General features: G+C 46.4%; 1 protein-coding gene across 1 annotated transcript; it reads left to right on the top strand.

Annotated features, from left to right (window-relative positions):
* The first annotated feature begins 19,444 nt into the window (after positions 1–19,444).
* RPL22 (ribosomal protein L22) lies at positions 19,445–117,542 on the top strand. Its single transcript, XM_086921722.1, has 4 exons — positions 19,445–19,573; positions 25,298–25,402; positions 84,431–84,555; positions 117,341–117,542. The coding sequence occupies exons 1-4, from the start codon at positions 19,562–19,564 to the stop codon at positions 117,483–117,485; spliced, it is 387 nt and encodes a 128-aa protein (XP_086777848.1). The 5' UTR covers positions 19,445–19,561; the 3' UTR covers positions 117,486–117,542.
* The last annotated feature ends 26,637 nt before the right edge of the window (positions 117,543–144,179 follow it).

Below are 144,179 nucleotides of genomic sequence, written 5' to 3' on the forward strand. Positions count from 1 at the left end.
ATGTTGACCTTTATCAGTAACCACAGAATTAGGAGTAACTTCAATTTTAAAAATGTTCTGAAGAAAACTGATAACTGAATCAGAATTAGCATTTTGTACAAAAGAATAGTATATCCATTTAGAGTGATAATCAATGGCGACAATACAATACCTTCTTTCAGATGGGAGAAGTATGAAAGGACCTGAAAAATCAACAGCAATTTTGTCCCAAGGTTGATCGGGAAATGGAAGTGGAAACAAAGGTTATTTGTTAACCTTCCAATGTTTATCTGAAACAATGCATGTAGAACATTTGTCAATAAAAGAATTTACATGTTTGTCTATGTTAGGCCACCACTAAATAGATTTGATTTTTTTACATGTAGCAGAAATGCCTAAATGCCCCTCTTGTGCTAAGGCAATAATTTTGGTCCTTAGTGAAGTAGGAGGAACAAATAGGCCATTCTTGATACAAATTCCGTTTTCAAACGAAATCTCTTCACTGACTTGAGCAAAAGATCTTAATTCACTACTAAGACTTTTATTGTTTGGCCATTTAGTTCTGATAAAAACCTCCACTTTTTTTAAAACTTCATCATTTTCCATGGCAACCACCCAATCATTTTGAGAAATACCGCTAGAGCATGAAGCAATGGCATCAATTAAGTCCACAACACAATCTGAACTAGTATGATCTTCATCTTCAACATTGCTAGGAAGTGGCAACCGGGAAAGGCAATCAGCACAAATATTTACGCCCTTGAATGTATTTCACCATCAGATTGTACTCTTGTAATTTGGAAAGTAATCTCACCAATCTGGCGGATGCTTTGCCCAAACCATTACCAGATAACAAAGATACTAACAGTTTGTGATCAGTATACACTTCACATCGGATACCCCAAATATACGTTTTAAACTTTTGAATGGCCCACACAATTGCCAGTGCCTCTCGCTCAATCGTGCTATAGCTACATTCAGCTGTGGTTAGGGCACGAGAAGCAAAGGCAATAGTATTTTCCTTATGATCCACCCATTGTCCGAAAACTGCTCCCAAACCTTTTTGGCTAGCATCTACTGAAATGAAAGGTTTTGCTCTAGGCACAAAAGTTTGCAAGGCAGGACCATTAATAACTAACAGCTTGACCTTCTCAAAGATATCCTGAAGAACAGAAGACCATTCAAACTTACAGCCTTTCTTCAACTGACTTCTGAGTGGCTGAATTGTTTGAGCATATCCATGCACAAATCTAGCATAGTATTCGCAAAGGCCAAGAAAAGACCTCAAAGTATCTTTGTCTGATGGATGAGGCGCATTGCGAATAGCTTCGATGTTACAAAATTTAGGTTTGATTCCATCTTTAGATATTAGATGGCCTAAATATTCAACTTCACAAACAAGTAGTTTACATTTGTTAACCTTTCTCACGTAAGATAGAAAGTACCTGTCTTAGAATAATCAAATGTTCTTCCTCAGTTTCAGTATGTATCAATATATCATCTTGGAACGCCTGCACTTGACTTAAATTCCCAAAAAGACTGTCCATTAATTTCTGAAACACACTTGCGGCCGAAGCAAGGCCAAAAGGTAATCTTAGATACTTGAATGCCCCAAATGGCGTCACGAAAGCTGTGAGAGGTTGAGATTCAAGTGACAGTTGGATTTGATGATATGCTGAGTGCAGATCTATGGTTGAGAAAAATTTAGCTTTACCAATGTTGGCCAACATTTCATGTATGTGTGGTAACGGGTGGCAGTCAACCAGTAAGTTTTGATTAAGAGATCTTAAATCTACACATAATCTCTAATCCCCATTGGATTTCTTTCGCAAAACTACCAGAGAAACCCACTCCGAACCATTGATAGGTTCAATAATACCATCAGCTTGAAGATTGGAAAGTAGTGTTTTAAGGTCTTCCCTGACACTAATAGGGATAGGGCGAACTTTGTGTATAACTGGGTTTGCATTGTCTTTCAACATTATAGTATGTTCAAAACCCTTAACCTTACCAACCCCACTTTTGAAAACTTCATGTTTAGAATTAGTCTGATTCCTGAAAACCCTCCTATCTGGTCCTTTAGGAGTGATAGTACAGACAGAATTTTCCTCAGACACCAAGTTCATAGATTGAGTTAGGTCATGGTGAGAAGAAATTACAGATTGTTGACTGGTAGCTAAAACTTTGGACGTAACAATTGACCTTTCAATGTTTTTTGCTATATCAATTGTCTCTGTCAATGTAGGATTTATAGAAGTAAGTAACCGTTCTTGGATTTTTTTCGAATACCAATGAAATATGAATTGGTCTCTAATATATATATCAACACCATTACCAAAGTCACAATTCTCAGCAAGAACTCTTAAACTTGCAATATCGTCTTCAACAGATTCTTCTGATGATTGCTTGCACATAGCAAAATTGAATCTCTCTAAAATTACACTGGTAGCATCAGGATATTGGTTCCCTAAACGCAACTTTGCTTCAAGGTATACATTCCACTCTGCATCTTCTGAGACTGGTGGAGGGTAGTGAGGGAGATTTTGAAAGACTCTACGACCAGCAGTCCCAAGGTGATTTACCAAAAGTGCCAATTTTCTAGTATTAGTATAATCATCAGCATCAATAGAAGTCAAATAATTTTCAAAGTCCTTTATCCATTCAGACTACTTTAAGGGGCCTATTACGATGGAGGATTTTCCACCGCTGGCCCGGAGGATGCGGAAAATCCTCTGCGGACCCAACAAAGACCCACCGCCAAATTAGGATGGCTGGTGGGTCCTGGTTTCCGTCCGCCGCTTTTCCGCCGCAGTTCGCTTACAACTGTGGCGGAAAAGCTCTAATATGGTGACGGTGTCTCTCAGACACCGTCAGCCAAATTAGGATGGGCTGTGAAACATGCTTTTCCGCGGCGGCTTTTCCGCCGTGGAAAAGCATGTGTAACTTCACTGTGGGGGCCCGTTGCGGGCCCCCTGGGTGAAGGGGGGGTGGGGGGTGCACATGGGGGTACCTATGGTACCCCCCTGCATTTGTATGCAGAAATCGGCAGGCACCGCACGGTGCCTGCCGCTTTCTGCATACAAATGCAATGTATGCATTTTTACCATTGCGGCGGATGCAGCTTGAAGCCGCACCCGTCGCAATGGTAAAAATAGAGGGTGTGACCGCCAGGGTGGCGGTCACATCCAAATTGCACAGGAGGGAACTCCGAAGGCCATGCGGAGGTTCCCTCCTACTCTATGGTGGCGGACGGACTCAGGTCTGTCCACCATCATAATCGGCCCCTAAGTCTGGTTTGCCAGGTTTCTGTAGGAATGGTGATGGCTGTATGACACCTTGAAGTGTAGCCATGATGAAGCAAATTAAATAACACTAGATGAATAAATGAAAATAAAATGAAAGAAAACAAAACTTACAGATGTCAATTTGAATGTAATAAATCCATGAAGAGACGATAATCTCTTAAAGTCGTTGCTGCAAAGGGTGCTGAAAATCAAAGCGTTGAGATGAGTTTGTGATAAATACTCTATTGAGAATAAGATGACCGCGATGTAAACATCAGAGTTTGACCAATTTAAAATGGCGGCCAGACGTGTGACGTAATCACGTTCAATCCCACAATCCTTTGCGGTGCGTTGACGCAATAATCCCAGAAATCTTTGCAAGACGTCACAGGATGAATGAAGAGAGAGTGGATGGCTCGAGCATTGATCGCGTGAGTAGCGATTCAAATGTCGCCTGAAACGGCGGTCGCTAGTAATTAAATAAGCGAAGAACTCAAGAAAAGTTAAATAACCTTGTATGATGCACCTTCGAGAAATCGAGTTCTTGATAGAAAGATGCTCCTGTCCGTAGGCTCCAAGTATTTTGAAAGGCTTCCGAATAAAACGATAAAAAATATTTTCTTTAAAAATAAGGCCCCACTCCTGGTACCAAATTGTAGTATGGGGTAAGATGAAATAAACCCAATGAAATCCAAGAAGGAAGCGAGATATATGATATTTAATATCCAGTTAAATACACTTATAGGGAGCCCACGGCAGAGGTTGTCAATGTAGAACACACCAACAGCAATCTGACGAGGAGGAACAGAATGAATAGGGAAAAGAATGCAAAAGCACTCTAAACAGAATGTACAACAAAATAGAACAAGATCTTAAAGGTAAAGCACGAATAAATCACTTACAGCATACTACACTGACTCCGCTCTTCTCATTGTCTGTGAGCCCCTTCCAGCGCCTCTCAAGTGGACGGGAAGCTGGCATAAAGCGCTTTCTGCTCTCCGGCCTAGTCTACGGAGAGCACGTGAGTAAAACACTTCTGCTCCATCTGACTTGGTCTGGTTTTCATTAGAGGGGGAGAGAGAGCCAGTGAAGCTATATTTCCAATTTCAGTGAAATTAAAAACGCTTTCTTGGTTTTCTTCCTGATGCCGAGCTCCCCCCGAAGCCCTGGGACTCAGAGGCTGCTCTACAATGAGGAAGCAAATTTTATTTACTCCGCCCCCACTCTGCGAACATAACATGTGGCTGTTCCCGGCATTGCCCGGGGTACTGCGAGAACTACTGAGGCCGAAGCAGTCTGCCCGCTGTCTCCCTGGGTTCCGCTGGTGCTGGCTGGAGAGGCTCGGGGATACTGCCGCACTGCCTAGTACCTCTCAGCATGTAGCCAGGTTCTGAGCTGGGATGGTGCAGTGAGCTAAAAAACGGGGATGGATCAAGCCCTGATCTGTTGACTGGGTATGAGTGTTCTGTTTAATTCAGATACTCTGTCCATCACCACCCCCTTTTCTGAATAGTACCTCTCAGCAGCACGATGCAGAATGATGGCAGGAGCGGTGCTTAATTTGAGCCAGTGGTTCCCAGTGGTCAGACCCGCTAGTAAATAAAGACGAATATTGAAATTGGTCCTAATCGGACCTTAGATTGATGTCCTTAACTCTAATGGCTAACAACATCGATCAGTTTATATAAAATTTTAAAGTTTCTCCTGTCAGTGCTTTAGTTACTGATGTTGTTTTTGCAGTTTTATATAGCGCAGACTCGAGACAAAGGCATTTGAGCACATTACATGAGCACCAGTTACATTACCCAAGAACACATTCATTTCTGGTTTAGGACTTGTGCCCTGTATTTCCCCACTATTCACAGGAAGGGACGATTGCACATGCTGTTTAGTTAAGTTGTCCCCTTTCATCTGTGTGCGTCACTATCGGACATTTCAGGGGACCTTGGGGGGAGGGGGTAGGACAATGAGGAAGCGGAGCAGCGGCTGCTGCAGGCACTTGTGATCGCCTGGAAATACCGGGTATGGGAGGGGCTCGCTCAGTGTGAGGAGATATTCCACCAGATACGGGTGAAGCCCTGCAGCATTTCACACCCTATGATGAAGCATGCCACCAAGGAGTGACTTTGGTGGGTGAGGGTTATGTAAAAAAGCCCTGTGCTTTTTTCTACATGTGGTTTAGCACACACTGCACAATAGGGCTCTATTTTTCTTGAAACACTTGTTAACACTGTCTGGGCATTGGTTGCACCTCATAAGTACCTGTTTATCACCCAAATATAGCATTAAGCAACCGAAAATCAGTGCTAAAGTGCCCAGAGGCCTAAACCCACCAACACCATGTCAGAAAAAAGGCTAGGAGAAAGGCAAAAAGTGTAGGGATGACCCTGCAAGAAGGGTCAAAACCAACAATCCTAATTAATGAATCCTTATTGGGGAGTAAGATTTGCTTCACAAATTGGAAATGTATTTCTGATTTTTGCTCCCTTGCAGCGCTTTGAGTCAAGTAACAATGGTCCATAAGACCAATGATGACTTTACATACAGATTACGGTGTAAGTACCAGTGGGCCATCACTGGGCTAAGCATTTTGGCTATGTTTTTTTATTATTATACAGTGGCATGTATAAGATACTAAAGATGTGCTACCAATTACATTGTGAATAGTATCCTTACAGTTTTTTTTTTATAATCAAATGTATCAATTGTATTACAGACAATACAGCCACATGATAGCATGATGAAGTACATCTCGACCCCGTGTACGGATTGTGTTATATAAATCGCATCAGATACAACACTGAAAAGTGTACATGCATTTCCACCAGAGAACACCATTAGCCACTGGTGTAACGAAACTCGAGGAGGCCTCCCTGCAAGGCGCATGGAGGGGCCGCCTCCGGGCTCAATCGGGAGCTCTGCAGCAAGAGTGCTGTGCTGAGGGTGCCCCCCGCACGTCGGTAGCTGCGGGGGCCTTTGTTCAACTCCTGCCATTAGCACAATTGCATTCAATTAATTCCGCCTGACGTAGCCACTTGCCCCACACCCTTTCATGCTTCTCCGGGCAGCCCCATGCTACATAAATCTGTTTGTCCTGCATTGCACACCAGTCCACATAGGGATGCGGCTGTTACTTTGTGGTCTTCCACACACCTACAGGGGCATTGTGCATTTCACTTCCGTGCAGTATTTTACATTTTACATTTCACTACACAGGGAGGGCAATAGGTTCTTGCCTCAATTGCTATTTTTCACATGCCTACAAGAGCCATTTACGTTTTTCTCAATTACACAGGGGACTGTCTCAAGGGTTACCGTTCCATTTACATCTATATTGCTACCCTCACACAGGGTGCGTCTTATGGGGTTTTGACCTATTTCTACTCTGCACTGTTCCTCTACGCTGGGTTGTCCTTTCACAGGCTTACACAATATGGGTCCAGTCCTATTCAAAGGGCTCCTCACACTCCTGCATAGGAGTAGAGGACGGTCATGGGTCTTAGTCGTATTGGCCAATATTGTCTTTCTACATTCAGTTATTTTGCTGTTTTGTATAACGCTATGTTACACCTATATCGGATTGTTATTGTTTTATTGTAATCTGGGGAAGTATTAGTTATACTCTATGGGCCTCATTAGGATGACGGGCGGACTTTGCCCGCCCGCCATCCTCGTGGTAATAGGGACCACCCGCCTTAAGGGCGGGGTTCCGTCGCAAGCATTAGGATGTGTCCGCCACTGTGGCGGGCGCATCCTGCATTCCTACCTTTGTGGCGGGCGGTGCACTCAGCACAGCTCGCCACAATGGCAGGAAAGCATGCTGTGCACTTCCATGCACAGCATGGCAGGCACCGCGCGGTGCCTGCCATGCTGTGCATGGAACTGCTGTGGTACCCCCCCTGTGCACCCCCCACACCCCCAGAGTCCCTGGGGGCCCGCAAGGGGCCCCTGCAGGGATTCTCTGCATGCCTTTCCGTGGCGGCATTGCTGCCACGGAAAAGGCATCCACAATTGCCCATCCTAATATGGCTGGCACCATATTATTCCTTTTCCACCCCGGCCATGGACGGTCTTTCCGTCCGCCGAGGCCCTCCCCGCCCTACTAATATGGAGGGCGGAAAACGAGTGTGGATGTCAGGCGGATTGCCCCCGCCAGGCTGGCGGTGGCTACCGCCAGCCTGGCGGGGGCAATCCGCCCGACATCGTAATGGGCCCCTATGTATTCAAATTTGCTTCTTCTCTGTTTTCCATTATGTCCAGCATTCCTCATGATGTCATACCTATTTTTCATCCTTGGTCTCTGGGCTTACATTGCCTGTAGTCTTGCTTTGTCTCCAGTCTTTCCTCCTGTTATTGTTCTTTCTTCTTCTTCCCTGTTCAGGAGGAGATCCGCAGTCCCTCCTCTCTGTGTCTGTGTGTAGGCTGGTGTCCGGTTTGCGTCATGCCTTATTCTTCCTTCCTTTCTTGCCTGCTGGGCCAGTGGGTATGTTTGGGGGTTGTCTTTGGCATGTCTGTTCTCTCTCTATTTCGTATTTCCTCCTTTTCTTCTCTCTGTCTCCTTCTTTCTAATTAATTGTTGTTGAGGATGGGGTTTCCATTTTCTTACTTACACATTACCTTCTTCTCCTTGTCTTCTCCCATCTTTTTCCTCGCTCTGCTTTTCTTGCTCTTTTTCTTGATGTTGTCTCTGCTGTTCCTTCCTTGCCTTCTGTCCCTCGTTCACTCTCGTTATCTTTTATCATATTTTGCATTTGTTCTTCTGTTAGAAGGAAAAGGGATATATCCTGCATTTACATTGTAAGGTATTTTACCACCACTGCTCAGCCAGTGCCTGTGCTCTGACTCCTTAGAATGTTGGAGTCTGATGAATGCCTCTTTGACCCTCTTTGAGACTTTGACCCTGAGCACCTGGAGTCCTTTGGGAGTGACAGCACATCTCGAGCTGTAAGCGCACGCTCTCTGGTGGTTCTGCCTGTTTGTTCCCCTCGCCGCCGCCTGAGTTCCATCTGCGGCCGCCGAGTAGGGGGACTACAGCCCCCAGAATCCCTGGAGGCAAACACCGCCCACCCACGCCCACTTCCACGCCCGGAGGCGCAGAAAACACCGGCGCTCCTTCGGTGGAGCAGGAGACTTTGACCCTGAGCACCTGGAGTCCTTTGGGAGTGACAGCACATCTCGCGCTGTAAGCGCGCGCTCTCTGGTGGTTCTGCCTGTTGGTTCCCCTCGCCGCCGCCTGAGTTCCATCTGCGGCCGCCGAGTAGGGGGACTACAGCCCCCAGAATCCCTGGAGGCAAACACCGCCCACCCATGCCCACTTCCGCGCACGGAGGCGCAGAAAACACCGGCGCTCCTTCAGTGGAGCGGGAGACTTTGACCCTGAGCACCTGGAGTCCTTTGGGAGTGACAGCACATCTTGCACTGTAAGCGCAGGCTCTTTGGTGGTTCTGCCTGCTTGTTCCCCTCGCCGCCGCCTGAGTTCCATCTGCGGCCGCCGAGTGGGGGGACTACAGCCCCCAGAATCCCTGGAGGCAAACACCGCCCACCCACGTCCACTTCCGCGCACAGAGGCGCAGAAAACACCGGCACACCTCCCGCGTCGCGGGACACGCGCGGGCGAAGCCCGGGCCAAGGGCGGGCCCGTTTAAGCCCGTTAAAGACCGGGTAAGACTGGACTGGGCCACCTTATTAACATTCCACTACCGAGACTTTGCACCCTGTATCACTTGTATATGCTCAATTGCCAAACCTATTTGTCTAACTTATTGTTGGCAAGAGGGCTTCCATTAATCACTAGGTATACGTTATTACTACCTTCTCTTATCCCTGTTTATTGTATTACACACGCTGATTCCTACCACTAATCATGAGTACAAGGGGAAGTAGGAGCAAAACGGCTCAGGGTGTAGGCCAGATTACAGGCCCGATCGATCAATTCATCACGAGGGCAAATGAGTCGATAGATCAGGGCATCATCCTGTTGGAAAGAAGGGTTTCACAAGACCTAGCTATAGCACGAAGGTCCTCAATGGGCCCCTTGGCGTCAGCCAGAACTCCAACCCAGTCAGGAGCAATTGGACCACTCTTGTTGGAAATCCCCACAGACATTCATAGCATCCCTAATAATGTAGATCTATCTGCATCCCAACTTACAATGGATTCAGAGATAAGGGAAGACTTAGAGAAAACTCCTGTCTTGGTTATGAGCCCAACCCAAATAGTACCCCCAACCCAAGTAGAATCCCCAAAAAAGCAGGAAACGGGGAGGAGGGAGGGAGCCATCCCAAAACAAAGAAATAAGAAGAAGAAGAAAGAGCTTAAACAACAACCCACCAAAGTCTCTGCTAAGAACCAAAGACACCGGAACTCCCCCCCTAAACAAAAAGACTTAAATTCTACAAACATATCTATAGTCAACCTCTCACCCACACCGCCCAACGCAGATGTTACAGGTGGGGGGAAGGGGAGGGTGTAATCTATGTGAATCAAATAAACAGATACTAGCCAGCATCGGGGAGTTGATTAAGATTCATCTATTACCAATGGAGCGAACTCTAATGAACATTGAAAAACAAATAGCCAAGCTAACTATCCACTCAAACAACCCGACCAACTCAAAAGCTTTAGGAGTCACTAATGTGGGGGGTATTAAAGGCATCACCACACAGAAACATCTAGGGCCACCAACAAGAACTAAAACACCTTCAAACATGCCCAATGCACAAGAAAAACCAAAAGTAGTTCAGGACAACACACAGATAATACCTGATATCCCTAAAGGACCCACTCAAGCAGAAAAACAAAAGCCAACGCCACCTAAGACACCAGTACCTCAACCTGAGGGAGACAAAAAAAAGGGAGGGAGGTTTAGGCGTACCATCGATCTCCCACCAGAGGCAAGTCCTTTTACAGTGGTCCTCACAGGGGTCCCAGAACTCCCCGAAAATGTGAGAGAATCCACTTGGTCATTAATAAATAAAGTTCAGCAATGGCTCAGCATAAATAGACCGCTTCGCCCCTATCGTAGTAGTAGAATTTCTATGGTGCGCAGGGTTCCCTGGATTGGAGAAACAAAGAAAAGAACACAGGGGGACTGTATCATTATAAATTTTGATGACCCAGGTACAGTTGAATATATTTGCTCATGGCCAACACTGGCAAAAAAAGAGGGAATTGATGCAAATCGTCTATCCTTCTTTTATCCTCCAACATATGCTTATGACCAAGAACCCCCGTATAACTGGAACCAATGCTCTGAATGGAACTGGACCCAAATAGACCCCCGGAATAGGAGAAGGGACTGGGAGGCCTGGTCCTGGAATCAAAGAGGAGACCAATCCTATATGGAGGGCTGGAGGGGCATACCAACTAGCAACCGATTTACATGTCTAGAAATGGCAGACTGACCACCACCAAGCTTAATACCTACCGAGATAGAAGCTATAAATCCCAGGACGCCCATAGCCCAAAGGGGAATCCGTACCCAATCAAACAAGAGGACTTGTCATTCATCCAAACATAAACTAGGGAAAAATAATACTGATCTGTCTATCGACCAAGAAGCCCCCAGCCCGCACCCATTAGTAATAAGTAAATTATCTGGGGGGACTAACATTCTAACCAATAACAGGGGAGACGAAGAAGTCTTATTGGATGGCAATCGAAATAAGTTTCTAGCCCAAAGAGATAGTGCAGGAAAAAATGGGAGCTCAATCCAGTTAAGAGTGGGGTCAAGTCAAACGGTACTAACTCGGAAAGGATCCAGGGACAATCTGTCCATTGTAACATGGAATATTGCGGGACTTTCCAAAAAAGCCACAGACCCAACTTTTTTGAACTTTGTCAATAATTTTGACTTAATATGTCTTCAAGAATGTTGGGATCTGGAGCCTACCAACTTAGAAGGCTTCAGCACTAATTTTACTCCAGCTATACAGACTAGTAAAGGTAGGAGCTCAGGCGGTCTCTGCATGTATGCTTCAAATATGGCAAACATGGCAGTAGAGAGTCTGGATTCTGAGCAGGATAAGAATAAGACTAAAAACAAAAACAATAAAATTGGACACTCAATCCAGGCATTCATAGTGAACGGGAAAGGGGCCCATAGTTTCTTGTTGATTAACTTGTATAATAATATCGCGAGGGACGACCAAGTAGAATTTATGGATGAGCTATCAAATGCCCTGAAGTGGGGAATGGGAAGGGATGTAGTGGAAAGATGTGCCATAGTGATGGGCGATTTTAACTGTCATTTATTCCCCCACAGTGGATCGAATGTTTGTGATATAAGAAGCCTTAATGGCGAACCAAGCACCCACTTCGAACATACCCATCTTGGAAATTTAATGAACAAATTAATGCATGAGTGGGACTTAGGCTTTGTTAATGAGCTCACCGAGCCAATGGTTAATTTCCAACCCACTTTCCACGTGGAGGGGGACATACTCTTTAATAGATTTCATGCTGATGTCCAATAGCCATTATCAAAGTGCCATGGCTTTAAAAAATGAGGACATCGCCATGAGTGATCACTATCCGATTAGTGCAAAATTTGATGCAGGCCTTAGGGTCAGTCAGTCATCAGATTTGACGGAAACCTTACACTGTCACTCGATCTCCCTGGCACGTACAAATGGTTACTCTATAAAATGGTCCAAGGTAAACCCAAAAACTTTTTTGAAAGATCTGATCATGGAGGATCTTGATCAATTTGTGATATGCCTCGATGAACCTTTTAACCTGTGCGCAGTAAAAGCGGCCTTTGGTAAAATAGCAGCCACAATCAAGAAAAACTTGACAAGGAAGCAAAGAGAAGATGACAGGGATAAGTCTGTGGGTTGGTTCAACTCTGAATGTTCAAAAGCCCATAATACCCTTAAAAACATATTAAAAAGAGTACCCAAAAATTTACTAGAAATTTGAACTGCTCGGCTGGTATATAAACAGTCAATCAAGAAACGAAAAAGGGAACTGAAAGATGCCGCCTGGGAAGCGCTACTAAAAGCTAGCACCTTGAGGGATAATACGGCCTTCTGGAGGGAAGTGAACGCACCTTTTTTTAGGGAGAGGACGACAGACCTCCTAGAAATTGCTATAACAGAGGACGTCTGGATCAATCACTTCACAGATTTCTACAAAATAGATGAATTGGTTGAACCACATAACTCGATCCCTGGCTGATAAATGACAGTGACTTACAGAGATCCCCGGCAGATATATTCCCGCTACAGATACACTTTTCACTGCCAGAAATAGAAATGGCCATACTGGAAAGTGCAAACTCTAAAGCTCCCGGGCCGAATGGCATTCCAATCGACATATTTAAAGATAATATGTCTTTATGGGCCCCCCTCCTTACAAATGTTCTTAATTCCTATAGCCTAGAAGGTTTTCCAACAACATGGCAGGAAGCTATTGTAATTCCCATCTTCAAAAAAGGAGATAGAATGGACCCAAAATGCTACAGGCCAATCTCCCTACTTGATTTAATGATGAAGGTAGCAGGTAGAGTCCTGTTGAATAAATTACAAACCTGGGCCACAGAAAAGGGAGTTCTTTCAAAATTCCAATATGGATTTGTATCGGGGCTAGGCACTGTAGAGTAATGTCTCAACCTGGCCTTGATTACAACTAAATACGATGTGGTAAAAAAGAGCAATCTATACATCAATTTTGTTGACCTAAGTTCAGCATTTGATTGCCTTAACCACAGCGTACTTTGGAGCACCCTTGTAGAGCTAGGAATTGATTTAAACATACTTGAATTTATAAAGGAATTATACCGAGGGGCGGGGGCAATGGTACGATATGGAAAAAACGAAAAATGCACCAAGAAATTTCCTATAAAAAAAGGTGTCCGCCAGGGATGCATCCTTGCCCCGTTTCTTTTTAACTTGTACATAAACGGAGTGGCAGATTACCTGGCTAAGCTGGAAGTAGATTATCCCAAAATTAATGGCATGGCAGTACCAATATTACTTTATGCAGACGATGCTGTCATAATGTCAAGAACACAACAAGGTCTGCAGAAAGCACTGACTGGTTTTTCCTCATTTATGGGTTCAAGAGGACTTAGGATAAATGTGGGAAAAACCTTTACCATGTGTTGCATGTTAAAAAACAAAGTAGACTGCAATACTTTTTTTAATCAAACAAAGATAAGCTTGACAAAGACCTTCACCTATTTGGGTATTGTTTTTAATAGCAGGGGATCATGGAACACAGCCATCAACACACGCAACCTGGCCTTTTGTCGAGAAATAGGCGCTTTAAAGGAATTTGCTAAAAAATTGGGCGGTAAGCCGGTTCAGATCCTGCTCAATATTTACGTAGCGAAATGCGTTTCCACTGCGACCTATGGTGCAGGAATCTGGGGCATGGCGGACTGTCGAGAGATCTAAATTAGTGAGAATGCTTTTTTGAGATACTTATTAGCAGTGCCTAGATCTATCTCTACTACCATCTGCCACAATGAACTTGCTCGGGTTCATATCACTGACGTAATTAAGATAAGTCCAATATTGCTTTGGCACAAGATATGGACCTCTAGTGAAACAGATTTTAGCAAGGATGTTATTAGAGACTGTATGGGTCTAGCCGCCTCAAGAAATATACCGTGGCTTTCTTATGTTAGTAAATTCCTAAATTCTATAGGCCTTTCTGAACTGTTTGAAAATCCTATTTCATGTTCTTTGATTACGAAAAAGGCTCTTAAAGAATGCTGCCTAGGTTTGCTGGAAGATAGGCGCTCTTATTTAGAGGGAGATTCAGAAAAGGGGTAGTGATGAACAGAGTGTCTGAATTAAGCAGACCACTCTTACCCAGTCCAAAGATCAGGGCTTGATCCATCACCGTTTTTTAGCTCACTGCACCATCCCAGCTAAGAACCTGGCTACATGCAAATTAGTCTGTTCCTGTCCCAGTGCATGATGGGAACAGGGCAAACCAAACTACCAAGCCAATTCATATACTGGGAAGGAAACAAGCTACCGGGGACCGGTTTCTGGCATTTCAGCCGTCGTCGGCCCGGCTTGCTTGAATCCTGATGGTGCAATGAGCTAGGGACTCACATCTGAGTATACCCTTCCACGCTTAGGGTGGACAAAGTGATTCAGAAAAGGGGGTGGTGATGAACAGAGTGTCTGAATTAAGCAGACCACTCTTACCCAGTCCAAAGATCAGGGCTTGATCCATCGCCGTTTTTTAGCTCACTGCACCATCCCAGCTCAGAACCTGGCTACATGCAAATTAGTCTGTTCCTGTCCAAGTGCATGATGGGAACAGGGCTAACCAAACTACCAAGCCAATTCTTATACTCGGAAGGAAACAAGCTACCGGGGACCGGTTTCTGGCATTTCAGCCGTCGTCGGCCCGGCTTGCTTGAATCCTGATGGTGCAATGAGCTAGGGACTCACATCTGAGTATACCCTTCCACGCTTATGGTGGACAAAATGATTCAGAAAAGGGGGTGGTGATGAACAGAGTGTCTGAATTAAGCAGACCACTCTTACCCAGTCCAAAGATCAGGGCTTGATCCATCACCGTTTTTTAGCTCACTGCACCATCCCAGCTCAGAACCTGGCTACATGCAAATTAGTCTGTTCCTGTCCCAGTGCATGATGGGAACAGGGCAAACCAAACTACCAAGCCAATTCTTATACTGGGAAGGAAACAAGCTACCGGGGACCGGTTTCTGGCATTTCAGCCGTCGTCGGCCCGGCTTGCTTGAATCCTGATGGTGCAATGAGCTAGGGACTCATAACTGAGTATACCCTTCCACGCTTATGGTGGACAAAATGATTCAGAAAAGGGGGTGGTGATGAACAGAGTGTCTGAATTAAGCAGACCACTCTTACCCAGTCCAAAGATCAGGGCTTGATCCATCACCGTTTTTTAGCTCACTGCACCATCCCAGCTCAGAACCTGGCTACATGCAAATTAGTCTGTTCCTGTCCCAGTGCATGATGGGAACAGGGCAAACCAAACTACCAAGCCAATTCTTATACTGGGAAGGAAACAAGCTACCGGGGACCGGTTTCTGGCAATTCAGCCGCCGTCGGCCTGGCTTGCTTGAATCCTGATGGTGCAATGAGCTAGGGACTCATATCTGAGTATACCCTTCCACGCTTATGGTGGACAAAATGATTCAGAAAAGGGGGTGGTGATGAACAGAGTGTCTGAATTAAGCAGACCACTCTTACCCAGTTCAAAGATCAGGGCTTGCTCCATCACCGTTTTTTAGCTCACTGCACCATCCCAGCTCAGAACCTGGCTACATGCAAATTAGTCTGTTCCTGTCCCAGTGCATGATGGGAACAGGGCAAACCAAACTACCAAGCCAATTCTTATACTGGGAAGGAAACAAGCTACCGGTTACCGGTTTCTGGCATTTCAGCCGTCGTCGGCCCGGCTTGCTTGAATCCTGATGGTGCAATGAGCTAGGGACTGACATCTGAGTATACCCTTCCACGCTTAGGGTGGACAAAATGATTCAAAAAGGGGGTGGTGATGAACAGAGTGTCTGAATTAAGCAGACCACTCTTACCCAGTCCAAAGATCAGGGCTTGATCCATCACCGTTTTTTAGCTCACTGCACCATCCCAGCTCAGAACCTGGCTGCATGCAAATTAGTCTGTTCCTGTCCCAGTGCATGATGGGAACAGGGCAAACCAAACTACCAAGCCAATTCTTATACTGGGAAGGAAACAAGCTACCGGGACCGGTTTCTGGCATTTCAGCCGTCGTCGGCCCGGCTTGCTTGAATCCTGATGGTGCAATGAGCTAGGGACTCACATCTGAGTATACCCTTCCACGCTTATGGTGGACAAAATGATTCAGAAAAGGGGGTGGTGATGAACAGAGTGTCTGAATTAAGCAGACCACTCTTACCCAGTCCAAAGATCAGGGCTTGATCCAACACCGCTTTTTAGCTCACTGCACCATCCCAGCTCAGAACCTGGCTACATGCAAATTAGTCTGTTCCTGTCCCAGTGCATGATGGGAACAGGGTAAACTAAACTACCAAGCCAATTCTTATACTGGGAAGGAAACAAGCTACCGGGGACCGGTTTCTGGCATTTCAGCCGCCGTCGGCCCGGCTTGCTTGAGTCCTGATGGTGCAACGAGCTAGGGACTCACATCTGAGTATACCCTTCCACGCTTATGGTGGACAAAATGATTCAGAAAAAGGGGTGGTGATGAACAGAGTGTCTGAATTAAGCAGACCACTCTTACCCAGTCCAAAGATCAGGGCTTGATCCATCACAGTTTTTTAGTTCACTGCACCATACCAGCTCACAATCTGGCTACATGCAAATTAGTCTGTTCCTGTCCCAGTGCATGATGGGAACATGGCAAACCAACCTACCAAGCCAATTCTTATACTGAGAAGGAAACAAGCTACCGGGGACCGGTTTCTGGCATTTCAGCCGTCGTCGGCCCGGCTTGCTTGAATCCTGATGGTGCAATGAGCTAGGGACTCACATCTGAGTATACCCTTCCACGCTTATGGTGGACAAAATGATTCAGAAAAGGGGGTGGTGATGAACAGAGTGTCTGAATTAAGCAGACCACTCTTACCCAGTCCAAAGATCAGGGCTTGATCCATCACCGTTTTTTAGCTCACTGTACCATCCCAGCTCAGAACCTGGCTACATGCAAATTAGTCTGTTCCTGTCCCAGTGCATGATGGGAACAGGGCAAACCAAACTACCAAGCCAATTCTTATACTGGGAAGGAAACAAGCTACCGGGGACCAGTTTCTGGCATTTCAGCCGTCGTCGGCCCGGCTTGCTTTAATCCTGATGGTGCAATGAGCTAGGGACTCCCATCTGAGTATACCCTTCCACGCTTATGGTGGACAAAATGATTCAGAAAAGGGGGTGGTGATAAACAGAGTGTCTGAATTAAGCAGACCACTCTTACCCAGTCCAAAGATCAGGGCTTGATCCATCACCGTTTTTTAGCTCCCTGCACCATCCCAGCTCAGAACCTGGCTACATGCAAATTAGTCTGTTCCTGTCCCAGTGCATGATGGGAACAGGGCAAACCAAACTACCAAGCCAATTCTTATACTGGGAAGGAAACAAGCGACCGGGGACCGGTTTATGGCATTTCAGCCGTCGTCGGCCCGGCTTGCTTGAATCCTGATGGTGCAATGAGCTAGGGACTCACATCTGAATGGATGGTGCAGTGAGCTAAAAAACGGTGATGGATCAAGCCCTGATTTTTGGACTGGGTAAGAGTGGTCTGCTTAATTCAGACACTCTGTTCATCACCACCCCCTTTTCTGAATCCTTATTTAGAGGGAAACAAGCCAACTATTTCCCACCATCACCTCCTGTTGTGCGGAGCAGGTATTCAACCATTACCTATCACCATTATACTCCGCCTATACGAGATTATTATTAACAAGGATGAGGACTGACTGCTTCTTCAGACTGATAACATTTCCAACTGTAAATGATTGGTCTGCCAAATTGATTAACTGCCCTTGTGACGATATTTCAAACCAATCAAATATCCATTGCATTTTATTCTGTAAATATTATGAATGGGGAAGAAAGAGATATTTGGTTCCGCTGCTAAAATTATGGGGCCTTAGGCAATGCAGACCAGCCTTGATTAAATTATATATGTTACAAGATGAAGTCACTGTGGCAGCAGTAGCTAAGTTTCTGAAGTACGTAGTAAAATGTAGAGCGTCGATGGACTGAATACTTTTTATCAACTATTTTTATATATACTATTTTCTGGAAATACCTCATAATAGGTTCTTATCAATTATACAAATTTTAACCTCACGTATAATGTATTAAATGAATGGAAATGTTTTTAAAAATTGTATTTAAATGTGCTTTTATGGTTTTTACCTTCAAAAATCGAATAAACCTATCTTTGAATTGAATTGAATTCCTCGGAATGTTGGGACTCAGAAAGAGGTCAAGTGACAGTTGGTCATGGGCTGAGCAGCTGACAGGTAGCTACTGGTGGGGCTCTGATATACAACTTAACTACTTGATGTTCTGAACCTTACTACCTATTAACTACGTGAATAAAACATCCTGAATTACAAGCTCCTGTGTGGACCTTCATCACTTATAGACTCCTGATTTGTGAGGCCAAGAATGTCTTTATTGTGGCTGTGTTCCTCCTGAAATTGCCTCTGTTTCTATAGAAACCAATGGTGTAAATTCAGTCTCCCAATGATGTTCTTTAAAATCTCCCACTTTCCTCTTCTAAAATGTTGGCATGTACGTTACAAAATGAATTGACAGAAATTATGTAGTGAATAAGTGATTGATATGCAATAGCACTGCAAAAATGTACACTAATACACAAAAAAATAGGAAAGCAGGATCACCATGAGATGGTTTTACATCGTCAATGGAGTATGTTTACTTTGGTGTGACTGCTGTTTTATTGGCACAGGCATGGAAATATTTAAGAATAATAAGCAAGGTTAGTATGTATCTTCTTTTTCGGAATCCATTTAAAATGTCGTCACATTTTAGTCTTACGTAGAGGCTTAAAATGTAGATAACCTCAGATTATTCTAGTGTAAATATTGGTTTTGCACCACAGGTGACTATAAGCAAACGACAATCATAATTTTGAAAAATGTTGTTGTTAAACAGATGACCGTATAGAAGTACTCCCTGCCCAAGATGGCCGCCACACCAGGACAGCCACGCTGAAAACTACAGCACGCTTCCTATAAACGTTTTTTTCTGCCGTAATTCGCCTCATGACGATTTCTGCTCCATGCAAACTACGCCTTTCAGTTCATTGACAGAAAAGAAACACTACGTGGCAAACTCCCTTGTCGAAAAGAAGCAGCAAAAATGGGAAAAACAACACGATCACAGTAACAAGCAATATTTTCCGATTTCAATTCTACATACAATTCAACATCCTAAAAACGGGCAAATTGTCACATATTCTTAACATTTACTAGTTGTATTTATTTGGTTAATCAAACTTTAAAAGTTATCAAATGTTCTGACGCCTAAACAATAATGTCTGCGGGATTACTGATCACGAACTGTCAACATTAATCTTGTGGATTATAATAATCTTTTAAAATATACAGCGCTACAAAAATAGCACTGATGCACAATTGTGTGCTGAGCGCAAAGTGTTACAAAGGTCTCTGAGCCTACTATCGCTGTCCCGTTTCACGACTTGAATAATCGATCCCCGGACACCATGATCGGCTCCAAGTTGATGTATGCTGCCTGCACTCGGAAGTACTTTGCGCATGCGCACTCTTCTTTCTTCCTTTCGGTCGTAATTGAGTCGCAATGGCGCCTGTGGTCAGTATCTGGTTGCTCTCAGGTTTTGATGTTAAGTGGTTTTCATTGCTTGGGTTACACGCTCTTCCCACTCTGCTTCTTGGGTTCTAGACTGTAGTCGACTTTGAGAGTTTGGGGCCGCGGTCTGGGGCTCTGTTTTGCAGAGACTGATGGCACGTTGCGCTGCTGCCAGGCGGCCTGTAGTAGAATCGTTTACCACGAGCCCTCAATACCGTGCGAACTGAGTAGCTTCGGGGTTTGGCGAGAACAGACCCTGTATGGTGTGTGCACGATTGGCGTTGCGAGGGCCTTGCTTTTAATACTCTAAATGTATGTGACTATCTTCCCGCATGTCGGCGATGCAAAGACCGTGATCCTACTTGCTAGTTGTTTGCGGTGTAAAATGAGTTAAGCCATAGGGTGAGATTTCCTGCTAGAGGACGTTTACACCACCACTGTTCAACTTTATTTTATGCATCATGCCGCCCAGTTTATTCAGTTATCACTTGACCCTGTATGTACACGTACGCAGTTGAATGTACCCGTGCATATGATGGATTATTTTGGACCAGATAAACGAGATACCAGTCCCGGCACAAACCGGGCAAACACTGTGACGGGCGTTGCAAAAACTTAACTTAGGAATACTGTTGTCTTCAATTGATCTCTATAAGGGGCGTTCTACCGATGATGAAAATAAGTTCTCTTTGGTCAGTTAGGCATGCTAACATTCGTTAACAATAAGCATGAAATAAATAAGCATCCCAAAATGTATTTTTGTGTGATGGTTTTGGGGGGTGGGGGGACGAAACTCACTGTTGCAACATTCGCCATATTAAAGTCAATGTCCCCCCTATTAACCATACCAAATGTATTTCAAAGTTACTAATACGCCATAATGTATGCATAATGTGTAATGCAGTTGGTCTCAGTGTATGTAGTAAGGTTGCGTCATAACTACAGAGTGTTAGCCCTTGAGTTGAGCGACGCAGAAGTGTTTACACACACCACGAAAATTAGTAAGCCCTGAACGACCCGTCCAAAAACCATAGCATTTTTATACTAAAACCAATTATACTATACGAAGTAAGTCAGTTTCGTTTAAATTGGTGTGGGTTGTTGGAATGATAGGATTGTTAGGCTATATATAACAAACGTGCTTATTCCCTCGGTTTCTGCTTTAACTCTAGGCAGAGCTAGGTCACCTGAAGTCAAATTTTTAGACGTGCGTTGTGTTCTTTCTTTAAGCTTGTTCAGTTTCTTTGAAATGTAATATACCTTGCTGTTTTCAAATCCTGTTTAAATTGGCGAATTCTCTCAGCACGCAAGGTAAACTTTGAAAGTTCGAAAAGAATGACCTGGAATAGTCTTAATATATTTTTGTCATAAGTAGGGTGGATAATGGTAGCAACATTTTCATGAAAAAACGAAATGGCAAAGTTCTTGAAGTACAATTAATTGCCTTTTGCCTGTTTTCACCTTCTCTGGAAATTTGTAGGTTGTAAGACGTGTGCAGTTTGTTCCTTAATGTAAAGAAGTATAGTTGGAGCACCCGTTGCATATCAAGAGCCCATTACTCAACTGTTGTATTGGAAAGGGCTACTTTTTTGGTGTTGCAGACAGTTCTTCGTTCCAGCTATTAAAGCTCATACTATGTTTGTTTACATCAGCAGTCTTCAAACTTGTTAACGTTGTATCCCTGCCACCCTTGTTATTTTATAAAATATATTCAGTCGCTAACACCCCCCTGACATTTTCTCAATTATTCTATAAAATTGGGAGCTTTGGACATATTTCAAACATTGCAGTTACGTTCCAATCAAACATTGCAGTTACGTTCCATTATTCCTTTTATGAATGCAGTCAGGTTGTTGCCAACATGCTGGTGGCAACCTAGGCTCTCTTAAAGTGTAGATGTATCTATTGTGTATAACAGATTCTAAATCTAGTAACTCAATCCTATGACCTAGCAACAGTTGATACCAAAACTCGTTGCCCACTGCTGCTACAACACAAAGGCCTTCTAGGCCAGGCTGACAAGACTCCTTACGAGCCTGTCAACATAGCGCTGCTTATCTGCTTTAACTGAACAGACCCCCCAGGATATTGTGGCATGGATTAGCAAATTTAGCGCCACAAATATGGTTATTTAGCGGCAAATTTGCGTTACTTTATTTGACTCTCAATCATTCATTTTCAGGCTGAATTCAATGGAAACTGTTTTAGAAAAAAATTCCACTTTGCAATAGTCATATTTTAAATGTTTTTTTAGCTCTACGGAAGCACAGCTCCATGTCCTAACCTAGTGGGACGGTGCTGTATTTCTCCCTGGGATGTTCTCGTGGCCCATGAATGCATGCATCCCTGTTGGAGCACCTCCTCCTCCCGGATCCGTGAGGCAGGACACCTCTTCCTCAGGCACCCTAAGACGCAGCATCGTAGTGGCTGATCCAAATAAGTGAGACAGACTGCATAGGGAGGTCGCCTCTTGCCTAATCACTGTTAAGACATGAGTAATCAGATATGGTAGAAAAGGGTGAGGAGTGAAACCATTTCATTAACTGTGTCCAGAGTGTCAAGGACCTCCCATTGTACAAGATTAAATACATAACCTTGAATTATAGGGCTGATCAGATCCTCTTATGTTTTGAAAGCTGGTTTCTGTTCCCCCTTGAAGGTGGAGACGTAATCATTAGCTCATAAAGATTCCATTTGGATGTCGGCAGCAAGACTTTTGTGATGGGGAGTAAAAAATATCAGGATTCTGCCATGCATGGGTTGTTTCCCAGGAGTTAGACTCACCCATTAATCAATCAATCAGAGGACTTGTATAGCGCGCTACTTACCCGTGAGGGTCTCAAGGCGCTGGGGGGAGCGTTACTGCTCGAAAAGCCAGGTCTTGAGGCGTTTTCTGAAGGCGAGGTCTTCAGTCTGACGTAGGTAGGGTGTTCCAGGTTTTGGCAGCGAGGTGGGAGAAGGATCTGCCGCCGGAGGTAGTACGCTGGATGCGGGGGACGAGGGCGAGGCTGGCGGGAGGGTGTGTGGAAGCAGAGTCTGCTGTTCAGGTAGGCTGGTCCTGCGTTGTGGAGGGCTTTGTGTGCGTGGGTGAGGAGTTTGAAGGTGATCCTCTTTTCAACAGGGAGCCAGTGGAGGTCTCGCAGGTGGGGGGTGATGTGGCAGCAGCGGGGTACCTTGACGATCAGTCTGGCGGAGGCGTTTTGGATGCACTGGAGACGACGCAGGTGTTTGGCTGGGATTCCGGCGTAGAGTGCGTTGCCGTAGTCCAGCTGCTGCTTACGAAGGCCTGTGTTACCATTCTTCTTATCTCGGTCGGGATCCATTTGTAGATTCTGCGGGGGGTGTTGTAGCAGGAGGAGGATACGGCGTTGACCTGTTTGGACATGGAGAGGGTGGAGTCGAGGATAAATCCTAGGTTGTGTGCGTGGTCGGTTGGCGTTGGTGCTGTTACCAAGGTGGTCGGCCACCAGGAGGCATCCCAGGCTGAGGGGGTGGGTCCGAGGATGAGGACCTCTGTCTTGTCCGAGTTCAGTTTCAGACGGCTGCTCCTCCAGTCGGCGATAACCTTCATCCCGTCGTGGTTGTTGGATTTGGCGGAGTGCGGGTCCTTGGTGAGGGAGAGGATGAGCTGAGTGTCGTCTGTGTAGGAGATGATGGTGAGGTTGTGGCGTCGGGCCACTTGAGCGAGGGGGGGCAATGTTACCTCCTTTGATAACATTTCATCCAATCTCTCCTTCAGTAACAACTTACCCAATACCCCCTCAGTAATATCTTATCCAATACCAAACTCAGTAACATGTTACCAAATACCTATTTCAGTAACATCTACCCAATACCCCCTCAGTAACATCTTGCCCTAAACCTCCCTCAATAACATATCACCCAATACCTATTTCTGTAACGCCACCCCCCTAGGTTACACCTTACCTTCCTCCAGCATCTAGATGTCAAAGGGAAACGATCATAAAAATGCACACTGATCCTAAGGACGACACAACGCAATATAAATGATTATTAAAAAAATAGACCACCTGGAAGACAGAAAAGCTCCTTTTGTGATAGGAGCCTCTGCTTATATTACTGCTGTGAGCAACCAAAATAAAATATTATATGTGCTGGTTTGTGCACTTCAGATACACAACCAGCAGGTGTTGGCAAAGAGAAAAGGGACAGACCACAAAAAAACGACCAGCTCTATTCCAACTCCTTGGTGGTAAAGCAGTGCTTAGTGCTAGCAACTTTTACCACCGCATTAGCAAAGAAGATTTGTGGAGGTGGCAATGTGTGGAAAGAATATTTTCACATTTTGTAGTGCATTTTCATGTGGTGGTCATGTGTTTGGTGATTTTATGTGTTGTTGTGGTTTTATGCTGCAATAGCTTGGACCAACAGAGCAGATGGCCAGGGAAATGCAAAACCTGGCCCCCCCTGGCTGTAATATAACAGGGAGCAGCTATTATGGCTTTACTGCCGCACGTGATAACGTGTGTACGTACAGCCAATAGGAACTCCCCAAGTTTTACTACCTGCCGAGAGCATTTTTCGTGGCTATTATGGAAAATATTTCAGTCATTGCGCTCTTTAGCTGATTTCGCGAAATGCTGGAGGGTCTGACTAAAAGCAGAAGCATAGCAAAGGAGGGGCAAGGAAAGCAGGGAAGATGGCAGTTAAGTTAATATTTTTTCCAACAAATGGGCCATGGCGGAGAGGCCATGTTATGTATGGCTCCTCCATTACCCCTCTGCACTTGCCTAGCAGATGAGAGCAGGACCATATTATTTGGGGGCCATACATAACAAATTTATAGATGGGTATAAAGTGGATTATGCGGATATTTTCAACCTTAAAGTTCTGAGTGATATTGTAGACAACTCGAAATTCACTCATTGTCTATTTGATGTCACTCGGAAGCCCTTGGTGAAAAACATTCCCACAATTCATGGTTCGCCATCTACATATATTTGTATATGATGCCAGGTACCACAGTTGCAGACAGAGCAATGCATAACCTAATGAATATATTATACCAGGTATCATAATGAATACACGAAGGCAGTGTGCGGTATTATAGCAGCTTGTTAAATGAGTGAATAGTTTGGTAAGTTTGGTTTTGGTTTTGGTTTATCCTCTGAAGCTGGAAAGGCCAAAGAGATATCAACAAATCAGTTACAAGCTTTTGATTTTGAGTTCAAAACTTAGATCTGTAATATGCATAAAAATATATAAAAATATTCCTGTCTAGGATCAATGCATTGGACAGCTTAAGATTTAACATTTATCTGCATACCCCGTAGAAGAGGGTCAACCAATACCTTTTTACTTTTTATGGAATAGAGGAAGTAGTCTGGGATCCAGGTCAAAAACTGTTTTCCATGTAAGTGAGTTGTGAATAGCCAAGGTTTAACTTGATGTGATGCAGCTAAGCAAGTGTCTCCAAGGTGCGTTGGTGTTCATGTATTTACTGGATTTACATTTGATAATATCAGAAGTATCTAGCCCTTCTGAACTGACATTGCACCCTGTCCACTAAATCGATCGTATAGCCATTTGGCTGCCAGTAGCTTTCATATTGGAGCAAGAGATAGTTGATAATCCAACATCCAAAATACACCAGTCACTTGACCTAGGAGTACATATCCCTTTCTGAGTTTTCGTTGTTCATTCTGTAGACTTTAAATAAAACAGTTCATTAAATGTCTTGACTCTCTTTTGTGTATTCACTTGTAGAAGAAGCCTGCAACAAAGGGCAGCAAAAAAAAGAAGCAGGTTCTAAAGTTTACTTTGGACTGTACCCATCCCGTAGAAGATGGCATAATGGATGCTTCTAACTTTGTAAGTATTTTTTTGTCATTACTGATTTTTAATTTGAGTGTAATGAACATGGCTGCCAATAAATGGGGCTACAAGGATGTTCGCCAACTTTTGTCCTGTCTACATGTTCATTTTCCCTAACGCTCTAGGCCAAAATCCTTGACTTATGTTGGACTGCACACTGTCCATGCGTTCCTCAGTATACACGATCAGCAGCTTCTACTGGACGTGACCCCTCTCTGCTATAGTGTATCACTCCTCACAGCCGTTTATCTACTAGATTATCCTTAAAGAAGACTGCTGCAGTAGTCTTCAACTAATACAAAAAAGCTTTATTATCGCAACCTACACAAATGACAACAGCTCTAAAGACTAAAATACGTTCACCATGAGCTTGACCAACCTAGTCTCTCCTAGGGAATAGCGCCTCTCCCCGACTACGCCACTCAAGCACATCATAGGATATAAAGAAATTGATTAGTCTAAACCTATGTTAGATGCATCTTTGGAACCTTGTATATACTGATTGTAAAGGCATCTTGATTTTAACGTGATGATCCTAATCAGTCACACCACCTTTACCCGGTCCCTCACAACCTGCACACCTTCCCTTCCCTTTCTTCTGAGAGCACATTGAAATGTAATGATTATATAATTGCATTCTAACTTTTATGTGTTATTTACTATATTTGATACAAGCTATAAGCTCGCAAAAATAAGATTGCGTCAATATTGATTATGCATAAATAAATGCATAGAAAACATTTACTTCGTTTAAATTTATATATACTAATGTGATTTGACGTATGGTAATAGGACTTTGCGGTGAGTGTGATTTGGATGTAACAGACACTTGACACAGCATATGAGTCATATTTGAACCAGGACCACTGTTTTGTGTATTGACATTTGGACCCCGGTCCTGGAGTTCTAAGGGTCTACCCCTTTACCACTCCTTCTCCTCAACCTTCTTTACCTTAGTGATGTTGAGTTATTTCTGAGGGTGACTATGGAAAGTGTATCTGGCTTTTCAGTAAGTGTTTAGATGCATGCTTGTTTTTTTCTTTGTTGCAAAAACCCAAATGTCTGTGTATTTATGGTTTCTTTCTTACCTCAAGCAAAACGCGCTGTTCTCATATACACTTGTTTTAATAACTGAATCTTATCGGGTCACAATAATAAAATTAGCAATTGTAATCCTAGTGGTTGTTTTCATGGCCTAGTTTGTCAGGTTTGCCAAGCTTACTCCCACAGGCCTGGTTATATATGCATTACATGTTTTAAGTTTTCAGCTATTGTCAGTTTCAGGATACACAGTCCTGAACTATTTGAGACAAAATGAGTTATGAAAATGAATGGGCCCCCACTGGTGTCCTCCTCTGGTGAATATGGCAGCAATAGACGGTTGCTCCGCCGCATTTTCCTGAACTCTCGTCAGATTCCCTTGCTGGGCTGTTTACTTTTTTGAACCAGGACACATTCCTTACAACAGTATATTGATCCTCACCACCTACTAGGTTTCGGCCTCAAACTGGGTACAGAATTTCTACCCTTGGTGGCGGGTCCGCTTGAGGACGTTGTCTCCTACCCAGCGGCTAGGGGTCATCACTGTCCTTTCTAGACTAGCTCGGTTGTTGGTTACCCGTCTCTTCTCAGCCTTGGATGTTCTGAATTGCAGGCTGCAATTCTGGGCCTGTTGGGATGCTGTCCCTTTTGGGGCTTCGGAACAGGAGGTCCATTGTGGCACAGTTGGTGGTACTGTGTGGGGTATGTCTGTAGGTCTGCAGGAATCGGTGCAAAATAAACCCTGGGTATTAGCTCTATTCTCAGATCTCAGTCCTCATGAACCGGTTGACTTCCCCATTTACTTTGGGCCACTAGGAAGTCACCTTCCTGTGTTGAATGGCTGGGGACGTCAAGTAGTCCTGGAATTCCCGCGCCCCTAAAATGGGATACTGTTATCCGTTTTATGGGCAGGCTGACTAGTGCAAATGTCTTCTCCAAGACTGGCTTGACCTTTGCAAATGTGGTTGAATGTATTAGCTCGACTTTAGAGAACATGGTGGTAGTCTCTCAGGACCGCTGCAAGACTCCACCTGGGAAGCTCCCGAAGTCCATACTCGTATTTGACCACTGAATAAGACGCTATTCCTGTGTGAACACTGGGGCTGGGGGTGATTCCCCACTGATGATGGCTCAAGAATTCTGTACTTTCACGAGTGTCCTGCCCTGTTTACCGCACTTTGTCCCGGAGCCCTGCCTTTTTTGTCTTTACCACACCCTGGCGGCCCTGATGCACCAGGTCAACCACCCTGGCCCATAGATTCTGCGGCACCACGATTTGCTAATCTCTGAGCTGCAACCTCTTGCTTGTGCTCAGCTTCTTCCATGTGAGCCAGCGATCTTAAGTAGTCAATGAAGTGTTTCCATTGTCTCGCGGCGAGTACTTCTTTCACCTTGGAGAGGCTCTCCTCTCCCTTTTTCTGTTCCCAGAGTTCCTGAATTGTTAGCTCCTTTGGGCACACTTTGTGCACAGCCATTCGCACTAAGTCCTCTGCTCCTTGCTAGTTTTCTGATCTCTGTCTTCCAGAGGTGAAAAGTGCCTTGATGGGTAGTTTGCCAGGTTTTTCGCACCAAGGCGGTAAATCCCCTCAAAGGAGTACAGTTGCAGCTCCATGGCCCATCTCTCTTTTCTAGGGTGCCAATCTGGCAGATCCAGTAAACAGTGGGCCCAACAGTTTATGGTCCGTGACCACCCGAAACTGCCAACCACACAACTATAGGTGAAAGGTGCGGCATGCCCACCGGATGGCCAGTGCTACCCGCTCTGAGCATACCATGTCTCCGTGTCGGAGAGTGCTCTACTTGCATAGGCTATAGGGATCCACGATCCTTCTGTCTTCTCCTGTAGGAGCACTTCCCCCAAGCCTCACCAGGCTAGCATGGACTGCCAATTCATTTATTCGCTGTAGACTGAAGTTTGCCATTCTGTCGGCGGCGGCTCCGGACAGTGCCCGCAGTGGCTCCGATAAGGTGGCTAGGTTTGGGATGAACATCCTGCAGTACGGAGTCATAGCCAGGAAGATTCTAACTTCTGTTGCCTTCTGGGGGTACAGACCACTCCTGATTGCCTCCGCCCTCTTTGGGTCCACTCTCAATCCATCTTGTGAGAAGATGTAGCCAAAAATCTCTATTGAGTTTCTGTAGAAGGAGCACTCTTGACGGTGCAGTCAAACTGCATTCGGCCAGTCACTTCAGCATGGCCCTCAGACGCGCATGGTGTTCTTCAAGGCTCTCTGAGAAAATCAGGATATTGTAACTTATATTTAGAACCCCAGTCAGCCCAGAGAGGGTTTCCTGGATGGTATTCTGGAATACCTGAGCGGTTGATGAGATGGCGAAATTGAACCTCTGATATCTCTGTAGGCAGATTTTCGTGGACACTGTTGTAATCTACATGCTGGCAGGCTCAAGCTGCAGCTGATGGCAACGAGCATTTAGGTCTAGTTTTGAGAACCATTGGGTGCCATTCAGGTCTGCCACAATGTTTCCCATAGTCAGCGTAATGTGTAGCCCTTTAATGGCTTTGTTTGGAAGCCTCATGTTGACACAGTTTATCTCTGGGCTGTTCTGGGGCAATAACTAACTGGGCCACCACCAGTGTAGGGCTGGTAACCTTTTCTGTGACCCCCCATCTGTTCGAAGTCTGACAGTTCTTTTTCCACTTTTGGCCACAGGTAGACTGGGACCCTTCGGTGGTGTAATGTTGTGGGCTGCACCGCCTTGCCGATATGCAGGCGGGTATTTTTTTCTTTGTCAGCCAAAGTGAGTGAATAGCTAGGGAAAGTCTTTCATTATGACCACGACCTGCTACTCGCACACTTGTTTTGCAAAAAAGACCAGCTGCAAGTCCTGCTGTGTGGCAACCTAGCATGGTGCCTTTGTTTCATTCAGTGACATGGAATTTTGCTGTAGGTGACTCATGACATCGATTTCTATCATCCCCGTGTAGATTTGTGTCTCGGAGTCGAGCAGGGCACGGTGTGATTTTGACTTTCACAGAACCGCCTATATTGGTGATGGCTGTGCCACCTATCCCTAATGTGCATGTGTTGGGTGGCCTCTTACTGTTATTGTCCTTCCCTGCGAGCGATATTACAAAAACTTTCTTTGTCCTCACCTGAGCGAGTGTCTTGCCTGCTGCTGCTTTGTACATCTTAGGTTTCCACCTCTTCTAGAGACAGTTGTCTCAAGGTAGCGGTCCTCTTCCTCTGGTACCCTGGCTTAAACCCCTATCTTTCGCTTCGGCACATCTTTGTGAAGTGATTGATTTTGTCACACTTAGAGCAAGCACACCGTCTTGCCTGGCAGACGGTTGATGTTTTATGTTACAGGCACATTTGCCACATCCTTTACCCAGCAGACTCGATGTACCCTGCAAGCTGGAAGGCGCAGGCCATCTTTAGATTTATTCGACATGCCCTTCCTTCACCTTCGGTGGCCCACCTATTGGCACACTTTTGCCTAGGACTATCTCTGTAACTTCAATCCTACTATTTGACAGTTCATGAGAGCGGGCGGGGAACAAGATATTGCCCAGGGAAATGCCTGGCTGTTGCCGGATGAGGTGCCTGTATTCTAAATTATAACAAGGGAACCCAATTGATACCTATGGACCATGGGCAAACAATCTTTTCTAGAGAACAAAGGTCCTTAGGATATTTTGGTAACATTTACAGTGGAACATATAGACTCGAATCAGTGCTATATCAGATTATTCCCGGTCCTGGAAATTTTATTTTGTATATATCAAAAATTGTTTAAGAGACCGCAGAAGGGAGCAAATTTAGCGTTTGATATGGTACAAGCCTGTACCTATCCAAGAAGTAATACAGGGAAAGAATGGAGACAAAGGAAAACAAACAATAACAGGACGTGGGAGCCAACTGTCCCTTGCGCTTAAATACTCTATAAAGCAAGTTTGGACATACAATTCATGCAATAAAATTAGTCACAATAGACACACTGCAGAATTGTTAAGTGTCGACGACGTTTCGATCCCTGGCTCCTTATGAACCGGGATCATCATCAGGACTGGGTATTTAGTTGCCTGTTTAGTTATAGAAGCGCCTGTAGGGATAAGGGTAAAGGGGGAGAGAGAACAGAAATAATAAGGCACATATTTACAAATAAGAACAGCGTACTTAATATGTTAGTCCATTTTAGGCATGCTTCCACTCAGTGCTAAGTGCCACATTAGCTGAAAAATGCCAACACATATATAAAACTTTAGGCATAGTGAGAAGACTCGACAGTTGGCTGTGGTGCCCAGACAACACATGTGAAGTACAAGTCTCATTACAGAGTGCGTATTATTAGGCGCGAACATTCTAGCTTTTGAAAAACGTCAGGTCAGAGTTTCGTTACCGAGTGCCTAAAACACATGTATGCATGCTAGCCTACTTGAAACGGTATGTGGGCAGAGTGATTTCAGAATGGTGCCTAGTACAGTCGAATTAGGTAGTAAATAAGCTTCAGTGTCTAGTTGCCGAGTGCGTATTTCTAGTGCAAACATGCTGGTTTTATAAAGGACGGACGGTCAGATTCACAGTTCAAAGTGCCTAAGTATACATGTATGCATGCGGTCCTAGGGAGGCGGTGTGTAAATAAACCGATTCCGGGAGGGTGTCTAGTGCGGTTGAACCCGGGCAGTGGATCGCCACGGTGGAAAACGGGTGCGCTAACCTGTGGGGGTCCATAAGTTAGCTTGGATAAGGTCTGAGACTACTGGGATACTTCCTCTTGGGGGAGAACCTGGGGAAATTGTAAAACCATGAGGAAGCAAGAAATTGAATAGTGGAGTAAGGACTCAGCCGGGCAACGATAATTACCTCCAGCTCCGGTTTTGTTAACAATTTGGATACGGGGGACATCCAGATAGGGAGTCCTTGGAGGGTGGACGGAGAGATTGGTTCCAGGTCAGGGGAAGCCAAGGTCTGCGGTGATTCCGATGCACTCTATAACAATTAAAACTGGGTCAGTGAGTGGCAGCCCCAGTGCAACGGGCCGGTCGGTTGAATACAGAGGCACGTGGGCTTACCTATTCGGAGCGGTTAGGTTCAGAGTTGCTCCTCAGGCGAGCAGTCTATCTAGCGTCGGCGGGCTCGATGGCCAGTAGGTCCGACAGCTATGGATTCCAAATGGGGTAGTAACACCGGGAGAATTGTCGGGTTACGAAGCATATTAGAAAGTGAGGGAGGACTACCGGGTGCCTGTGGCGGACATATTGGAGTGGGGTCGAATAGCCAAACGTGCAGCCAAACGTGGTGGAGACCAGTGATGAGTGAGAGACAAGAATAACGAGTGGCACAGTGGTACATATAAACTATAGAGTTCTACATGTTAAGGCAAACATTTAACATTTTGGAAGAGCAAAAACATTTTCCATTACTGTATATGACTCAAAAGACGCAGTCATATTAGGGATTTAGGCAAAAAAGAAGAGAATTTGGACAGAGCAGATTCAAAGAAGTCCAGTCCAATCCTCTGTCCGGTTTGGCCCATTCCGAATTGTGTCCAACAAAATTATGCATTTAAGTTCCTCCTTATTGAGTAATTGGGACATATTTCCTCCTCCCAGGTGGCAACTTCAAGGCTTTCAAAATAGTCCAGCGGAGGTCATCTTCCTTGTGATTGGCATTGATGAAATGTTCCACCAATGGGGCATTAGGAGTGCGACACCGGATGCGGCTTCTATGCTGGCAAATGCGTGTCTTGATTTTCTGTGATGTTTGTCTAACATACAATTTGCTGCATGGGCACTGAATCCAATATGACATTGCTCGTGTTGCAGTTAGAGAGGGTAAAACATTTAAAAATGACATAGTAAAAACTCATGGATTTACCCTCAATGGTTAGGTCACAAACGCTGTAACTGCCACACTTCACATGCCCAACAATGGGGGACAGACCCATACATCCTCAAGTGTGGAAGAATGAGTAGGACTAGGAAGGGCTGCCCGAACTAGATGATCCTTCAAGTGTTTGCTTTTTTTAAAAGCAAATAGAGGTCGTTCAATTTTTACAATGCCTGCATTAATGATAGGCCAGTGATGGAGTATCATTTTTCTCAATTCGTTTGACAGGGGGGGAAAAGTAGTGACACAGGCTATCCTATCCTATTTTTCTTTGGGAGTGGGAGTGAGCAAGGTCTCTCGTGGTCTATACCAGGCTCGTTTGAGGGCGTTTTTAACAATTTTTCTAGGGTAGCCCCTATCTTTGAGCTTGATTGCCAGAATAGCACTCTCCCTGAAGTAGTCCTCCCTGCAGGAGCAGTTTCTCCGAATCCTCAAGAACTGGGAAAAAGGGAGTGAATCACGTAAAGCTCTAGGATGATTGCTTGAATATTCTAGCAATGTATTTTGTTCAGTGGGTTTTCTATAGAGCCGAGTCAAGAGTACCCCCTCATGATGGAAAATAGTCAGATCCAAAAAGTCTGGAGGATTTGTGGGATGATAGTGTGAAGTTGAGGCCAGAGCAATTGTTATTCATCCAGTGCAGAAAGTGGCGTAGATCATTGGTGTCACATCTCCAAAGCATGTTGATGTCATCAATGTATCTACGCCACACGATAATACCAGAGAAAAGGGGTTTAATGGTGATAAAACCACTTGTCTTTCGATCTCATCCATGAACAATATGGCCAAGTTCGGGGCGAAAAATGCGCCCATGGAGGTCCCCTTTATCTGCTGGTAAAAGAGGCCATTGAAGGTAAAGTTTCTGGTCAAGCAGAGTTCAAGGAGCTGTAAAATAAGAGGTTGGTATCGCGTGTGGCGTGGGCGTGTGTCCAAGGTTTTCTGGATCACTCATATGGCTGCCACTTGGGGGATATTTGTATACAGTGACTCCACGTCCATGGTACAGAGAGTGTCGGTGTCGGATCGAATGGATGATGTTCAATCAGAGAGATCATGGACATGGAGTTCAACCGCACTAGACACCCTCCCGGAATCGGTTTATTTGCACACCGCCTCCCTAGGACCGCATGCATACATGTATACTTAGGCACTTTGAACTGTGAATCTGACCGTCCGTCCTTTATAAAACCAGCATGTTTGCACTAGAAATACGCACTCTGCAACTAGACACTGAGGCTTATTTACTACCTAATTCGTATGTACTAGGCACCATTCTGAAATCACTCTGCCCACATACCGTTTCAATTAGGCTAGCATGCATACATGTGTTTTAGGCACTCGGTAACGAAACTCTGACCTGACGTTTTTCAAAAGCTAGAATGTTCGCGCCTAATAATACGCACTCTGTAATGAGACTTGTACTTCACATGTGTTGTCTGGGCACCACAGCCAACTGTCGAGTCTTCTCACTATGCCTAAAGTTTTATATATGTGTTGGCATTTTTCAGCTAATGTGGCACTTAGCACTGAGTGGAAGCATGCCTAAAATGGACTGACATATTAAGTACGCTGTTCTTATTTGTAAATATGTGCCTTATTATTTCTGTTCTCTCACCCCCTTTACCCTTATCCCTACAGGCGCTTCTATAACTAAACAGGCAACTAAATACCCAGTCCTGATGGTGATCATGGTTCATTAGGAGCCAGGGATCGAAACGTCGTCGACACTTTTAACAATTCTGCAGTGTGTCTGTTGTGACTAATTTTATTGCATGAATTGAATGTCCAAACTTGCTTTATAGAGTATTGAAGCGCAAGGGACAGTTGGCTCCCACGTCTCTTTTTGCCTGTTATTGTAGGTTTTCCTTTGTCTCTATTCTTTCCCTGTATTACTTCTTGGATAGGTACAGGCTTGTACCATATCAAACGCTAAATTTGACCCCTTCTGCGGTCTCTTAAACCATTTTTGATATATACAAAATAATATTTCCAGGCCCGGCTGGGTACTGGAATAATCTGATATAGCACTGATCCGAGTCTATATGTTTCACTGTAAATGTTACCAAAATATCCTAAGGACCTTTGTTCTCTAGAAAAGGATGAGGCGCCTGAGCACCGCTGATTTGCAGTCTTGAATTATTGGGCCGTGAATTTCTTCTGCTGATTGGAAACTGGCGTTCGCATGCGTGAAAATCAAAGGAGTGCTTGGAACTTATCAATGGACTCGTCTGTCGCCTGCTGGGCTTAGTGTAGTGTGAAACGCTCACAATCTGGGTGGAGCTGTGGATCGAAATGTCGTTTTTGGTTTTCCACAGCAATATCGAAAGTCAGTGTCCCCACGTGGGGTTTTGGGAAAGTTCTCGAACAGATTTTAAAGTTCAGCATCACCAAATGTACCAATAGTGATCTGTTGACCCCTCAGTAGGTTTCACGGGTGGCATGAAAATAGTGTTGCAAACAACCCACCCAGGAGCACCATCACAGTACTGCCGTGGGGGGGGGTCGGCTAGCTCGCTAAATGGGGGTAGCCTCACTACAGAGGCATCTGTGTATGGGGCTGCGGCGCCTGACCATGGCTTGTCATCGGTGTAGGCGCAGTTGGAAACTAGTGTTGTCCTTGGCACTTTCTCTCGCACTAGGGGCTCTTGCCCTTTATTCCCCTCGGCCCAGGCAAGTCAGTCCTGCAGTATCACCAGTGTACTATCCTCTTTGGTGGTACTCTTATTTCCGTTTCCTTTCCCTCTTCATTTTCTTTCTTTTTGTAGTTTGCCAGCTGAGCTGCATTTACAATAATTTGCCACCTGCATCTTGTCAAATGTTATTTCTAACGCACTTTGGCAGTGGTGGCCGTTTCTCTGATTTCATATGCTAATGCACGCTTTCTTTCTAGAAATTCTGGCAGAGATGCACCCATCAAAATGAGATTTGTATGGAGAGGTTGTCAGTAATTTTTAAGGTTCAGGGTGAGATATGTTGAGTGATTTTTGCCCTCGATGGAGCTTGGCCATCTTGTTTAGTATTCTAATTGGGATATTGTAGAACTAGTCACAGGGGATGATTTTCTGTTAGGTTTCCCATACTGCTGGCTTATTTGTTGGTGTGAAATACATTTAAAGCGACACATGAGAAGTATGCACTTTTAGGACCCCTGATTCTGTCTAATAATGCATGCAGGCCAAACGTTTTCTGATGCATCCATTCTGACATGCTTATGTCCATGATTTGCAAACTGCGGCCCTACCTGTTGAAAACAAGTGTGTGTCCGGGCGTCAGTGTACATACTGTGGTCCTTAATGAATTTTGGGAAGGGCACCTGTTAATCCTTAGTAAATAGTAGTGCTCATACATGAAAAACTAAATGGAACATGTTACTAAAAGGGGATCAGTAGACAGTAATTTTACTTGTTGAGGCTTTTAGTGAAAAAAGTAACTATAGAGGGAAGATCTTATGACATTGAACTATATTAGAGTCTACTTCCAATTCCTTTTATAGGACAGGGAGGTCCATATTTCTTAACGAACATTTAGTAAGGTGGTCTCTGAGGACCGTACTTGGCCATGAAGTGACTAGAGTAAATGTTGTTCCCCTATTATTAGGGCACAACTGGACTGGTGCTTACTATGTTATCAATAGAGCTCTCAAAAGTCCTACTGAGGTGGCAGAGTCTACAACCCCATGTTTGTTTTGAGCACAGCATTTGATTGTGCAGAAGTTGTGCACTTCCACTGAAAGAGTGCTTGCATTTCACTTGTTCCTTTGTGTGAAAGGCTGTACTCAAATCCGCTGGAATGTAATGGTTATGGGTGAAAGCCAGTTATCAAGACTGTAGGTCAGCTCTGTTTATTATGAAACGTTATAAATGTCAGGTAGTATCCCTGACATTTATTGTGAAACCCATATATTGGTCCGTAGGCTTTCAGGCTTTTATGGATATGTTATTACTCTGTATTAAAGATTATATTTCTTTTGTTACATGGATTGTCACGGATTATTGTAGTAGTCAAATGTTTTGGGCTTGGTTACCCCTCTGTCTGTAATGAGATCGATTTGCACAGTGGTAATCCTTGTTAGGCTCCCCCAGTGAAAGTATTTCGGTTTGCCAACTATAAGTGATAGAGCGCGCGGGTCACCCGGCTCACCACGCACTGGGCCCTGTCGTGCTTTTCTTTATTTATGTTTTGTTTTATGCGTGAACCAGGTGATTGCATACACGCTCCTATGAGTAATCGGTTGGGTGACTCTTACACCACTTACTATTCATGTACCTGACTTACCACAGGCACATTACTCCTGACGGATCAGGAGCTAGCAGTGGACAGGAGATAAGGGTTTTCCTAAAAGGGAGAAAATTCTACTTTACTCATTTATTACCTTTAATATCACTTTAATGTATAATGACCACAGACACCTTGATGGTTTTAAGGGTTTTATATAGTATAAGTTTAAAACGAAAATGCCATTACAAGTAGGCAAATGCAAAGCAATACATCAATGATTAGAATCAGAACCAGGATGTAACTATGGATGAGTGTGAGTATCATAGAGTAAAAGGGAACACTATAGGGCATGAATCACAATAAACATATTAACTAATATGGTTTAAACTAGGGCAAGGACGTGAGGAGGACCTAATGTGTGGCCTAATACCTTTATACTAATTCCTAAACCTTATGCTATCTTTACTAACTTCATGGCAACCATACTAAGGGAAAAGGGAATAAGTGGAACAATCTAGATAAACAGTTGGGTTTAACAATGTCCTATAGGAAGGGTAAAAGTGGAACATTTACTAATAATCAATTGCATAAAATTACATTCAAAGGAGATATGGAGAATATCACCGGCAAGATTGCTTTAATTGGAAAAGGAAAAGTTTAAGGATATAGTATAGACAGACACCTATGCCAATATTTACCTAAGTGAGAATGAGGACTAACCCTGGCCACGGGTCAGTTGGGAAAGAACGGGACAAGGAACCTCAAGGATTCAGAAAATACCAAAAGGTGAGCAGGTACAGCTCATGGACAGTCAGGACAGGATACCCCTCAGGTCTGGGTCAGGACTGGGTTCACCAAGGCACGACCAACCCCTCACAGCTTCGGATGCAACGCCAGCGTTACCCCCTCTTCTGCACGGAATCCGCCAATAACCCCGATTGGGTTTTCGAATCTCCCAGCAAAGTGCTTCGCTTAGCACTTAGGACTAATTTCCACCCCTTGGAGTTTGTGGAAAGTTTCAGGCAGAATGCTCCGCAGCACTCTGTATCAGGCACCTATAGAGTTCGTAGGGTCAGTGACAGGTCTGCTACTCGGACAAGTCGGACAATTTCTCTAAGCTAAGCTAGGCTATTTATACAGTTTTAAGTCCCCAAGACCACCCATAAATGTTGCAAAATGACAAAGCCCCATCTTCTGATTGGTCAAGGGAGGTGGTTTAAGACATTTGTCACCACCTATACTTCTATTACGTATTTCACGTGACATTACCCTCCCCCCAACATCTGGGTTCCCAGGCATACGTGTGGGAAAGTACAATAGTGAAGAAAAGGTTTGCAACATTGTTGCACATTCAGAGTAAAAATAGCATCTCTTCAAGGGCGAAGGTGCGTCTGGAAAGGATAGTCCCCTTTTCAATGGCCAACTGGCCAGGTTCCATTGCTGCACGTCCCAGATCTTAGGTCACGTGGTGCGTGATACGTCAGCTTCAAAATGGTTCCCGTCCCTACTTCAAGGCCCTCATTTACGCGGTACATGAAAAGTAAGCGAAAACAAATTAATAACACAGAATAAAATGAATACACTGTACACCATGACCAACTACTCTTAGTCCCTTATTTTATAATACTTTTTGCATTAAGAGTTAGTGCAGAAAAGATGCATATACAAAAGCGGCTTAAGATAGCATGAAGCATGATTAGAGACAAGCGGCCATTTTAGCAATAATGCGCATGAGCAAACTTTTCCCTCCAGATTGCGAGTGCGTCACATCACATGGGTATGACCGACGCATGCGCAGACTGGATTTCTGCAAAGCGGCCATTTTATTAATGTGCAAGCGTGATTACGATGAAAAACACATAGGCAAGCCTCCTAGGGACACCCGTGTGTTGGGGAAATACAAATAAAATGACAAACAATCGGAGTTAGTACGGTTACGATTTAGGCGAGGTTCATGAAAGAGAGCAAGTCGCGTTACGTGCGAATCCTTGCTCCATCATAAGTTTATATTGGGATTTTTATTCCCGTTGGTTGCCCTGTGGGACAGCTGACTCGGTACAATACGTGTGATTTGGTTAGTGACAAATCTCAGGTTACTGCAGTAGGAATGGATTTTGGTGGGTCACTCCCTGGCAAATCCTGGGGGTAGAAGATTTCACTGTTTTAATCCGTTTTTTGTTAACTCTTTTTGAGATGTAGGTTTTGCCAACTATAATTTTGTTTACACTAATAATTATTTTTGATGTTTGCTAGATAATTCACGCTCATGCTTTTGTTGGTTATGTTGTCAAACCAATTGTGTAAGTCTTGTAGTTCATTGCCAAAAGCTGTACGATTCCATAGGTTTGATCTGTTTTTATGAAAAATTCAAGAAAATCTAGGAGGCATGTCTTTTGTATTGTGAAAAGCTTGTGTTAAGGGCAATAGGTTAATACACAGTGCTAAAAGCTGTAGACTGTTACTTTGATACACAGAAGTGTATAGAACTCTATAGTAGGCAGTGGTTTTGCTCTTGATGACCTGCTTGAACAAACCATGGGGAAAGATTTGCACTATATTAATCCTTTATAAGGTCCTCATAGAATGGATTCTATATTGTTTTCACAACTGTACTCCAATGCTATTAACTTATGTCTGCTTTGCTGGAAAACGTATGTTTAGAACAGCAAGTCTGCAGTGGTTATGGTGACTGGCAGTGATAAAGACTATAAGCCTGATTGGTCCATTGGAAAAACGTTTGCCCGGTACCATAGGCTTTGTTTATTATGAACACTTATGATAAGGGCAAGACTTATCTGTTATAAGACTTATGTTAAAGCCAATAGATCTTTACAGGTGGATCGGTTTTATAGTATTTTGAAACAAGCCAACTTACTATGTTACATTTAATCGTTTGTAAGCAGGGATTTTAGTGTTGATTGATGCCTTCGAAACACTAGGGGTTAAAGATTTGCACTGTAATTCTAGCTAAAATCTTTTCTGAAGGCTTAGTTGCCTGCAGGAATCTTGTGATAGAAAAAACAGTAAATACGTATTTGTCTGTATGTATGTTTGACTGTGTGTTTGTGTATACACAAATGTGCACTAAATAAAGAGAAGGAAAGAAGTGAAGAGGACATCTGAAAGGAGAAAATGGAAAAGTGAAGATCTGGCACATCAGCCAGAGCAAATTTTCAGTGGTTTGTGTGAATGTATTTGATCACATGCTATTACACACTCAGATCAGTTGAGCCAGTGGCTGAAGCACCTTTTTCCATACGTAATGGTATTCAGCCAAGGGCAGTGGCTCAGACAACTTCAGCCATTGAATCTATTGCATTGTGAGTGACTGCATTTGTGTGGCATGTGCACATCCATCTGAGAGTGTACTTAAGTGCCACGGCTGGGCGGGTCTGTCCTTTAGTTTTCCATTTTCTCATTCATAGCCCCTCCACTCCCCTTTTCATTTCCTGCATCTTCTCCTTCTCTCCATTTTTTGTAACACATATTAGCGCCTTGAGACCCCCACGGGTGAGTAGTAACGCCATACAACCTCTTGATTGATTATTACACCTCCCCAGATTGTGCTGATTGGCCACTTTCTGGCTGCTTATTTCTTTTGCAGTGTACCACACCCTGCAAGGGCACTTTCTGTATACTATGCAATCATCATGGAATGGTATTGTCAAAAGGTTACCATTTCAAGATGGCAAACTTTGTTTTAAATGTGGCGGATATGCTGAAACTTGAAAAAAAAAACGTACCACACTATTGCAAGGCGGCCACTGCTGCTATATTTATGTTGCTGAATATCCATGTTTTGGAGGCAGTATGTTTTCTTTTTTAGGTTTCGACCTGGCCGGAGCACTGCGAAGCAATGCCCCGCCCAGGCGAATGCTTTTGTTTACAATATGGGGGACTTGAATCCGCCCCTTCTTCCATTGGCTAGCTCCATAAATGGAGGCTAGCCATTGGAAGACAGCGTTGTCAATCAGTCTTTCCCAGTCAAAACGCAATTCGGGGGCGTTTCCGTGTCTTTTTTTTTAAGTACCGCCCTCTCCTCTTCCCATTGGCTGGAATTTTACCTTCCAGCCAATGGGAAGGGGAGAGCACGGAAAACACGCCCCCGAATCCCTACACGCACTCCCATCCCACCCCCGTCCATTCATTCCCCTGTCCTCGCCCTCCCTCTCTCCCTTGGCCTTGTTTTTTTAGCCGTCTCTCTCCTGCCCGCCCACTGTCCGTGCCTCCTCCCTCCCGCCCGCTGTCCGTGTTCGATGCCTTCATAAATAAAAGAAATAAATAAAATCCCCCTCCCTCCCGTTGTCCTGCCTTCTCCCTCCCGTCCACTGTCCGTGCCTCCTCTCTCCCGCCCACTGTCCGTGTTCATGCCTTCATAAATAAAAGAAATAAATAAAATCCCCCTCCCTCCCGTTGTCCTGCCTTCTCCCTCCCGCCCGCCCACTGTCCGTGCCTCCTCCCTCCCGCCCACTGTCCGTGTTCGATGCCTTCATAAATAAAAGAAATAAAATCCCCCTCCCTCCCGTTGTCCTGCCTTCTCCCTCCCGCCCGCCCATTGTCCATGCCTCCTCCCTCCTGCCCGCCCACTGTCCGTTTCCGATGCCTTCATAAATAAATAAAATCCCCCTCCCTCCCGTTGTCCTACCTTCTCCCTCCCGCCCGCTGTCCGTGCCACCCCCCGCCCGCTGTCCGTGCCACCCGCTGTCCGTGCCACCTCCCGCCCACTGTCCGTGCCACCTCCTGCCCACTGTCTGTGATGCTGTGAGGAGAGGGGAAGGTGTGTGGGAGGGGCAGGCGCGAGACGGCTCGTGCCGTGCCTGGAGAGAGGAGCGTGGTGCACGAGACCGGGGGACATGAACTTCTCCATCCCAGAGACCGAGACCCGCAGCGGGGAGGGCGGGTCCTCCTATGTGGTGAGTGATTGGGTCCCTGAGGGCCCCCGCGCCTCTCACCCCTCTGCTTTACTCTGTGCCCTTCTCACCACACCTATCTCTGGCTGTCCCGCTGTCTGTCTGTGGGTGTTGTCACCCTCTCCTGTGTCCAGCTGGCGGTGCTCCTTTTGATTTTGATTACCCTGCATCTCTCGTGCCTGTCACCCCTCTTCTTACCACGCCCCCATCATGCCCGTACATGAGCATCCTCCTGTCTGTACCCCCACGCCCCCTCTGCAGGGCCAGTCTCCCCTTCAGCCTACAATAGACTAGAGTCGACTCTGCACTGGCGTGGCTTCCGTTCTGTTGTGCCCGAACACCATGCAGCAGCCGGTGCCCACGTGTGGGCCACAGTGCCCGGGAGGCTCTCAGCACATCCCTTGGCGCCTACCTACCGACTGCCCCCAGTGCCACGTTAAGGAGGCGGAGTCATCCCCCACCTGCCCCCCAAGTCTGCCCCGTTCGTCAGAGCATCAGATCCATTTTTAATATTATTTACATAGCGCTACCCGTACCCCCTTGTGGCCTGAAGCGCTTCCTCACTTCTTAAGTGGCTACTCGGTGTATGTCTAGCGCTTCCTGGCCCTGTCCTGGTCACGGAAGCGCTACCGTTTTCACTGACCCCCTGGGCGCTTTTCGTGGTGCAGGATTCGTAGCGTGTTGCTTGTACATTGGCCTCTGTGGGGTAATTGGGTGCAGCATGGAAGGTTTTGTATGTAGTGCTCGCAGCTACAAGGTTTAACTTTGAAATGCTGCAAAGAGCGAGTCATCTTATTATACAAACTCGGAGCGCGGCATTTTATTAGCCTCAGAAGGATGAAAGGCCCAAGTGGCTCCTCCAGCGTGTAAGCTGCAGGTTGCAGATACATCTCACTTTCAGGAGCGTTAACCCACTGAGCTATGCCGACGGGCTTTCCTGCTGTTTCTGTTTAGAGATCGGACGCCTGATGGTGAACTTTAACTGCAAGTCCTGCCTGGCTTCCTCCCGCCACACTGGCCCGGGGATCTCACGGGCCGTTTACAAAATATGAACCAAACCATGCAATCCACTAAATATACGAATATACACCATAATGCACCTTGACACCGCGATCTTCGCCCTGCTCACCTGGCTCCGGCCTCCATCCGGAAGGCCTGTCCTGCAGCGCTCCGTGGGCCCCCTGCCGGGGCAGCCCCCCTCCTTCTAAGCCCCTCCCCCCGTCACTCACCTCTTGGTGGGAGCTGATTTAGAGGCTGTTCCAGTTTATTTACTGCCTTTCACGGAGTGAAACGCAACCTTTGACCCAGCGCACTCGCCAGGATCAGCAGGGGACGACCCTCACCTGGGAGGGAAGGAAGGAACAGGGGGCTATAATTACAAGGAAATGGCGCCGCGGGGTGTTGCGGCCAATTTAGCTGTGCCATGCCGCATCATTTAAAACGAGCGCTGGCGTTGCCAATAGGTTTCGCATTTGGAAAGTTGGAGCTATTGGTTTTGTAAATGACATTTTATATTTATATATCGTTATTGGCATTGTCAATAACAATATATAAGTTCAAGAAAATTTTATTTGATAAGAGAAAACCAGGTGTCAAAACAAAGTACAACGTGATATCAAGTTAAAGAATCTGAGCAGAATAAGACAATCATACAAATGTAAGCATTATAATCAAAGAAATCTGGGTACAAAATGAGAAAAAAGGAAAAGGCGAAGAGAAAACACGTTCAGCATAAAATATGAAAAGCATGAGAACATTGGAATTTTTTTTTAAAAAAATGGGTACAATAGAGGATAAGTGGAATGTATCGAGCAATTAAGGAGGTTTAGGAACTTCCTGTTGTGGAGGCGGAGGGTGAAACAAGCGTTTACTACATGAGTCCAGATAAAGTGTGACAGGAGTCCATAAGTCCATGCGTTTTGTAGCCATACATGCCGGGAAAACATGAGCAGTATAGAGTCTATGGTTATGGCATACATTAAACCACCACGCCTTGAAGGAAATTTTGGAGAAGTCTTTCCAGTTGACCGTTATTTGTTGAAAGGCAGCGGCAAGTAATAGGTCAACGATCTGAGGCTTTAGATCAACGTCATCCCAACAAGGGGAGAGGCTACCCATAAAAATATGTGAGAGAAAAAGGGATAGAAGTGTGGAAAATTAAATTAATTTGAGCCCAAACCTGTAGCCAAAAATTACGGACATGGGTGCATAAAAATAACATATGGAATAAATTAGCTTGTGATGATGAACAAGACCAACATGTGTGGGGAGTATTAGGAAAGCGTTTGTGAAGGTCAGAGGGTGTGAAGAGGAGTCTATTGTAAATAAAAAACAAAGTCTGAGTGAGGGTTGCTGCTCTGGAAGATTTGCGGAGTTTGGTCCAGATTTTGTCCCAGAAGGAAACCGACCAAGAGACAGACAGATCATGCTCCCAGGACTCTTCCACTTTAGATTTAGACCTGGGAGTCTCACCAGTGTGAAGGTATTTGTAAATTGCAGCGGCTTTTGGTGTAGTACGTAAGAAGGAATGGAGAGTGGAAGTGGGTGAAGCAGGAGGAGGGCAGGGCTGAGAGAGGTCATTGTATTTTGTTAGGATTGTGTTTTTAAGCAATTGGTATTTACCGGCAAAGGAAGCGGGTAAGTCATAGAGGGAGCGAAGGGTGTCAAAAGATAAGACAGAGGAGTGAGAAAAAAGTTGGGAGATCCACTGCAGCCCTCGAGTATGCCAAGTTTTCCAAAAAAAGGGTCTGTCACGGATGAGTAAGGACGTGTTATGTCATATGGGGGAGGAGAGGAAATCAGCAATGGTAGTAGGGGGTGAGTGGAAGAGAGGAGTAATTTAGTGGTAAACTTATGGATCGGAGTAGAGATAGAGGTGGGTTTGCGAGAGAAGGAAAGGTATTCAGCAAAGGAAAAGGGAGAGAGAAGGAGGCGTTCAAATTTGGCCCATAGAGGACACGGGGTGGCAGGGTCTTGTAGCCAAAAAGAGGCTTGCCTCAATTGGAACGCCTTGTGGTAAGCTGGAAAGTCAGGAAAGTTAGCCCCACCTTCTGATTTAGGACGAATCAGACGTGCTAGAGACATTCGTGACTTCTTTTTATTCCAAAGAAAGGAGATTAGAATAGAGTTGATCTTTTTGAAAAATTTGGAGGGTATAGGGACCGGAATATTGGAGAGGGTGTAGAGAACAAGGGGAGACAACATCATTTTAATGGTATCCAGGCGACCCCACCTGGATAGGTAAAGGGGATGCCACTTGGATGTGAGATCCGTTAATTTTTGAATGCATTTGGACATACACAGGGAAACAGTGTCTGGGATGGTAGGGGTAATATGCATCCCAAGGTACTTGATATTGGAAGGTTTCCACGTGAAATTAGAGGCGGCAAAATCGGGTTGGAATGTGAATTTAGTCAAGGGGAGGATCTCACATTTATCATTATTGAGTTTATAGCCAGATATTCGGGAGTAAGCCTGGACTTCAGTGAGAAAGGCAGGAATGGAAACGGAAGGATCAGAGACAAATAGCAAAATGTCATCTGCATAAGCGGCTAGTTTGATGTGGGAATCTGACAATTGGAAACCGTGGATGGAGGGGTTTTGACGGAGCTTGGAGAGGAAGGGTTCTAAGGCCAAATTAAAGAGAAAGGGAGACAAGGGACAGCCTTGGCGAACACCTCTTTTTAAATCAAAAAAGGAAGATATTTGCCCGTTGGCACAAACCGCTGCGCGTGGGTTAGAATAAAGTAGTAAGATTAAGGATATAAAAACAGGACCGAAACCAAACCAACGGAGGGTGTGAAATAGATAAGTCCATTCGACCCTATCAAACGCCTTTTCGGCATCTAGGGCAATGGCCGCAAGGGGATGGGGTAAAAGGCGAGACTTAGAAAGAATGTTGAAGAGGAGTCTGGTGTTATCAGTGATAAAACGACCTTTGACAAAGTCCGACTGTTCCTCACCCAAAAGGTCTGGAAGAAGGTCAAGACGTGCCGCAAGCGACTTTGCAAAAATGTTATAGTCAATATTGACCAAAGAAATTGGCCTGTAGTTTTTGCAGTGTTGAGGGTCTTTCCCCTCCTTGGGTATGAGGCAAATATGGGCGTCAGATAAAGAGCCTGAGGAGGAACCCAAGGAAAGGAAGGTGCCAATAAGGGAATGGAGTCTAGGGAGAAGGAGCTGTGAAAAGTGGAGAAAAAATTCTACTGTGAAGCCGTCCGGCCCAGGGGCCTTGTCTTTTTGGAGGGTTTGAAGCGCTTTGAGGAGTTCTTGTTGGGATATATCAAGTTCTAAGTGAGAGAGGTCAAGTGGAAAGTGAGACGGTTTTTGAATAGAGGAGAAAAAAGTGTCCAGAGAGTGGGAAGAAGGCTGAGTTTCAGAAGAGTATAAGGTCTTGTAGAAGGTAGAGAATTCGGTGAGGATGTCTGCGTCTGTGTGTTAGAGATTTGAATTGGCGTCGTAGACTGATTCAATGTTTAATTTATGGTGTTTCACCTTGAGATAATTAGCTAAGATCTTGCCAGCCTTATTTTTGCCTCCATAGAACTTGGCACTAGATTTTAAGAAGTACAAGGATGCATCGTCCGTAGATTTTTTGTTAAATTTAATCTTAGCGCTAACCAGGGCGGTTAGAGTTTGCTGTGAGCGGGAGGTGAAATAAGAATGCTCCAATTTCTTAATATCCAAAAGGATAGCCTTAGTAAAATCGCGAGCAGCTCTACGTTTTTTAGCAACGAAGCCAATAATGAAATCTCTTGCCGCCGCTTTAAAGGCATCCCAAATGGTGTGTTTGGGGACAGGGGAGTTATCATTTAGGGAGAAAAACTCATGGGAGAAGGAAGTGAAGGAGGCAGTAAATTTAGGGTCTAGGAGGAGAGAATTGTTGAAACGCCAACGTTTAGGGCCTATTGATTTGGGTAAGATGTCCAATTGAACTAATGTGGGGGCATGGTCAGAAAGTAAAATTGGACCAATTTCCGCATGAGTGAGAGTTTGGGCAATGTTGTGGGTAACAAAGACTTAATCAATTCGGGATTGGGAATGGTGACATGGAGAGTAGAAAGTAAATTCCTGAAGTTCTGGGTTACAGAGACGCCAAGCATCAGTGAGTTTGTGTTGGGAAATAGCTTGAGAGAAGGATTTATGAGATTTGTTAGGGATGAAGTGTGCTTTGGAGTTCCTATCTAGAAAGGGATCCAGGGGCTGATTGCAATCTCCTGCTAGTATAAAATTATCATCAATGAATCTGGTGATGTGCTGGGAAAATGAGTGCCAAAAAGTGGGATCACCAGTGGTAGGGGCATAAAAATTTAGGAGAGAAATTGGAAAATTCTTGATAGAGAGTTTGGCATATATCCATCGACCTTCAGCATCTGATTCCTGAGCAAGCAGGGAATGGGAAAGAGCTTTGTGACATAAAATAGCAACGCCATTACGTTTACCATCCCCAGGAGAATAGTAAACATCACCCACCCAGCTTCTCTTCAGTTTGACAGATTCTTCAGCAGATAAATGGGTTTCTTGTAAAAAAGCAATGTCCACATTCAAACGTGAAAGATGAAATAAAATTCTTTGTCGCTTGATAGGGGAGTTGACGCCCTTAACATTCCATGTGAGTACTTTCAGAGACATACCATATCAGAGAAGAAGAAGAAATCAAAGGAAGAAAAGGAAGTGCAAAAAAGACCCAGAGGATTAAAAGGATCAAGGAGAGTAGGGAAGTCGATGAAAGTCATTGCAGTATAATAATGAATAAAAGGATAAGTAAAGAGAAAATAGGGTGGGGAAGAGGAAAAGAGAAGCGAGTGGTGTGAAGAAGATGATAAAGTAGTCCAAGAAATAGTTAGAATGATAAGAAGAAGACAGGAATAGAAGAGTGTTCGAAAACCAAAAGAGAGAGACACCTGTGAAACAGAGGAAATTGGGAAACTTAAAGGTGAAAAAGATATAAGAAGGAAAGTGAACAACCGGGAGGAAAGGGAAAACATACTTACGAAGGGTAGAGACGGGGAGGGTTGATCACCAGGGGGAGGATACGCGAGGAAATGGATGAGGGGGGAGTGCCAGGCAGAGGAAGCAAGCGCCAAACGTGAACGAACCAACAGGTCGGGGGAAAGACGCCATACGTATTGTAAAACCTGCAAGGAAAAGGGAGGAAAAACAATGATGAGTGAGACGAAAGAAAGAAGATGAGAGCAAAACAATAATGAACGACAATAAGGTGTGTGGTGAAAACAATAGTGAACAGTACTAACTAACGAACAGGGATATAAGAAAAACGACGGAGAGTGAGGGGGAGAACAGGGAAACAGGAGTTGCCGGAAAACGTGGCATAAACAAACAATAATACATTCAACAGTGCACGATAAGCATGCAGATTAATTGAAACTTCAATGCTTCGTCACGCAGGAATCATGGCGGGAAAGCTGAGGAGGAGCTGGAAAAGTCCATATCAGAGGCTTGGGTTGCATTCAAAAAGCTTCGAAGACGAACAGGATCCTCTTATGTCGTAGTTTTGTTGTTGTAGGTCACTCTGAATAGGCAAGGATGGAAAAGACCATATCTGGCTCCAATGGCACGAAGTTCTGGCCGCATGTCCAAGAAGGCCTTGCGGCGACTAGCTGTGGCTCTTGCGTAATCCTGCGCAAAGAAAAGATTGGAGCCCAACCATTGCAAACGAGGTGATGCACGAGCTGCTGAGAACTTTGAGGAGGTCAGTATATTCTAAGAAGTACATGATGACACCTCTTGGTCGTGAAGGAGAAGAAGTGGAGGGGAGGCGACCCAATCTATGTGCATGCTGGATGTTAAGGGTAGTATCCTCAGGTAGATGAAGAAGCTTGGGCAGAAATGATTTGAAGAAGGCAATGGGGTCAGTCCCCTCACAATTCTCCGCCAGGCCGTAGAGATGAAGATTGTTGCGCCTGTTTCGGTTCTCCAATTCTTCAACTTGCTTTTGAAGAGAGGAAATTTGAGACTGCATGTGTGATACTTTGGAGGAGGACTCTTGGAGAGAAGTTAGAGAATGTTCCACTGTAGTGACTCTGGCATCCATCTGAGACCAGTTGTCAGTAAGAACCTGCAACTTAGAATTTGTTTCTTCCATGAAGGGTCTGAGGGCACGGATCTCTTCCAATAACAGCTCCATTGAAACAGCCGATGTGGACCCCGTTGGCGATGGAGGATCTTTTTTAAGGCGTTTCGTCGTGGTCTTCCCTGGAGGCTGGACGGGCCGCTCTGTATTAGACTGCGACATTTGCGTGACGAGACCTTGAGAAGCCTCGAGGTGCGCCAATGCAGAGAAGACTTTGGAGTTTTTAATGAAGACACGACGTGGAGTTTTGGAGGTGCGGGGGAATGCCTTCTTTTCCATAAGAATGAAGCAGAAAAGAGTTATTGGTGAGGTTCAATAATAGTCACTGCTTGTCCAGAGGCATCGAAGAGTATGCGTTGGAGTCCTTAACTGGAAAACTGCGCAGGATGCAAGTATACCAGGGTGTAAGGAAAATGGGTGGAACAGCGACCAATTCGCTAAATGAAGGAGTTAACGCAGTGATGAGAGCGGAGAACCACCATGGTGATGAATGTAGATAAGTGGCACGTTGTGGAGCAGAGGAGGTCCGTCAAGGAGAGGGCATCATGAATGCAGGGGGAACATAAAGAGGAGAGCGCGTAGAAACAGTACTCAAAACTGCCCCAAGTTGTAGATAGCGCCAAACATATGAGCATGAGAGAAAGCAGCACTTTTAGCATAAAATTGACTGTATAGGCAGAGTACCTGAGAAAGAAAAGTCCACTTGCTCAAAATGGCCGCCAATCGGATGAAAACGCGAGTTAAACTTCGCTAAAATCTGTTGAGAGGCGGCATATGGCATACGCATGCAGCGGTGAAGCAGAGATGTAAACGGTACCTCACCGGGAAGAGTTGGTGATGCGTAGGGCTCTGTGGCAGACTTGCATGCTTGTGAAGCGGGAGCGCCGTAATCCTCGCTGTCAGGATACAAAATGGCGGGCGCGACTTTCAGTCAGTCGCGTCCGCTGCAAAAGTCGGCAAAACGGCTACTCCGCCGCTCAGAAGGGACCGCATCTGGAAGCCCCTTGTCAGCTGCAGTCTCCGGTCGAGGAAAACCTGCCTTGCAGGCACAGGTAAGGTGGTAGAAGCGGCGAAAACCCCTAGCGACCCGGAGCGCTCACATCCGCGCTGCCGTCCTCGCCGGGCGCCAAGCCACGCCCCCCAATAACAATATATAAATGTAAAATGTCATTTACAAAACCAATAGCTCCAACTTTCCAAAGGCGAAACCTATTGGCAACGCCAGTGCTTGTTTTTCTACTTATAATCTTTTACTTTAAATTGCTATGTTGAGTTTTTGTTTTAATGTCAAACGCGGGTAAATGCAATAATTGTTTGAAAGAAGTGGATATGAATAGATGTATGAATGCAAGGGTGAGTGACTACACATACAATGATTTTTTTGAATGAATACCCTTGTGTGATTGAAGAGACCCTTTCATTTAAAAGCCACATTTATTGTCAATCCTTGTTGTAGAGAAGGATGTTTGAAATGGGACCGTATGTTTCCTTGTAAGTGTGCTCAATATAGTTTCAGAGATCTGGATTATCAAGTTGGATGTGATTGTTAACAAGCCTAGGCTAACCACTCTCTGCAATTAGAAACTTATTTCCAGAGGTGGCAATTGTGACGTTTTTCTTAATGTTGTGTCTCTGGTACATTTTCCAAAAATTACAGAACACGTGGACGGGAGAAGCCCACAATATCAGTTGAGGGTTCACAGAGATGGGTTTATGTATATAAGAGTGATGGAGCATTAGTGTTTAAAATAAGGAGGCTAAAGTGAGAGAAGATACAGTATTATAGACAAAGTGCTCAACAGGAGCACAACATTATTACACAAAGCACCTTACAAGATGAATAAGTATATAAAAGTGATAAAAGTGTCCAGTATTGTTTCAGCAGTGGATAGTAGCAGATACGAAGAAATATATTTTACACAATTACACCAAAGGATACATGTGCATATTCATCCATGTCTAAATTGTACTTTGTAAATAGTTATATATAAATATCTATACTTTTTTTGGCCTGGTAATAAAAGTTTAAGTCTCTTGTGTATATAGTATGTATATGTTAATTACAATTATTTGAAAAACAGAAATGCGTACTTCAAAATACCCGTGCACCTAAAACCATGTAAAAGTTTCTGCTTCGAAGTACAAATGCATAATTATATATAGGTGTTTACACCGGCCACTAAAACTCTTCCAATTGTCATGTGTATGTATGTGTGCGTGTACAGGTTGTTTTCAGTTGTGGTATTAAAAAAAGAAAATACTCCCTTTAACTTTTGCCCTATCCCTCCTTTCTCTAACTCCTCCCAAATCTTTCTGACTACTATGAATTCACAAAACTCCGTCTCAAACTTCCCCCTCTTTTTTTAGCCATTTCACCCACAGGCGCTCACATGACCACAACTTACCAAAAAAACATACTACTAAATACAATTTTCAATTACAGAAATCTTTCGGATTAGCTATGCCACCAGCAAATCTATAGATTTTCTTTTTTATTCAAGCTGTGTTTACCAGGCCTTGAAGGAAGGCCATAGTTGTCTAATACAATGCAAAGTCCTATTGTGACCTTAACATAAGAGACAAGTACCCGCAAAATTGTTAAAGATTTCTAAATGTTTAAAATATTGGTCCCAATATAGCCTTCTTGACTACGCAGCAGCACCACACAGGATGTGCAAAAAAAAAAAGATATAAAAATCCACTATCATGATTCGGATTCTGGAGTGTGATCGTTTTGGTTTAAAGGCAGTTTATTTCAGACAATTGACAATAGTCCGTATATTACCCCCTCCCGACCTCCCAGCCAATAAAGGATGATCTCTAGCCAAAGCCAAAAGGCGTGTGATGGTTGTGGCTGTTCCACTCCAGGCTGACCTGATCTGTATGTTCCACGTGAAATCTGATGCCATTTGTTGTCTGGAGATGCATGTTGCAGCATCCGTTAGTTACTATATCTGTGCCTGAGGAAGGTAGAATATCTTTTAGTGCTGTACCATTTGAAATAACAAGCAGATAAAAAAATTGGACAGCAAAAATCTTCTCTATAGATGGATTTAGATTTCTGACGGCTGGAGAAGAAAAATCCTGATAAACTAGAGCGGTGATACTCAAAGTACTTCTGGCAGCCCAGGAGATTTCTTGTGGCCCTCTTTCTCTGGGAAAGAGCAGCAGAGAAAAGCTGCCTGTGTTTCGTTTTTTTCTGTCGTTATTACTAGCCAGGTAACTTGATCTCCGTTTCTGGGTGGTATTTTTTTTTTTTTTTTAAAGCCCCAATTCAGAGGAGACTCCAGGTTTCTGAAGCCGAAAGGTTTATATTGGGTGTCTCGCACTTAAAATTGCCTCATTTTCAATACTTAAGTGGGGAAAATACATTCCCCTGTTTTTTAGGTCTTTTTAGCGTTGCAGCGCTGTTCGCTTAGCGAGGCATGCTGTATAAGGGTATTTTTTTAGATGTGTGGAAGCCCCGCTCATATTCATTGGCTGGCGTCATCGTCCATGGTAAACGGTGGCATCCGATTGATAATTAGGCTTCTTAGTCCCTCCTTGTTACCGCCCTGTCTCCTTTTGGGACCTCCCATCAGGACTGGATCTTTTACTTATGGCATGCAGTCTCCTTCATAACTCGCTTAGCACTCTTTTATTTTTATTTTCAGCACGGTCTGCTTCGGCCGCACTTGTTTGTTTAATTATTTTGCCACCCGGGCAGAAAGGGAGCGTTGCTCCTCACTAATGCAGACTGCTTTTATTTTTCTTCAGCGCGGTCCGCTTCGGCAGCGCTTGTTTGTTTATTTTTCTCGCACAAGCAGACCACAGGGTGGGCATTCCTAGGCGCTACATCATCCCTTCTTAAGCTGAAGGGGAGAGACTGCTGAGTCAGTCGCTGAGTGGGCGTTAAGACGTGACTGTAGCACCGCCATACGATGTTGCTGGAAGGGCACTAATGGGGGTCCAGCTCACCCAAGCTAATTTTTAAGTAAAGAGGAAAGTATTAAAGTAGTGGGCAACGTGGGTGGACACCGGGGAAAGATGCAGCACGCTCAAATTTCTTGCTTGTTTTTTAAATGTGGTGTATATTTGCCTTTATCTCCGAATTATGAGCTGCCATGACACATTCTGCCTATGAAAAATGGAGACAGTGGACCAGCAACACCATATTGTGTACACGCAGTGAGCACTTTATCAGTCCAGAGGCATCCATACCCCAAGGCTCATTATAAAGTAGAAATGTTGAGCATTTTTAAGGTCAGAACTTAGCATATTCCAAAATTCATTTGAAATGCATTGAGCAAAAACATTTTTTAAAGAGACACTGAATGTACAATCCGCGATTCCCCGTCTTCATTGAACTGCTCCTGCTGATGTTTCACTCTTGAGAGTTGAAAAGTAACCTCTATTACATCCAGGGGCAGACAACTTGATGACATGTATACTGCATGACCACGTATGGCTGGTAGATTTAGAAAAGTGAGATTCAATAATAAAACATCGTTTGGTTTTATGCCGGGGGACACAAATGGCAGCGCCTGCTGAAAAAATGTGCAAGAGGCACATCACCGGTGTTAAAGGAAGGTCCTACTTCCATACAGGTCTGACTTTCATGTTTACATTCTCTGTTTTCAAAGTATAGAGTCCGATCCTATACGCACAACAGTCAAGTCTCATACAAATAGTGCTTCCATTCCTGGGGTGGGATCTCTCTGGGGGACTAGCGCCTATGCACACTGTGATCACTTGTGCGCCTGGCGCGTTGAACATGAATTTAGAGGTGACCCATTCCCCGAATGCACACATCTTGGGAATTAAAACAACGTATGTAGGGGGGAGGAGCCAAGATGGCGACCGGGACGGACGTGTGAGCTCTCGGCTCCGCCGGTCGTCCGATCCTGCAAAGATATCCTGCCTGTAATCCTGCCTGCACCGCATCCAAACGGAAACAAACGTGCACTAAGGTCGCTGGCGCCTCATTGAGACCTTCGTCGGCTGCCTCGACGGTGAAATCGCACCGTTCGCAGACCCGGGATCCAGAGCCGTTCGCCGCCGCTGGACGCGGCTGAGCATTGTTTGCTGGAACTAGCGGGGAGGGTGCCGACCGGAGCGGAGGTGTAGCCGATCGTGGTGGTGGACAACGTTGGTCCCCCCCCCCACATTGTGGCGAGACTCCCTCCTGGATCGACCTGACTTCTGACAAGGCGGGCGCCCCTCACACGGCGCTCCCATTGACATGCTGCTTGCTACCAGGACGGAGTCCATCTTGGGGCACCTTCCCTGCTGTGGTTGCCCGCACTACTGGTGGCCGAGGGGGATCCCGTTCTGCTTTGTTCTGCGTCGGTGAGCCGCGTCTCCGGCGACTCCCTCCTGCCCTGACCTCATCAGCGACGAGGCCCCCCCTTTCTCCGTTATTTGTTCACTGCCGGAGCAGCCATGTCGCCCCCCCCTGCTGAAAGAACTGGAGGGTGCTCACGGGCTGGTGACTGATCTGCCTGAGCTGCCGTGTACTCTGGACCAGCTAATGCCGCACAGGGACCCGACTTGTGGCGATATCCTCTCTGCCCTCGCCGATCTGCGGGCGTCATGGTGGCGACAGTCCAGAGACCTGGAGCGGAAGATTGATAGTGCTGTGCCGCGTCTGGTGAGCCCGCGACCGCCATGCTCTCTATCACCGCTGATTACTCCTTGCCCAGATACAATGATGCAGCGTGAGAGTGAAACGGTGCGGCATATTACTGGATACAATGTTGGGTGCTTCTCTCCCGCTGAAGATACAGTTGCACAGTCTCCCCGCGTCTTGCCGCCTGATACTTTGCCTGCGGAGTCGTCACTGTGGCCCCACTCGTCGTTCTCCTGTATGCTGTCCCCCCTTGCTGTTTCTGCCTCCGTGTTTATTTCTCTGCAATTGTGGACGGTGTGCCATCCTGCTGTGGAGGGGGCGTCCGTCATTCTGGGCACTGAACTTACTGGTGATTGCATACGCCCGCCTCCTCCTTCTCTTCGTCTTCTTTGTTTGAAGCGGCCATCTTGCTTCTTTGTCCTGCCTGGGGAGAGCTCACGGCGGCGGCCATACCTGGAGAGATTTCAGCGTTCAGGCCAGGGCTGATGGAGTTCCTTGACTTGGTTCTGGCAGATTGACTGGTGACTCTGACTACATTTGCTATTGCTTGGCATGCTCATTTCTCTCCGGGTTGTACTCGTTGTTTACAAAAAAATTTTGGCTCTTCCTAATGGGGTGAATGTATTGGGGGGCTGGGAGTCTGAGGGCGACTGTTATTGTTGGTGGTCCTCACTTGTTTCTGATCGGGTGGGAGGAACTCGGGCTGGGACGCTATCTGATTCTCTGCAGGGGCCCTATCTGGGTATCCCTCCTCATTAGTGGCTATTACTTTTGTATTCGCTCTGATATAGTGGATGTGGTGTAGGTCCTGTGCGGGTGGTGGAGTCCGGGACTCAGTAATAGTGGCCCTCCTCCGGGGTTAGTTATTTCGTGGGAGTTGTAGATTAGATTTTTCTTTTCTTGCTCCCTATTTCTCATGTGATATTACACCTTTTTCTTTTTCTTACTTTACTCTCTATTCTATATTTCGGGTTTATGGGGCGACAGACGCGCTGCTGGGGGGGGGTAGGCTGTAGCCTTCGCATGCGTGTAGGGTGGGGGTTGAGGGCGGGGTTTTCGTTTCTTTTTTGTTCCTATGGTGCCTTGTTTTTCTTCTTTTTAATTTGACTTTTTCTATCTGGGATTCGTGTCGATGTTACTGACGGGCGGGTGGCGGTGGATCATTGTTGGGGCCTTAGGTCTAATATCCTTGTTGCATACAGTCTGGCCGCCATGCCACCTGGAGGGGTTTCTCATTTGAGTAATTGGGCTGAATATGCCTCTGTCGCTATTGCTATTTTATGTCTGCATGAACCCTGTTTTTCTTCGTCTATAATTTATCTTTATTGAAACGGAATAGTTGGTCATTACTAGTTGCTACGAACTTTAAAATTAACCTTCATTACTCCTGCGGCGCAATAGCACGTGACCTATAGTGTAACCGCTTAATGCTTGCTACTTGATCCTGCTGTGCTATTGCGTCACCGTATTGTATGCGCCTGTGCTCAATAGTGTCTGTGGCCGGCCTGAGGGTTGTAGGCCACTATTTGTACTTCTTTGGATGCACCAATAAAGGTGTTGGACAGGCCACATGAAGGGCTGCTCTCCCCCGGCCCAAACCGGCCCGAGCCCGGTCACACAGGTACCACACACCACCCTTGCACGTCCTCCGTCCCCTCAGGGACCCCTGCCTTCGAACATATCGACCTCGTGGGCCCGCTCCACTGCTGGCCCGCGCGCCCATCCTGGGCGCCATCTTGGACACTCCACCACGAGGCCGCCTGGCCCCCGATCGACCTCAACCCTGGGCCTGGCCAGGCCTCAGACATCCCGGCACCACCATCCACCCAGGAGGTGAGCGGGCTACTTGGCAAGTCAATGGGAGAAAGAGGTGTCGATGGCTCTCCCCGCCAAGTGCCGCTCGCCCATCGCCTCCCCGGGCGCTGGCCCCACCCCCCTGCTGGGTGTCTGGACTCCCCCATCCCAGACCTCCCGACCTCCAAGTGCGAGGGTCCGGACATCAAAGAACACCAGCCCTATAACTGGGGCAGCTCCAGAGCAGGAAGGCAGTTGTATCTTGGAGTCGAGAGACGTAAAGAAGAACTCATCCTTGACGGACTACTGGCGCTGCCGTAGCTCTGCCTTGTGCACCATCGCCCTGCCTGCTGGGGCTGCCGCAACCTTCGTAACCTTCGTAATCCTTCATCGTCGTCGGGACCTGCTGGCGTGGCCGCGGACCGTTTGCAACCATCATCTTCATCGGGACCTGCTGGCTCCGCCGCGGACCGTCGCTTCCTTCGTCCATCTCGGGACCTGCTGGCTCCGCCGCGTCCCGATCATCTAGAACGCCGAGCTCGAGGATTGAGAGCTATTTCCATCTTTTGGTAACCAAGACTGTCCCGCTACCCTTTCCCCAAACCAGAGGCCAGAATCGAGGGGACCCCTGAGTCCAGACCTCCTTGTACCATTTTATCGTACTTTAAGAATCGCCTATAAAATCTCGTTGAACCTTACCCTTGTGTGGTGTCCGTCTGTGGGGGGGAAGTTACTTGTCTGTACGGTCACTGGAGTCGGCTCTCCCTGGAGACCGCTCCCCTTATCCTCGGCCGACCCTCCCGGTCCGTCTAACATTGGTGGCCAGCGGCGCGATCCGAATCACCGCATAATCGTACAGACAGTAGCTCACCCCACGACGAAATCAAGATGACAACTAAAGAAAGCGGATCCACCGAGAAATTCCAGATGGAGAAATTGGACGAGTACAACCATCGTGAACTAAAACAATTCTGCATCGAACTAGGTATCGCTACCACCGGACTAAGTACCAAAGACGATTTCAAGCATGCCCTAGAGTCTTGGGCAGAGACCGGGGTCGCCGGAACCCCCGATCGAAGCATCGCAGCAAAAACCACCATGGCTCCTGAAGAGCAAAGAACGGGTCTCTCGCAAGACGAGATCCAGGAACGAGAAAAAACCCGACTACACGAGCTAGAAATGGCTCGGCTCAAAATGGACGTTGAACTTAAGTTGGCCGAACAGAAAATAAATTTAGAGCACCCGCGTCTCCGAGAAGAAAGAGAGGAGAAACAGAGACAAAGGGAGCTCGAGGAAAAGAAACTGACATATGAACACGAGCGACGACTAGCTGAGATTGATTTACGCAAGCAGAATAAAGAAACAGGGGTGTTCGAGCAACCCCACACCCCAGGGACAACGGAGAAAAAGGTACACATCCCCAAGGATGTCGTTCGAGAATACTTCCGAGAGGACGACATCCAGCAATGGTTTAAAGCCTACGAAATCGCTATGACTGCACACCGGATCGATAGAAACGACTGGGGAGCCGGCCTATGGGGGAGATTCCTCAATGAGGGCCGCGACACCCTGCTACAGCTCCCGGACCACCAGATGACCTCCTATGACCATATGAAAGCTGCCCTCCTCACCCGCTATGGCCTCACACCCGAAATGTACCGTCAGAGGTTCCGAGACTGCACCCGCATCCCGGGTACAACTTGGGTGGACTATGTAACCTACTTTAGCCGAGCCTTCGAGGGCTGGATCAAAGGAAGTAAGGTTACAACCTACGAACAACTGTTCAATCTCATGGTATGGGAGCACCTATCGAACAATTGTTTTATTGAACTCCGCCAGCACCTCCTCGACAGCAAGTTAACCGATCCCCGGCAGCTCGCAGCCGAAGCTGACCGATGGGAAATCACCAGAGTGGGCCGGAATGGGTCCTACGAACAGAACCGGAACAACAATGGTCAGCACCGTCCCCGAGGAGGAGGAGGAGGCCAAGGACGCGGAAGAGACAACGCTCCGGTCGCCCCCGCGGTCAGCACCACCCCCCCGGCCAACCGGGGCAGCGCCCCGGCGCGACCGGGATACCGAGCCAATGTTACGTGCCATCGATGCCAACGAGTCGGCCACTATGCCAACGATCCAAATTGCCCACAGTACCAGAGCCCAAGACCCCGCCAGGTGGCTGCTGCTGCCCTGGGGGAAGAACAGATCTCCGAGGAGCAAGAAGAATATGAGCAAGAGCATCAGGAATGGGAGCCAGCCGCCATGGCTCTAGCCTGCTTAGGGGGGAAAGACATGGTCCCGCGGGTCCCCCTACCCGCTAACACCCAGAAGTACAGCCAATGGGTGAGCATCAATGGACGCCGGGCTGAAGCCCTTCGTGACACTGGGGCCAGTGTAACAGCCGTCCGCTGTCACCTGGTGACCCCGGAACAGTATCTACCGAACATTCTCTGCCCTGTACGTTCAGCCGATAACTCGGAAAGTCTGTGTCGGATGGCCTGCGTCCCTTTCGAATGGGGGGGGGGGTCTCCGGCATGTTGAAAGTCACGGTCCGAGACGATGCCCCCGTAGACTGCCTCCTGGGGAATGACCTTGAAAGCTCCCCGTGGGCCGCCGTAGAACGAAGAGAACACCTGGGGATGTTAGGCGTCCCGGACTGGGCGTGCGTCACCACCCGGTCCATGGCCGCCCGTGCCAGCCCCCGCCCAGAGGAACCCGAATGGCCGGCGCCACCGCCTCCGGTCGCCCCAGCCGAAACCACCGACCGTGACGTCCCCCCAGAACAAGCTCAACCTCCAGACCTCACTGACCTCGACCAGTGGCCTCAAGAGGGGGGGCCCACGCAAGAACAATTTCGCCAAGAACAGAAGACCTGTCCCTCCCTCGAGGGACTCCGCCAGCAAGCGCTCGCCCAAGGCGCAGGGGATACCTCCGGCACTCACTGGGTCTACTGGGACAATGACCTGCTGTACAGTGAGCAAAGAATCGCGGAGCTGGGGGCCAGCCGAGTACTGGTGGTGCCGCTCCGTTTTAGAGACTTTCTGCTAAACCTGGCCCACGATGTCCCCCTGGCGGGACACCTGGGTCAAGATAAAACCTACAGTCGTCTGGTGACCCACTTCTTCTGGCCCAAAATGAGGAACGATGTACACCAGCATTGCCGATCTTTCCCCACGTGCCAAGCCAGTGGAAAGAGCGGCCGCAAACTAAAAGCCCCCCTGCAACCTTTTCCCGTGGTCACCACCCCGTTCGAGAGGGTCGGGATAGACATCGTGGGGCCCCTGGACCCGCGCACAAAACAAGGTCATCGGTTCATCCTGGTGCTAGTGGACCACGCCACCCGCTACCCCGAGGCTGTTCCCCTGCGAACTGTGACAGCCCCGGTAGTCGGCCGGGCTCTAATGGGGATCTTCTCCCGTGTGGGCTTCCCCCGAGAAGTCGTCAGCGACAGAGGCACGAACTTTATTTCTAAATATATGAAGTCCCTCTGGCAACAGTGCGGGGTTACCTATCGATTCACGACCCCCTATCACCCTCAAGGAAACGGACTCGTTGAGCGGTTCAACCGCACGCTCAAAGGGATGATCGGGGGGTTGGAAGAACCCCTCCGTCGCCAGTGGGATGTACTGCTGCCGTGCCTCCTCTTCGCATATCGAGAGGTTCCCCAGAAGTCCCTGGGCTTCAGCCCGTTTGAACTGCTATATGGACATCCAGTGCGGGGGCCGCTCAGCCTAGTCAAAGAGGGCTGGGAGATGCCCCCTCTAAAGAACCCACCAGATGTTTTCCGGTACCTCCTAACACTCCGCAACCAGACCCGGCGGTTCAGAGAACTGGCAAAAGCCAACCTAGAGGCCAGTCAAGAGGACATGAAAAAGTGGTATGACCGGAATGCCTCCTCCATCGAATTTGAACCTGGGCAACAGGTATGGGTGATGTCCCCCACCGAACCCTGCGCCCTGCAAGACAAGTGGACGGGGCCCTTCAAAGTAGTCGAGCGCAAGGGTCCTGCCACCTATCTCATCGACATGGAATCTTCCCGGAACCCCCTCCGGGTCCTCCACGCTAACAGACTGAAACCCCACTTTGTGCGCTCCGAACTCGGCCTCCTGATGGCCACCGACAATGGGGTTGAAGAAGACTCCGAGCCCCTCCCTGACCTCCTACGGACTCAGGAGAAAGACGGCTCCGTGGATGGGGTCCGACTCTCGGAGGCCCTCACCCGAGAGCAACACCAGGAGTGTCGAGTCCTCCTGTCACAGTTCGCCAACCTGTTCTCCCTCACCCCAGGGGTCACTTCCTGGTGTGTGCACGATGTGGACACGGGGGACAGCCCCCCTATCCGCCACCGGGCCTACCGCGTGCCAGATCGGGTACGGGCCTGCATCCAGGAAGAGGTAGCCAAAATGCTCACACTCGGGGTCATCGAGCCCTCAGACAGCCCCTGGGCCAGTCCTGTAGTACTGGTCCCCAAAGCGGCCGCCCCTGGCACCCCACCGGAACTCCGGTTCTGCGTCGACTACCGGGGCTTGAATGCGGTCACCAGAACAGACGCACATCCCATCCCCCGGGCGGATGAACTAATCGACCGCATGGGAGCTGCCCGCTACCTCAGCATTTTCGACCTGACGGCGGGCTACTGGCAAATCGGCCTCACACCCCGGGCCCAAGAACGTTCTGCCTTTTCCACCCCCGATGGGCATTACCATTTCAAGGTCATGCCCTTCGGCATGAAAAATGCCCCAGCAACATTTCAGCGGCTCGTCAATCAGGTCCTGGCGGGGCTCGAAGGGTTCAGTGCCGCCTACCTAGACGACATCGCTGTATACAGCCACCATTGGTCCGAGCACCTTCACCACCTCCGAGCAGTGCTACAAGCCCTTCAGCGAGCTGGCCTCACGATCAAGGCCAGCAAATGTCAAATTGGGCAAGGATCTGTGACCTACCTCGGACACCAGGTGGGAAGCGGCCGGGTGGCCCCTCTGCAGCTCAAAATTGCCGCCATCCAGTCCTGGCAGCCACCCATCACCCAGACCGAGGTACGAGCCTTCCTGGGCCTCACGGGCTATTACCGAAGGTTCGTGAAAGACTATGGTACTATCGTGGGGCCCCTCACAGAACTCACGTCAAAAAATCAACCCAAAAAAGTCAACTGGACCCCGGAGTGCCAAACAGCATTCGAACAATTGAAAGCCGCCATGTGTTCCGCCCCAGTGCTCCAGGCCCCCGACTACAACCGGGAGTTCGTCGTCCAGACGGATGCCTCCGACCATGGCATTGGGGCAGTCCTGTCTCAAGTGAACACCGAAGGCCTTGATCAGCCAGTGGCCTTCATCAGCAGGCGCCTCCTACCACGGGAACAATGATGGAGCACCATAGAGAGGGAGGCCTTCGCTGTGGTATGGGCCCTCAAGAAGCTCCGGCCCTACCTCTTTGGCACACACTTTCGGGTGCAGACCGATCACCGACCCCTGCAGTGGCTGATGCAGATGCGGGGGGAAAACCCGAAGTTACTACGTTGGTCCATCTCCCTACAAGGGATGGACTTCACAGTTGAACACCGGCCTGGGCCGGATCACGCCAACGCAGATGGCCTGTCCCGGTTCTTCCGCCTCGACGAGGAGAGTCCCCAAGAGGATGGGTAACTCTCCCCGCCTTCAGCTGGGGGGGACGCATGTTGGACAGGCCACATGAAGGGCTGCTCTCCCCCGGCCCAAACCGGCCCGAGCCCGGTCACACAGGTACCACACACCACCCTTGCACGTCCTCCGTCCCCTCAGGGACCCCTGCCTTCGAACATATCGACCTCGTGGGCCCGCTCCACTGCTGGCCCGCGCGCCCATCCTGGGCGCCATCTTGGACACTCCACCACGAGGCCGCCTGGCCCCCGATCGACCTCAACCCTGGGCCTGGCCAGGCCTCAGACATCCCGGCACCACCATCCACCCAGGAGGTGAGCGGGCTACTTGGCAAGTCAATGGGAGAAAGAGGTGTCGATGGCTCTCCCCGCCAAGTGCCGCTCGCCCATCGCCTCCCCGGGCGCTGGCCCCACCCCCCTGCTGGGTGTCTGGACTCCCCCATCCCGGACCTCCCGACCTCCAAGTGCGAGGGTCCGGACATCAAAGAACACCAGCCCTATAACTGGGGCAGCTCCAGAGCAGGAAGGCAGTTGTATCTTGGAGTCGAGAGACGTAAAGAAGAACTCATCCTTGACGGACTACTGGCGCTGCCGTAGCTCTGCCTTGTGCACCATCGCCCTGCCTGCTGGGGCTGCCGCAACCTTCGTAACCTTCGTAATCCTTCATCGTCGTCGGGACCTGCTGGCGTGGCCGCGGACCGTTTGCAACCATCATCTTCATCGGGACCTGCTGGCTCCGCCGCGGACCGTCGCTTCCTTCGTCCATCTCGGGACCTGCTGGCTCCGCCGCGGCCCGATCATCTAGAACGCCGAGCTCGAGGATTGAGAGCTATTTCCATCTTTTGGTAACCAAGACTGTCCCGCTACCCTTTCCCCAAACCAGAAGCCAGAATCGAGGGGACCCCTGAGTCCAGACCTCCTTGTACCATTTTATCGTACTTTAAGAATCGCCTATAAAATCTCGTTGAACCTTACCCTTGTGTGGTGTCCGTCTGTGGGGGGGAAGTTACTTGTCTGTACGGTCACTGGAGTCGGCTCTCCCTGGAGACCGCTCCCCTTATCCTCGGCCGACCCTCCCGGTCCGTCTAACAAAAGGTTTTCAAAAATTAAAAAAAAAACAAACAAACAACGTATGTAGCCGAATACCCGTTGCTGGCAAGGTTTCTCTGAGATCAGTCACAGACTTAGGGTGTCTCGGAAAGAGAACCTCAAGAGCGGATGCAATGGGAATTCTTGAGCCGCTGTGCTCAACCTGATGAACTATCCACCTGGCGTGGTGCAAGGAAGTATGGAGAGGAGCTATCCTCCACAGTAATGGAGGGGTGGCTTGAAGCTAGATCTTTGGGAGTGGAGAGGGACTTAATGCTGGGTAAAGTACAGACTGCTCCTGGCACCCATGCACGGTTGACAGGACTCCCCCATGCCTCTGCACACAACTAGCGTCATGAATTCACGCCTTAAAAGCGCACATTAGATTAAACTCTCATAAATGCGAGACCTATTGCATTGCAAATGCTTGTCTTCTAAACCTCTCCTTTTCCAATTTGAAGAAGGCGTTGTTTTCCAACTGTCCTGATTAATCTCCTATCACTCCCTGTCTCCCTGGGAATGGCGCAGCATCGATGTGATGTGGCCCTCAAGCACATTCTAATCTAGACTGTACTTTAAGGCACTTGAGAAAATATTTGAGTACCCATGAACTAGTGTTTGTGTTTATGGTGTGGCGCCAGGGCGACTGACGCTGGAATCTGGGGGTCACGGTTCGATCCCCTGGTCCAGCGACAGGTTAGCCCAGCACCATGTGACTCTAGGCAATAGCTTGCTTAATCTTCCCAACGGCGCCCAGAGACCCTTACGGGTGATTGTTCGCGCTTTACAAATGTGGATTATTATCATTATTATTTTTCCTTTGTGCATAAATCAGCAGCGTAGCCAGAATTTTTTTTCTTCCCTTCAGAATCCCTAGACAACAAGGACCAATTTCCTCGCCATACCTCCAATAGCTTCTCAAATCAGACTATAAAGTAAATAGCACATTACCACTGAAACATGAGCAAATTAAGGTAAAAATATTTAAAACATAACTTTATAATATAAAATTTGAGCACAACATTTCCATATATGATTTAATTACTACTTTTCCATAAGTCTGCAGACCTTGCATTAGTTTGGGATGCTTTTATAGCCACAATGCCCGGTCTGATTATTTCCCATGAAGCAGCCAGTGGGAAGTAGGGAATTGAAAAAAAGAGAACCTCGAAATCAGCAGAATTCAATATTAAATATAATAAAGAATTCACAAAATAATCTAAAGAGTGGTGTGTGGCATGCACACACAATTTAAAACTAATAACCCAGTGGAACTGCAAGATGTACCAGATTATAAGTTTATTCTAGACGACTGGAGATTAATCTGAATCAACCAGATTTTTTATGCTCTCTTCCGATAATGGAAACTGGCCTTCAGAAACCTCTTAAATAATCTTTTTTGTAGAGAAAGAGGGTTTCAGAGATTATAAAACACTAGTAAAATAATTACTCAGAATAGTCATTTCCTGATCAACTCTGAACAAACTCAATTTAAAGCAGACCGACAATTTAAAAGCAAATAAAGATCTAATTGAGGCCATAACATTAATGCGAAAACAGACTCCTGCAGTTGCAGTGATGGTTGACGTAGAAAAAGCATTTGACCTCCTATACTGGACAAGGTGTTATTTCCTATTCTGAGTAATTTTGGATTTCTATTCCAGCCTAGAGGTCAATAAATGTCCAACGGTGCCAGGGCAAATGGAATTAATTCTGTATTGCCCGGACCTATAACGGTTAAACGAGGAACCAGAGAGGTATCTTTATACCTTCGCCGGATAGTATGCCTAAACTAAAACGATATGACACAATCAATTTATTTCTCCAGAAACACATAAAAACTGATGGGAGGCTGCTTGCATTAAGTTTGACCACTGGCAATAGCTCGGGGTAGCACTCTAACCCATCGTTCTTTAGCTCACCATCCCACTTCAGTTTAGCCCCAGCCATTTGCAGATCAGTCTTGACCCTTCTCCTCATGGGAAAAGTCCAGCTTGAACTGCTGAGCCTTGTCCTTGATTAACACAGGCTAACCGGTCAGTTTTGCCTTGCTTTGGGCTCATCGGCTAGGTACAGCTTAGTTCCAGTGACACAGTAAACATGGGGCCCACGTCTGGGTATACCCATGCCACTTAGGGCAGTACTTGAATCATAAGAAAGGTGTTGGGAGGCTGCTTGCGTTAAATCTGACCACTGGCAGTAGCTGAGATTAATTTGAGCATCGCATCTATCCCCTTGTTTTTTTTTTATTCTCTAGGCAAATCAGCCCAGCGTAAACAATGTCCTGAATAGTTTTGAAATTTATCAAGAATTGGGTGGTACAAAATACATCTGGCAAAGCCTGAAACTTTGCATTTTAATATCTCCCAGGATTCCTTGCCAGAGAGAATCAAGAAAGTCTATAATGACCAGCCCAAAAGATACTTGGGGATTTATTTCTCATCAGAAGTAGCAGATTTTCATTGTCTAAATTATCTATTGGTATTGAAAATGCTGAGCAATCTTTTCTCCAAAGCTGACATGGACGCAGTACACTTTTATTGTGATCTGTAACTTACTGGTGCTCCTACGAACATGACCGTTTCGCTCTCCTGTATGTCACTCGGCTCTGTGAAAGAGATTAATTGCTGGTTTCGAACGCGCTCGAATCGACTCCCGAAGGAGTATCTCTGCGCTATAGACCGCTGGGGAACCCGTCCTGGCTTTCCCTGTGAGATGGTCCCTACTGGGTATCTCCAAGGTGAAACCAGGCGTCCCCGGCGTATGTGGGGGGGGCAGTTGTGGAGATGAGGCAAGCTAATGCCCAGAGTGTCCGAGTGTGATCCCTGGTTAGAGTAGGCACCGAGGTGAGAATTATCGAGTCCGCTGACCCTGGTCCACGACCCTGCCGTGTCGGGAATTGAACCCTGGTCCCGGGCCGTCCTCTGCTCCCGGGTCTGCCGCCTCTAACCAGTGAGCCACACCATTCCACATTAACTTGTTTCATTATTAAAGAAGTTTCCAAGTTTTGGAAAACTGTTGCCTCTAATGCTTGTAAAGAGGCGCTGGAGTCGGTAAATTGTAGTAAAATAGCTATAATTAATAAACCAGTAATTGACCCACTTGTGCATCTGAATAACGCGTCCAGCTGCATCCAACTCCAACCGCTTCTCCCTCCCATTCCAACCCATGACATTAACACATTCCATGTTCCATAATACAATCTATAGAACGAGGAGGAACTATGTAACAATACACGACAATAACACTTTATTGGAATGTAAGTGTGAACACACCACATGTCCCCTTTTTTTTTAACAAGCAAACATTTGCAATGCAATAGGTCTCATTTGCGAGAGTTTAAGCTATTGGCATTGTAATTGACAATGCCTTTTATTTATCTGTTTTGCTAATTAACACATAAATAAAAGGCATTGCCATCTACAATGCCAATAGCTCAAACTCTTGTAAATGCGAGACCTATTTACCAAAGCGGCCGCCATTGTCCTGGGCTGCTCAGAAAGTTAAAGAGTGCATGGTTCGCTGAATGTTGCAGGAAAGCATGTTGTGCCTGCATTAGGAGAAACTCATTAAAGAAAATAGTGCTTACAGACTAAACAAGAAGTAAATAAAAATGTAGCTTCACTGAACAATGGGAAGAGGGTGTGGCCTAATTGGTAGAGCGGTGGAACAGGTCGGCAGGGACACTCAACATCCTGTGATTCTGGGCAAATCATGTAATCTCCCTGTGCCTAACAAAAAATAACAAGCATTTGCAATGCAATGGTCTCGGCATCATTAAAGGTAGAGCTATTGGCATTGCTCATGACATTTTTTTTCTTTAAATCAAAAATAAATGGGCATTGTCATTAACATTGCCAATACACAGCACTCTGCACTCAACAGCACACAATGCTCTGCACTCACCACTCTGCACTCACCACTCTGCACTCACCACTCTGCACTCACCACTCTGCACTCCCCACTCTGCACTCCCCACTCTGCACTCCCCACTCTGCACTCCCCACTCTGCACTCCCCACTCTGCACTCCCCACTCTGCACTCCCCACTCTGCACTCCCCACTCTGCACTCCCCACTCTGCACTCCCCACTCTGCACTCCCCACTCTGCACTCCCCACTCTGCACTCCCCACTCTGCACTCCCCACTCTGCACTCCCCACTCTGCACTCCCCACTCTGCACTCCCCACTCTGCACTCCCCGCTCTGCACTCCCCGCTCTGCACTCCCCGCTCTGCACTCCCCGCTCTGCACTCCCCGCTCTGCACTCCCCGCTCTGCACTCCCCGCTCTGCACTCCCCGCTCTGCACTCCCCGCTCTGCACTCCCCGCTCTGCACTCCCCGCTCTGCACTCCCCGCTCTGCACTCCCCGCTCTGCACTCCCCGCTCTGCACTCACCGCTCTGCACTCACCGCTCTGCACTCACCGCTCTGCACTCACCGCTCTGCACTCACCGCTCTGCACTCACCGCTCTGCACTCACCGCTCTGCACTCACCGCTCTGCACTCACCGCTCTGCACTCACCGCTCTGCACTCACCGCTCTGCACTCACCGCTCTGCACTCACCGCTCTGCACTCACCGCTCTGCACTCACCGCTCTGCACTCACCGCTCTGCACTCACCGCTCTGCACTCACCACTCTGCACTCACCACTCTGCACTCACCACTCTGCACTCACCACTCTGCACTCACCACTCTGCACTCACCACTCTGCACTCACCGCTCTGCACTCACCGCTCTGCACTCACCGCTCTGCACTCACCGCTCTGCGCTCACCGCTCTGCGCTCACCGCTCTGCGCTCACCGCTCTGCGCTCACCGCTCTGCGCTCACCGCTCTGCGCTCACCGCTCTGCGCTCACCGCTCTGCGCTCACCGCTCTGCGCTCACCGCTCTGCGCTCACCGCTCTGCGCTCACCGCTCTGCGCTCACCGCTCTGCGCTCACCGCTCTGCGCTCACCGCTCTGCGCTCACCGCTCTGCGCTCTGCGCTCTGCACTCACCGCTCTGCACTCACCGCTCACCGCTCTGCGCTCACCGCTCTGCGCTCACCGCTCTGCGCTCACCGCTCTGCGCTCACCGCTCTGCGCTCACCGCTCTGCGCTCACCGCTCTGCGCTCACCGCTCTGCGCTCACCGCTCTGCGCTCACCGCTCTGCGCTCACCGCTCTGCGCTCACCGCTCTGCGCTCACCGCTCTGCGCTCACCGCTCTGCACTCACCGCTCACCGCTCTGCGCTCACCGCTCTGCGCTCACCGCTCTGCGCTCACCGCTCTGCGCTCTGCGCTCACCGCTCTGCGCTCACCGCTCTGCGCTCACCGCTCTGCGCTCACCGCTCTGCGCTCACCGCTCTGCGCTCACCGCTCTGCGCTCACCGCTCTGCGCTCACCGCTCACCGCTCACCGCTCTGCGCTCACCGCTCACCACTCACCGCTCTGCACTCACCGCTCTGCACTCACCGCTCACCACTCACCGCTCTGCACTCACCGCTCTGCACTCACCGCTCTGCACTCACCGCTCTGCACTCACCGCTCTGCACTCTGCACTCACCGCTCTGCACTCACCGCTCTGCACTCACCGCTCTGCACTCACCGCTCTGCACTCACCGCTCTGCACTCACCGCTCTGCACTCACCGCTCTGCACTCACCGCTCTGCACTCACCGCTCTGCACTCACCGCTCTGCACTCACCGCTCTGCACTCACCGCTCTGCACTCACCGCTCTGCACTCTGCACTCTGCACTCTGCACTCACCGCTCTGCACTCACCGCTCTGCACTCACCGCTCTGCACTCACCGCTCTGCACTCTGCACTCTGCACTCACCGCTCTGCACTCACCGCTCTGCACTCACCGCTCTGCACTCACCGCTCTGCACTCTGCACTCTGCACTCACCGCTCTGCACTCACCGCTCTGCACTCACCGCTCTGCACTCACCGCTCTGCACTCACCGCTCTGCACTCACCGCTCTGCACTCACCGCTCTGCACTCACCGCTCTGCACTCACCGCTCTGCACTCACCGCTCTGCACTCACCGCTCTGCACTCACCGCTCTGCACTCACCGCTCTGCACTCACCGCTCTGCACTCACCGCTCTGCACTCACCGCTCTGCACTCACCGCTCTGCACTCACCGCTCTGCACTCACCGCTCTGCACTCACCGCTCTGCACTCTGCACTCTGCACTCTGCACTCTGCACTCACCGCTCTGCACTCACCGCTCTGCACTCACCGCTCTGCACTCACCGCTCTGCACTCACCGCTCTGCACTCACCGCTCTGCACTCACCGCTCTGCACTCACCGCTCTGCACTCACCGCTCTGCACTCACCGCTCTGCACTCACCGCTCTGCACTCACCGCTCTGCACTCACCGCTCTGCACTCACCGCTCTGCACTCACCGCTCTGCACTCACCACTCTGCACTCACCACTCTGCACTCACCACTCTGCACTCACCACTCTGCACTCACCACTCTGCACTCACCACTCTGCACTCACCACTCTGCACTCACCACTCTGCACTCACCACTCTGCACTCACCACTCTGCACTCACCACTCTGCACTCACCACTCACCACTCACCACTCTGCACTCTGGGCAGCAACAGTTTATTGGCCGAGGTTGTGCGAGCCTAGAATCCTGCTGTCTTCATACGGTCCGGCCGGGGGTATCAGAGTTGGCCCAACGCCGAATGCTGCAGTCCCGCGTGCTCGGCCATGGAATGGTGAGTGTACTAAATGCTCTTAGAAGCATTATCTTGCAGATATCGAAGCGGTGCCTTCATGGTTCCCTGGCAGGTTAACACGCCGAGCTTTCAAAATGTCTGCCAGAGAGACCACGGCTAGTTGAAGGATGAGGTTTGCAAATAAAATAGCCCTGGCCATTTGGGAAGCAGAAACAAATATACTGTAGGCCCGGCTTTTGTCATAGACAGATAGTTCTCCGGGTAACAGGCCCAGGAGTATTTAGAACGTCCCAGCAAAGTCCAATGGAGTGTCAGCCCCGGCGTGGCGCATCATCACTTATCGCCGGCTGGAATCGTCATCACTTACAGCCATCACTGCGAAAAATTGCCGATGATTGATACTGACGGCAAAGATGATCACTCTTGCAACGAGCTTAATTAAAATAATTAAGTACGTTTGCGCATTGCTTGCTTCTTGCGCCGGCAGGATAATGTATAAGACGCGCAAAGAAGTCACCAGTCCACCGAGCGCTCATATTTCATCAGTGACACGGCTGGGGAGCTAGGCAAGCATTGTGTTGTGTGCCCGCGTGTTTTCTTGCCACATAATTGCCTGAATAAGAATGGCAACTTGTCGTCTGTCCGCTCATTATGAAGAGCCATCCGCTGAAGTGAGAAGGCCTGTCACTCAGGAGCACCTACTTCCGGTTTGGCCGGCAATGCTTCCGGGTCGCCGCAGGCAGCGCGGCGGCCCGACCTGCACGGGGAAGGGAGACAGCTTTCGAGGAGGACAGCACTTGGCCGCGAAGCGTTCTCGTGCGCGTGGCCTTGACAAATCGCCGCGCGCGGCCAGTGCTGTCCTCCTGGGAAGCTGAGCCGCTAACAATAAGGTCTCTGGCGAGAGCGAGCTTCGCTCGCTTCTAGCCGAGACCTAAAAATGAATGTGTCTAACGCAACTGGTGCTCATGAGCAGCTCTGATAACTTCGGGTCGAGTTCGCCTATATAAAACTAAAAAAAAAAAATCGGGTATTAAGACTACAACCATCCAACATGTTTAAAGTATGTTGAAAAACAGTTACATCAAAACACAGTTAAAGTTAGACTAAAGCATAATGCTATAACTAAGGACATACTAAATACATTCTACCTGTAAATACAACTTCACTAAATTGTTGTCTGACCAAAGTGCATAGAATTTAACCCCACGCACATATGCTGCCTGACTGGAGCTGCAGCAGGCACACATTTTGATTTTTTCAAAAATAAAATCTGCCTTCATTTTCAAGCTTCTCGGACAATCTAGGGTCCAAACTTAATTAATGAGTTAACTTAGTGCGCTGGGCCTGCAAACTGTACACTGACTTTATAGTGGGCAGCAACCCTCCCCTTTTACACATTTCTCCCAGGACAGACTAGCAGTACTGGACTGCACCCTGCTATCTGAGGACAGTTTCAGTATAATAGAGGGATTCAAAGTGCTGCCGGTCCAAAGCTGCGATCATTTGCCTCAGCACCTGGGTTTTACAAGGATAGGAGTTTGATATTATATGGTTGCCATCTTTGTTAGCATTAGGGATTTTGCAGATTAAAGATTCTATAATAGACTGATTTCGGTCAAACAACACTATGCTCTCATGAAGTTGAAGAAGGTCTTTCTCTCGGGTAATATATTTTCAACTAAATTAAGAGTGAATAAATTGTTTTAGGAGAGTACCGTACATGGGGTGACTCATGTAGGTTGAGCACGGGAAGCACAGTGCTGATGAGATAAAGATGCCAGAACTCCTATAAAACATTTACTCCTAGCAAGAAGAGAGGGGTCATGGGTAGCCCGTTGTGAGTATGCTTATCCTTTGACGATAGACACATTTTAGATATGACATGGGTTACTTAGATACTCAAGATTGAGATTTGGCATCATTTGGGGTAGTTTGCAAAGATTTTTCAAATATCTCCTCTCCTCCCATTAAAATGATTTATCCTTCAGAATAATCAATTTCTTTCCTCATCAGAAACCAATTCTGATCCCCATCAAAATGTAGTACTGATGTCACCCACTTGTTTTTTCTTGCTTGGCACTTGGCCAATACTGGCTCCCCATTTCCTCCATTGCCTGCCTGGATTGCGTCCTTGGTCAGCCTTGTTTCCTAAAAACAAGGTGTAGGGGTAATGTACACCTGAGCGATACACTGGTTGGTGATGGGACACCCTGAGGCAAATCGGCCAGTGTTGAGCTGAAGGTCTCTGCATCGAGCCGCAGATCCAGACATCTGTTTGTGGTTCCCTTTATGTACTGAAGGATTGCTTTGTGTCAACTTTAGGCTTGACTTAACCTTTTCTGTCGCAAGAGAGGCTTATTCATCACATCCCCTACCCCGGTGGATTCTCCTGATGAAGACCTGACATACTATTTAGAATATTGCTTATGACCAGAATCCATACGCTAGAATGACATTGGGTTATGAGTTGCAGCCAGCTCTGCGGTGAGTTGCGAAAGACCTGTAGGATTCAAATGCTGTCCAATAATCCTCTGCCACCCAAGTGAGATTAAGCCCCTCTGACAGCCCTGCATAGCTTCGATTTCAGCCCACAGTATGGGGAAGCATGGTTAACAGATGTTGCGCTATAACCCAACCTGCCTTCTACTCCCCAAGATAGCTTACAGCTGGAGTTCGTGGTCTATTTAATTTGCCTCACAGACCTTATTTCCTCTTGAAAAGTGAAATGAGATATTGGAGCCACAGTGCACGAAATAACTTACAATTCAGAGGTTGCTTAGTTAGATCTGTTTCACGTCATCACAGGGGAAGGACATGCAGCCAATCAACAGCCCTCAACTATCCCAGACTCCACTAGTTGCCCTCTTTCAAAAGGGAGCTGGTGCTCAAATCAGCCTTCATTTCCGCTCTCCATCTTTTAAAGTTGTATCGAAATGACTAATCTACGCCATGTATTACCTTGTGCTAGTTTAGCCAAGACCCCGGCAGCCGCAGAGACTGCACGAGGCACTGTTTCAAATTAAATATTGCTATGTTGTGATATTGGATTTTGTTTGGCAGTCCTGAAGGCTGAGCAATCAGTCTTCATCAACATTCCTCTTACTGAGCGGCAGACCGCCACCACATGTGTGCGGTGGTCCGACAGGGGGGAGCGCCATGCGAGCTTTGCACGCCGTGAGCGTGCACATCAGCGTGTCCTGCGGCTCGCGCCCGTGGTGCAAAGGGAGTGTGGGAGCTGAAGTCCCGGGTCCCATGAGGGGCCCGAGTCAAGATCGGCTGATAGCAGTGCGGGGCTCCCATGACTGAGGAGAGAGCCCGCATCGTGCTGGCAGAGGAGCTGGAGTGCTTCGGAAGCGCGCCGCAGACCGATACTGTTGAGGAGTCGTCCGCCACAACCCCCCTCCGTTTGTTTGCGTTTCTGCAGGGCACTGAGCGGGCAGCAGGTGGATTTTAAATTGTATTTCCTGAGCAGACCCGCCTATGCGGGCCACCCCAACGATGGGGCTAGTTTATTTAAAAAGCCCCTTATGGGGGCTGGAAGTTAGTGAGCACGCATGCGCATAAAACAAAACGGAAAGTTAATTAGCAGAGGCTTGCGACGACGGAAGGGAGACAGGAGATATGTGTAGGAAGGTGGATATCTGACTATGGTTACCCCCAAACTTTTTGCCTGGTGTTTAGCTGGTTTTTGACAAAGTTGGCCTGGTATCCTGCTATTCAGGGCCCCAGGCTAATTGCTCTCTCCTTAAAATGGACTCCATGTACCTTAGGTGCATACACAATTGGAACTGGTTCACCTTATAGGCCCCTGTAACAGTGTACCATAGGTACCCAGGGCATAGGTGTAACCAAGGCCTACCAGGGGCTGCAGCATTTATTGTGCCACCCCTGGCCTGGCCTCCATATTTTGACACAACTGGCTGATCACTCAGCTAGGGTAAGTTGGAGTAATCACCTTTTGCTTAGATATAGTATCCCTATATCTAACCTAAACTGGACACATGTTAACCTATAAGCCATTCCTATGGAATGCCACTGCAATCCTGGGGGCAGAGTGAGTGGTTTCATGTGAGATGGTGCTCTAGCATGAGCTGAGCCTGTCTTCAGCTGTCGGGAACAACTCCCTTAGCTGTTCTGGGATATTGCCATACCATATACTCTTAAGTGCATTATAATCCTCACGGTTATATGCTAACTTTGGTTTGGCTTTATCAAAACATGTCGAGTAAGTTGTCATACGATTTGGGAATACTATCCCCTCGACAGTTCTGTCGACAGGGATAGCATTCCACCCTTCTAGAGGGACACAACATGTACGTAGCCTTAACCCCGGTTAAATTTAACCAGAGCCTCAGCATCACAAAATGGATGCTGCCACCACAGACACAAGTCTGACCTCCTGCTGCTGGGAGTCCTTCTAGCGAGGGAGGCTTGGACAAAGGGTTTCGTGCCTTGGGAGGTGCGAGCACCACCCCAGACAGGATTTTGTGTATTGGGTAGGACAGGGCTGAATAGAATCAGACATGTCCGGGGCACACAAGGTGTCCTCGTGAATAAGCCAGTCCAAACCGGTCCTGGGACTTTCCAGACCAAGGCCTGGCGAGGAGCTGGACAAAGGAAAGGGGGTGTAACCGCCCCCCTTCCTGGTCCCACCCAGAGGAGGGACCTAGCAGGTGATCTACCCCTCATATTGGGAATAAGAGTGGGAGGAGTGCCATAGCACCTCAGATCATCCTGAAATCATCTTAAAACTAAGAAGACGCCGGACTTCGACATTCTGCTGCACAGAAGACTGACCAGCATCTCCCTTGTGGCCTAGGAGTGGCCACCCTATGAACACAGGCACCATCCAGCAACTCGACGTCTGCTTTGCCGCCGCCTCCTGCCCGAGCCCAGAGCCTGTCAAGACCCAGACTCCCAGACTTCTCACCGCCCGATCCACAGTCCTTGCAAAGAAGGGCCCGTGAAGGCACCGAGAGACGTGGGACCGGACATCTCGGAAGACCCCCGAAAAGCTGACTGCGCAGCACCCGAGGCACCCTCGACGCTGTGCTTTGGGGATTGAGAAGCCCCACAACCGAGCAGCCCTTGCACCGAAGATCAGCCCCCCAGCATCTCCACCATCTGCGTGGGGCCCTTTTGCATCGTGCCACTCGACGCGCCATCACGGCCACTTGCCACGTGGTCTGCGGCCATCTTGGCGGCGACAATCTACACTGCGGGTCTGGTTGCTCCAGACTTGCCCTTGCTCCTGTAAAAAGGAGCACCCGCTCTGACCTTGCCGGTCCGAGTGATAAGCCTTTTTCACTTCCTGCGTGGCTTGCATTAGCCAAGGCCTGTTTGCTCCGATCAAGTTGCCGACACCGCCATCAGCTAGAGCCTTCGTGGGAAAGCTCGCGATCGACTCCTGGACGTCCTCGACCTCTTCGATCCACCGGAACTCTTCACATTGCGCCGCCTGCCGCATCTTCAGCTCCAAGCACCATCGACCTCTGTGACGAAACCCGACACTACTTCGCACCTGTGCACCCGCTTCCTGTGGATGAGGTAACTCAGCAACGCCGGTGTTCCCACACTGGTACACACCTCTAGTGTCTGTCTAAAGTTTCATTCCTCTAGGTCACTCGGAAGGTTCCTTAATAACTAACTTTGTAACTTTTACGCACCATTGACTTACATTGGTATATGCGTGCACTTTCCGCACTGCACCCGAGTCCCGTGGGCCTTTCCTGACTTCATCACTGTTAGTCCCGAACAGCTCCAGCAATGCCCTAGGCCTACTTCCTTTCAGCTAGGTGGTTCTAATACCACTATTTTAGTATATGGTTTGGGTGGCCCCTAGGTCTCATCCATATTGTGCAACTTTTGTATATTTAAACTGTGTTTTGTTTTAACGCATTTGCTTCTGTGCTCATAAAGGGTATAGGGGATTTTGTAGTAAATATATATATATTTTCAATATATATCTGTGTGATGTCCTTTCATTTGGTATTCAAGGGGATTGTGTATGGTAAAACCTCTTGCTTCACATGCCTTTACAGAGTTTAGCCTAAGACTGCTTTGTCCACGCTACTAGGATAGCTGGTCTATAAGGTTGACTTACAACCAATCATCATAAGGGTTGCTTGGCATGGTACAAGGTGATCACTAGAACTAGTGAGCATCATATACCAGGCCAACTTATCACAATATGCACACTGCTGCGCGTACGCCTGCTTAAATTGCCAAAAGCTCTGCGCGTGCCCATCTCCTGTCTCCCTTCCGAGGCAAGTCCACAACAATAGAGCTTGCTGGCGACAGAGCTTCGCGCTGCGTTAGCCAGGCTCGACCTAAAAATGCATCTACTCCATACAATAATCCACAAATCTCTTAGGCACTTAGCAATCCTTTTTTGCAAAGGCAAATCCCTTCCGAGATAATTTCCCTCTTTGGAACACACAACCAAATGATCCTGCACCTGCTCACCAGACACACAATCCATAGGAGTTCCAGCAGAACCTTCAGAATCCGGTCTCATGGAAGAACTCTTGAAATCACTCTTACCACCAATCTCATAAAACTAAGTACCATTGTTCTCCAGTTTCTCTTTTTCAAAAGAAATTCTCCTGTCCATGCTTAAGTACAATGATAGCACTATTGTTCCAACACCCTTTGTTTTTCAATAAAACAGCAGAATCACTAACCCTTTCCACTAAAAAGGGTAAAGAAAATTTTGAAGAACCTTTAACTTGTTGAAGATTTGATAACTCGCACCCAATTTCCAACTTTTAACAGATTTGCATTTACCCTTATCATAAGCATAATGGTAAGTTTTATTAGAGGTTCAAGACGCTTTATTAAAACAACCCTCAAAGGATTGATTAAACCAGTTTTGAAAAAATCAGGTGTGAAGTTCTGCTCTGTCTACCCCTCATCAAAACCTAAGGAGAGACCCCTGTACTTGTGTGAGCAGAGATATGATCACTCCAAATTTTTCCTTTAGAAATTCAAAAACATCCAAAATGTTTTCCAAAGCTGATTAAATTCCTTCTTTGAAAAATCTATTAGGCCGTTCTACTTGACCATTGGCTTTAGGCCAATACAAAGGTGCTTTCTCTGAATGAACTTCAAATGTTTTTCTTAGCTGAAACAAACTGCACACCATTATCAGACATGATAATCTTGGGTGCTCATTCTTGCTGAAAAATGTTATCTAATAAAAATACCACCTCATCAGTATTGGGATGCTCAACAAATGTGTAATACAACCATTTGAAAAAAATTATCAATAACCACAACTAAAAATCTCTTCACTACCCAAGCAATCATAAGGGCCAGCAAAATATGTAAAATGTTTCTCCCAAGGTTGCTGAGGTACCTCTTGAATGCTCAGAGGTTCTGAAGACACTTTCCAATGTTTATTAGAACGAATATAAACTTTACAATTGTCCACAAAAACATTCCACAATGGCATCCATCCCTGGCCACCAATAGTGCATTTTAAGTAATCTTTTAGTGCCTGATACACCAGGATGTTCAGAATTAGCCAAACTGACAAGTTTGTTTCTAATGCCAACCAGTGGAATGAACAAATCCTGCCTCAATAACATGTTTTCAATAGTAAGTTCATTTGCCACTTGAGCAAAACTCTGTAAAGTAGAATCCAAATGGTTATTTGGTGGCCAACCATTGACCACATTGTTTGACTTTGGATAAAACTTGATCCTGATCAAGCAATTCACACCATTCTTTCTCAGAAATGTCCATATCACAACCACCAATAGCATCTACAACAGCTACAACACATTCATGAAGGTCCAATACCTTTTCCTCAGACACATCTACAGGAGGAAGTCTAGACACAGTCAGCTGTTACATTCTTACTCCCGCAATATGCCTTATTTCAAAATTAAATTCCTGTAACCGTGCTATGAGTCTTACTAATCTCGGAGGCATTACCAGATCTTACTCCATCAGCATATATAACCAAGGTTTGTGATCCATAACTAGGACAAAGGGACGTTCCCACATTTAAAAAAATATATTTTTCCACAGCCCACGCACATACAAGGGACATCTTTCTTGATGGTGCTTTAGTGTTCCTCAGCCCCTTTGAGTCTTCTAGAAATGCAAGATATCACTCTCTCCTTGCCATTTACCAACTGAGTAAACACTGCTCTTAAGCCTATATCACTGGCATCAACCGTCACAAATGGCTTGCCATTGGGATCAAAAGTATTAAGACCTGGAGCCTGCGCAATGAGTTTCTTGACCGGACTGAAAGCCTCATCATGTACTTGTGTCCAGACAAAATGTGTCCCTTTTTTAAGAAGTTGCCTCCATGGTTCCACCACCAAAGTATACCCCTTAACAAATCTCATAGTGCTCCCCTAACCCTAAAAAAAGGGAGTAGGGAATCTTTATTATAGGGTGTACTTGCCTTATCCAAAGCACTCACCAAATCATCTTTGGGGGAAAAATACCACAACTTGAAATCTTGTGACCCAGATAATCCATTTCTTCAACCAGAAATTAAAATTTCTCTTTACTGTCATGCCTATAGTCTCCAAAATATTGCCATCAGGGCTCGCAAATTCCACTCGACCGCTCGCATAGTCGAGCTAAATTTAACAAGGTCTAGCTGTTTTTAGGTCCTACTCGCCCTTTCTGGCGAGTAGGAAAACAAACCAACTTTTGTCCTCTGTCTGTGAAAACGGAGCAAATGTGACAAGATAACAAGGTTTAAAGGAATTTTTATTGCTCACAAAGTTAATGAGCAATAAAGATGCCTTTAAATCTTATCTTCTCATATTTGCTCCGCTTTCAGAGACTGAGGTCCAGTAGGTTGCAGTTAGGTCGAGCTCATTTTTTAAGGTACTAGTCCTGCAGGACTAGTACAATTTTTTGGAATTTTTCGAGCCCTGGTCATGTTCTTCACAAGTTTTAGCAAAAATTCAAATGTTTTCTTGAAACGACTGCACACCTTAAAAACCTTGAAAAGGGGCCTCAATAAGTTTTTGAAAAACACTGGCCGCTGATGCTAAGCCAAACGGCATTTTTAAAAATCTATAAACCCCAAACGGCGTAACAAAAGCTGTGAAGTCTTTAGATGAATCATTAACCCCTTCGATGCTCATGACGGAACGGTTCCGTCATGAGCATTGGTTGAGCTGTGTTCATGACTGATCCGTTCCATCATGACCACGCCCGTTTTCATTAGGGCTCAGCACCCAGCGGTTAATCGGGACCGCACGGATGTGGTTAAGAAGCACATGATAATAGGCTGATTTTTAATCAATCGAAAAATACTTGGCATCATTGACAGCAGCTAATAATTATTTTATTCTAGGCAGGGGTTAAGTCTCAACAACTTTGTTCTTGTTCAAGGACCTAAGATCCACACACACTCTCAGATCATTATTTTTCTTAAGTGTGATCACAATAGCTGAAACCATTCTGAACTATCCGTTGGTTCAATTATACCTTCTGCAACCAATTATCCAAATGAGATTTGAAATTTTTACGTACACTTAACGGAACCATGCATACTTTTTTTAATGGGAATGGCTCCTTCCTTAAGCTTAATCTTGTGGGTAAAGCCTTTTACTTGACCCACCTTATTTTGAATAAATCACTATATTTAGCAAGAATACAACTCCACATTGGAATCCTCAACATTGATTGAATTAACAGAAATATCCCTCAATCTAATGGGGTAATCTGTACAAAGACACAACATAACTGCCAACTTGCCCAGATCATACCATCCTACAATATTTTCCATCAATGGCTATATAAATATTGGTAAGAACTTAACGTTCTTTAAATTCTAAAATATCTTCAAAATACCCCAACATTTTGATATCAAAAGTTGCCAAAAGCTTTGGGATTGATATCTGTGTGTTTAAGTTTATCAGTCCAATTCTCTTTCAAATAAATATCAGATAAAACTGTTATGGGCGACCCTGAATCCGCCATTACATCTAAACGTACTTTTTCAATGTGAACAACACCTAAAGTTGCTTTAAAGGGTATATTTAGATTGTATGATCCTAATTTAGAATGGTCTATTAACAATGTTAAAGTAAATTGTCCAAATCCTCTTGAACGTTAGAAACTGAATTTACAGAAACCTTAGGAGAAATTCTCGTGGACTTGCATAAACTTTGAAAATGTCCAAACCTATTACACTTTAAACGTGATTTTTTTTTTTAAAGCAGGACAGTCAGGAAAATTGGCAAGATGAGTCTTTGCCCCACATCTAAAACAACTTAGTTTACTATCCTAACTCCTGATTGGATTGGTCTTTGAACAGATGAATAGCACACATGAGAAGTTTTTATTTCCTCATAAGAAACTTTAAGCTGGACTGCATGAATTTTCAAAGGAAATAAATTCAAACCCAGTCTTCAGATAACTCCAACAAAACTCTTCCTGGAAGTTCAATATGGCAGCTATGTGACGTGGCTTGCGTGCGCAGAACGTGGCTGGGGTGCAGATGACGATGAGCGTTAGGAACTTTGTGCAACAGACCTCACAGTAAAGCCTCAGCCAGAGATTCTTGCAGCGCACGAGAGATCCGCTCGAGCGCACTTGTAATTCAAAAGTACACACGCAGAGAACCTCTCAACTGCCAAGTATAAGAATAACTAAACACAGTACCATGACTCAGTAAAGTTCAGACAATGATGAATTATCACAGTCTGACCCAGATAGTGGTCTTTAAACAAAAAAAAAATGCTGGCAAAGTCGTAGAAAGCCGCACAATTGAAAGTGAAGTCGGCACTCTCAAAGTCGAAGATTATATAAAAAAAAATACACAGTGGGTCAGTAGAAACCACTCGTAGTCATTGTAAAGAGACCCTGGAGTCTGTAAATTGTAGTAAAATAGGTTTATTAAACCAGTAATTGACCCACTGGTGCATCTGAATAACGCGTCCAGGTGCATCCAACTCCAAACACTTCTCCCTCCCATGACATTAATACATTCTATAGAACGAGGAGGAACTATGTTAACAGTACACGTCAATAAAACTTTATTGGAATGTAAGTGTGAACACACCACAATGCTATTATCATGGCAACATTGGTTAAATTCATAAGAAATAGCACACTGTTTCTTTATGAACTAATTCAGTTCAGGTTTTATTCTTTCTTCTTTAACGATCTCAAAACTTGGGTTATCAACTGCCACTATGATGCATGCTCGGTATAGTGTGCCTTGTTCTAATGGTTATGTAGTTTCCTGCTATTCGTGTGGAAACTGTTTTCATATCCCATTGCGTTTTTAAAGGGGAGAAAATAAAGGTGTGGTCAGCAAAGCAGCTGTGTATTTTAATACCCATTTTGAATTTCACTTGGTTATTTTTAAATCTTTTAATGTCAAGATAAATGCTTGATACATAGTCCCCACCCTCCAAGGAGATATTCTATTGTGTATGAAGTAATTGAAGACTGGTGTTACATGTAACTAATTTTACTTAAAGATGCTAGAATATTTTGATTTTCATTGGTCTACTGTCAAACATTTTGGTTGCGATGTAATTTTCAACATGAATATTAAACCTGCAAAGACCCTTTGAACCCAATGCACTTCCCAGTGTCAAAGCAATTTGTCTTTAGGGTCTAGATAGTATACAGTTGTTGAATATCATTTGTTTTCGTTTTTTTCAATACACCCTGTGTTAATTGCTCTGCTTTAAAGCTTTTTGTTGATGCATGAGCATCTTATTTCCAGTACTGACTGGAAACTTGCTTTAATTTTTGCTTTTTTATTTATTAATTTATAAAGCAGGTACCTCTTGCAGTGCTTAATTTGAGTCTGTGAAGGCCACCGGGGCGCATGTTTGGGGACAGGCACGCATTTTTCTGTATTCGTTATTTACAGAGAGAAACCTTAACATTAGTGGAGCATTACAGATTTCAGTGTTGAGCTATATTCATCAGGCTTTTAAAAATTTGATTAAATATGGAAATAGACTAACGTCATTCTGGATAGAAATAGTGTGAAATTGCAAGTAAAACACAAAGCACACCTGGCAACCACTACTCTAAGCTAATGTTTCGGTAATTTACTTGGATAACTTTTTCTTTTATCATAATTATGCCATTTTACTGGTTTGTTGCGCATGCGGTCTTTACATGCCTAAATGTTTTTAAAAGCTACTCTTCTTAGACTACCCTTAATGCTCTGGAAAGCACTTCATTTCAGCTGGTAAAAGTAGAATTCGATGTTATGTGAAATGGCAAGGAATGAATCTTATATCATGCGTGAATGAGTTTCTACGGTGGCCATAACTATCTTCCTTTGGGTCACCTGCAAAAAAAGTGCCCAGTAGTACCAGCATGAAGAACGTTTTAATGCATGGACTTTCACTGATGCGGAAGGGAAAATCATTGACTACCGTTTTTTCTTGTTTGGTCCCATCCCAAACATTCAATTAAGTATTGTCATTTTGAATAGTGCACATTGATTGCTTTTTTTTCTTTCCTTTTTAGGTCTCGCCTAAGCTATCGCGTTAGCGATGCTTTGGCGAGATATTAAGTAAGGGGGCTTTCAAAAGTGCTCCTAAAGTCTGAAGGCGGATCGGGTACAGTACGTGTGCGCCGGACGCTCACCATTTGTCCATCTGCTGATCACTTTCGCGGCCGCTTTGATGTTCTCGGTGAGCCGCGCGGCCACTGAGAACATCAAAGCGGCCGCGAAGTGCTCACCATTTGCCACCCCCTCCCTAAATGCTCCCTTTCTTAAATCCCACTTCTACCGTGCTCCCAACTTTCTTTTTCTTTACCCTCTTTACGTCCTTCCCTCATCTTACATCCTCCCTCGCCCAGCCAACTCATCTTTCCGCCTCTACATCCATTTCCCGCTTTAGGCTTCCTACATCCTTATCTTCCACTTTCATTATCGTATTTCCTGCTTCGTTGCATCACTCATTCTTCCTTCCTCTTGCCTGTTCTTTATTTCTTACATCCTTCCCAGCCACGAGAAACTCAGCATCCATCTCTCGCTTTTTTCTTTCTGCCTTCCATCAAGTCCCCCCCCCCTCTCCGTCCTCAGCTCTCAATTAACAGTTTAATGCAACCCTTGTAGGTGTGCCACTGAGCTTTTACGCGCCCCTCCCCGGTGCCGACCCTGGCACTCTCCGTTGCAAGCACCCCTTCCCTCCGCTGCCAGCCCCAGGCCACTTCTCCCCTCTCCTCCCAAGCTGTTCCCCTGCCCTCGTCAGCGCCTGGCTCTCACAGCGAGGAGCTCTCCCCTCTTCCAAGCCCTCCAGCACCATTAGAATTCAGGCGGAGCGGCTAAAAATGCACGTCTTAACAGCTGCTAATGCTTTATTTCAAAGCGCTCTAGAATATGCAAATAGGAGGCTGGCACAGCTGATAAGTCACCGTGCCCCCCTCTCCTCTCGAGGACAGAGAGGAAGTCGTCCTTTTGAGCTGTCCCCGATTTATAATCCTGGCTGCTGCTCCCTATTTTAATTATTCTACTTATGGGCTCAAATAATAAACATTGACTTTTTCTTAATATAGCGGTTTATTCTACACTTCCGTCATGTCGCAGCGCTGTATGTAACTGGTGTCTGCATCATCGAATGCAATGACCCTGGAAAGATGAGCCATCCAGGGCCGGTATTAACCCAGTGACCTGCCGATGACCACCTGTTTATGGCTCACTGAGCTATACTTTAGTCAAATAGTAAGCAACGGTGTCTGTCATCCATTAAAGCACACATTAAGTATGCAAAGATTGTTTAAAAATCTATTCAATAAATGCGAGACCTATTGCATTGCAAATGCTTGTTATATAAGTTTGAGGATTGCGGTAGCCTTGCATCAGAACTAGTATCAATGCTCTGTTGAAAGCAGTACTGATGGTTCACGTTGAAATAGTGTTTATAAATCCTAAACACAGGAAGGAACAGAGTTCCAAGTTGTAGGTAGTGAGAAGGCATGTATTTGTTTGACTGCTTAACTTCTGAGGTTGTTTTAAACTTTTTTTTATTGTTGTTATACGTGGCATGGAAGGTAACAGAGGTTTAGATGCTTTATTTGCTTAGTAATCTATTTTTCGTGTTCGAGTGGCAGTTGGAAAGACCGAAAATGCAGAAAAAAATTGTTTGCTTATTATGCTAAAAGACCACTCTTGCTAGCGAAGTAACAATGTTTTTTTTGCCCGGGATATAGATGAACATTAATCCGGGACTAATAAAAAAAAATTGCGTTTGAGGCGACAAGTTAAGCAATAAAAAAAGACTACTGAGTGGGCTACACTCCAGAAGTCGGTTTAAAAAATCAAACTAGTCGATATATTTTTCTGGAGAAAAGGTTCGGTATTGGGGAACAAAACCCATCATGTCCAAGATTGGCTTTTTCTGGGAGAAAGATTGGAGTGGAAGAACAAATTATGACCATGCTGTTTTTAAGAGACTTGTGGACTCTAATTGCCTCTCTGGAAACGATCCATTAAGCAGTGTGCCCACCATATTGGTGGATGGACTCCTGTTTCCCCCTTTAATAGGTCCATAGTAAAGAGGCAGCAGGACAGTTCTGGAGGACTCCTGCTGGCAAATGGTGTTTTGGATGAAAAGGAAGAGAACCACTCTTGTACCTACTGCTCTGTATCGCAGCAGGCTCATTAGAAGGCATTGTACAACGTTGCAAAAGCCACTGATGGACCCAAAAAACCTAGCAAGCTGGTGCTGCTCATTAAGAATGTTGAAATGCTCCTCCACTACTTTGTCACCTTCAATACTTTTTACTTTAACTGAAGCTGGATAAGGTGATTAGTCGTGCTTGGTGACTTGGGGTGTGGCTGCTTTCATTGAATTTTTTTTTCTCAGCAAAGTTAGTTGCAGCAAATTTTTTCAGGCCATTAGTGCGACTGGAGATTGGTTTGAAAAGCTTCATCCAGGTAAGAAAGGGCTTGAGAGGACTGCAGGATACCCGTGATATGTACTGCATCGAAGATTTGACTGCATCCTTTAGGGTGGTATCGTGAGGTAATGCCCAAATGGTTATTACTGTATAAGATTTTTGTTTTTTTGTGTGATTGTTTTTACTTATAAATTCAGTTTACATTTTTTTTAAATGCAATGTCGAAATTGACTGGGCAGTAATGTGCTTTTTACAGGAGCAGTTTTTGCAAGAACGAATCAAAGTTAATGGGAAAGCTGGTAATCTCGGAGGTGGCGTGGTGACCATAGAGAGAAGCAAGAGTAAAATAACTGTAACTTCAGAAGTCCCCTTTTCTAAGAGGTAAGTTATAAACATTAATCTTCAAATGCATATGGGGGCTGCATCTCCTCTACTGTCCTTGTGGGCCCTGTGATAGAATAATTGCTTTGGAATCAAGGCAATTACGTTTTTGCTGCCCATGTACTAGAAAAATACAGGGCAGTGTTCACATCAGGGCCTAAACTAATCTCATATTTTCGCTACAATATTTTTCACTTTTAAACTGTGAAAGCTGCAACTTCATTTCAAGCTAAATCAATTTTGCCGACTCCTTTTAGCACGAAACAAAGTGCAGAATGGATTTGCTCTACTTTTTTGTGTTCATACAGGGATTTTTGACACAAGTAAAATTTATATTTTAACACAAAACAGTGACTTAGTGTGGAATTTACAGTTTTATTCTTTTACTTTTCCAAAACATTTATTTTCTTGGTACAATTTTAATAAAATTTAGGTCGAGCCTGGGCAGCACATGCGCTGCTCTGCGAGGCATGCTGTATTCAGAAATGGACTTGAAGCTCCGCCCATACTTTTCAGTGGCTTGCGTTATTGTCCACTGTATACTGTGGCTTTTCATTGGTCAATAGGCTTAGTATTCCTTCCATAGTACCGCAGTGTCTTCTTTTGTTGCATTCCCGTGAGGTCATACCCTGTTACCTGTTACTCGGTACACTTTAATTACATCTTCTGGGCACTTTCTCAAATAGCTTTGTGGTCAATCTCTCTTCTAACACTTTTTAAAGCTTTAAAAAAACGATATAGCACGGGCGCTGAATGCATTTGCAATGCAATACGTCCTGCATTTGCGAGAGTTTAAGCTATTGGCATTGTAAATGACTATGCTTTTTATTTATTGTTTTTGTAAACCAACACATAAATTAGACAGTCATATACAATGACAATAGCTCAAACTCTGGTAAATTCTAGACCTATTGCATTTCAAATGCTTGTTTGGATATGCGCTGGTGTCCCTTGCTGATCTAACATTGATTAAGGCTGCTCTCTATTTAGTTGTAAACTTGTTTGTTTTCCTAATACTCAATTAGTGTAGTTTAGAATGTTTTAGACGCTCATTTATGGAACAAATCATGTAATATGTATTCTATTCATGATTTAGTGCAACATTTTCTTATAAGATTCCAGATCAATTTCACAAGGCAGATTATTTTAAATCACTTCCTTGAAACATTTCCTTTAGCATTAGTTTCCTCGGAGGTTTATTTGATATCACAAAGATGGGGTGCTTGATTGGCACGACGGACAGTATGGCGATTACATGAACCATTACATGCTTTATGAACTTATGAAATGTTATAAAGCTGCATTCTTTCATTCAGAAGTACGATTGTGTATTCACAATTATTCTGCTAATACAAACATCTAATTTTAAATTAAATTCTTCCCACCTGAGGAAAGTGTTCTTCAATCACACCTACAGGTAGTATTTAGCTTTCTGTTAGACCTAATAATATACAATATTTTTTATTTTGCCATGGAAACATTAATGTCTTATGGAAGCATTAACAGTTCAGCCTGTGGATTCATCTGGGGTCCCCAAGGTTATCTGCTTTACATTTGAGACTTGGAGACTCCTGCTGGTAGATTGCAAAGGATTACGCTTACCAAACGTCAAGCTTCACTTTTTGCCATCTTGTATGCTCAACCTACTTCCTCTTGGTGAAATTTGGAGTTAGTGTTACACATTTAAAAGTCGTCCTCTTGCTGATTTAAAACCTATTGACTGTGCATATGGGTGAACATTAGGGAGAAGTCCACTCACCTCACACACAGAAAGAAGCTCAAGCATGTATAGCGGATATACTTGGGGTGAAGATTACACTGAGAAACTCCTGTTTTGTCATCCTTACAGTTTACCGTCCCCCAAAATCTACCGCTCTGTTTAACGACCTACTGACCCCAATCATCTCAGATTTATGCACACGTTATCAAAAGGTCCTAATAACAGGAGATTTTAATGTCCATTGGGACAAACTATGTAAGGATGGGGCAACGCGACTGCTCATGAACTCCATGACTTCACTTGGACTTAAACAATTAGTAGAGGAACCCACACATATCAAAGGTCATACTCTTGATCTCATTTGGACCTCCGATCCAGCTGTGTTCTACCTTGCATATGGGCAGATCATTACATGATAAATTGTGTTATCCCTATTGACGGCCATTTGCCTCAACCACTACCTCTTAAATCTAAAAAAGTTTGTCAATGGAGGAAAATTGATTCTGAAACCTTGACGGACACTCTTCGTAGAGAGTTACAGTTTTATGATAGGCATAGGGACCTTGATCAGGAATATGCATATCTAATGCAGAATCTTGGTCAGGCCATTGAGCTAATTGCACCTGAAAGAAATCAGAAAATAAATAGAACGGTAAAAGGAGCCCCATGGTTCAACTTTCTTGAGGGAACATAAAATAAACTCCACCTTTTTAGAGAGACGCTGAAAGAAATCAAATGATCCCATTGATAGGGATCATTATAAATCTTTTCCTAAACTATATAAAACCGGCATTCGGTCAGCAAAAGCAGATTATGAATCCCGTAGTAACGCGGATAATGTACAAAAGGAAACTTTTAAGATCTTATCAGAGTTAAGCAAGAAAGTAGAGAAATTAGAATCTCCAATTGACTGTAACATCTTTCAACAAACTATTCTTAGTGACATACAGAATACCTTCAGCAGTCACTTCTCTCCTCCTCACCCCCAACTCTCTCCGCCAAAATACACTATCTCAGAGTTTCCTTTGATTGATCCGACGGCTTTAGAACAGCTTATGAATCGAATAAAGTCTGGCTCCTGCAGATCCATGTCCCCCTAGCATCTTTCGCCTGGCGTTTCCTGCCCTAGAAAATGACCTTGTTTCCTTATTAAACAAATCATTAGTCACGGGCCAACTTCCATCTAGTCTCAAGGCAGCACGAGTTAGGCCCCTAATAAAGAAACCGGGGGCTGATTCTACCAACTAAAAAAATTATAGGCCTATATCCCAGTTACCTTTTGTGGCTAAGATTTTGGAACCGCATGTCCTGATGTCTCATCATTCCTGGAGTTACATCATCTACTCCAGGAACGTCAGGCAGGTTTTCGAGCACATCATAGCACCGAATTGGTGATGCTCTCGGTCTTTGATCTCAGAGGTATGGCTGACAGTAAAAAACGGAGTGCCCTGATATTATTAGATCTGTCAGTGGCATTCGACACTGTCCGCCATACCGTGCTTCTGGACAGACTAGCCGCATTTGGGATTCAAGACGTAGCCTACGAATGGCTCAAATCCTTTCTCTCTGGAAGATTCCAAAGGATTCAACTGGAGGACTGTTTATCAAATTTGGGTTTTTTGGAGTGTGGAGTCCCTCGGGGATCCGCGTTGTCCCCTCTCCTTTTTAATCTTTATTTGCAGCCCTTAATTGACTCCTTGGTAAGCATGGGCTGTAAAACTTTTAATTATGCTGACGATACCCAGTTGCTACTCAGTATTGATAATACAGCATTTGCACAGACCCACGTTCAAGAAATACTTAGGCATACAACGAGCTGGATGACAGCAAATTCATTGAAGATAAACCCAGAAAAGACCGAGGTCTTGGTGGTTTCAACCGAGGCGTCCCCTTGGGGGGGCTCTGTTTTGGCCTCAAGACCTTGGCCCGACCCCTAAGCCTTGTTCCAACGTAAAAAGCCTAGGCATAAAGATCGATCATGAGTTGTCAATGGTCAGCCAGATCTCGTCAGTGGTTGGGACCTGCACTAACTTAATTAGACAGCTACGTAAGTTAGTCCCTTTGCTTTCTTCTACCACGCTCCGTACTATTGTCACTGCTACCATAGTCTCAAGATTAGACTATGGGAATGCCCTGTACTTGGGCCTCCCCAAAACACTGACAAATAGGCTGCAAGTAGTCTTGAACGTTGCAGCTAGGCTAATCTTTAGGCTACCCAGACGCACTCATGCATCTCCACTACTTTGTAAGCTACATTGGCTCCCCATAAAACAACGGGTGGAGTTCAAAAGCTTGTGCATTGCCCACAAGGCAATTTATGGTCAAGCACCTGCTTACATTAAAGAACGCCTTGGAGTCTATAAACCTACACGATCACTAAGGTCTTCAAACACCCAATTGCTGTCCTGCCCACGCTATAAATTAGCAACGAAGGGCGGCAGATCCTTTTCAGTGGTAGTTCCACAGGTTTGGAACAGGCTCCCAGAGTCTCTTCGTAAGGAATCTAACCTCTTGCAGTTTAGGAAATCACTAAAAGCACTCCTGTTTGGGGAGGCCCTAAGCTCTTCTTAGTGCCTGTGCTTTATGTTTTTGCTCTCTGTTGGCATAACTTCTTCTGTCCATAGCGCCTTGAGACCCGACGGTGATTTGGCGCTATACAAGCTGTAGTTAACAATAACAATGCACAGTGCACATTCTTCTGCCTCAGCCTTGTGGTCCTCATTCCCCCGGGACAATTTGCTGCTGAGCTTGCTTACTGCACCTGGAACTTGCAGGAAGTGTTGATTTGGGGATTGGTCTTTAATGTCAGCTGAGCACTTTGACTGTCAGGATATTTTAGACTGCCTCTATCTACTGGCGTGGCAACATACTTTTTTTTTATTACACCTTTGAAATGTGTTCTTTCTGCTTATCTGACAGCCTAATGTTCCTCATTTCCCTGGAGTCAGCAGGAGTGGCCATCATTGCACGTGATGTGGCCTAACACCAGTAAGAACCATTTATCTGGACCCTGTGTACTAATTGTCTTGTTTCTTTTAATGTTTTTACGATGGGTATAGGTGTTACTAGAGTTTGCCTTTCTACCTACAATTCTCTTTTGTGGCCAACTGATCACAATTAGGTGTCCAGATATGACTAGTGGGACAGCTAAAAATAGGAGTAAGCTGTGCGTGCTGTTCCAATCAGGGGTGTGGGGGGGACGATGAAAGGAGACACTTGTAGCGTCCTCACCAATGAATGAGCTATCCTTTGGGAAGGCCAAGACCCTGGGAGAAGATTACTTTGAGGTAGTCGGCAGTAATGGTAACCCTTCCTCCATCCCTCAAAAATAATTAATCATTTTGTCTCCTGGTGGAAGGGTAGTGCCCAGGAACACTGGCGTGTAGCTGAGGTCTGATTGGTGAGGACTAGTCAGTTTGACATGACGTATGGCACTTCTGCAGGAGCACAAGAGGTGAAACAGCTGATACTCTTGCAATGTTTAGAGAACACAAAGGTGGCAGACTCTCTTGCAGGCTCTGGAGAGTGTGCTGGGTGCAAAGAGGAAGACAAGGTGCTCCAACATGGTCTCCTAGGGAACACTGCCACACATGCCCATTTGGGGCCTGACACTGGAATGTGAGGGGGTTAAAGCTAAAAAGGCTTTGCCCCAGTATTGGAACTTTCATAGATTCCCATGCTTTGTATCATTCCCCCGTCGTCGGAATGGGAGCCTCGGTAAATAGAAAATACCATAGCAGTAGGTACAAAAGAGAAGCCTAGACCTAATCTCATTTTGTAGCCTATCTTCCTCTTTTTGTAAAAGAGACCAAAAAAGTTAAAACAACCAATCAGAATAGCCTCACCCCATAGAACCCTCCTCAGAGAGCCTCAGATTTTCTACCGCACGGTGTGCTAAGGGAGTCTCCTCTGAGCTCTGCTCAGTTTTTCTTTATACAGCATCAAAAGCAACCTTATTTTGCTACAAAGATGTCGGATAAAGAGAAGAAAGCCTTTTTCAAAGCTTGTGCTACCTGCTCAAAGAAGCGTCTGTATGTGGATGACAAGCATACAGATTGCATTTAATGCTTGTGCCTGGACCACAAAGCTACGGAATGTAAGATCTGCAGGTCCTTCTCTACTAAAACATTGAGGGACACAGAAGGAAGACTTCTAATATGGCTGAAAAAGATGAAGTCTAGAAAGGAGGTCATTTCCAGCGACAGTAAGGATTCTTCTTCCGCTTCCTCGTCAAGAAGATCTAAAAAGAGGGGTAGGTCTTCTCCTTCTAAGACCTCTCAAAAGACCTCTGATAGGTCTGGTAGGTCTAGTCCCCGAAAATCTCATCACCGAGGTGCAAAGGAGAAAGTGGGATTGATTTCTGAGGTGGTTTCTTCTCAGAAGGGGTCACAAGGTCCTTCTGTTATTTCTCCGCCCCTACTTCAGGATTCGAAGTCTGACAAGAAAACCCGCTCAACGACGGTGACATCTTCAGGTACGTCGACGGTGAAAATCCAGCAATCACCCATTCTGCCTCGCCGACGGGACCGTCGGTGGCGTCGACGACTGGACCATCACTCTCTTCATCGTCGACGAGAGTAATATCCTCGACGTCGACGACACAGACTGTGGTGTCGACGAAGACTACGTCGGCAACGACAATGGCAATGACGTCTGCTTTGATTCTGACGACTAGCTCGTCGACTATGCCGTTGACTATTTCACCTCCGTCGACTATGGTTTTGGCTCCTTCGACTGCGCTCTTGTCGGACTACCTCATCGCCGACGTAGACGGTGCAAAAAGTAAGAATTTCAATAAGATGCCAGATAACACCGGATATGACGTCCCCACGAAAGGTGACACCCTTGCCTCTCCTGCCTTACTTTTAGAGGAGGATTATTCAGAGGAAGATGAGGACGATGGTCCATATGGAGATGCTTACAGTCCATCGCAGCTCCAGGTAGAATACCAGGATTCTGATTCAGATGGCTACTACGAAGAAGTTCGTAAACCTCCTTCCAGAGAAAGAATTCAAGAGCAATCTGAACAGGGTATTGTTTCGAGGCCCTCTTCTCTGATAACTGACCTGCAAATGATGTTAATGGACTACAGGAGAAGGTTTCCTTCCCAAACTCCTGAAACCATTCGGACTTCCCCTCCACCACTTCCTCCTTCCACTGAGGTTCAGCCAAGAGATCAAGAACCTGCGGAGGTTCGTCAAGGAATAACATCAGGGCAAGTGTTTAGTGACAATGATGACGATTCCTCGGATGATGGAGGAAATGTGACAAAGGTCTCGAATCCGGATAGAGAATGGAATGAGTAAATTTTCCCAGATCCACCTTCTCCTTCACCGGATCCGGTAGATTCACCACCAGCTGACATTGGTGGTTTCTATAACCTCATGGAAAGGGCTTCAAACCGGTTTGGCCTGCCAGTTCCAACGGTTCAATCGGACTGCTTTCTTTACGATTTCAAAGAGCCATACAGAAAATCCATCCGCTCTATTACCATCATAGAGCATGTTTGGTCCGAGTGAAGGTCATGTAGTCTCAAGCAACCGTCATTCCGGTCCTACCGCGGCTGGAGAAAAAGTACAGGGTCCCTGATAGTCCCGCATGCCTGGTTGGTCAACAAAGCCGGACTCCGTGATCTCCCAGGCTTCTCCACCGGATAAAGAGGGTATACACCTAGACAATGTCGGCAAAAGATTCTCGTCAATGGCGAGCCTCCTGATTAGTGCCTCCAATGCACGTGCAATTTTAGGACGATACGATCGCCAAATGTGGTGCGATGTGTCTTCGTTTGTAGATCAGTTACGGGAGAGTGCTGAGGCGGATGCAAATAAGATCTTAGAAGAAGGAGAGCGATCTTCTGCGGAAATAATAGACTGCGCCATGCACATCGCCACAACTGCTTTTAGAGCTTTAGCAGGTTCGGCTGTCCTCAGAAGACAGGGCTGGCTTTGGGCTACCTGGTTTCGCCCTGAAGTGCAAAACCAAAAATTGGATTTGCCTTTTGATGGTGATAAGCTTTTCAGAAAGCACATAGATGATGCCTTACAGGATATCAAAAAGGACACTGAAACGGCCAGGTCCTTAGGCACTCTTCAATACCGTAAGGTGCCGTTCCGAGGAGTGAAAGGCGAGGGTCATTCAAATAGAGGAGGATACCAACGACGTTATTCCTCGTATTCCCAATAACAAACATACATGCCTCAGTACTCACAAAGGCAGGGCCAATCTGCTTCTTTCTCTCGGCAGCCAACAAGAGGCCGTCCAGGTCGCCAGGGCAGAGATTCATCTAAGAGACAATAGTGGCCTTCTGGCTCTTTCTACTGTTCCTTCCCCTCCGGTAACATCAGTGGGGGGGCAGGATTTGTCATTGTCTGCGAAGCTAGGGTATCATTACATCAGACCACTGGGTCCTGAATATCATTCGGTTTGGCCACACGTTGGAATTTCAACAGCTCCTCGCTCCACCGAGGCAAAACATCTGCTACTTCTACGTCTCGAAGCCCACCAGCTATTCATCAAGGGGGCGATAGAACCTGTACCTCACTCTCAAAGAGGAAAAGGTTTTTACTCCAGGTTCTTCCTGGTTCACAAGTCTGAGGAGAAGTGGCGTCCAATATTAGATCTAAGGGAGCTTAACACCTACCTCAAAGCTGCCATTCAGAATGGTCCCCCTTCAGGACATTTACGTCTTCTAAATCCAAGAGATTACATGGCAACTCTGGACCTAGAGGATGCGTACTTCCATGTACCAATCCATCCAGCTCAATGGCGATAACTACGCTTCACAGTAGCCAAGAGCTACTTTTAATTCAAGGTGCTTCCTTTTGGTCTCAGGTCTGCAGCATGGATATTTACAAAAGTCCTTGCCCCAGTAGCGGCGACTCTCAGAAGGCAATCTCTAGAGGTCTTTCCCTACCTAGACGATTGGATGATAAAAGCTCAATCCTTTCAGGCAGCTTCCAAGGCAGTCAACAGCTGCATTCAACTTTTCAACCAACTGGGTCTTCAACTCAACAAGTCCAAATCGGTCCTTCTCCCTTCCAGGTCGGCCAGGTTTCTGAGTTCCATCCTGGATACGAATCGCTACAAAGGTTTCCCTTCGGAGGAACGACAAAAGACTTATTCTATCAGCTCATCTCTTACAAAAGAGGAAATCTGTCAGTCCGTCTCTACAAGTCCCTGCTAGGATCGATCGCATCTTGTATATCATTAATTCCGCACTGCAGGCTTACAATGCGTCCACTACAAGAGCAACTGGACAAACAATGGTGCCAGGCAAAAGGCTCATTCGACGACAGGATAACCGTGACACCAGTAATGAGAAAAGCAAGCAACTGGTGGACGATAAAACAATATCTCAAAGGGTTTAACTTTCAAGCTCTCCATCTCCCATGGTTCTGACCAGACGCCTCACTGGAAGGCTGGGGAGCAGTGTTGCAGGAGTTACACGTGAGTGGTCATTGGACGCCCGAACAGCGCAAGTTCCACATCAATCTGCTAGAACTCAGGGCAATTCAGTTGGCTTCACAAGCATTCCTTCCGAGTATTCAAAATCGCACAGTGCTGGTTCGCACGGACAATACGACGGCCATGCATTCTATAAACAAGCAAGGCGGGACAAGATCCCAGATTCTTTCAAAAGAAGCTCAAGAAATTTGGAATTGGGCAATTCTCCACAAGATTTTTCTTACAGCGGAACACCTTGCAGGTTCACTCAATACAACAGCGGATGCACTGAGTCATCAAAAGTCAATCAGTCACAAGTGGGAATTGCATCAGGACATTCACGAGGAGATATTCTTAGTTTGGGGTACTCCGACCATAGACCGGTTTGCATCACCAGAAAACAAGAAATGCCAGTTCTATGCAAGCAGAGATCACCATCTAGGATCATTGGGGAATGCTCTTTCGATAGCCTGGTCCTGCGCATTTGTTTACGCCTTTTCTCGGATACCCCTAATTCCGAGACTGATCAGGAAACTCAAGGCGGAACCTTGCAAAATGATTTTGATCGCACCAGCGTGGCCACGGCAGTTTTGGTTCCCGGAGCTTCTCCTACTCTCTCAAGATCAGCCAATTAACCTGCAGCCCATACCGTCCCTTTTGACAATGTCTCAAGGTCAAGTGCTACATCCAGATCCGAGTCCACTCCTATTGACAGCGTGGCTCCTGAGCACAGAGAATTCCAGAATTTGAACCTCACTAAGGAGTGTAAAGAAATCCTGTCTCAGGCACGTGCTCCAAGTACGAATTAAGACTTACCGGGCGAAATGGAAAAGATTCTGTCTCTGGTGCCAAGGGCAGAATCTCCATCCATATACTTCAGCTCTGCATCAGATCTTACCTTACATTCTTTATCTGGCTAAATCAGGTCTGGCTCATTCCTCTGTCAAAGTACATCTGGCGGCTATCTCTAGATTCAGGCGGACATACTCAGGTCCTTCTCTTTGGTCAGCAAGAATTATCAAGCATTTCCTAAAGGGCCTCTTCAGGGTTTTTCCTCCGGCAGCTTAACTTAGCTTTCCGGCAGCTTAACTTAGTTCTGGCTCATCTCATGAGAACCCCATTTGAGCAGATTCAAAGAGCGCGTCTTAAATTTCTTTCATGGAAGTTGGCTCTTCTTTTAGCCTTAACATCGGTTAGGATGATAGGTGAGCTCCAAGCACTCAATATTGTGGAACCTTTTATGCAGTTCAAGAAAGACATTCTAATCCTTACAACAAATCCAAAGTTCATTCCAAAGGTCCCAACGGATTTCCAGTTGAATGAGCCAGTGGTTATAAGATCTTCCTTTCCTCAACCAACTTCTCCAGCAGAAAGGTTGTTAGATTCCTTGGATGTCCAGAGATGTTTGAAATTTTATCGAACGCACAAAAAGCTTCAGGAAATCATCCCAATCTTTATTTCCTACAGTGCTCCGCGGAAGGGGTTTCTGCCTTTCAAAACAAGGCATCTCTCGTTGGATTTCAAATGCAATTAACTTTTGTCACCAAGAAATGGGCAAACCGCTGGAAAGAAGTGTTCGGGCTCATTCGACGAGATCACTCTCCTTCTGTGACCCTTTTCGCAGGAGTCCCGGTCAGAGACATTTGAGAGCAGCTACGTGGAGCACTTCTCACACGTTCACAAAGCATTACTGTTTGGACTCTTCAATGGGAATCCCTCCTTCCTATATTGCACATTTTGTATCACATACTGTATTCCTTTCTATGGTGGCAGGGTATGTTTGTTTCCTATGATAACAATTGTAAAAAGATGGATTGATACTCATGTAACAAAATGTGCTTTTATTGCTTACTGCTAGCTACTCTGATACAAAGCATGATAATCTATGAAAGTTCCAATACTGGGGCAAGAAAACAAGTTACTTACCTGTAACTTTGGTTCCCCAGTATTTGTAACTTTCATAGATTCCCATGCACCCACCCTCCTCCCCTGGGAAAAGTTCAGCCTCTTACAGATGTAGTTACTGTTGCACAACGGCTACGAAAATCTGAGGCTCTCTCAGGGGGGTTCTATGGGGTGAGGCTATTCTGATTGGTTGTTGCAACTTTTTTGGTCTCTTTTACAAAAAGAGACAGGCTACAAAATGAGATGAGGCATAGGCTTCTCTTTTGTACCTACTGTTGTGGTATTTTCTATTTACAGAGGCTCCAATTCCGACGACGGGGGAATGATGCAAAGCATGGGAATCTATGAAAGTTAGCAATACTGGAGAACAAAAGTTACAGGTAAGTAACTTGTTTTCTTTTCCTGTGGTGCAAGACTGCTTGGGAAGTAAACAGCTTGATAATTGAGCGTGCTGTGCCCTGATGGGTAGCAATACCCCAGTACCAGTCGGTAAGTGTTTGGGGTGGGCATACAAAAGCACTGATGCCACCACCATCCCAAATGTCACCTTTAGAGTATCATGCCACCCTAAATGTCCCAGGTGGCCCGGGGAGAACTTGTCCCAGTTTCCAAACACCCTTGGAGCTGGGGTATTTAGCCTTTTGCCCCTAGGGTGAAATGGCTTCTTTTGTAGGGTACTTAAGATCTTTGCATCAAATGTAAAAGGTGAGAAGCCTCATGCACTTGGTAAATTGAATCTTGTAATGCGTAATTAACAGTAAAATCTTACTTACAGATGTCATTGTAAAATTGTTCCATTATTAGAGGTTTTGATGTCTCTTGTATTATGGTTTTCATGACTTCTTTATATTTTTATTGTTGGGGTGGAACCTTGACAAACTTGGCAGGTGTGACTTTAAATAACTGCACCCAGTGATGGTGCATTCCACATATGAGGGGGTATTGGGGTTATATGGTTCAGGGCTTGCTGGGCTGTCAGCTGTTAAAGAATGTCCCCAGAGGTATTTCCTCTTGCCATCATGTACATATTCATCCATTATTGTGTAGTATTGAGTGCGTGGAGTAAAAATACTTTTCATAAGTAAAGACACTGACTGGACAATGATTTGAGTGTTGTTCATTGTGTGCCTAAGGACTGAGAATCTAACCCACACATCGTACTCTGAATAGGCTTGGAACTGAACTTTCTTAGTTATAATTTGCCTCTGGAAAGGTAGAGAGGCTTCCCACCGAGGCGTTCTTGATAGCTAATCCCACAGTGTTTACTCTGTTTTGTCCTGTACTCTTGCATGATTGGCAACCTCTTAAATTTTAGCAAAGCAGTGACCGCATATGCTATTCGTTAACATCAATGGCTGTTTTATCTATTCGTTATCAATGGCCTTTTATCTCTAAATCTATCCACTAGTGAACTCGGAACAAAGGGAAAGGGGTCATGTCTAGTTGTCAGTATCTGGTGGACCTGTTCAAAAATAGAACCGATGGTGGCCGACTGCATTATTGCTCACATACAAAGAAAGAGCACGTCTTTGGATAGACATCATGCAGCTCGGAGCATTAGAACACACTGTTAAAGAAACAGGAGGAAATTAAACCTAGAAAAACTGATTTTTAATGGGCTGGAAGGCTAGTGTCACAAAATACCTTCTTTGACAGATCTCCCATATAATACTAGTTATGTACGCCCTCGAATGGGATAGACTGACGCATTAGATTTAATAATTCTCTGGAATAGCAAATCTGTTTTCTATTATTCCCTACTGTCTGCAGTTACATGTCCATTACTAGTGAAGGTGCACTGTACCTCATTTCCATGGAAACTGAATATAAAATAGCGTATGTTTTAAATAAAAAGATTTTTGTTGACCCTTTGTTGCTCCAAGAATGACATTCATAAGGAATCAAACTGGTTATTCAGAAGTCACTGAAAATGACGGTAATTTTATGCTTGAAAATTCACAGTAAGGCTTTCGGGAAGGATTTACTCGCCCAATTTAACTGCAAATGTTTTTTAAATGCATAATGCTGTAACTCACGCACAAACACACATCACACACGAATGGTATATTCCACTACTTTAAAGCCAGTGACTTGGATTTGGAAATTTAAATGCGGATTATTTTTAACATTGCCAGCTAACTAAAAATATACATTTGAACAGTACAACTATGTGAGTTATTCTCCATTTTTAATATCTAATTTTGGAATTTCACCTGGTTTGTACGACGTTCTTGGAACTGTAATTTCACCATTATGAAAAAGGGGTTAAAGACCTGGGAATTGCACATTTAGTATTGTAAATGAGTATTGTGGGCATTGAAGCAAGAGACCCATCACAATGTTCACTGTGTTACTGTGATGAATATTAACACAGTGAGAATAGTAAATCATCCATAAACGTGCTCCCCCGCTGAGGGATTCTATTTCTACACTGTTTGTCTTAATAGCTACACTTCCATTGAGCTAGATTAAAAAGGTGAAGTAGCTGTGCCCGGATTCATACAAGTGAATTTGAAGGTTCCTTTATAATTGATGGTCCGCGCTTAATTTGCTGAGTTAACACTTGCATATGTACCATGTGTCAACGCATATATTGTATCAAGTTTAATCCTTTGAAGGGATGGAACAAATTTTTTTTGGTACAAGGACACCAGTGAAACCATATTATGTAGGTATTTGCAGCCCAATTTGAAGTTGATGTTTACTGTCAGCCCCCTTGTCTGGTAAAGAAAAATATGTGGACATGTTTCTTTGATTTGTCAGCAGGTATTCTCTGATTAAACCAGTTTTATTTTCTAAAGACACTACCTGTTACTGGTAGTTGAGAATTACCAAGCATGTCTTAATAAATGGCATTATCTTCTCCCTCAAAACACCAATCCGTTCATGCAAGTATCTTGTAAGACCTGTTTTATATTGGTTATAGATGGAGACTGATGAAAAGACCACAATGTTCGTATTTTCTATTTGTCCGTTAATAACATTGCCTAGCTGTAAACCATTGTAAGGAACGTTTAATGCAAAAATATTCAGTGCTGCATGGTACTCTTTAATCACTAGCTCTTGTCTGTGTTCTTCTCAGTGGAAGTAGCTTTTAGGTTTCGCTTGCACTATCCTTGTGACATCTATTGTACTTAATATACATCTTAAAAGGGGCTTACATCCCACCCCATTTCTTTCATTAATTTTCATCTGTTGTGCGTGTGCCACTTTTCTACCATTTCTATTGCCGAAGTAATGTTTTCATCTGCTTTTCAGAAATTATATTTTGAAGGTTTTTGCCTGCACACTGCTTGCGCTGTACTTGTTCTACTGACTTGTTGTAATTTAATGGGAACCACAATATAACCTCACACTTTAAATGCACAGCTATCTGTCCTTAATAAAAGTGTTATTTCACACTCTACCGGACACCGTTTTTCGGTGTCACGCACTACAAATCCCCATGTCCATTTGTGCCCCCCCCCCGCCCCACCTGATTGGCTGAGCATGCCTCAGGCTTAATTGACCTCCGTTCAAAGAGATGCGTTGGGGAGTGGGAGCGGGGTACGTGCTCAGGTGGATTTCCTTTCCTCTCGCAAGTCACGCCATTGACTAGGACGCAGAGAGGTAGGGAAGGGCACTCTGTGCTTTGAGTGCAGGTGGCACTCGTAGCCGCATGATATTAGTACACGTCAATGTTTTAAGGGGCCACCCGGCGTTTCCTTCCTTCATTTATGGGCTAGTGACCTGCACTCAGCGTTTGGCCATTTAATGTTCAGATTGGACTTCTCCGTGCATTACTTCCGTTTTGTTGGACTTTGAGCCTAGGGTCCCTACTTATAGTGTTTACTACTACATAAGGTAGGGACAATAGCCACGTGTCCGTACACCTAATCATGTGTAGAAACTTGAGGGCCTCCTTACGTTCCCTTCAGTAACCGAATGCGGAAAAATTTGCACTCAGCCGCCTGCAGAGTTGGGCCATTTATTTTCACGTATTTTCTGTGGGTAATAAAATACTCCTGATTTGTTGGGCTTTGAGCCCATGGTTCCCACTTTTGCTGTCAATTGATACTATTTATTGCCAAACTTGTTTGTACACACAGTAGATATTGTGATGCGGCAAAAGGTACCTTTTATTTAGTCTTTTCTGACATTACAAGTTACTCCAGTATTAGAACTTTCATAGATTCCCATAGCTTGTATCATTCCCTGTCGTCGGAATGGGAGCCTCGGTACTAAATATATATATATACGTCACGAGGAGCCGTTTGCACTGTCAAGTCGACTCACAGCCCGGCTGAATCGCTGACGCAGGTTGGGAGCAAGGGGACCCAGGGAGGCTGAAATTCATCACTGCTGTCTGGCTTGTCTTTCTCCACACAACGCGCCTTTCCCCACTAACTTTGCTCACTGCACCCACAGCCCGAAAAATACTGCATTTCGGGAATTGTAGTTCTACTTGGGTAGCAGTGGCAGTGCGACCATGTGACTGGGGGCTGAACTTTGACCCTCCAATTGGGGAGAGCACAGGAGATCTTAAAGGCGTGGGCGGAGATACAACCGGACTCACAGCGGCATCTGACGAAGGCTACAATGCCGAAATGCATCATGCCCATGCTGTCATCAATAAAGGCTTTCTCTGCTGTCCCCTGATGTGGCCTCTCACCTTCTGTATCCGGAGTGGTGTTAATTGGATGGATATATATATATATATATAATGTCCAAAACAAAGCTCAGGGCTTTGAAGCCGCACACCGCTGAAAGCTTGGTCACAAACCTTTATTTGCAAGCACATTGTATGCCCTCCAGTTGCTGTATCCTTCGGCCTGACGCGTTTCGATGCCTTTGTGCATCTCTTCAGAGGCCAGCACAGGGAAAGTTCTTTCGCCGCTCTACTCCCACAGCAATGCTGAATTAATTAGCCTCCGGTGTGCTGTGATGGTCACGTTTTTACCACAACTGCATGCTGGGAAGTGGAGTCTTTGTAGGCAGTGTTAACCCTCCAATGGGTCCCGTCCCTGTGCCTCAATTTAGGATTGTTTGATTAGCCCTCCAATGGGCCCCAGACGGTGTACAGTGTGCTTTAGTCCTGCTACTTCCAGCGCCAATACAGACGGGACGTTACCCCCCTGCTGGTCCTTTCTTCGGTTCTCAGAGGTGCGTCGCTTCCACGGTCCGAGCAACCGTGTAAATATGTCCAAAACAAGCATGCATCCTAAACACACAATCTCAGGAATCCCCTACGGGGAAATCCTTAGATTAAAGAGAATTTGCAGCTCTCCCTCTGATTTTGATGCCTGCTTGGAAGAACTCTTGGCCAGATTGAGGGCTAGAGGCTACTCCGAGCGGATATTAAATACAGCAGTAAACAAATCCCTGTCTAGATCTAGGGAGAGTCTCTTCCCTGACTCTATTTTGGAAACCGAACCTCCTCCCATTACTACACCCCAACTGGAGTGCCCACGTCTGATCACTACTTTCAGTAGAGAAGACAGAAAAATCAGGTCAATTCTGAACAAACACTGGCCGATTATCATGAGCGACCACATTCTTAACACCAGGTTGCCCTCTTCTCCTACTGTGACGTTCAGACGAGCCAGAACCATGGGCAACCATCTGGACAAAGCAGCACCTGAATTAAAATCCAAAGTCCCATGGCTTCGCCCGTCCAGAGGTTTCTTTAAATGCTCCAGTTGTAGGGCTTGTAAGTTCGGAGTCACTACTACCCATTATAACACCCCGTTCAGTAAAGTTGCCAAGACCATCAATGGCAACTACAACTGTAAAACTGATCATGCTGTGTACGTTCTGACGTGCACCTGTGGGCTTAGATATGTTGGAAGCACTAAGCTCCAGGTGCACGCCCGGATTTTACAGCATCTCAGGGCTATTCTGCATAGTGACCCCTCTTACCCTGTCGCCCGTCACTTTAAACGAGTGCACAACAAAGATCTCAGTTGTCTAAGTTATTTTGTGATAGGGGCAGTCCCATTATCAAGACGAGGAGGTGATCGTGAGTCTCAACTCAGAAAAATGGAGTCTAAATATATATTGGAGCTCGATAGCCGTTGGCCTAACGGGCTCAATAATATTGAGGAGATGCATCACTTTTTGTAGATATATTTGGCTTCGCCAGCTTCTGATTCTATTTTTATCTGTGTTCTGGTTTCTGGTTCTTCTAGTTAGGTTCCCTATTAGAAGTCCCTTATATTTGTCCCATATTCTGTAATTACAACTGGTGAAGTTTACATCGATTCTCACCTATGGGGACATCATTTATGCACTTTACTTGGCAATTATTAGGCACTAGGCATCATTATACATACATTTTTCATACAGTCCTATTCACATATCACGTACAACATTTTAATGATAGTCAATTTTGTAATATCTTTTAATTGTACAGTGATTTTACTATTATGTGGATATCATGTATAGAATTTTGATATTGTTTTGACCTTGGGCTTAGTGTTGCACAAAGACGTGTATATATGGAATCGCACAGGTATGCACACATGCAAATATTTATGTGAGGGTTTTTGAGTTGGGTGTGTATATAGTCAGTGCCATTTGTGTTGTTTTGTATTGTTCTTTACTAGCACATGGGGATTTGTAATTCATCGGAATATTCACATCGGTATAACGGGCTAGGTATCTGGGGTGGTGGGTATGAGAGTGGGGGTGTGTAGGTATGTATATATATGAATTATAAATCTATTTATACATACTGTCATTTTTAGCTTCTTGAAATAATGGTTCTTCTTTTTCTATTTGACCTTTCAAATAGAAATAATTATGGATTAGGATGATTTAGATGAATTTATGTATATAAACATTGAGAGATGATGCCTAATTGTTGATTACTGTTCCAGTGGTAGTTCCATATGTTTCCGCTAACTCTTGCACTTTATCACAATTTTTTATCACTTATGCACTTTTCTGTACACGCACTTTATAGTCTTGCTGCTAAATGTACTAGATTGCTTATTTGCACACAACAGATATATATATATTTTTTTATCTGAAATATAACATTGAAGGATTGTATTGAAATATTATAGTAATTGAATATAGGTTGATGTATTCGGATGGTTTCCTGGATTTAACCAGTCATGAATTCTTGCATTTTCATTCAGCAATGGCAACTATGTATCAGCGGTAGTGCGTTGTCACTGTTTATTACTAATCACATGATCATGGTGGGCGTCACCAGGGGGTGGCGTCTATTTCACTGCATACACGTATAAAAAAGCATAATTGATTGTAAACATGTTGCAGCGTGATCAAGGGCTTCCCGCCCGAAACGCGTCGCTGGTTCTGTTTTAATCTTTAAATAAAATACCATCTTGCTGAATTGGCTGGTCCGGTCCTCTTCCTTGTTGGCGTGGAGGCGGTGTCTGCGAACGCAGAGCAGGCTGGGGAGGAACCTTTCTTCATATATATATATATATATATATGTCCAAAACAAAGCTCAGTGCTTTGAAGCCGCACACCGCTGAAAGCTTGGTCACAAACCTTTATTTGCAAGCACATTGTATGCCCTCCAGTTGCTGTATCCTTCGGCCTGACGCGTTTTGATGCCTTTGTGCATCTCTTCAGAGGCCAGCACAGGGAAAGTTCTTTCGCCGCTCTACTCCCACAGCAATGCTGAATTAATTAGCCTCCGGTGTGCTGTGATGGTCACGTTTTTACCACAACTGCATGCTGGGAAGTGGAGTCTTTGTAGGCAGTGTTAACCCTCCAATGGGTCCCGTCCCTGTGCCTCAATTTAGGATTGTTTGATTAGCCCTCCAATGGGCCCCAGACGGTGTACAGTGTGCTTTAGTCCTGCTACTTCCAGCGCCAATACAGACGGGACGTTACCCCCCTGCTGGTCCTTTCTTCGGTTCTCAGAGGTGCGTCGCTTCCACGGTCCGAGCAACCGTGTAAATATGTCCAAAACAAAGCTCAGGGCTTTGAAGCCGCACACCGCTGAAAGCTTGGTCACAAACCTTTATTTGCAAGCACATTGTATGCCCTCCAGTTGCTGTATCCTTCGGCCTGACGCGTTTCGATGCCTTTGTGCATCTCTTCAGAGGCCAGCACAGGGAAAGTTCTTTCGCCGCTCTACTCCCACAGCAATGCTGAATTAATTAGCCTCCGGTGTGCTGTGATGGTCACGTTTTTACCACAACTGCATGCTGGGAAGTGGAGTCTTTGTAGGCAGTGTTAACCCTCCAATGGGTCCCGTCCCTGTGCCTCAATTTAGGATTGGAGGGTTAACATATATATATATATATATATATATATATATATATATATATATATATATGTATATATATGTGTGTGTGTGTGTATATATATATATATGTGTGTGTATATATATGTATGTATATATATATGTATATGAAAAATTAGGCCTTCGCACGTTGGTGATAGGGAGTCTCCATAGAGCTCTGCTCTAGTTTTCTTCTTGAGGTACTGTTTCTTCTAAATCTTGACAGGATTTGTTAACAACTTTATTTGATGGCTGACAAGGAGAAGAAAAGCCTGTTCAGGCCTTGTGCCACATGTTCTAAAAACGATCTTTCTGCTGAGGATAAGCACAAGGAATGCATATATTGCTTATACCCAGATCATAAGGTGGCAGATTGTACGATCTGCAGGAGATTTTCCACTAAGACCCTACGTGACCGTGAGAGGCGTCTGCTGACTTGGTTACAGAAGATGAACACTAGAGATAGGGTTATTTCTAGTGATTAAGAGTATGCTGCTTCATCTACTTCTTCTTAAAGGTCACAGAAGAGGGGTAGGTCATCTGCTTCAGTTTCTTCGGAACCCCCCTCGAAGGCTGTGTGTGGGACCTCTGACAGGTCTGGCAAGCCTGGGCCTGGCGAATCTCCTCACGGAAGTGAAAAAGAGAGGGAGAGGCCGGTACCTCTGGTACCAAAAAGAAAGATGATGGCTCGGCTGGGCCATCCCATCAGGCTGAAGGTTCTAAATCTTTCAAGAAGCCAGCTGTGGAGGCTTCTTCAGCTGGCAAGAGTAAAGGATCAAAGACATCGTCGACGACATCGTCGTTAAGTTTACCACCGACTACTTCATCTCCTTTGCCATCGACTAAGAAGCTCCCGTCGACTAAGGTAATGACGACGCCGTGAACAACACAGTCGACGAAGACGTCGACTATGACAACCTCGTCGACTACGACAATCCCGTCGACAATGTCGACGACTAATTCGACGACAATGCCAATTCTGCCATTGACTACCTCGACGACGCCACCGTCGACGATGTAAGCGTTGACGTTAGTGAGGGCTGAGAGCTCTAGGAAAAGGCGTATTACACCGGATATGACTTCGGCGAGGAAGGTAACTGTTGCCTCCGGCTTTATTGTTTTACGAGGAAGAATACTCGGATGAGGAAGATAGTGACTTGGGGATGCGTATAGTCCATCACAATTGCACCTCAAATTTCATGACTCTGATCCAGAAAATGAATATTTATATCGGCAACAACAGCAGCAGCAGGATCGTGTAGCATACCAGGAAGTCCCGGATCAGCAGGGCATGGTCTCAATGCCGATTACTCTGCTGACGGACTTACGAGCTATGTTGGAAGAATATCGCAGCAGGAAGGAGTCTCGTCCAGTGCAAGGGCAGGCGCAGGAGCAACTACAATTGTCTGCTACTTGCTCTTCACCGCCCCCGCATGTAGAGGAGGCTGTAGAGGTTCCTCAGAGCCTAGAGCCTACCTGTGTTGACACTTCAGAGGATGATGAGGGAGATAATCAGGCTCCAGATCCTGATGTTGAGTGGGATCAATACGTTATTCCGGATCCGGCATCCCCAATACCGGATCCGATAGACTCTCCGGTGGACGTGGGAGGTTTTCACAACCTGATGGATAGGGCCACAGCACGTTTTAAACTCGCCATGCCGTCAACTTCCATGGATTGTTTTCTGTATGATTTCACGGATTCATATCGCAAGGCTGTCCGTTCCATTCCCCTCGTGGACCACATATGGGAAGAGGGAAAGAAAGTGATGCAGGCGCCGGCTACGGTCATTCTGATCCTCCCGCGCTTGGAGAAGAAATATAAGGTGCCGGATAACAGTCCAGCTTGCTTTATTGGCCACCCAAGACCGGATTCGGTGATATCGCAAGCAGCTCAACGAAAGTCTCGCAATCTATCCGCTCCTCTAACAGCTCCACCGGACAGGGAAGGAAGACGATTAGATAACGCAGGGAAGCGTTTTTCGTCTATTGCTAGTTTGCGAGTCAAGGCTTCCAATGCCCTAGCAATCCTAGCATGGTACGACCGTCGGATGTGGAGGGACGTCTCGCGATACCTGGACCATCTTCCTGACGATCCTAAGGCTGAGGCCCAGAAACTCCTGGAGGAGGGACAACGCTCCTCATCGGAGATAATAGACTGCGCGATGGACATCGCTACCACCGCTTTCTGCGCTCTAGGTGGAGCAGCTGTTCTTAGATGGCAGGGTTGGTTGCGAGCGACTTGGTTTCGTCCTGAAGTCCAGAATAAAATCCTGGACCTACCCTTTGACGGAGACGTGCTTTTTGGGAAACATGTTGATGATACTCTACAGGGAATAAAGGACACTGAGACCGCTCGGTCCCTGGGCGCCCTGCAATATAGGAAGACACCTCACCGTGGGGCAAGAGGAAGAGGCTTCACAGCGACGAGAGGTGGTTACCAACAACAACGCTATTCTCAGCAATCTCAATCGTACAGGCCTCAGTACGGTATCAGTACTATCTGCGACAATCTCAATCGCCATCTTTCTCTTGCCAAAACTCACGTGGGCGACAAGGTCGTCAAGGCAGGGACGCCTCCAAGTGTCAATAGCTGCCTCCTGACTCTGCCGACTGTTCCTCCGCCCCATGTGTCACCAGTGGGCGGCAGGATCTCGCATCTGAACAGCTGGGAACAGATAACATCGGATCAGTGGGTATTGAACATCATCCGTCAGTGGCACACATTAGAGTTCCAGGATTTTCCACCGTACAGAGCTCCCCACGCTACCAATACGAAACACCTAAGCCTTCTGCAATTGGAAGTTCAACAAATGCTTCAGAAAGGGGCGATACAAGGTGTCCCTCTATCGCAAAGAGGCGAAGGCTTCTATTCCAGGTTTTACCTGATACGCAAAACAAAGGACAAGTGGCGTCCAATCCTCGACTCAAGGGAGCTCAACACCTGTCTCGTGAAACTTTCATTTTGGATGATCTCACTCCACGACATCTTGCGCCTCTTGAATCCAGGTGACTTTATCGCTACTTTAGACATAGAAGATGCCAACTTCCATATCCACCCAGCTCACAGAAGTTTCCTTCGCTTCACAGTGGGCAAGAGTCACTATTCATGGTTCCCCCGTTTGGGTTAAGATCCGCGCCGCGGATATTCATTAAGGTGCTGGCCCCGGTGGCAGCTTTTCTGAGAAGGCAGTCGCTAAAAGTCTTAACGTACTTGGACGACTGACTGCTGAAGGCACCAAGTTACCAAGCGGCCGCAGGAGCAGTAGAGACATGTTTGCGTCTGTTCGATCAACTAGGCTTCCAGCTCAACAGGGAGGAATCGGTCCTTCGTCCGGCCAATTCGGTGAAATTCCTGGGCGCTCGTATCAACGCGCAGGCTTGCAAAGCCTTCCCATCAGAAGAAAGACGAGTAAGACTCATTTCTTCGGCCAGTCGACTGCGAAAGAAGCATTGTGTCAGTCAGGATGTACAAGTCTCTTCTAGGGTCGATTTCATGTTGTATTCAATTGATTCCGCACTGCAGGCTGCGAATGTGTGCCTTAAAAGTGCAACTAGACCTTCAGTGGAGGCAAGTGGACGGTACTTTCAACGACAAGGTCACGGTCACCCTACAAATGAAGCAGGCGGCTGCCTGGTGGATAAAAAGATCTCCCCTCTCGGTGGGTCTCAGTTTCAGAATGCCTCCGGCTCCTCATTACTACAGATGCCTCCCTTCAAGGATGGGGAGCGGTCATGCAAGATCTCCAAGTCAGTGGGCATTGGACGCCGGTGGAACGTCTTCACATAAATGTTCTGGAGCTGAGATACATTCGGTTGGCTCTGTTGGCTTTCCTCCCAAAGATAACAAACTCAACCATCCTAGTGCGTACGGACAACACCACGGCTATGCACTATGTCAACAAACAGGGAGGCACAAGATCGTCACAGCTGTCCAAGGAGGCTCAGCTGCTGTAGGAATGGGCGATTTCACAGAACATCACGCTTGTGGCAGAGCATCTTCCAGGTGTATACAACACAAAGGCGGATACTCTAAGCCACCTAAGAGCGATTTCTCACGAATGGGAATTGGACGATTCAGTGGTCAAGGAAATCTTCGCCCGCTGGGGGACACCAGCGAACGACCTGTTCGCCACGCCGGCAAACAAGAAAAGGCAGTATTATGCAAGCCGGGAACACGATCGGGGATCGCTGGGGAATGCGCTTTTGATGTCTTGGCCTGGCGCATTTGTTTACGCCTTTCCTCAGTTTCCCCTGATTCCTCGAGTCCTCAGGAAACTCAAGATGGACCGATGCAAAATGATTCTGGTAGCTCCTGCCTGGGCTCGCCAGTTTTGGTTCACGGTACTCCTCCTTCTGTCTTAAAACCATCCCATGCATCTCAGATCCAGCCAATCTCTTCTGTTAATGTCAAATGGCCAGGTTCTCCACCCGAATTCGCTTCAATTGGCAGTATGGCTCTTGAGCACAGAGTTCCGAGATTTAGACATTTCTGACGAATGCAAAAACATCTTGGCTCAGACACGAGCTCCTAGCACAAGTAGGACTTTTAGAGTAAAGTGGAAACGATTCTATGTATGGTGTCAGCAAGGAGTGCACCCCTTTTCATCTGCTCCGCATCCACTCTTGCCATATATCCTGTCATTTGCTTATGCAGGTCTTGCCCATTCTTCCATCAAAGTCCACCTGGCGGCAATCCCCAGATACAGAAGGACAAAGTCGGGTCCTTCTCTTTTGTCGACAAGAGTCATTAAGCAATTCTTGAAAGGACTGTTTGAAGTGTTTCCACCAATCCGGCCTCCACCTCCTGTATGGCATCTAAACGTGGTCCTGGCCCAACTAATGTAAATGTATTTATATAGCGCAAATCACTGACCGAGGTCGGTATCTAAGCGCTTGCTTAGGGAACCCGTCCTGGTATTCCCCTGTGAGATAACCCCCGGCAGGGTATCCACAAGGTGAAAGCCAGGCATCCCGCCGCGAGGGGCCGTTGTGGAGATTAAGCAAGCTATTGCCCAGAGTCGCAGAGTGTGAACCCGTGAGTCGAGAAGGCACCGGAGCGAGAATTATCGAGTCCGTGGAATTTCTGAGCCCAAGACCCGCCGAGGCGGGGAATTGAACCCTGGTCCAGGGCCGATCTCAGCTTCCGAGTCTGCCGCCTCTAACCCCTGAGCCACACTTCTCTAATGAGGACCCCATTTAAACCAATCCATAAGACAGACTTGAAATTCTTGTCATGGAAGGTGGCTCTTCTCCTCGCTCTCACCTCCGCGAGGAGGGTGGGAACTACAGGCTCTGACCATCAAAGAACCCTTCCTACAGTTCAAGAATGATACCTTGCTCCTTAGAATGAACCCTAAGTTTATGCCTAAGGTTCCTACGGACTTTCATCTGAATGAACCGGTTGTTCTGAAGTCATTTTTTCCTCTGCCTTACACTCCGGCCGAAAGGGCACTTCATTCTGTAGACGTCCAGAGATGTCTAAAATTCTATCTTCAACGCACGGCTGGGTTTAGGGAATCACCTCAGCTGTTTGTGGCCTTTGGGGCCCCTCGAAAGGGGTTTCCGTTCTCAAAGCAAGGGATCTCCAGATGGATATCTAGTGCAATCCGTTTCTGCCACCAGGCGGCGGGGTAGCCCCTTGAACGATCGGTTAAAGCACACTCCACGAGATCTATCATCTTAAACGGCGCTGTTTGCAGGAGTATAGATTAAGGACATCTGCAGAGCGGCCACCTGGAGCAGTACTCATTCCTTCACAAGGCACTACTGCTTGGACTCCTTTGCTAAGGGAGATGCGGCTGTTGGTCAAGCAGTCCTGAGAAATATCTTCCAGTGAGCGGTGAGCTTTCCTTTCTACCCTCCTTCCTTTTCTTTAACATTTCGTTATTTATACTGTTGTTTAACGGTCATATGATATTATGGTAAATTCATGACCTATTATGTGAGGTTATTGAGACTTTATACACGAAATGTGCTAAGCATGCTAACTGCTATCTATTCTGATACAAGCTATGGGAATCTATGAAAGTTCCAATACTGGAGTAAGAAACAAGTTACTTACCTGTAACTTTAGTTCTCCAGTATTGGTAACTTTCATAGATTCCCATGCGCCCTCCCACCTCCCCTGGGAAAGCTCACCCTTTTTGGCATGTCAGGGCTACACAACGGCTACGAAAATGAGGCTCTGAGCTTTCTCAGGAAGGTTCCAGAGGGTGAGGCTGATCTGATTGGTTGGTGCTCTATATTTGGGTCTTTTTACAAAAGGACACCTATAGGCTACAAAAAAGTATAAGGCCTAGGCCTAATTTTTCCTCGTTGGTACCTCTTTTGGTTTATCTACCCGTGTGTGTGTGTATGTATATATATATATTATTACCGAGGCTCCCATTCCGACGACTGGGAATGATACAAGCTATGGGAATCTATGAAAGTTACCAATACTGGAGAACTAAAGTTACAGATAAGTAACTGGTTTCTTGAGTGGGTTATGTGATATTCCCCGATACCTCACTCTTTCATTTTTAGGTTTCGCCTGCATAGTGCTTGATCTTTGTCATGCAGCTAGATTTTCGACTGCATATCTTTTGAGGAGCTGATGTGAGTAAGTGAGCTTGTTCATGTACTTGAGTATACTTTATTATTTTGAAGTGTATCACTCCATCAGAGTGCATCGCTTTCAGTCTTTTTATTTCTACAACCACATTGTTTTTTTGTTTTTGTTTTTTTCTTTTGGCAGAATAATATACCACAAACTCTATCCCAGGGTATCAGACTGCTGTACATGCCATATTCCTACATAGGCACAGAGAGATTATCTTCCCGAAAAGTAGCAAGTTTAGCTGACGAGACTCAAACCCAGCTTCCCAGTTCTAAAAAGTCAGCAGCTCTGGTTGTTAAATCACAAAGGCGCTTCTTTCCCAAGTCTTATCGTACTTCAGCCAAAACCTCTTATTTCTCATTGTCCCAGAAGGACAGCTACTAAATAGTATTCATAGTGTTTCCAAGTGATCCTCCCGGGATCCAACTACAGGCTCTCATTCCCCATTTTCTTTAGAGTTTCTCTAACATACTTGATCCACAGGAGGTTTTTGGACCACACAATAAATTAGTATTTGTTCCAGCCCATGCTGATAATAAATGGCCCAAATCCTTCTCCAATAAAGAATTTCTCATTCCTGCCCCAAAAGTTATCGGTCTGAGCCCTACATCCAACCTAAGCAGGGAGCATGGGAGTACTGACCGAAAGGCCCAGCAATTCTCAGAAAACTGTTCTCTGCAGCACTAGAACCTTCACATTCCAGCGCCCCCCCCCCCCCCCCCCCCCCCTGCCCCCGGCTTGATGTGTATAAAGTTGAATTACCAGGGAGATGGGTCACCCATAGGTGCCCATTTACACTTTTATCACCCCCACCATATAATGCTCCAATTGTAATCTACACTTACAGATGTAGATGGCCCACTCCAACCACTGTCCGGTTGATCCCAAGATACTAGATTGTAACCGTTCAGGAGGAGCCCCCTTCAAAATAGAATTGGATTTGATCTGTAGTCGAACAAGGATTGAACACCATATATTTAGTCTTTTACTACATTGATGTCCAAGCCCTTCTGTCTGCAGAAGTCACTGTTTCTACCTAAGATATGCTTTAGACCCATCAGATTTTGATAAGTGTGTTGTCTGCAAACATTAGGTCAGAGACTTTCATGTTAGCTGGTCTAGGGGCGTCATTCTCACTGGCATTTAAGTGAGGTATTAAATCATTCACATACAAGGTGAAGAGCGTGGGGGCAAGAACTCAACCCTGCATCAAGCCCTTGTGAACAGGAAACTGCTGTAACTTCATCTAGCCTACCACATTTGATGATCGTAAGCTGATGAACAAAGCAAGGAGATAATCAGGGATCCCCATGTTGGCTAACATTTCCCATAGGGTATGCCTAGGCACCGGGTCAAAGGCCGAGCAAAGATCCTCTAACACCACATGTAACCGCCCATCCTCTAGGGCCACCGACTTCCAGAATAGTAGTTGCAGCCTAAACACCTGGTCAATAGTTGATGTACTATAACGAAAGCCTGCTTGTAACGAGTCCGTATATTATTTACCTCCATCCACTCTTGTAACCTATCTAGAATAATTAGACAAAACAATTTTTGTGTACTTTCAATAAGGCTAATTGACCTGTAATGGACCAGCAAAAGTGGTGAGCCCTTCTTAAAAATAGGAATATGTTCGGCACCCACCAAAGTTACATAATAGCATTAAAAAGGACTGTGAAATAGTGGCCCCAGCCATCAATTCCAGGGAGGTATAAATCAATAGGAATCCTGGCAATCTTAGGTGCTTTGAGGATAATCTTTTCAATTGTTAAACACACTTCCTGATGAGTGAAGGACGCGTACTTGCACATTCCCATGAACCGAAGACACAAGGGTCTATTAAGATTTGTGTTCAACAAAACACACTACCAATTCACGGTGCTAGCATTCGGACGGAAATCAGCACCAAGAGTCTTCACAAAATGCCTACCTGCTGTAGCAGCCCACCTAAGAAGGCAAGAAATTCATGTTTATCCATACCTAGATGACTGGTTAGTAAGAGCAAGCTCCTACAATCTCTGCCAACAACATATACAGTAAGTCTTACAGACACTGGTCCAACTCAGTTTCTCAATACACTGGGACAAATAGTCACCAGAGCAAGTAAGTGTTCTTGGGGGCAGAAATCAACACAATGCTAGGGAAAGTATTCCCAAGCAGAAAAAGAACATCAGTAATAATGAAGGAAACCCATCTATGCCACAAGGGGCAAGCTCTGACAGTGGGGACACTGCTAGGGATGATGGCTTCATGCATTCATCTAGTCGCAAACATTCGACTGCACATTAGACCGTTCCAGCAATTGCCTCAACAACAGTGGTCAGACAACGGGGAGTTGGGAGGATCTAGTGGTTGTGACACAAACAGTTCATCAAAAGATGGCATGGTGGAACAGAAAAAACATAGCACTGGGGAGACTTTTTACACAAGCAACACCAACAGTGACCATCACAACAGATGCTCCCAGGTAGGATGGGGGCACACAAGAACAATCTTGAAGTATGGGGATTGCGGACTCGACAGTATGCAGTAAAACACATCAATTTCCTGGAGTTAAAAAATGTGTTCCTAACCTTAAAAGCCTTTCCAGAAAGAGCTCTACAAGAAAAGGGTGTTAATACAAACAGACAATACAACCACCATGTTTTACATAAACCAGGCGAGACCGTCTTTAGCACTCTCAACCCTAGCCCAACAGCTATGGAGATGGGTGATCCCAAGAAAAATACTCATACTAGCATTACATCTGCCAGGAAGGGACAATGTAGAAGCAGACCGGCTGAGCAGACAAACTTCAGCATCAGAGATCCAAAAGATATTTTAAAAAATGGGGAACCCCGCAAAATGACCTATTTGCAACTCTGCAAAATTGCCAACACTTCGCATCCAGGCAAACGTGCAAACAGTCCCTAGTGAATGCGCTATGGATAGCCTGGTCAGGGATATTTTTTAAAACTTTCCCCCCAATACCACTACTACACAGGGTGATTAACAAATGCAAGCTCAGCCACATGACATTAATTCTCATAGCACCTCAGTGGGCAGACGCTTGGTTCTCACAGATAATGGCGATAACTAAAGGAACAATGCACAAGTTTCCAAAAAGAAAGGGCCTCTTAACAATGCAAAACGGAAAGGTGCTACACCCAGAACCAGAGAGCCTAAGCCTGGCAGCATGGCTCCTGAGGACTTGAAATTCGCTCACCTCAAACTTCCAGAATTCACAATGGCAGTTCTCAGACAAAGAAAGTTACAACAAGGAAGTGTTACACAGGAAAATGGAAAAGATTCTCTCAATGGTACCTTAAGGAAAAACTTTGAATGAAAATCACAAGGGAATCAACAGTACTAAAATACTTAACATATTTACTACAGAATAAACTAAGCTACACATCTATAAAGGTGCACTTGGCAGCAATTGTAGCGTACATAAGGGGTGAAAAAGGAAAAATATTTTTTACATCTCATGTGGTCAAAAGATTTTTAGAAAGACCAAAGAACAGCACCTCCAAAGAGGATGCCACCACCTGCATGGAACCTCAATGTAGTGCACGCTCAAATGATGAAAGCACCATTCGAACCACTGCACAAAGCATCGCTTAAAATGCTCACTCTAAAGACTGCGTTTTTAATTGCAAATCACTTACTTTACGTAGTGATGTAAGCACTAACACTACAAGAGCCCTACTTCCAAATACATAATGACCGAATCGTCATGAGAACAGATCCACACTTTATGCCAGGTGGTATCAAGGTTCCACACTAACCGAACAATACAAATACCAAGCTTCTTTCAATAGCTAAAATCACAAGCAGAAAAGGCATTACACAGCCTGGACACCAGAAGGCAGTCATGTATTACCTGGAAAGAACCAAACCATACAGAAAGACAAAGCAATTCTTTGTATCGTTTGCCAACCGTTTTCTGTCGACCAGTGACCCAAAATACCATTGCGAGATGGATTGCACAAGACCAACCGTTATGCCACAAACTGGCAGGTCAAACATTGCTAGGAGCACCACATATTCACTCAACAAGGAAAAAAGGAGCAACTACTCCTGTTCAAGACTTGGTATACAGTGCACACGTACACAAAGCATTACTGCGTTGATATTCAAATGAATATAGAAGCACAAGTAGGACAAACCAGTGCTCCTCTTCTACCCAACCACCACAAGATTAGCAAACCGCTACAAAATCTAAGCACAGCATGTGAATCCAGAAAAGATTCAAGCTGCAGAGCGTATAGTTTCTTGCCTGTTAATGTAGTTTTGCAGTTTGAAGAATTTTCTGGATTCACTAGCGAACCCAGCCTCCTCCGCCAGAAAGATAAGACCGGAGGAAAAAAGATATACATGGAGAACAAACAATAAAAAAAAAGAATCCGAAAATAGCGGCCAAAGGTGGGAGCTTCCGGAGGAAGCACGTCTGTCAGAGGGACACCAAATGGTGGTATGTCGACACCCACCAACAACAAAAGAGGAAATGCTACAATTCCAGACCCAACCACTAGATGGCAGAATAATGCACAGCATGTGAATCCAGAAAATTCTTCAAGCTGCCAAACTACATCGACAGGTAAACTATAAGCTTCATCCCTCATCTGATAGTGTTCTTTAGCAGTGCAAGTCCTTCACTGCCACGTCATCAGGTGCCATCCAAATCCTAGCTCAAAAACCTCACCATCTCTATACGCCAATGAAGACCTTCCACGTGTGTAAGCCCTTTGACACTCCTCTGAACAGGCAGTGGAAGAGGAGATGCTTCAGAGGGAAGGAAACCTATGGCTGTTGGTGGGAAGGCCCCATCCCCCCTTCCAAATCGTTATCTTGGAGTACGAATAACCACAGATGATTGGGTTCTGTCAGTTGTGAAGAACAGCAATTCTGTGCAACTGCTAAATATCTGCCAGTCTTTCTTACATAGCTGGTATCACAAGAATCTCTGCAGAAGGTAGGTATGCTTAGGAGTAATGAAGCTGATCTCAACGTAGTGTGGGGCTGCGATAACCAATACTATTTCTTTTGAAGGAAAATGTGGGACTATTTCAATGTCTGTATACTAGCTGCTCTCCTTGCACATATAAAGATACAGATTTTTGTTTTGAGAACAGTCAGCTGTCCAAATTGACTAGCCTTCTCAATTGGCCTTCAAGACACAACTTCTCTGTACCAGCCTGGATATAACTCGGGTGGTACAGCCATTTCACACTAGGATACTAATGCTGCGTTACCGAGTGCTGCCCTGCCAAACCTTTGGTTCTGGTTTTAGTTGGGACTGCAAAGGTGAGTGGATTTATTTAGCTAGACAGCTGTCTGGACCAGGTAGCATCAAAGGAGGATATAGAGTACTTTCTTGCATTGCTACTGTAGATCCTTAACATGCTTGTGTTCTCAGTGAACCATCCTTAATCCTACTTGGTTCTTCTGACGGGATTCATTTCATGAGGTGATGCTGGACTTCAGATTGTTGAAAGCCTTCCCTCCTATATGCATAGTAACTGTGTGACTGAGACAGTGTGTTGGTTCTGGGTAATTGAGTCCTGACAGTCTGCATAGTGGTAGCCTCTAACATCAGACTCTGCACATGTATTATAGAGGTCTCTGTTCTGAACATAAATGGCATTAGCCTTGATTGCAATTTCCATAGCAATTAAACCTTCTTACTAGTAGTCTGACCCAGAGACCGCTTGTCCCTTGACAGAGGATTTTTGCGCCCCTTGTACTGTCATTTAGCTTGAGCAGCCTTTCAACCTCACAACAGTTTAGTCTGCCTGGACAGGCATGAAGAGTTCTCTTACCTCTATTGGTGGAATGGGAGAACTTTGATGGAAGTCATGCACTTGTTAACTCCTGTTAGTGGACTAATTGTATGATTTTAGTTTTTCTTGATGGGACCCCAAAAGCATGTCATTCTTTTTAGTCTGTTCATGGAAGTCTCTGGGCTCTCCATTCTTTGCTTCAGACCTTTCATTCCTCTTGGTTTTGTATGCTTTCTCTGCCAGAGGGACATTGCACCAATGGCAAGTATGTTATAAATCCCCAAAATCTATAGAATAAGTTATAATCTGTTTTGAGATTTCACATTCCTACTTACTGGTAAGTGAGAAAATTAGTTTTCAAGGGACTTGAAGGCTAACAGGTCCTCCCCTTTTGAGTTCCTTTTTTTTCAAGGTATCAAAGTTGGCATATTGCTATTCTGCAGCTCAACATGAGTGGGATTTAGCTTGCTCTTTTCCTAGGATCTTAATGTTTTCTCTTAGATTGTTTTGCTGTAACTGTTCTGCCCTATGGATGTTCCTTAATCTCTTGTAGTAGTTCCTACATGGGTGCTTATAGTGTACTGGATCTGATATTCTGACTGATAGCATAGCATTCATTCCTTGGGGTTTCTATCCTAGTCTCAGGAACTACCTTAACATTGCATGTCGTCGACTACCAATATGGGATAAGTTCTAACTGTTCCCTCTCCCCAAAATAGTACTGCTTCCACCTCTTTAGGGTGCATTCGATTTGGGGGGGAAAAGCTCTACTGGTCATAGGTCGTTAACCGACCTAATCGGTCATATTCCTATTTTGGAGTTTAATCTCTTTGGCATAAATACTGTTATCATGTTCTGAGTTAAAGTAACACATGTTCCTAGTATTTAAAGAGGGTATTTAATATAATGGATATCTTTCATTTGACTGGTGGAATCCGGTAACCAGCTGCATTTAGGTTACATACCTTGACCGTGTTCCCTCCTAATGTGTTAAACGGTTAAATGTTTTTAAAAATGTCTGGTTGATCTCCTGAACCTATTAAGTTTTCTGTTAAAAAATAGCTTTATAGATGTTGGTTTTATTGTCTCACTATTCCTATTGTTTGTTCACAGGTATCTGAAGTACCTAACTAAGAAGTATCTGAAGAAAAATAATCTGCGGGATTGGTTGCGTGTTGTTGCAAACACCAAGGAAAGCTATGAGCTGAGATACTTCCAAATTAATCAGGACGAAGAGGAGGAGGAAGATGAGGATTAAAAAAATATTGGAACATTTTTGTACATTAATTTCCTGAAATAAAATTGGTGAAAAGAACATTTTGGTTTTGTTAATTTACTAGTACTATATTGGAGTGTCCATTATTTCGATGTAAAATCCTTTGCACATATATGGGTCATAGAGCCTGGTGTGATGGCTTGATTTGCATGTCTATGGATCATTGTCCCTGATCGGTTACCTTGACGGTCTGCCTTTGTTAGAAAATGACTAGCAGTTCTTGAGTACATTGCCTCTAAGTGCAATCCATCCAGATGCATGTAGAACTCTATTCTTAAACCTGTGAGCGAGGAACCGTTTTAAGGGCTGACCAACAGCTGCTAAGTTATCAATTAATTTCTTGTCCACAAAATAAGTGTCACACTTGTGGTAATGGGAGAGGGAGGGAGAGAATTTCTGAAGTTTTAACAAACAAATAATAAAAGGCAAGTTAACAAAGATGTTTGATTTGGACGTGCGCAACATACTATATATTTTTAAATAAGCAAAATACTGCCAAGCTTTGTAGCAAGAAAACTCGTATACACAAAACAAGTTAATATATTTTATTTCTAGAACTGAAAATGTATATCAGTCATGGTCTTGATGCTTTAAAAGTTTTCTGACAGTGTCCAGAAGTCAGAAAAAAAACTCCCAGTATTGTTTTGGACACATGGAGTCTTGCAGGGATATAAATTTGCTGTACTGTAACCACTTTTTGGCAAGTGTCCTAGAAATTAACTGAAAAAAGTACAAAGTTGCAGAAGTGGTAGTTGGCAGATTGTGGTAGCCACTTTCCCTAATGTTGGTCAGTTCATTAAGAACACTTCTCCAGCCCTATTTAGAGTACCCATTATGATGAGTAACTAGCATGATATTTTGGGGCTATTCGTGTGAAGAGAAGTTTGGATCATCCAATTGTTGGCGAATATGTGACATTCAAAATTGCTAAAATATTGGCTTCAGTAAAGTTTGTTTTAAAGGACAAGTTGGGCTTGTATTAGCAATGCCTCAGGTGGTATAAACACTGGTCTAATAACCTCTTTGTCTACCTATAAAGAAAATAATTTGACGCGTGATTACTTAGTAAAGAAAAAGAACAGCCTGTTTGTCACAGTCGGAAGATGTTCACAGGATTTTGTTTACCGGACAGTCCAATTTTAGTATTTGACCGCTAACTTACTTAACAAGCATTGGTAACGCCAAAGGGTCTTGCAAATGTATTCTAGCCCTGGTGTACTGCAGCATAGCTAAAAGTGAAGGTGAAAAATCTGATTAGCATGTAGCTGGGTCTACTCTGATATGGAGTGTTGGGCCAAAGAAGATTGGGTTGGAATGCTATCCAGAGTGATCGCTAGACTAGACTTATTACATGCATCTTCCGGTCACCTTTTATGTTTTACATAAAAATGTGGACATGTAATATTAAAGCTATTGAGCGTTGTAATAAAACTATTGAATTTTGACTTGGTGTCACCTTTACCAAAAAGACAATTAGGTATAGATTCCTTACCTTGTGAATTACGCCCAGGCATCAGACTGGATCCGGAGAATTTGTCAGCAGTACCCCTGTGCGTCAAAAGGTGGCATTGGTCGGCTCCGCGTTCATCGTTGGCATGGTTGCCGGTATGACGTCCCGGCAGATACTTAGATGCCGCCCTCTTTTTTTTCTTTTTAGGTCGAGGACTGAAAGGCTGCGCTTGCGCAGTCTCCGGGAGGAGATTTAATAATTTGGAGTATGGGGGCTTGAACCTGCCTCTCTCGTCCTCTTTCCTCCATTGGCTGGCTTCCTAAACGGAGGCCAGCCATTAAAGGAGACGGGCGTCACTCCAATAAAGCCCCGTCTCATTTGGATTCGGGGGCATTTTTTTTGCGTTCTTTCGACTGTGACGTCACTCAGAACGCCAAAACACACCCCCGAATCCGAAATTTTCCTGATGTTTCCGGCCGGCCATTTTTTTTCTTGTTTCACGTGCTGTGGGAAAATAATTTCTTATTGTATGTATCTTCTCTATACATAGGTCGTAAGATTGTGTAAACATGTGGCTTTCCTCTCCTTTGAGAGAACTCTGGTCTTTCTCGGGGAGGCGTTAAGTATTCTTATCTGTATTTTCCACCCGATGGATTGTGCCTTCAGTTCTTTTTGCATCTCTGTAAGATGGCTGTCTTTTGTCTCCTGGCAGGCTATTTCCTTCTTAGGCTGTTCTTTCTTACCTTAGAGTGTGCCGGCTTCTGGCCGCGGGAAGAGTAGATATTGACCTCCCCTTGTTTCTCCTACGCGTTGCACTTAAGGACAGAGTTGCCGTGCTGCCCGTACGGATGCGCCACCCAGATAAATTATCGACACTCTAAAGGTAAGCAGGGCTTTGTTTTTTCGAACTCTATCCCTGCCTGATACCTTCCTGAGCCCATGACTGGCGTTCAGGTGTGACCTTCGGTCTCTGCACTGTATCTTGACAGGGATTACGGCTCTTATATCGGATTACCACTTAATTCCTGTATTCACTGATGACAGGTTATTGGGTGGCTGTGAAACAACCTCCGAGGTGGTACGGCCGTATCCCTCGCTGGCCATTCCTACGCTTCCTTTTGCCCTGAATTCCCCGTTATTTGGAGATGGTTGCCCTTATTTACGATTCAGTTTTTATTCTCTTTCTGCCTGCGGTCATATAAAGCATACCGCATCTTTAAGGCCATGTGTATTAACACCGGCAATATGCTCTAGGGTCTATCTATTATGCCCTTGTTTTTAGTTACTGCAGAGCCTCTCGTGTTTGCCTGCGGTTATGTAATACGGACCGCATCTCCGAGGCCATGTGTATGAGTTCTGGCTATGTGCGCTAGGGTTTATCTATGTCGCCCTTGTCTTTATTTATCGCAGAACCTGCTCCGTGGTTTGCCGTGGAGAACTGTATCCAGTTGGAGCCACGCAATATACCTTGCTGATTCATCGCCGGCACTGCCTTCACCTTTTGGGCTTTTTTGGGATCCATCATATTGGCCGCCCTGGGATCACGCTCGGTAGGTCAACTCTCTGCTAATAAAGAGAACCCCGGGGCCTATGTTGTTGGGCTCTTTCCATGGGTCGATTGAGATAAGTGTTCTCGCTTTTCCTGAATTGTCATCGCCCGTTTATTATTACAGATTTATTCAGGATCCCCTACCTGGAGCACTACAGTTATTTGGGGTATTGCCTCCTTGGTTTTTAATTGCAGGTACCTTGTGATGAGGCCAGATAATGCTTCTTTGATAGCCTCATCCTGCTGGGCTGGCATGTTGGATTTACACCTGCGCGATTTGTCCATAACTTACCCTGGCTGTGCTTGTTCCTGTGCCCCCTGGCTGTGCTTGTTCCTGTGCCCCCCTGGCTGTGCTTGCTCCTGTGCCCCCCTGGCTGTGCTTGCTCCTGTGCCCCCCTGGCTGTGCTTGCTCCCCTGCCCCCTGACTGTGCTTGCTCCCCTGCCCCCTGACTGTGCATGCTCCCCTGCCCCCTGACTGTGCTTGCTCCCCTGCCCCCTGACTGTGCTTGCTCCCCTGCCCCCTGACTGTGCTTGCTCCCCTGCCCCCTGGCTGTGCTTGCTCCCCTGCCCCCTGGCTGTGCTTGCTCCCCTGCCCCCTGGCTGTGCTTGCTCCCCTGCCCCCTGGCTGTGCTTGCTCCCCTGCCCCCTGGCTGTGCTTGCTCCCCTGCCCCCTGGCTGTGCTTGCTTCCCTGCCCCCTGGTTGTGGCTCTGTGTAGCTCTGTGTGTGGATGTGGCTCTGTGTAGCTCTGTGTGTGGCTGTGGCTCTGTGTAGCTCTGTGTGTGGCTGTGGCTCTGTGTAGCTGTGGCTCTGTGTAGCTCTGTGTGTGGCTGTGGCTCTGTGTAGCTCTGTGTGTGGCTCTGTGTAGCTCAGTGTGTGGCTGTGGCTCTGTGAGTCTGTGGCTCTGTGAGTGTGTGGCTGTGGCTCTGAGTGTGTGGCTGTGGCTCTGTGAGTGTGTGGCTGTGGCTCTGTGAGTGTGTGGCTGTGGCTCTGTGAGTGTGTGGCTGTGGCTCTGTGAGTGTGTGGCTGTGGCTCTGTGAGTGTGGGGCTCTGGCTCTGTGAGTGTGGGGCTCTGGCTCTGTGAGTGTGGGGCTCTGGCTCTGTGAGTGTGGGGCTCTGGCTCTGTGAGTGTGGGGCTCTGGCTCTGTGAGTGTGGGGCTCTGGCTCTGTGAGTGTGGGGCTCTGGCTCTGTGAGTGTGGGGCTCTGGCTCTGTGAGTGTGGGGCTCTGGCTCTGTGAGTGTGGGGCTCTGTGAGTGTGGGGCTCTGTGAGTGTGGGGCTCTGTGAGTGTGGGGCTCTGTGAGTGTGGGGCTCTGTGAGTGTGGGGCTCTGTGAGTGTGGGGCTCTGTGAGTGTGGGGCTCTGTGAGTGTGGGGCTCTGTGAGTGTGGGGCTCTGTGAGTGTGGGGCTCTGTGAGTGTGGGGCTCTGTGAGTGTGGGGCTCTGTGAGTGTGGGGCTCTGTGAGTGTGGGGCTCTGTGAGTGTGGGGCTCTGTGAGTGTGGGGCTCTGTGAGTGTGGGGCTCTGTGAGTGTGGGGCTCTGTGAGTGTGGGGCTCTGTGAGTGTGGGGCTCTGTGGGTGATAATGCCATTTATTTAATGATTTAGAGAGAAAAAAGAAATGTCATGAGCAATGCCAATAGCTCTAACTTTAATGATGCAGAGACCATTGCATTGTAAATACTTGTTCTCAAATTCAGCCAGCGCAGATCCGGTGAGAGCGGTACCTCCAGTCACTTGTTTGTGACTTTTGTCCACACCGTTTTTGAGCCTATCTACTCCTGGTGCATGTTTAGGTTGCCTGGTTTCAAGGCTTGTGATACCTGCAGAAAACTGTTGTCGGTGACGAACCTGCACCGCATGTACCTGTGGTGCCTGAAACGATCCCAAGTCTTGTTCTGACTGCCGGACCATGAATCTAACGTCTTTGCAGGAGAGGTCCCGAAAAGCTTCTCGAGAGCCCCGCTAGCCGCTCCGTTCTAGCTCTCGTCGCCACCACCACTCGTCCTTGATGTCTTCGCACTCCTCAGGTAAGTCGATGCACAACAAGAAGTCGTAGAAGTATTGGTGCTTCTCGCCACCTGTCGGCCGGCGCGACGGGTGATGCGGGTGGTGCTCTCCCGCAGTTTCGCGTGAGGAGCCCGAAGGGTCGACTCCGAATTTCCCTCCTTTTCCAGGACCTGGAGCGACCCCTGCCCAGCTTCGAAGCTTTTACAAAGTGATGCATGCCATCTTTGGGAAGCCTGACTCCGCGGGCTCTCCTTCTGGCCCCGTGGACTCTGCTTGGGGCCCTGGCCTTCGACGCCGGTGGCTCCGGCCCCTGTGCCGCAGGGTCCCCTTGGATCCAGGCCTGGATCTGGATTGCTGCAGGTCGACCTCATAACACCTCTGCTGGTGCCGATTACTCCACCACCATGTCCGCAGCTGATGCCGGTTGTGTTCCTTGGCCTCCACCCCAACATGGAAACTGAGCCCGACCGGCGCCGATGGGTACTTATGTACCCCAGATTTGCAGCCAAAGTAGGGTGAGGAGGACTGGGAGGAGTCTTGAGACCCTTTAACTGACCAGTTGGAGTATGATCCTGACTGGAGAGAGGACTTTTGGTCTCTAGCTCCCCAGACCATGGCATGTTGTCTCCTCCTACTGTGGCTAAGGAGGAGGAATCTTCTTACGCAGTGGTGTTGCGTAGGGCGGTCAAGGCTCTCAACCTCGAGCAACCTACGGTGCTAGTCAGGACTAACCTTCTGACAGAGGTGTTTTCACCGGCAGCGAGCTTTTTGGAACCCCTACTGCCATTCAGTGAAGCCCTAACTGACATCCTTTTGGGCACCTGGTCCAGGCCTAACAGAGGCTCCTGTGGATAGGATGATTGCCTGACGCCACCGCCCTGCTCCGGGCAACCCCACTTTCCTCTCCCAACACCCCACCCCTGAGAGCTTGGTGGTCCAAGCCTCAACGTTCAAAGGCACATTACCTAATGCACCACCTGATAAGGAATCCAAAAAGCTGGACCATCTAGATCGGCGTTGACCAGGCGAGACGACACCCAGATCGAAAGACTCATTTAGAACGTATCCTCCGCTGGCTCAAATTTTTCTATGAAGTTGCATGTGAAGTAATCCGGCCCTCCCCTCCTTTTCGGCAGTGAAGCCTAGACACTCAATTTTATACAGAACACTTCGTTCTTTCGCTAGGTTCACTGTCACGGCATCTGCTGGGAGCCATATATCATACTGCATCTTGTCTTCATTAGGCAAATACTGGTATTGACATCGCTGCTGGTTATACGAGGGAATATATTGTGACCTGCTTAGTCGATATACTGGCAGTAGAGCCATGGACATCGCAACAAATAACTTTTAAACAGCGGTTTTTGGCACAAGAAACCAATCTAAGAATTTTATGTATTATACTTTCAAGGCATCTGAAGTTCTTTAGAGGTCGAACCCATCCAAACCATAGGAAAAGTTTTTTTGACATATATACATGGCGTCCTGATAAAGGCTCCAGGCAGAAACTCGCGTAGGATTTTAAAAAGGTTCAAATTCCTGAGCCATGCTTGAAAGAATACGCATTCTATTGCAGCAACTAAGAATTGGTGTAATATTTTGACAAATGTTTAATGTACTTTGGAGACCACAAGAAATCATTGTATACTTTGTGTACAACGATTAATGTAATTATGTCCGTTCATTGTGTAGATTTTTTATATTCAGAGGTTATCATTACCTCCAGTATGTTCCATTGTCTTTTACTCTTTAACCCCTTCACTGCTGGCCCGATTCCGCCCCTGTGCTGTAAACAAATGAACAGGGGCGGGTCATGACGAACCCCAGCCGTCATCAGCACACGAGCACTGTAGTGCATGACGGCTGGGGTTCGTCATCAGCATGGAAGGGGTTAACTACACTAAAATATGACTAATATTTAAAATAATAAAAAAATACCTATTTTGTGCACCTATTAATGTATGTTCTGAATATTTTGTATGCTTCCTTGGTTGCAATATTATTTTTAACGTTTCTGAATTGTTTTGATTTCACTCCCCCAAAGATGTTTTCTTCCTCCCAACATGGGACTGCGGTTGGTGAACACTGCATGCCTGTTGGGCCATTACACCCACTGTGTGGGATACGGCAATGCAGGTGCTGCCACAGTGCACGAAGAAGGCCCGGCCGCACTCTCTGTGCAGGTGCAGAGGGGAGAGACACATCCAAGTTTACCATACGATGTGGACTGGACAGCGCCAACTCGCTAGGCATGACTATTTCAGCGTCGGTAGCCCTTCGACACTTGGCGTGGCTGAGGTTGACTGTTTTTTCTGGTGAAGTCCAAGCTACCCTCATGGACATGCCCTTTGATGACCGTCACCTGTTCAGTAACAAAGCAGACAGCACACAAGTGCTTCAAGGACACTCGGGCTAGGGCCAAGGCCTTGGGCCTCTCCACCCGTTCTGCGTAGTCTGCTTTACACCCCTTTCGTGTCTACGGAAGGGGTTCCCTGCCACGTTACACCCAGAGCCACAGGTCGGCGCAAGCTGTTCAGCCCCTGTACAGCCGGGGATGTGGAACCCACTGTCGTGGGTCTGGGGGGCAGCGAGCAGGCCAATCCACCACTGCCCCCTCTTCAGCAGCCTCCAAACCCTCCTAGTCTGACCTTTCAGGGCCACCAATCGCCAGTGCGTGGCAGGATTTGCCATCACCTCCCCCACTGGCGCAGCATCACGTCGGACAATAGGTTTTGCAGATAGATAAGGGCTACTCCCTCCCCTTTGAGACTACTCCCCCTTGCCATGCCACCTCAGTACCATCGAATGTCGGAGGATCATCTGGCCCTTCTCCAACAGGAAGTTACAGCTCTCTTGGCTGAGGGAGCCATTGAGCTAGTTCCTACCCCAGAAGTAGGTCGTGGTTGCTATTCCCATTACTTTCTGGTGCCAAAGACTTACAAAGACCGGCGTCCGATCTTTGATCTTAGGAATATCAACCGCTTCCTCCGGAAGGAGAAGTTGATAATGTTAGCTCTTGTTCTGTCTGCCCTCGAACCTGGAGAGACTGGATGTTCGTGTTGCAGAAAGCTTACTTTCACATCGCCGTCCTGCCGGCCCACCAGCGTTACCTGCGGTTCACGGTGTGCCACGAGCACTTTGTTTACCGTGCTCACCTTTGGCCTTACCAGCGGCCCTCAGGTATTCACGAAGGTGAATGGCGGTGGTCGCAGATCATCTGCGCAGATCAGGGGTTCCAGTCTTCCCCTGTCTGGACGACTGTCTGTTGAAGACAGACTGGCCCCAGGCAGTCGTCTACCACTTCCAGACTACTGCAGACCTCCTGCACTCGCTGGGTTTCACTATGAACGTGCCAACGTTACACCTGACTCCCTCTCGGAAGCTCCTTTCCATCGCAACTGTTCTGGACACGACGCAGTTTTGGGGTTTATCCTCTCAAGCAGCGAGACTGGGATACTCGGGCTACGGTCCTGATCTTTCAGCCTCTATCCCGGGTTTCGGTCCGGATGACCCTGAGGTTGCTGGGCCTCAAGGCCTCCTAAATCTTGATAGATCATGCCAGTTGGCATATGCGGGCTCTGCAGTGGGACCTAAAGTTCCAGTGGGCGCAGCATCAGGGGAATCTATCCAATTGCGTTCAGATCTCGGAGGGCACTGCACAACAATTGTAGTGGTGGCTAACTAACCAGGATTGGGTCAACGGCAGATCCCTCTCCCTTCCCCAACCAGAGTACACAGTGAGGACTGACTCATTACTTCTGGGGTGGCCGGCCATATGGGAGAGGCGGAGATCAAAGGCCTCTGGTCTCCGGCGGAGTCCTGGCTCTACATCAACCTTCTCGAGCTCCGAGCGATCCAATTTGCTCTGAAGGAATTCCTTTCCTCTGTCCGGGGAAGAGTAGTACAGGTGTTCACAGACACCACCACCGTGTGGTACTTAAGGTGGGGTGGGGTCATGACCCCTATGTCAATAAGCTCTCCGTCTCTGGACATGGCTGGAACATCAGGGCATATCCCTGGTGGTTCAACACCTGGCAGGTTCTCAACGCCAGGGCGGACGAACTCAGCTGCAGGTGCATGATGGATCATGAATGGCATCTTCATTTTGAGGTGGCGCATTGTCTTTCAGCAGTGGGGGAGAGCCTTGGTTAGTTCTATTCGCCACTGAAGAGAACGCATAGTGTCAGCAATTCTGCACTTTGGAATTTCCAGGGTGACACTCGCTAGGCGGCTCTTTTCGTTGCGAGTGGAGTTGTGGTCTTCTATACGCCTTTCTGCCTACACCGCTTCTACCCAGAGTGCTGAAGATCAAGTGTGACCGGGCCCAAGTCATTCTTCTGGCTCTAGATGGGGTTCGAAGAGTCTGGTATCCCAAGTTCTGTAGTGGGGGATCTGTGTGTAGTCATAATCTAGTGAATTGTCCCGCTCATGAGCATGGACCCCGGAGCAATCAAAAATCTCAAATTGTCAAAAAAAATGCAGAACTGCACAGACACTTAAGAGCGAATTTAAAGACAGATAATGCAGCAGACATATACACAGGCTACACTGTCTAGTACTTCAACTAGAAATTCCACCAAAACCACAAATAGCACAGCCTGTCCAGTCTTTCCCCACGGAGAGAACTTTTCCTTTTCTCATAAAAGCCTCTGAAATGATAGACATGAAGGGGTGGACAGACAAGCCCCATAGGCTGCCATTATGTGGCTCAGACAGGGATTCTGTGCCTTTAAGAAAACTTTCCAGAACTTTCTCAGTATCCCAGAATGCACAGCAGGTCCCTTTTACCTTCAGTTCTTTTTTCCGGCTCCTGCTAGTAGGACCCTGGAGCATTGAGCTCTCCCTTTTTGGGTTTATTAAGAATTTTTTTGAACTTTTTAAGTGTTTTCACACTATGTATTTTGGTGCCCTCTTCCTTTTTCTTTCATCTGAGCACTCTATTTTTGTCAAATATGCCTGCATTATTTGATAAATGCCCGGAGTGCTCTAGGAAGAAGGCCAAGTCGGATCCATGACTTGTGTATCCTATGTCTCCCCTCTTATTTACCTGAGAAGTGTGAGATCTGCCAATCTTTCACCACCAGGAGCCTGAGACAGAAGGAAGATCAGGCTCCAGGGACTGGAAGAAAGAGGGCTGCGGAGTCAAGGTGGGTCTGGAAAGGCTGAATCTGCTCCATCTGCCCGTGCTGAGGCCTCTGAAGGGACCCCCAGCGTCAAGAACGCCAGAAAGCGTGCTGTTCTCCGTCGACGTCTATAGCATAGACGACTGCATCGAGAGGCATGACGGCGGTATGTTCCCCTTCTCCCCAGGGCTCCGGGTCGAGACGACGTAGACGCTAGACGTCAAGGGGACTGATGAGGCCACCATCGAGATCGCCGCAGAAGACTTCATCATCTTCGTCGTCATCTTAGACGTCGAAGACTCCAGTCGGCGCTCGCCGTCGAGGCGACACCCCAGTTCGACGTCGACTCGAAGGTCAGCGTCTAAGGTCACCGACGTTGAAGCGGAGAAGACGTTCGAGGTCGAGGAGACGGTCATTCGCGTCGAGACGTAGGTCGTCGAGACGGTGTTTGTCGACACCAAGGAGGCGTTCTCCGACGCTGAGGAGGCGCTCAGAGCCGAAAAGGAAGAGATCTTCCGCCAGGAGTCCTTCCAGGTCATCTGGGGCAAGACAGCGACGTCGGTCACCGACAGGGGGCGCTGCCTCTCGATCGCCTATGCCCAGGAAGAAGACAGACACCGGGCTCGGTGTACTCGAGGTGTACTCGCGTCCTAAGCCGAGGTCGCCTAGTCCTCATCCTCCACTGCCGAAGGATCCGCCGCCGCGCACTCCTTCGCCTCCTCCTCTTTTGGTTATTCCGCCACAGTTGTTGCCTCCGTGTACACCACCGCGGTTACCTCCTCCAGTGCTGCCATATGCACCACCACCACGGCCCTGAGGTCGACTTCACTGCCGCACCTTCAGACGCCGCCTAAGGGGGCACCTCGGCTGAGGTCCCTGGTCAGGCCGCCGCCGCAGATTCCCCACCGAATGCTCCTCAGGGACCCGTGGGCGCCCAAGTACTAGAAGACACAGATCTCGCTCCGGACGGAGAGGGAGATCCTGAAGTCGCATTCGATCGAGATCCAGACGACGCCTTTGGAGCGGTTGGTCTCTGTACAGCACAGGGTCGTCCAGTATGAGGGAATATTCTCGGACCTTATCTGAATCCCCTCAGACGAGAGTATCCCTGGTGGACGATGTGGTCTCCTTTCAGGAGGTCTTGCTGAGCGGTGCTAACAAGCTGGGTATCCTGCTGATGGTACCCACGACCTCTGTCATATTCGAGAACCTTCACAAGAAACACCTGTCTCTGCCTCTATTGCCCGTGGTTCCGGGGTTAGTGGAACCAGCAATGGAGCTCTTTCTCACTCCGGCAGAGACGAAGGCAGCCCCCTCGAGGCTACAGAAAAAGTACAAGGCACCTGATACGGACCCGGCTTTCCTCTGGGCGGATCCCATGCCGTATTCCATAATGGTTATGGCGGCGAGAAAGCAGCACGCCACCACTCCATCGTTGAATATACCTCCGGACAAGGAGAGTCGCTGGTTGGACTCAGCGGGCAGGAAGGTATGCAGGGCGGCCGCTACCTCCATGAAGGCTGCTAGCGCTTCAGCGCTATTGGGGCACTATGATCGGGCCCTGTGGGAGTCCCTCCAACAGTTCGCAGACCTCCTCCCTCGGGAGAAGGAGGACTTTATGGAGATCCTGAACGAGGGGATGCTGGTGTCAAATTAGCTAATCAGTGCTGCTGTGGACTCGACACTCCTGGCAGCCCATGGTTCTTGCCATGGTATCAACCAGAGGCGTCACGCTTGGCTTAGGTTGACCGTTAAAACCCGAGGCCCAGCAGAGGGTGGCCAATCTGCCCTTCTCGGGGGGAGACCCTCTTCGGAAGGTACGCTCATGACGAGATGTCCCGCATGAAGGCGGAGGTCGAGACTCTTAACAGTGGTGGGCTTGGTAAAGCCCAAGGAACAGAAGAAAAACGACCGCCCGCTCCAAAGACGGTACGGAGCGCAAGGTAGAGGGCGAGGACAGTAGTCTGGACAGCAGCAGCAATTCTAGAGGAAGCCCTTCCAGAAGCGTCAGAAGGGCAGGGGTGGTCAGCAATCTGACACAGCGTCCAAAGGCCCGGCCGGGTCTCTGCCTTGAGCGGTTACTTCCCGTCATCCGTTACCCGCTCCGGTGGGGGGAGACGTTCAATATTTTCTGGCAAAGTGGAGAAAAATTACTCTGAACAAGTGGGTGCTGAATATTGTTTGCAATGGATAGTCTTCGGTTCATCAGCCCGCCTCCAGCAATTCCACCGGTCAGCTCGCAGTTTCAACTGTGCGAGCTCCAGGCGGAGGCAGATACCCCGTTAAGGAAAAGGGCTATAGAAGACGTCCCTCTGTCTCAAAGGGGAAGAGGTCTGTACTCTCGGTTCTTTCTGGTTCGCAAGAAGGAAAAGAACGAGTTCAGGCCCTTTCTGGATTTGCGACAAGCAAACAAGTGGATTCGCAGAGAGAAATTCCGCATGCTGTTGTTGCATCAGATTTACCCTCAGCTGCAACAGGGAGACTGGCTATGTGCTATAGACCTACAGGATGCGTACTTCCATCTGCCCATTGCACAGAAACACTGGAAGTTCCGGCGATTCCAAGTTGGCGCCAATCATCAGTACACAGTACTACCATTCGGGCTGAAGTCTGCGCCCAGGACTTTTTGGAAGTGTATGGCAGTGGTAGCGGCACACCTGAGGAGGAACAAGGTGTTTCTCTACCTGTACCTGGACGATTGGTTGATCAAGGCCTCCTTCTCGTAAGCTCAAGCGCACTTCCGGAAGACGTGCTTTCTCTTCAACAAACTGCGGTTGCACATCAACATGTCCAAGTCTGTCCCGACTCCGGTCCAGTGCATTCAGTACTTGGGAGCCTACATCAACACACTGTCTGCAAGCGTGCCTCCTTCGGAGGAAAGACGATTATCACTCCTTCGGAAGGCTCAGGCTCTTATGACCGCGCCATCTACAACAGTGAGGACGGTGTCTTCTCTACTGGGCTCGATGGCCTCTTTTATCTTCCTCACACCACACGCAAGGCTGCACATGAGACCGTTGCAGGATTGCTTGGAGGATCAATGGGATCAGAGGAAAGTATCTTGGGACGACAAGATACGACTGTCAGTCTCTGAAATGGTTGTGTTCAACGGAGAATCTCCTCAGAGGGGTTCCCTTCCACAAGGACATTCTGACAGACTATCGTGACGGATGCATCTCTCCACGGCTGGGGGGCGCATTCCGGAGACTTACAGATTCAAGGAATGTGGTCCATGACGGAGTCCACGTATCATATACATTTTCTGGAACTCAGAGCTGTTCATTTGGCACTGAAGGATTCTCTGCTTGTACAGACGGACAATAGGACCACGATGTATTACCTCAACAAGCAAGGGGGTTCCAGATCGCGCAACCTGTCACAGGAGGCGCAGGCGATCTGGCACTGGCTGCTAGCCAGAGGACTGACGATAACGGCTACACATCTGCCAGGTGTGCAGAATGTTCAGGCGGACGCACTGAACATACTGATTCAGGAAAACCACGAATGGGTCATAAACGACGAAGTTCTAGGAGAAGTCTTTGCAAGGTGGGTGACTCCAGACGTACATCTGTTCGCCACCGCCGAAAACAGCAAATGCCGAGACTTCGCCTCCAGGTTCTATCAGCAGGGGACGCTGGGGAATGCACTATGGATCAACTGGTCGAACAGCTTTCTGTACGCTTTTCCACCCATTCCCCTGATTCCGGCGATGCTCATCAAGTTGTCACAGTCCAGGGCGCAGATGATCCTGATTGCCCCGGAATGGCCCAGGCAGTGGTGGTTCACAGACCTGCTTCACCAGTCTCTCCTTCCTCACATACGGCTGCCGTGCCGGCCGGACCTTCTCGCAAAGTTCTGGGGCAGATGGTGCACCCCAACCTCTCGTCTTTGAGTTTGGCGGCATGGCTCCTGAGAGTGCAATATGGCCATTTGAATCTACCAGAAGATTGTATGGACATACTGGAGGAGGCTAAGTGACCTTCCACTAGGACTTCCTATGCTTACAAGCGGAAGAGATTCTGTATCTGGTGCAAGTCCAAGAACTATGACCCAACGACATGTAAGGAACATGTCATCCTTCCGTATCTTCTACATTTGGCGCAGTCTGGCCTTAATTTCCATTCAATTAAGGTTCATCTTGCTGCGCCGACTGCCTACAGGAAATGCCCTTCACAGACTTCCTTCTTCCAGATCCCTGTGGTCAAGGATTTTTTGGAAGGCTTGAAGAAAGTGTTCCCTCCTGTCCGGCTTCCTTCGCCTTCATGGGAATTGAATGTGGTGCTGTCCAGATTGATGAAGGAGCCTATTGAACCTATTCATTGGGCTTTGTTGCAGCACCTGTCCTGGAAGGCGGCGTTCCCCGTGGCCATCACATCGGCCCGCAGGGTGAGTGAAATTCAGGCGTTGTGTTGCCAAGAAGCTTATACTGTATTTCATGGTGCTAAGGTTGTTATGCGTACTCACCCTAAATTTCTTCCAAAGGTTATCTCCGATTTCTATGTTAACCAGACCATAACTTTACCTAAGTTTTTTCAGAATCCTTCCTCTCCAGCGGAAAGGTACCTGCATTCCCTGGATGTTAGGAGGGTTTTGAAATTTTATCTGGATAAAAACCAAAGATATTCGTAGGTCAGACCAATTGTTTATTAATTATGGTTCAGTCAGGACTGGTCTTGGTACCTTGAAACAATCCATCTCGAGGTGGATTGTGTCCTGTATACAATTGTTACCTGAAGGCTAATAAGACCTTAGGGGGTAAACTTAAGGCTCATTCCACCAGGGACAAAGCTGCCACAACAGCTTTGCTACGTAATGTTCCAATTGCAGAAATCTGCAAGGCGGCCACTTGGAAGTCGGTCCATACCTTTGCTAAGCATTACTGTCTGGACACTGATGCCAGGACAGGCGCTCAGGTTGGGCAGGCTTCGCTGCAAAATCTGTTCGCACAGTAGTGGTGTTTATCTTCTCTCCACCGCCGCTTTGGTGTGGGGATGGGCTTGACATTCTATTCACTAGATTATGACTATACACAGAGATCCCCTACTACAGAAGGAGTAGTTTCTGTCCTGTAACTCCAGTTCTGTAGTAGGGGTATCTCTGTTATAGTCATAAGCGCCCACCCTCCCCTGTAGAGAAAGATATTCATGTAAGGAATGCTACAGGTCTGGTGTGTTACGCCTTCAAAAAGAACTGAAAGTAAAAGGGACCTGCTGTGCATTCTGGGATACTGAGAACGTTCTGGAAAGTTTTCTTAAAGGCACAGTATCCCTGTCTGAGCCACACAATGGAAGCCTATGGGGCTTGTCTTTCCACCCCTTCATCTCTATCATTTCAGAGGCTTTTGTGAGAAAAGGATAAGTTTTCTCTGTGGGGGAAAGACTGGACAGACTCTGTTTGTGGTTTTAGTGGAATGTCTAGTTGAAGTACTGGACAGTGTAGCCTGTGGATATAGGCTTCATTATCTGTCTTTAAATTCTCTCTTAAGTGTCTTTGCAGTTCTGCATTTTTTTTGACAATTTAAGAGATTATTTTTGATTTCTCCGGGGTCCACGCTCATGATCGGGACTATTCACTAGATTATGACTATAACAGATACCCCGACTACAGAACTGCAGTTACAGGACAGAAACGACTCCCTGTTACACATGGCCATCGATCCTCTGATCCGACTGCCTATTTTGGAGGATCTTCTGTCGCAGCAGCGGGGGATGTTCCTCCACCCAAACCTGTCCAGTCTCCGCCTCCTTGCGTGGAGATTGAGCGGGACAGTTGACAGCTGTCGACCTTTCTCCCGAAGTCTGATATCTTGGCAGCCAGGCGTCCCTACACTAAGACGGTATACACCTGCAGATGGAACACATTTGTGGCATGGTGCACAGCAAAAGCTGTGGATCACCTTTCTGCCCCTATTTCTTAGGTTCTCTTGTTCTCCTTCCTTTAGCCCAGCAGGGCTCTGCTCTGGGCACGCTAAAAGGCTACCTCTCGGCCATTTCAGCCTTTCTTAGGTTCCTGATCAGCCTTCTCTTTTCAAGTCCCCTGTTGTAAATCGCTTCCTTAAGGGCGTTGCTTATCTTTTTCCCCCCTGTTCACTTTGTAATGCCTCAGTGGGACTTGAACTTGGTTCTTATCTTATGCGCGCTCCCTTTGAGCCGCTTCATAACTCTCCTCTCAGACTTCTTACTTTCAAGACTGCCTTTCTGGTTGCCTTCACCTCTGTTTGATGGGTGAGTGAGCTCCAAGCTCTATCTCCAAAGCCTTCTTTTCTGGCTGTATATCCGGGCAAGGTCGTCCTAAGAACCAAATCTTCCTTTCTTCCCAAGGTGGCTACTTATTTCCACATTGGTAAAGCCATCACTTTGCCACCTTTTTTCTGCCTCCGCATCCTTCTAAGGAGGAAGAGAGGTTACACCGTCTGGATCCAAAACATGCGCTTTCATTTTATTTGGATTGCACCAAGCAATTCCGTGTGGATGACCAGCTCTTTGTTGGCTACGTAGGTACCAAACAAGGTTGGGCCGTGCACAAACTGACAATCTCTTGGTGGGTTATTTTGTGCTTAAAATCTTGCTATTCTTTGGCAAAGGAGTATCCAGTGAGAAGGCGCGCCCATTTCATCAGGGCAACGGGAGCTACCACTGCTTTGGGATGGGGAGTTCCCCTCAATGACATCTGTCAAGCAGCTACGTGGGCATCTCTAAACACACTTACAAAACAAAACACTACTGCCTGGAAAGCCAAGTCTAGAGAGACTGCTTCTTTGGCCGTTCTGTTCTCCAGCACTTTCTATTGTGAACTTGGTTATCAGACCCACTTCCGGGGTTGTGTTGCTGGGATATCTATTCACAAGAGAAGGAATCTATAACTAATTGTCTTTCAGAGGACCAAGTTACTTACCTTGGGTAACGATACATCTTTAAGAGACAGATGAGTTATAGATGCCTTACTGCCCCACCCATCCTCCCCTTTCTGCGAACTGATTTCTAGGGTTAAGGACTGCCTTTCAGGGCCCTAGTTATGTGCACCAGTGGTCCGTGTCTTGCATGGTTCTGCGTTTCTGGCATGGAATGTTGTGTAAGAGAACTGACGTCCGCGTTGGAGGGCAGCGTCTAAGTAGCTGCTGCAACGTCATCTTGGCGACCACGACGAATGCGGAGCTGACAGACGCCACCTTTCGACGCGCAGGGGTACTGCTGAGGAGAAATTCCCCGGATCCAGTATGGTGCCTGGGGGTTTTTCACAAGGTAAGGAATCTAGAACTATTCTGTCTTACAGATATATCGTTACCGAAAGTAAGTAACTTGTTGTACACACACGGTCACAGAACAAATCCACACCTGTTTAATGTGAAGTTAAATGTTAAATGTCGTATACTTGTAAAGCGCACAGCTGCCCCAGCAAAGGGGCGTCCTGGCGCTGTATACCGCTGGGGAACCCATCCTGGCTTTCCCTGTGAGATGGTCCCTCCTGGGCATCTCCAAGGTGAAGACAAGCATTCCCGGCGCTGATTAAGCAAGCTATTGCCCAGAGTTGCTGAGTGGGACCCATGGTTTAAGTAGGCACCAAGGCGAGAATTATCGAGTCCGCTGACCATGGCCCAAGACCCTGCCGCGTCGGGAATCGAACCCTGGTCCCGGGCCGACCTCTGCTTCTGGGTCTGCCGTCTCTAACCAGTGAGCCACACCACTCCACAAGTGCATGACAAACTTCTAACTAATAATCTGAGACCTTCGTCACTAGTGAACTATTGATAGTCTATTTAAGTAGCTAAAAACCTTTTGGTAACCCAGCATAACAAGCATTTGCAAGGCAATAGGTCTCGCATTTACGAGAGTTTAAGCTATTGGCATTGTAAATGACAGTGCCTATTTTTGTTTTTTGGAACCTAAAGAAAGGTATTGTCATCTACAATGCCAATACCTTAAACCCACATAAATGCGAGACCTATTGTATTGCAAATACTTGTTTAAAATTGAGCGTGGCGCCGCTTCAAGGACACTGCTCATGGTTTCTCTTTTTATATATATTTTTCTCTAACTAACACTGAGAGCCGTGTCTTTGAAGCAGGCGCTGCACTCAGTTTTAAAGTTTAAACAAAGTGCGGTGTCCCAGAAGTGGACGCCGTGCTCAATATTAAATTTAAATATATAAACTGAGTGCGGTGTCCCTAAAGCAGCACCCACGTTCAGGTTCCAAATACAAAAAGAAAATAGCAGCTGCCATTGTCCCCATAAGTGCCCATAAACTGAATAGTACTCCTCCACTAGATAAAGCAGGCCGTGTACAGAGCCAAGTAAAAGATCCGGTCGTCATGGGTGGTCACAAATGGAGACAGAGCGGTAACAAGGAGGGACTAACAAGCCTCATTATCAATCGGAAGCCATCATTTACCAAGGACAGCCAATGAAAAATATGGGAGGAGAGTAGGTGAGGCTTCCACAGCACACTAGACTACTGGATGCCTCGCAGTGCATGCGCTATGCTGCATTCTCGACCTAAAAATGTGCAAACTTATTCCTGCCAATTTACTACCTTGCATGGAATCAGATTTCCACATTTTAGGAACTCTCAGAGGTTTCAAAAAGGCATCCTTGAAACTTCTCGAAGTACTGGTAGAAACAACTGAATTTACTCAGTTTTTTGCAGCCATGTTTGTGTTTTTCATGAGTTTTCTAGGGATCCCTGTCTAAAGTGTTCCATTCCACCCCAGGAGTAGGAGTGAGTCTGGTGTAAGCGCACACCACCAGAAAACTCGTGCACATGTAAATTCCCTTACAATGTAAATTAATATTTGGTGATTTCCAAGCCTGGATGTAGGCTCGTGATGCGAGCCACTTGCAAGTGAAACCTGCGTCTGCAACACCCTTGACCACTCTGGCCCACAGGGTACATCAGTTAAAGGTTACAACAGAATTCTTCCCTTTGTCATGAAAGGGCAATGAGGCTAAAAAGTGATGCCGCAGAGAAGACTGGCTTAATTTAAGGCAATGTGTATAGTACTAATGAAGAGTCAAAACTGAAATAACATCAAAATGGAAAACGATCAAAATCCCAAACCGAATTCGAAAATGTAGCGCAATCTAATACAAAATTATAAAAAAATTCACTAAGAAGAACCGGAGATATGAACCGTGGCTGACGTTCGATGAACCAGTGCATATATTTGCTGTATCTGGCTGGCCCAGGCTACCCACATCTGTACACGGGTGAGCCTCAGCTGACGTCAGATAAGCCATTGCATATATTACTGGCTGGACCTGGTTACCCACAACTAGACGTGGGTGAACCTCAACTGACCTCCGAGTCTCTTCTGCTAGTCCTTCCTGGCCAAGCTGACCCCTGAGACGAGATTCTCGCAGTGCCCCTTGGGTTCAGAGGGGGCACCTTCACTGGCTTCATCCCCACCCCCCCCACCCGTATGTAGGATCTCTTCATTCTGCTGCAAGTCTGCTCCCAGGGCATTGGTACTGTCCTCTGGTGAAATGTAACGCTGAGGCTGTTAATCACTGCAGCGCCTTGAGGCACGGAACTACCAGCGGAAGCTGCTGTGTGTTCCCTCCCCTTCAAGAGGAAGCTCATGCCCCAGAAGTGGGAACTCCACAAGGACGTCAGTATGTGAAAAGTTATACGTGATCTAAGCGCGGACTTCACACCCCTTCTAATGCCTCCCCTCCCCCCCCCCCCCCTCTCCCCCCTCTGCAGATAAGCATCCCATCATTTCATTGTGCTGCTAAAGACAACATAGCTTCGGACATCACTGTTACCAAAAACAATAGTGCTTGAAGCACACTAAATAGCAAGTGTTACAATTACCCATGTTAATGGCCGAGGAGTTTGCAGAGCGGCTGTGGGAATTCTGAACACAAGGGAATTAAACCGCCTTGAATACATTTTCTAGCTATTGCGACAAGAATTTTAGATTCTATTAAGGACATGGAGGCCAGGATTATGCTTTCTCATTTCTTTACTGCAAAACACAGCAGCCAATGAAAGTAAAACTACATTAGTGAAAAATACCCATGAGGCTTTGAACCACGCCTCCTGTCTTACAGCCAATCACAGCAATAATGAGCATACAAAGTAGAGAGACACTAATCTGACCACCTCTTTCTTTGCGCGAATCAGTCCAATAAGAACAATCACAGTCTTAAACTCTCAACGGAGAGATGAACAGTTCCTGAAGGAATTCTCAACGGAAAATAATCCAAAATAAACGAAGGCATCTGCTTCTGTCAGGAAGGCACGATCGCTCCATCCGGAGTAGGTACTCCACTCTTGATAGAATCCTTTCCTAACACAGAAAAACAAGGTTGAGAAAGGGAGCCCACAACTTCATTTCTCATCAGGTGGGCAAAAAGTTATCACAATATGACATCTAACAACTTCACAGTTGCATAAAACTGTCCCAAAGGGTGGGATAATCCTCGCCTCCGTGTCCTTAATAGAATCTAAAATTCTTGTTGCAATAGCTAGAACATTTTGTATTCTGGCAGGACAGGAGGCTTCTAATTATGCTGGTTCAAAGCTCATCAATCACAGCATCAGAAACATGAGGAATAGGCTTATAATAAAACAATTTAAACATTGAATCAGAAGACCAATCAGCTGCTTTAAGGATGTCCTCCAAACGGGATCCTAACAAATAGGCCTTGGAGGCCATAGCTCCTCTAGCTGAATGAGCACCATAAACAGAAATGTCAATGCCAGCTTCTGACATAATCCATCGAACCCACCTAACTAAAGTAGCAGCAGCAACTGGCTTGAATGTTTTCTGAACAGAAATTAATAACTGACCCAGCGGATCAGTTCTGTGTGCAATAGTACGTTCTACATAGCATTTCAAACACTGCAACACACATAATTTATTATGTGGACAAGCAGGATACTCCACTGAACGAGACATGGTCTTAGTCCTTCTTGTGATTATAAAAGAAAGACCCTGTTGAGAAAACATCCTACCAGCTAAGTCTAATAGCCACATTGTAAGCTTGGCAGAAAGCGGTTTCAAAGACAGATCACCATTATCTGGCCAGGATTCCAAAAGAGAGAGAACCTTAGAAACAACCCCTAAAGTGGAATACCTGGGCCGAGGGGGGGTTAGCCACATAGACACCCTTAAGTAACTTACAAACCAGGGGATGCATCCCCACAGGCTTCCGCAGAAATAGCAGACCTGAAATTATTAACGACCTGTAAGCAAGGCCTGATTCTGCACATTCTGACAGGAAATTCAAAATCTCAGTTACATTTGATCCCACGGGAATCCACCTGAAGGCACCAACCCACCCATCTCTTCCATGAAGCAGAATATAGTTTCCGGGTGGAAGGAGCCCACGCCTGCTTCATAAAGAAGCCGCCTGTGAAAGTCCTGCCATGCTCTCATGTTTCCTGACAGCGTCCATGTAGAAAATGACGTCTCCACTGTCCTCCACTAGATAGACTGTACTATGACATCTGTGACATCATAGAATGCCTGGGTGTCTCTCTGGCTCACGGTGTCTCTCTCTACCTGACTGTGGCAGTGTGTCAACTCAGGCTGAGCTGCTAACAGCTGGCTCCTGGTGGGGTTGTTATATCTGAGATTGTTGTTATATCGGAGATTGTTTAAACATCGTTCATTTTGACACCCTGCTTCTGTCGAAGTCTACCTGCTTGGAATTCGTGGCCAAGGGTTTCATGTTGGTAGGACTTTGTGTGGAGCTCATATTTTTCAGTGTCAGCATACTTTTATCAGGGGAACTTTTCTCTGGTGAATTTTTGTTATGGGGTTTACACTTCTACTCCTGTTGTATCTCTCTCAAGTGTCTGTGTCTACACGCATTTTTGTTACCAGGGTGTTTACCCTGTGGTGAACCCATGTACGGGGAGGTTGTGAGTGTGACCACCTTTCTTAGCTGTTTTGGTCTTGATTCATCTAAACCATGCTGTTTCACTAAGAGAGGGCGATGTGGCATGTTATTGTATTTTTGCTCATTTAATGTTTAGCATCGTATTGTAATTCTGCTCATACTGATGATACCGCATATTGTACATTATTAGATTGTACTTTCCTGCAAATGTTATATTTGAGGTATCTTGCCTGCAAATGTTATATTTGAGGTATCTTGCCTATCTTTTCCTCTATTCGGTGTCATTCCCTAAGGAGAGTAATGTGTACTAAATGACGTCTCCACTGTCCTCCACTAGATAGACTGTACTTTGACATCTGTGACATCATAGAATGCCTGGGTGTCTCTCTGGCTCACTGTGTCTCTCTCTACCTGACTGTGGCAGTTGGTCAACTCAGGCTGAGCTGCTAACAGCTGGCTCCTGGTGGGGTTGTTATATCTGTACTTCTTATCTCGTCCTATCCATCTAATCTAGAAGGGATCTACAATAAAGGATTTACCTACTTACACAGTTGGACTGTGCATCTTCCTTTACTACAATTTGGCGACGATTTTAACTGGATGAACCTATGCGTGAACTAAGGACAAAAGCCAACTAAGGAATTAAGCAACTATAAGAAAAGGAACCTTAGACATCAAGAACTAGTAAGATGTCAAATAGAAACTAAAAGGAAACGCCCACCAGTGTCCTGTTCCATCTGGACAGCCTGCACCCTGGGCGTGTGTCTTAACTTTGATGTCTCCTGTCAACCTGCCTGAGAATTGTTCTGCTACATTAGCAAGTTGTCTGGACTGACTATCTACAAATCTGATCATTTTATGTGCAGAAAACAGTTTGACAGCGTCTTCCTCTTTGGAAAAAAAAGACAACAGCGTCATTGACAACTGGTCCTTCAGTTCTGCCAGTGTGTTTGTCAGTGAGCCTGCTGTTGCCCTGCTACTGTCTGAGAGTCTACAACGTTGAAACAAACTCGAGTGACTAGAAAAGCTGCGATGTTGGTGAGCTGATGCGCTTGTGTTCAAGTATTATTCAGTGCCAGGGAGTACTTTGCCAGCTGTCGCTGTGTCTTATTGTGTCAAGAGTGGCATTTTTGGTGAGCCGTTGCACATGTTTACAAAGGAGGGGGCCAGAATTGTGTTTTTACTCGTGTGTGAGGCATTTTTCTTTGCCCATTTGGGACACTCAAGATGCTGCCTCTGCACTACGGCAGTTTAACCGCTCACTTTCAAACCGGCCACGAGCACACACCGCGCGCATGCACTCGACACGCGCTGCCTTACCAGTTTTGTGATCCGTTAAATCCATCTTCAATGACGTCTGCCTTCTCCGCAAGCCCATTTCTGCGGTGGACGTTTTGGTGCACGCTTCAGGCATGAGCCACCCTGCGCCGCGTCAAAAGGCGTGCCTCCATTTTGAGTTATCTGAACAACTACTCGGATTGCCTATCACGCTCATTGTACTTTTTTTTTCAGTGTGGCAAACATGGCAAAGAAATTCGCAAAAGTAGTGTTCTTTGCCTCCTGAGCTGTAAGAACCTTGGCCTACATGGTGACTGTCACGTTTTCTTCGAGAGGCAGTGAGTTTGAGCAACACATGGAACACGGGATGTATTGGATGGACAGAAAGCGGAGCACCACAACTCTCGACTTCGCTTCGTATATTGCACCTCATAGACTGCCTCACACTTCACTTTTGTGGCAAAATTCAGCGCGGACTGCAAGGAGCTTTGTACGGTGAACCCGTCTGAGAGACCGCTCACCGGAGCTGATGTCATTCTTTAATTACAGTAGTAGTTGACATTTTGTTGCATGATTTGTACTGGTTAACACCTCTGCATGTTTTGGGTGTGCAGATGCATTTGTTCGTGTTGTACCTTATGGTGTACCCTCTTGAGGGGATGTTGAAGTCTTGGTTTTCCAGGGTGTTTGTGAGTATTCAATACCCCATTCATGTTCTCAGGGTTGGTATCCTGCGGTGTACCCTACATAGGGGAGGTTGTGTGTTTGTCGGTAATCCATGCCCTATTTCTATTATTTTTTGTGAGGTAGTGGTGTTTGCGGGTAGTCCATGCCCCATTTTGGTTCCCAGGATTATTGTCCTGTGGTGTACCCTATTTAGGGGAGGATGTGTATTTGCGGGTAGGTCATGCCCCATTTTTGTTCCCAGGTCTATAATTCTGTGGTGTACCCTATTTAGGGGAGGTTGTGTATTTGCGGGTAGTCCATGCCCCATTTTTGTTTCCAGGTCTATTGTCCTGTGGTGTACCCTACTCAGGGGAGATTGTGTTTGCGGGTAGTCCATGCCCCATTTTGTTTCCCAGGATTATTGTCCTGTGGTGTACCCTATTTAGGGGAGGTTGTGTATTCGTGGGTAGTCAATACCCATTTTATTTCCAGGATGACTATTCTGTGGCATACCCTACTTAAGGGAGGTTGTAATTTTACAGGGTTAGTACCCTGCGTTGTTCCCTATTTTTGGTGGAGATTGTTTAAACATCGTTCATTTTGACACCCTGCTTCTGTCGAAGTCTACCTGCTTGGAGTTCGTGGCCAATACTTTTATCAGGGGAACTTTTCTCTGGTGAATTTTTGTCATGGGGTTTACACTTCTACTCCTGTTGTATCTCTCTCAAGTGTCTGTGTCTACACTCATTTTTGTTACCTGGGTGTTTACCCTGTGGTGTACCCATGTACGGGGAGGTTGTGAGTGTGACCACCTTTCTTAGCTGTTTTGGTCTTGATTCATCTAAACCATGCTGTTTCACTAAGGGAGGGGGATGTGGCATGTTATTGTATTTTTGCTCATTTAATGTTTAGCATCGTATCGTAATTCTGCTCATACTGATGATACCGCATATTGTACATTATTAGATTGTACTTTCCTGCAAATGTTATATTTGAGGTATCTTGCCTATCTTTTCCTCTATTCTGTGTCATTCCCTAAGGAGAGAGGATGTGTAGTAAATGACGTCTCCACTGTCCTCCACTAGATAGACTGTACTATGACATCTGTGACATCATAGAATGCCTGGGTGTCTCTCTGGTTCACGGTGTCTCTCTCTACCTGACTGTGGCAGTTGGTCAACTCAGGCTGAGCTGCTAACAGCTGGCTCCTGGTGGGGTTGTTATATCTGTACTTATCTTGTCCTATCCATCTAACCTAGAAGGGATCTACAATAAAGGATTTACCTACTTACACAGTTGGACTGTGCATCTTCCTTTACTACAGTCCACACCATCAGGTTTAACTGAATCTGTAGGACCACGGGTGGCACGCCCCCACTGGGTCCTGGAGAAGCGTCGGGAATGTTGGAAGCCTGAAGGGAAGATCCACAGATAACTCCAACAGTGTGGGAAACCACGACTGAGTAGACCAAAACGGGGTCACCAACACTAGTGAAGCCCTCTGGCGACGGACAAAGGCCGCCACCCTCGGGAACAGAGCAAAAGGAGGAAAGACATAATTCCTCTGTTGTCCCCAATGATGCAGGAACGCATCCGTCCCCATCGGGTCCGGTCTCCAATTGAAGAACAGTGGCAGCTGGGCATTGAGGCGAGAGGCAAACAGGTCTATCTGACATGGACCTCGCATAACCATGATCTGAGCAAACAGCGAGGGGTGAAGCCTGCAACCGCTGTAGTCCCGAAGGAACTGGGATTTCCAATCCGCTATCTGATTGAACTTCCCTAGAAGATACTCTGCTACTACAGAGATCTTGCAGTCCAGGCAAAAATGACAAAACTGCTTCACAATGTGGACTAGCATGCAGGACCTCGTCCCCCCTAGTCGATTGATGTATCTCACTGCTGAGACTTTGTCCATTCAAAGCAGGATGCAACAATTGCTCTTCAGTGGTGAGATAGACCTGATGGCAAAGGACCCTGCCAACAACTCTAGACAATTTATGTGCAGCGTTAGTTCTTCTTCTGACCATCTTCCTCCTGTGGTAAAATCCCCACAGCGAGCGCCCCAACCCCATTGACTGGCGGACTCGACGACCACGTCTGGGGCGGCTCTGAAGATTGCTCACCCATTCCAGGCTGTCATGTGTTCCAGCCACCACTGAAGCTCCTCTCGGGCTTCCGGGGAAAGGGGGATGAGGTGGTCGTAATGAAACTTCCTTTGAATATAAAAGATTTTGAGTCCCTGGAGGGCCCTGTAATGTAAGGGTCCCGGGAATATGGCTTGGATAGAGGACGCCAGGAGACCCACAATCCTCGCCAGCATCCGCTAGGAAATTAGTTCTTTGGACAAGGTGGTTCTGATCTCCCTCTTTATGGAACTGATCTTGCTCGTTGGAAGGAGGAGCTGTGCAGAGACTGAATCTATCAGGAAACCCAGAAACTCCATCTGTTGGCTCTGAATCATCACCGATTTCTTGGCATTGATAACGAACCCCAGATTCTGTAATAGGGACATCGTCCACTACAGATGTGTGACGAGGCGATCCTGATCCTGTGCCAGAATTAGCATGTCGTCAAATACACAATGAGACGCACCCCCATCTCCCGGAGACGGGAGCCCACTGGCCTGAGGAGCTTGGTGAACACCCAAGGAGCTGAGGAGAGGCCAAAGGGGAGCGATCGATATTGGTATCACTGCCCTTTCCATGGAAACTGCAAGAACTGATGTGAGGGGCAAATCGGGACAGTAAGGTAGGCGTCC

The sequence above is a fragment of the Lissotriton vulgaris genome, chromosome 5 (assembly GCF_964263255.1).
Source record: "Lissotriton vulgaris chromosome 5, aLisVul1.2, whole genome shotgun sequence".
NCBI classification, from domain to species: domain Eukaryota; kingdom Metazoa; phylum Chordata; class Amphibia; order Caudata; family Salamandridae; genus Lissotriton; species Lissotriton vulgaris.

What these genes read in the sequence shown, in the direction of transcription:
- RPL22 (XM_086921722.1), top strand. An exon ending in TAATGGATGCTTCTAACTTT is followed by an intron (nt 25,403 to 84,430) that starts GTAAGTATTTTT and finishes TGCTTTTTACAG; the next exon opens with GAGCAGTTTTTGCAAGAACG. An exon ending in GAAGTCCCCTTTTCTAAGAG is followed by an intron (nt 84,556 to 117,340) that starts GTAAGTTATAAA and finishes GTTTGTTCACAG; the next exon opens with GTATCTGAAGTACCTAACTA.